The 144179-nt window shown below is 39.1% G+C and overlaps 4 protein-coding genes across 5 annotated transcripts in view; 1 reads left to right on the top strand and 3 right to left on the bottom strand.

Annotated features, from left to right (window-relative positions):
• LOC122079048 (cytochrome P450 86B1-like) overlaps window positions 1-1005 on the top strand; it is a 3084-nt gene extending 2079 nt beyond the window's left edge. The window contains exon 2 of the mRNA XM_042645272.1: window positions 382-1005. Within this exon, the coding sequence (XP_042501206.1) occupies window positions 382-750 (369 nt within the window). The 3' untranslated portion in view covers window positions 751-1005. The remainder of the gene's footprint in view (window positions 1-381) is intronic.
• A 10929-nt stretch (window positions 1006-11934) lies between these two features.
• LOC122080112 (uncharacterized protein YpgQ) lies at window positions 11935-23908 on the bottom strand. Of its 2 annotated transcripts, XR_006140603.1 has the most exons (9): window positions 23580-23908; window positions 20715-20745; window positions 20581-20599; window positions 19500-19597; window positions 18257-18355; window positions 16718-16890; window positions 13896-13987; window positions 12919-13036; window positions 11935-12246 (listed from the first exon to the last, which is right to left on the bottom strand). XR_006140603.1 is itself a non-coding variant. In XM_042646996.1 (8 exons), the coding sequence occupies exons 1-7, from the start codon at window positions 23736-23738 to the stop codon at window positions 13901-13903; spliced, it is 666 nt and encodes a 221-aa protein (XP_042502930.1). In that variant the 5' UTR covers window positions 23739-23907; the 3' UTR covers window positions 11935-12246; window positions 13896-13900. The 2 variants fall into 2 exon arrangements, 1 of the variants encoding a protein (XP_042502930.1); XM_042646996.1 differs by lacking the exon at window positions 12919-13036 and having other exon boundaries at window positions 23580-23907.
• A 3022-nt stretch (window positions 23909-26930) lies between these two features.
• LOC122080034 lies at window positions 26931-79441 on the bottom strand. The gene is made up of 7 exons (XM_042646890.1): window positions 79209-79441; window positions 69913-70038; window positions 69757-69800; window positions 50540-53596; window positions 46248-46349; window positions 45942-46116; window positions 26931-27405 (listed from the first exon to the last, which is right to left on the bottom strand). The coding sequence occupies exons 2-7, from the start codon at window positions 70024-70026 to the stop codon at window positions 27223-27225; spliced, it is 3675 nt and encodes a 1224-aa protein (XP_042502824.1). The 5' UTR covers window positions 70027-70038; window positions 79209-79441; the 3' UTR covers window positions 26931-27222.
• Window positions 79442-133328: 53887 nt separating this feature from the next.
• LOC122080207 (universal stress protein PHOS32-like) lies at window positions 133329-134700 on the bottom strand. Its single transcript, XM_042647123.1, has 3 exons — window positions 134259-134700; window positions 134091-134173; window positions 133329-133766 (listed from the first exon to the last, which is right to left on the bottom strand). Exons 1-3 carry the CDS (start codon window positions 134572-134574, stop codon window positions 133482-133484), a joined length of 684 nt encoding a protein of 227 aa, XP_042503057.1. The 5' UTR covers window positions 134575-134700; the 3' UTR covers window positions 133329-133481.
• Window positions 134701-144179: the final 9479 nt, after the last annotated feature.

The raw sequence follows: 144179 nt of genomic DNA on the forward strand, positions 1-144179 counted from the left end.
TAAGTAGAGGAAATATCTAAGACTATAAAAGATATCATTTTGTATTTTATTTTCATCCTTATTTGATGACATTTTGATCATTTCACTAAAACTCTTAATCAGAATTTGAGCAACTTTCCTTAAAAATTTATTGAAAAATTGACACTAAAATTTGATATTTGACTTATTTAAACGTACCTAATGTGGGACCAAATGGAAGTGATACATAAAACATTCAATTCATAAAGAGACAACCTAATGTGGGACCAAATGGTCTTTATCCACTCCATGAATTCTTGATGCTTGTAATTTGAAACCTATGTGTTGAACACCTTCTTATGAATAAATTTCTTATTAGTAAAAAAAAACTAACAATTGTGTCTCATATGGTAACATTATTAGGTTATTGAAGATGAAGTGTTCCCCAATGGAACCGTGATGCCAAAAGGAGAGAAGGTGATCTATGCTATGTATGCAATGGGAAGAATGAAAAGCATATGGGGAAAGGATTGCAGAGAGTTTAAACCCGAAAGATGGATGAAAGATGGGCGATATATAAACGAATCGGCATATAAATTCACCGCCTTCAACGGGGGGCCAAGGCTCTGCTTAGGGAAGGATTTTGCTTATTATCAGATGAAATTTGTTGCCTCATCAATGATCTACCGTTATCAGGTTAAGGTGGTGGAGAATTACCCTGTGGTTCCAAAGTTTGCACTGACTATGTACATGAAATATGGGTTGAAGGTGATGATAAGCAAGCGTGATTAATCTTGTTATTAATTAAGCTCGGAATGTTAAGATGTGCCTAAAGGTCTAATAATGATAAATGTATGAAAAAGATTAATAAGTGGTATTCTTATGAGCTTTGTGAAGCATTTATAAGAATAATAGATGAGAGAGGTAGTTGTGTTTAGTCATCTGTTAGGCTGTCACAGTCATCTGTTTGACTGCTTGACAAGAAATAACGAAGGATGTTGTCATTTTCATTATTATTAATTAATAATTGAATGTGATCTCTCTCTCTCTCTCTCTCAAGCCCATAGACAAACAATAAATGATGTTATTGTTGATGATATGATAAACTTTTGGGAGAGGTTTTGTGCTTGTTGTGCATGGTGTACGATTATGCACACATCTATCAGATGGGGTGAAGATGATACATCGTAGATTTTTATCTTCCTTCCAACGGTTGTGTGCATGCTCATACATAAAACATTTTTTCATATATTTTTTATTCAATTATCTTTTTAGTTTGATTTCTATAAATTTTTGTTAAAAAAAAAAAATTCTGTTTTTTCCTTACAATAGAAAACTAAGCCGAAAAACCCTAAATTAATCAAGGTAAAAGAAGCTTGAAATTAAGGTAGTATGGCCCCATGCCTAGATACAGAGAGAAACGAAATGATGTCCTCGTATCTCATGAAAAGCATAAATCCCATTTTTGTTGATGCTTCCACGCACTCTCCGATTGATCCTGAGATTTATGGGCCACACTACCTTTGAGGGAACCCTCTCCTATTAATTAATCCTAGTTACACCATGATCATGTATCCTCTAGAAATTAAGTTCTATTATCAAAAGCATAAGTTAAGTGGATCTAGTGCCTAGCACACTGGAATGCAACTTTTACTTGGAGAGCAAGTGCCAGGAGGTCAATAGATCAACTCTTATCACATGGTTGTAAGTGTTCGAAAAAATTCTGGTGTTACCTGGGCTACTACCATAGCAGCCAAGGAAATGGAATCCCAAGGGCTGCAACCCTTTTGTATCATCTATATGGGTACCTCCATTTAATATCATAAATACTTGTTGCTAGAAAAATTAATATCATATATACTCAAGGTTTTAAGTATCGATGCGTATCGTGCCGTATCGGTAGGCATCGGCACGATACATACCGATACATTACGGGGAATTTTGGGCCCTCTTTTATGTATCGACATATCGTACGTATCGTATCATGCTGTACCATATCGGTACCAATACGTACGATACTCTGTGATATGAACTTTTGAAAATATGAAAATTCCCGAGAGTATCGATACATATCGGTACGTATCGAATGTATTGTGCAGTATCAAGCCATATCGTACTGTATCGGTACGATATAGCTACTTAAGTGTGAATGTGCCTTTTATTGTTTGAAACAAACACTTCAAACTCTCACCAACAGTTTTCTATATTTTTCTTCTTTCTTCCCCTTTGATTCACACACTTTTTTGGAGACTCAAATGGTAGATTGAAAGAAACATTGTGGAAGTGAATGGTTCAAAGAAGGAGAAAAACATAGTCCAAGAAGAACCTTGAATGCTTGAACTTGAAAGTTGAAACATTTGAATAGTAAATTCTTGAATCTTTATTCACTTTTTTCAACTTTAACCTTAGATTTTCAAGTTTTTTTATAAATCTAAGGTACATCATACTTTGAATCACATTTTGTGCATCATTATTACGTGAAATCATTGGATTTATAAGGATTTACAAACTTTTTTCAAGAGGAAATGAGGGTTTCAATTTTTTTCAAATTTCTTAGATCTACTCATGCTCAATGGTTAAAAATGTTTAGATTTTTTATATGTTATGTAAAAACAAGTGTTCTACAACTTCCATGGAAATTTTTTATTTTTCTCAAAAAAATATTTTTTTTTTAATTTTTTTATTCCGAAATTAATTTAAAAATAAAAAAGAAAAATCCCCAAAAAAAGAAGAAGGTCCTAGCCAAGGATTTGAACCACCACGACACTCTTCACGGCACTCATCATAGTGGCAATGGTAATGAGGAAAGAAAAAACTGTAAAAAACTCAAACCTCATCATTTTGAACATTTTCAACTCAATATATTTGTCTATCAATACGATACCCTCTACTTAAGTATTTATACATTCTACATGTTATATATAGCTTTTTTTAGCTGTTTTTTTTATGCAAAAGTGTATAAAAATGTGTTCCCTATCCATTTATGTGCGTATCTTTAGCGTATCTCCGATATGATACGATACCCTCCGATAAGTATCTTAATTTTGACCGAACGATACGGCGAACGATACCGATACTTTTTTTTTTTATGTTAAAAGATGATATTATTAAAATAAAAGGGGAAAATACACCAACATAAAAGAAAGGGAACACAGCCGAGACCACTAGAGAAACTTGCTCTCTCCACCTTCAGCATGGCCATCAGCAAAGAAAACAAGAAATACCCTAGCAGAACCTAATCTATGCCTGTCCATTGCATCATTTTCAATCTCCATCACAATATGACTGGGGAATGTCACAGAGGTCTCTGTGATTCCTAATTTTGAAGCCTTCCTTGCCAAATAATCTGCAACCACATTTGTCTCGCGAAAACAATGAGAAATTTTCCACGAAATAGAATTCAAATAGGGGAGAATCGCTCTCCATCTTTGGAGCACAAACCATGGAACTTGGTTCTTCTGCACAGCAGACACTACACCAACCGAATCTGACTCAACCCACACTTCACTCGCCCCATATCTCTTTGTCATGATCAGACCGTCCAAAACCGCTTCAAACTCAGCCTCAAAGATTTTTTTAATGCCTAAATAAATATTGAAAGAGTTGCAAATCTGACCCTCTTTGTTACGAGCAATGCCACCAGCACCTGCCCTTCCTGGATTTCCCAGAGAACTCCCGTCTACATTGATTTTAAACCAATTTGAATGGGGTTTACACCAATGAACTTTTAGAGGCGGAACATACTTAGGGGCCTCTACATGTAACCCCAATTTCCTGCAGCATAAGAGATCGCTGATACTCTTCACTTCACCCTTCGAACTACCCAAGCAAAGACCAATCTCATGGCAAATTAATTAAAAAATATGCACATCAGATCGAGCCTTGTCCTCATGGCTTCGTCTATTTGATACCGATACTTTAATCCTTGTATATACTATATATTGTCCCCCCCCCCAATTTACCGTACTGATATGTTGAATCTAAAATGACCCTCCAAGGTGCATTCAGTATTGCTTTTGGCTATAACACTGAAGGGGGTGCACTAGTGCCCATCAAGCCACCACCCTACATGTCTATGTTTTCATTTTTTTGTGAAGAAACTTACTCATACTTCTTTTTTTCCTTTTAAACAAAAGAAAGTGGAGAAAACGACTGTACCAAGTACACTGTTTAGAGTTGGGTAGGTTTATATCTATGTATATTTTAGGTGTTAACACGCATCTTATTTACTATCATTCAAAGGTGAAAATGATTTTTATGAAAACAGATGGAATAATTTTTAGTACATGAAGTGTGCGTTCAAGTGAATGTACATGTAGAGGACCAGTATCTATTGCTCTTTAAAACTCCTCTCTCGAACAAACCCCCACCCCAAAAAAAAAAAAAAATTAATTAACTAAGCACGCACGTTTCACCCAAAGTAGGATAGTTTGATCCAATTCCGATCCCTGCTTATCTGATGATTATTTCCCAGAAAATGAGTGTGTAATCCGTGGACATCAATAGATGACTTTCTTACCAAAAAAAGAAAAAGACAATTAAGGAAGAAAATACTAATTTGCAATGAACTACGAATGGCAAGGCTACTTCATCTCCTCTCATAGCCCATAGGTCCTGCTTGGTGCTTGGTGCTTGGTGTGAGCGCAGTGGAATCATGCACAAAGCATCCCAACCCGAGAGGTCACACCAAAAAGGCAAGAAAGTGAATTCCTTCCACATGCAACCACAAATCATAAACACAAAATGGGGTTTTGCATTCCTGAAGTAGTTTCCCTTCTAATTTTACGGAAAAACTAGCAGAAAGATGGATATTCCTTGCTTATTATTAGACAATCATTTATTCACATACTTCGTGTGGGGTTAATAGTTTTCATTTCCCATCTCATGGAAAACCCTTTTCGCTCCGCTTAGCCCTACCCCCTTAGGGTATTTTATGATAGTTTATAAAACTAGACAATCATATTTGTCAAATACTAATGACAAACTCCTATGTTCCTTCATATGGTATTTCTGAACACTCCTGGATGACAAGCTAAAGTTTTTTTATAATTGAGATCTCATATAAGATAGTGAAGAATCGAGAATGCCTTGATACGAACTGGTAATTATGAAGAATGCGCTAACTATGCATATGACGCCGAAAATAGACTGATTTAATATCACCCTTCAATTCGAATTAGCAAAAGACTGCTACATTGTATTTGTATAGATTCATTTATATTATTTTCATATAATACACAGTGGGATCAACATTGACATTCTCTCTTCTATTCTAACCATGAGCATCCTATGTGGATAAGATCATTTTCCAATCCTTCATTGATGCAATTTATTAATTCCTTCTTACACTGGCCTTGTAAGAAACTCTCTTCTGTAAGTTTTATTTTGATGAAGGAACTCTTTAACTTTTTCTCATGGCACATACTTTTAGTGGGTAAGAGATTAACTGCGGTCTTGGTAAAGCTTGTACCCCTGATGTTCTCGAAATGAAAATGTCAATCACACCCATTCCTCTGATTAGGACACTTAGGGGCTGTGTGGCCGCATTTTTATTCTCAATTAGTAAATCTGAGTCAAAAATATTTTTTGCCTTTTTTGTTCATTTGAAATACTTCTGTACAAAAAATGGTGTATAATAAAATTAGGGGAAAAAAACTATTTTGACCACTAAAAAAGAAAAGAAACACATATGAAATGCATATGAATAGAAGTATATATTGTATTTTTAATTATCGCATTCTTATGAGCTTGTAATTTTCATATCTTTTAATATATTCTTTTGTTAACTTTTATTAAAAAAAAAATTACGAAAAACGATATATTACACATATTTTCATTACTATTTATGAGATCGATCACTATTTTAGCCACCTAAGCCAAATCGTTGAATCTGTCAAAGAAACATACATCAGCTGCATAAAATTCTATAATTGCAAAGAGTCCATCTAAGTCAATTAATCTAATACAAATCAAGATCTTAAACTTCATATTCACCAAATAAATAAATCTAATCTGGTTTCGCGAATGTGATACCACTCGAGTCACCAATGTCGATGCCTTTGGGGTTGCATATGTTCGATCACAAACGGGCATTAAAAGACCACATTGCCCCCCTCCCCGAACTGTGCACTGTAGATGCTCCTGTTCACCTGCTGTTGGCCCCGCACATTGATCCAATTTTTTGTCGTTGAAAGCAGGGGGTGGTTTGTTCGCTAGGCCATTTATTTTGTCAAATCGCACTAACCTAAATGCCCTACTACCCCACTGATCGAGCAATTCATTCCGTTTAGGGCGACTCATTCTATTCTCTCTGAGGTCACGTAGGTAAAGCGTGACACTTAAGGGGGCATGTTGAATTGCTGAAAAGGCTTGATGATTTGAACATTAGGTAATCGGCAGATAAAAACCCGCAATAATTCCAAACTTGACTTCAATAGTCTACTTCTATCTACCACACTTAATCAGCATTTGATAGATTATCCAACTCCAAACAATATTAGTTATTAGGGGGTTTTTGTGCATAATTGGTATTTGTTTTGTCATTCAGATAGTGATTGGCGTTTTTTAGCAATCCATCACACACTTCATGTGGATCTAGCTTTCAACAGCATAGAACACTTCATGTTGCTCCATTACATGCATGCTAATGGGCAAGCATATTTCCTCAGCGAATCAAGCAGTAAAGATTTTTTTTTTTTTAGTAAAAAAAGAAAAATGAAGCAAATCACCCTCCCTTCCCTTCGTCAATAAGGTAATTAAAGAAAGGATCTATCCAGAAGTGCGACAAAATAGTAGGGTTACATGCTCCACACAGCTATGAATTGTTGTATCTACTTTTTGTTCAAATTTAATACCACTGATCCACTCTACGAACTGAAAGAGAGATCTTGTGAAAGAAGAATGTGAGGCTCGGATTTATTTATATGGGCTATGTAGGTAAGGGGAGCGGCGCTATGATCACTTTGAGTTCTACTCAAAGTGCAACATGTATGTTTACGTGTGAGTTGTTATTCAGTCATAGATCGGATTTTGGTGTCTTCTCTTGAATTCCCCAAGTGGTATTCAGTAATGTAAAGCCAGTCTAAAGTAGATTTACTATACCAAATTGGTAGGGTTCTTTCTCTTAATCAGAAAAAAAAAAATATATGATCCCTAGAATACTTGAAGACAGACCTTATAAGAATGAGAGGACCCCAACACAACCTCAAAACATCGGGTTTCAGTTTCTTCCCTTGGACTCCCCAAGTGATATTTCATAATGTAAAGCTAACCTAAGATAGATTCCCGACATCATACTAGTAGGGTTCTTTCTCTGAATCAGAAAAAACCCTTGCGGACCCATGTGCATGCAATCACCATCAAAAAACTAAAAGTTTTTCAATGGTGTTCATTATGATCATGTGAAAAGTCTTACTAATCATCAAAGCTTTTCATCTTAAGGACCCATCTACATGCAATCGCCATCAATTGCCAAGCTCTACAACCTAGTAGACTGGTTCATCTAAGCCCTTGGACCACTATTGGTGTTTGACAATGATCCACGTCAAGTTCTTTTCAGACATCTTTTTTTCTCTAGAAGATCTTGAATAATATTAAAGATAAAAATCAGAAGAGTGTATCATCTACAGAGACAAAAAAATACAGTGATTAAGTGCCCTTATCTTCAGTTTTGCCATCAGCAGGATCCCTCAACCACTATTTACGGTCTAGCCATTACATCAGATTCTACCTCCCCACAGATGTGGTTAGGCAAGTTAACCAATGATGCCGAATTTCCAAACTTGATTGCATCTTTAGCACCATTACATCAAACTCTACCTCCCCCAAGATATGATTAGGCAAGCTAATGGACAATGCCGAATTTCTAAATTTAGCTGGATCTTTAGTTAGGTAATCCGCAATCAACACATGAAAACAAACATATAATGCCTTCGCTCAAAAGTTAAATAGACCAAACGGGTCCCACCTAAAAACATCATGACTCAGCAAGTTCGATGAAACTGTTGGTTTACTAGAATGGGCCATACATAGTTGGGTTGATACATGGAAATGAGACGACATGATATGAAATGTACTGTTCAAACATCAATCAACCAAGCATAATTTAAAGAAAAAATTAAATCTTGAGAATGAACTTCTAGCTCAATGGTACAAAGGAAAGGCTGCTAGGAAGTATGGTATAGCTTAAGTCCAAGGAAGGTTGATTTAATAGATCGATTTGAAACGACATGATATGAGACCCAATGTTGAAAAATCAATGACAAAACATGGTTTAAAGAAAAAATAAATTCTAGGGATGAACTTCTAGGTCAGCTGCAAGTTGCTTGGAAGTAAGGAACAAACTAATATAATGACTATGACTATATATTATAGCAGAATCATTGGTGTAGAGTAAAAAATGGATTTTCCTTGAAGTTTATTGATGAACCAATCCAATAAATCCATTCATAACTAATTCTATATGATTTCTGATAGAATCAAGAAGTCTTAAGCATAAGCAAGATACAGAGTTACTCACTTGGAAATAGCAAGAAAATCTTAGCAATGGGAATTTTTCACAATGGGCAAAGCCTGGCGGAGAAATTGTCACGTGGAGAAAGGAGACCCATATATAGATTGTAAACTTCTTTTCCCAAAGAAGAAGCAATGACAATATGTAGTGGTCGATAAATTGGTTAAGCATGCGGTTGTAACTCCGAGCTCTGCTTGCTGAGATAAAGTCCCATCCTTTGTTCTTTATGAGATAAGTTGGGATTTTAATGTGCTTTTCCTTTCTCCTACTGATGGCACTGCCGAAGGTGGGAGGTTAGGAGTCGCTTGCAATGTTTGATTATCTTTTTATATTGTTTGGTTTCTCTTCTTTTATGAAATAAAATATTTTTAGCAAAAAAAAAAACAACAACAACAAATACCTAGATATCGTTTCGTGTAATTTTTCCTTTTTTCATTATCTGTTTTGGGTTACTTTCCTACTAATAGACATGCCAAAGGTGAAATTGTAATTCCAAGAGGTTCTTATGTTTTATAATTTCTCATTCTATGAATCTAGTGATATACTTTGCTGATCTTTAGTAAAAAAAAAAGGATAATATTCAAAGAATAAGCATTGCTAACTCAATGCCAATAATGGCAACTATGCCAAGTCTAGGGAAGCTCACTAGTCCCACCCTCCTAAACCCCTTCCCCATACTGGTAGGACTTAGTAGGATGAAATATTGAGTGTGACCCTAGTATTTCAATAAGTGTGGGCCCACGTGGGTCCTTCGTTCCTGCATGATGAATATTCATTGTGGTATGTCGGCAGGTCGCGTGGAGTATTGTCATGATCAACCCTACACATGAAACTATGGATGGATGGATGCATCAGAAAGGTAAAGAGAACCAGCAAGGACTAATTAAGGTTTATTTAAGTACAAGTTGCAATAGACTGGATGTGCATGCGGACAACCATATGCCTTGTCCTGAAACTATGGACATATCAAAGTCTCTCAGAGATGTTACAGAGAGTTCTATGCTTGTGTGGGCCCAGTAAGTTTCCCCTCATCTCAAAACTAGCTGAGGGATGTCTTGTTGTAGCAAGGACCACTCAAAAGGTTATGACCGAAGACATGCAGTTCGGGGTCGGGAATCCCAATGGTACCAGTACCATATGTGGGTTAAGTAGTGGATGGATTGAAATCGATAATACCGTTTCAAAGAGTATATTTCATATTCTTGTGTTCGAGTTTTGTGATTGTAGTTTGATGTATTTGGATAGTCCTCTTATTTAGGTTTCGGGCAATGGATTTTTGGTTTTAACGATGGCACTGAGACTACATTGGGACTTGTTTATTTATTATTTTAATTAGTTTACGTGTGTGATCATAGAAAGTTTGAAGAAATAATATAACCAACCATGAATTTCATTAGGGCTTTGTATTCTAAGTTTCTTTTTAAAGTGAAGGACGTTTTAAATCTCATGATAATGAAAGTTATTAAACTTGTTTTAAGCAGCATGCTGTTTCACTTACTTTCAGCAGTTCCAGTTTCTAAGAAGGTGATTGAGAAAATTGAGGTTTTGATGGCGTACTTTCTATGGGGTGAGTAATAGAATTTTAAAAAACACCTCAATACTAATAATGGAACCATTGAAGTTCTTTGCCCTTTTCTACAGTATCCAAAACCATTTAGGACTGGTACCTCTCCATCCCCGTTAACAATAGGGAAATAGACCTAGGGATGGTTCTGGGATCAACACCTTTTAGTACCATTCATCATCAATACCAGGAACCATCCTGATTGCAACCTTAGTTTCATTGTTTAATTAGAAACCATTTAAGATCGAACCGATCGAACTGACCAATAACACAAATAGAGCAAACCATTTGGACCAAAACCAGAAAAAAAAAAATGATAAAATAAATAAAATGTATTTTCATTTTACCAAAAAAAAAATCCTTTTATATATGAAAAATCTAGATTGGACAAAAAATAAACTGATAAGGGACCATTAATATAAACGGATAACAGACCGAATGATAGAAACTGATAACAGGCCGAAACCGACCAAAACCAGACTGGACCGACCATTTGACAACAATAGTTAAATTAGTCCGTGTTCCAAAATTGGTTTGGTCTGAAATCAGATATACGAAATAGGATAAAGGTAAGCCTAACTTATGTCCATTACCAGGTTTCTCACGCGCGTGGATTTTCACCAAGGAACCTTTAAAGCTTTCAAGACAGTGAGAAAAGAAAAATTACAACCTCTTAGAAAGTGGATCTCTCTCTCTCTCTCTCTCTCTCACCTTAATCTACTTTCTATTCCTTCTCTCTTTAACTTCTCAAATGTCCTCATGGTGAATCTTACACTCCTAGTAGCCTTCTTGGTTTTGGTTTTCAGTCTTATATGTGCAAGAACTATTCCATCTTTACTAAGTTTGGAGACAAAGGTGTGATCCTCCAAGGTTTGCAGATCAAGGATTGAACATGTTAACTTCTTCCTGTGAGACAAGTCAATTCCTGGTAACATGAGAGGAATGAGAAAGGGGAGACTCAAGAGATAGGGATGGGACAGGAAGAGATGTGTGTGATCGGGAGAGTGAAGGGAAAAGACATACAAGGCCAAGAGAGAGAGAGTAGAGAAAAGAAGAAAGATGTGAGAGACGAATGGGGAGAGAGATATGTTAGAAGGGAGAAAAGGGAGGAACATGAGATGAGAATGAGGGCTGTGTGAGGGAGAGACAAAAGAGGCATGGAGAAGAGGCGCGAAAGAGGGGGAGGGGGAGGGGGAGGGGGGAGGGGCAGGAAATTGATTGAAGGAGAGAAGGAAAGAGTTTGAGAGAGAAAAAGTTAAATTCATGGGAAAACAAATGTCGCTAAGCTGTGTAGCATACACTAACACCTTGCTGTGTCATAAGGAGGAACAAGTGTACCCTATGTGTTGGTGATCGATGTCATGTATTCCATCGTAGTTTAATGCGTTGTAACCATATTCTCCATTGATAGTGAAGCAAAATCTCATCTCACCGAGAACGTATGCAATCTTACCAAACCTATCAATCTGTTTGCATTGTTTGTTTTTGTTTTTCCATTATCTTCCACATTGTTTTAGGATTACATTTCTACACTAAGCAGCCAGACAAGGAACTCAATCCCTATATATGTGGTCAAAAGATCCAAACACTCACGTCCATCTTTTGCATGTCAAAAGTAAAAAAATGTGGGGCCCACTATCTCTCTGCTCCAAACCTCATATTTTATGGATCCTAACCCTTCCCTTTGTTCGCCCAAATCAGGATTCAGGCATCATAGGTAAACCTCTCAATGGAAAATCTTGTCATGACCAATATTAGTGAAAAAAAGTTGCAACCTCGCTTTTTTGCCCTTTTATTACTATTCACTTGTTTCAATGAGGATAAAATCCCATCATTTCCCGTGTACACAAAAAATATAAGACAAAGACAACTCTTAAGTTGTTACATCATATGTTCATGAGCTAGAAGATTGAAGCACATGGTTTCTTCATTATTCAAACAAAGACAGTTAGCTAATTCTGTAACAAAGGATGTGATGTGGTCCGTACAAAGTCTTATAATGAACTCCATACAAAAATTAAAACATGCATCTCCTAAAAGGTTAATTTAGGGACTTCTTGTGGGCAGCAGCCAGCAGGAACGAATTCTGCAACCCATCCTTCATCGAGGATTGTGAAGTAAAGGGTTAACTAGATAAAATAACAGGTGCTTGAAGAGCTGCTGCCTAGTCCATAAGAATACCACCCATTTTTGTTTCATTTCTTCTCCCCTCCTGATGATATGTAAAGAAGACCACCAATGTCAGATAGAACAAAGGTTCAACAAATTAATAAAAATAACACTGATAATTTTTCAATACAACAGTGAGTTCTTAGGTTCTAAAAACCATTTTGGATTTATATGTTTAAATTTTGAGAAAATTACACTGCCACCCTTGAACTTTGCCCTCAAGTCAACACCCTCCCCTGTACTTTTTAAAATGACATGAACTCCCCCTCTAGCTTTGGACAATGACGTAACTGTTAGTTTATATGGTGAAAGACTGTTATACCCTCACCTAAAAACTATGTCTATTTTACCTCCTTATCCTTTGATTAAAAAACAAAAAAAAAGATGCTGAGTATGGTGCCATTGTCGGCTATTATCGGAGAGGGAACCGGCAAGAGGGAGGAGGGGCCAAAGAAATAGAAGAACATGAAAGGAGGGAGGAGGGGAAATTTACAAAAAGCTCCCTTGTCATCCATTTTGGGCAAGTATTGGGGGATGGGTAATTAAAACCCGTTACAACAATGTCTTGTGACAGGATTGATTACAAATCAGGTTAATACCAATTACCTAGGAGTCAGAGTTCCACCAAAAAAGGAAAAAAAAAAAATTGATCCTGAGTACCTAAAAAGCATTAGTAGTCTCCACAGCACAGGAAGTGAAGTTTCCTAATTCTTACCTCCCTAAATGGGATCGACTTGAACACCTCTTATAAATCCACCCTCCGATTGTTTCTTGCTCCTCCGCATCTGTTCTGTTCTATGATTCTTTAATCTTCTTTCTGATATCGTTTCTCTCTGAAATATGGAATACCAACCATTAGAACTCAAAATCATCTCTACCAAAGATATCAAAGATATCAATCTCTTCAGCAAGATGGATGTCTACATCGGTGTTACTCTTGGCGCCGATTCCCAGATGAAGCAGAAGACCCCAATCGACAAGAATGGTGGGACGAACCCTTGTTGGAATCTCCAGATGTAATTCAACATCGATGAAGTCTCGGTTCTGAAAGGGGGTCTTATTCTTGTATTTCAACTTCTTTGCCATCAAAGAATCAGCGGCCATAAAGAAATCGACAATGTACACATCCCCCTCAAGGAGCTACTCGAAAGCATCAGTAAGGGAGATTCCACCCAAAACTCACCTTCGTCGGAGTGTTGGAGTAGAAATTTCGCCGGATAGTTACAGATTGCTAGAGCCCTAATCTTCTTCTTCCTTTCACCAAAACCCAACGATTTGAGGATGGGTTATGTTGAAGGATGTCTAAAGGGTAAAATAGACATTGTATTTATGGGTCTAAGTTGGATGTTTTAGGTGAGGGTATAATAGTCTTTCACCATATAAAATAATAGTTACATCATCACTTAACAGGGAAGACTAACGGCAAGGGTGTTTTTGTCATTTTCCAAAGCTAGAGGGGGTGTTTGTGTCATTTTCAAAAGTACAGGGAAGGGCATTGATTTGAGGGCAAAGTTCAGGGAGCGGCAGTGTAATTTTCTCTTAAAACTTAAAAAAGGGAAAAAAGCCTCCAACCTATACATAAAAGACATTTACCCAAAGACAATACTCTGGTAAATCTGGACTGATTTAGAACAAAGGGAATAGAAGGATATCAAAGATGATAATATCATGCCAGGGAAGTGGAAAACCTACCTCATTCAAGCTCTACCATCCCATTCTTCATAGAATTCTTTTACGAATTCTTCCATGAACATGTGCCTCTTCTCAGCTCTTCTCTTTCCAGCCTGATATTATAGCCACAACACGGCAAAAGTTATTAGTCAACTCATATAATTTAAGATGGGAAAAAAAAAGGAGCCAGAGAAGTAGGCACAAATCAAAACAGATATTCAACCTAGTTGAAAAATTAGGTGGAGTAGATATAGGTAACAAAATCAGTTGGTAGATTTGTACCTAACGTAAGAGTGTTACCATGTTAAGTATGAGTACGGACGCTACACAAAATAAATGTTGTGGCGATTGAGATATAATTTTCAATTCATTTTTTGGCATCTAATATGTTGATTGGATTAGGATATTCACAAAAAGAAACTTGGAAAACATTCCAGAAGAAAGTTCACAGTACAAATTTCGAAGTCATTCATTGGAGTCCATTTTTCATGGGACTTCCAAAGTAGGACCATAAATTGATGGCATCCCACCATCTGCTAGTTAGTGTTCAATGGTAGAGATAACCTAGATCTCCCTGATAGTGAGTTTAGGATTTGCATATTATTATATTTATAGTTAAATTTACCCTCCCTCATACAAACAATGCGCAGCCCAAAGGTCTACACATATTATCTGCATCACTCTCCTCAAGTGGTTTTGGCCTAGATTGAGGCTAGGCTTGGTTGAACTTTTAAAATTAGAATATTGAGGTGATGCAAGAACCATCTCAAAGCAAAAACACACATACATTACAGCAAACAGAAAGTTCGAGATAGAAAAAAGATGATGGATAAGCAAATAATCACTAACTAGCAGAGGAACATAGGGCAGAAAATCTCCAGATAGATGAACAGGACAAGGGGAGACGAAGTAATGTATAGCCAAGCATACCTAACACTTAAATACAAAAATAGGGTAATTGTAAATGCTAGTTTCTACTCTTGATACGGCAATCAGATGCAAAGTTTTGAAAGTATTTACGGTTTCTCAGACTAGGGATCTTAAAGGACAATTCAGAAGTAGAGTAATACCCCAAAATGAATTCAGATTAAGCAAAACAGTAAAAAATTGATGAGGCGAAAACTGGTGAAGTACAGGGTTTGGCAGAAATTTCATAACTACGAAAAAAAAGGGGCCTAATCTATGTATATTCTGAGGGGTCAAGACCAATCAATAGAAGCCAGAATTATGGTATTCTTTGATGGAGACTAGGGGGTCAATAGGATTGAAACTAGAGAAAATACGACTGAAACCTAAAATTAGAGAGAACAGAACAGGGCTGCAATATATGATAATGGACATATGCAAACCAAATTCTAATATGGACAGAATTTATGAAGAACAATAACAGAAGCTTAAATAATGCAATTTTAGAACATACCACAGTTGTCAACATGACTAGGTGACCGAAGGCGTCGGAGGGGTGCTTAGGCGACAAGGCACCCTAGGCATGCATTAATGACTATGCAATGATAATTTTATATTTATATAATTAAGTTTATATGCAACGCAAAAGCCATACATTGCAATGTGATATAATTATGCTAGTAATGGCCTAATATGAGAAAAACAGCATATAATAAACAAAGCATAGATATAATATAAGTATATTCATCAAAAAACAAAGCAATAAACATAAATCAACATTAACACTTGAAGTGTCAATAAGGCGTATTTGTCACCCTAGACCCAAGAAAGAGCCTGGATGCCTAGGTGGTGCCTTGATAACTAAGGAACAGACTGGAAACCAATCCAAGCAGTCATGGCTATTATCTACTAAGCAAAAGAAGACCCAAAACAGGGTATTTCCTATAGGCATTCTAAAACCAACAGATTCAATCTGTTTATGGAGAAAAAATTGAACTTAAAGAGAAAGATTTCACCAGTAGATAGCACCACAGAATAATCATCAAAACTCCAGACCATGACCAGTGACACTGGGCATCACACCACCATGCCCACTATCAAGTTCACCCTAAACTCCAACCAATATCATTCAGTATTCTCAAAACCGTGGGCTATTATTGAGCCAGTTAAGCAGCACAGTAACTTCCACTCCTAAATCATTCTCAAAAGTCAAAACATATCTCCAAAAACTGAAACCCTTAGTAAAAGATGTCCCTATTCTAGACTGAATTGGATCATAATGCAACAAAGCAAACTTAACTTAAAAATAGACCAACTACTATTTCAGATAGGAATTAAGACCCTAAGTTTTGGGCTTACTGATTTTTGATAGATAATTTTGGACTTATAGATTAGGTCTGTCACAACTAATTACCGTTTGACACAAGGCCCAACACCCATATAGCCCATTAAGGACTTCAAAGAAGGCTCATTCAAGCCTACGGCCTAGGCCTTATATTTTGAGGCCCACACCCATTACTGTTGTTAGAGTATGTCTCGTTTGGTTGTCCATTGGGTGTCCATGGACCTCAGTACCATGGGATTATGTCTAAGTAGCTTATTTAATGTTCTATTATCTATCCTATTGTAATTAGACTTTTTGGGCTAGGTAGGACTTTTATTTTTCCTTTATTTTGTTTTTTGTGATTAAGACCTTTGACTCTTAGAGGTTGTTAATAAGATTCAGCCTATATAATAAGCTGCTGACTGCGATAGGAGGATCATCTTAAATGAACCAGATACGAATATACCCATTCCAACTTGGTATCACTTCAAATGGCGTTCCAGTTAGGGCCTGTATTATTGACAGCTGATGCAGAACAGCACATGGAATCCCATCATGTGGCTATGGTGGAGGGGTTATCTAGTGAACAACATGCTTTTCTAACAGAGTGTACCTCTGTTTTCATTAAACCCTTCAGTTTGAGAAGCTTTTCATGGAAATGATTTATTGTTGTCTGATCCTCTTTCTTCATATACTGGTCCTTCGATAAATCCAATCTGGGTTTGACAGCAGGATCATGAAGAACTCTGTTCCTACTTCCACCAAATGTGAAACAGCGAGCAATTCCTGACATCAGAATACAACATTAAACTTGGCATTGGCATGTCTAAAATGCATGAACATGCCAAACTACCTATGGACATCGCAATAATGACATTTGTAGAATTTGCAAAAAATTAAAGCCTTACATACTACCATGCATCTCCACAGAGATGAAACAAAAATAAACAAACAATGACACGACTCTTAAATACATAAGAAGCATACTATACCACGTACAAAGCTCTCAGTATAGTTGATGAGATTCATAATAGCATACAATGGACTAGAAGAAACAGTTATCTGTCTACCCATTTACACTCCTTACATATCTCTAGTTTGGAGGGTAATTTCATACCCTATGAATAAACAATGAGGTCTCTTACCCCTACCCACTTAAATGGCAACAATCAAGTAAATTTCACCCACACCACCAAACAGACAGAAAAAGAAAATAAAAGGGTCATATGTTCATTCAAGGTAATTCATTTGGGTGGACAGGGAGGTCCATATGATAAGAGGATCCATACCAGTGTCACTGGTCAATTTTCCAAGTGAAACAAGCATCGGAAATGGGTAAAGAGTGAGTCCAAAGTTGAATAAAATTACAAGATTTTTTTTTATTTTGGCATAACTAGCCACTTTATTGATGAAAAAAAAAATTAAAGAAACTTCATTTCCTTGACCATATTGGATCCATGTAGCCGACCCCATCAAATTAGGATAAGGTTATGGTTGTTGTTGTTTCATTTCCTTGACCCAATCCATATAACCATAACCAAACCATTTAATCAACCCAAACAGTCTTACTTCTTAAGCCAATACCCAAAGCCCATTCCTCAAAATCATGTCCTGCTTTTGTTTGTTTGAAGAACATGATTGTTTTAAACCACCACCACCACCCCTCCCCCCCCCCCCCCCCCCTCCCCCCCAAAAAAAGAGTAAAATAGATTAAATGAGCATTGTGAAGCTTTACCAGTCTTTAACCTTACACTGATGAAGACACCTTCAACCCCTTAGAGGGTGAGAGTAAGGCCATTACCTGACTACACTTCCCATTACGCCCTCAGAGATTTGATTCACCAGATGGCCCAAAATGGTAGATAGCAGAAGTGACTCCCCCAAGGTGGCTAGCGAAGTACAAAGTGAGACACCAATACCATAGTGCAAATCAGAGGTGAAAGAGATCCAGGCGAAAGCCACAGACGAACTTTTCTTTCCCATTTCCATCAACTACTTCCCTCTAATACTATCCATATTAATTTTCTCCATTTTCTTATTCTTTTTCAGCATCATGGTGTTAAACACTTCAAGGTTTATCAGTTTAATCTCACACGTTTTGTGATATAAAAGAATAAAATTAAAAATAAAACTTATTAATCTAATAAATTACCAATAGCACCAATTGCATCAAGCCGATCAGCATCTTGCACAACCCCAAGCTCAGGAAAATATTCGTCAATTCCATGGCCTCCAAGCTCATCCTTGACACCTGAGAAGAAAGTACCGGGCAATCAATTGTAACTAGACCTGCAGTTGACTTATTTAAGCTTCATTATAATTCATGAAAGAAGCAGGACATGGAAAAATTAAGTACACAAACTTCAATGCAATACTTTCATATTCTTCTTTTTTTTGGGGGGGGGGTGTTGGGAGGGGAGGGGCTATATAAAGGGTGCCGATAAGGAAAAAATTATAAGTAGTTGGGCCCAATAATCTCACTAAATGCAAATTTGATGCAGGCATTATGACATCAGACCCCACACATACACACTGAAACATTTTGATGGTAAAGAGAGAAAAGAGGACAAAGTTCATATACCAAGTTAATACAGGAAAACACAACTGAAACATTTTGATGGTTCGCTTTTTTAAAAGAATTTGAAGCAGTACGCATGTTGATGTACGTTTAGTTTTTTTATCTTATGAATACAATGAAACGTATGCAACTATAAAATAGAAAGCATATGTTTCTATAAATAAAAGAAGAAAATTTCAAGGTAAGGTAAATAAAATTATATAGACCCCATAGTTACCATGTAAACTTTTACAAGCCGCAAATTCTACAAGTTTGAATATTTTCATGAGAACACTTAAAAACTGGTGGACCTGCGGTGAAATGTTATGTGGTTCTAATTTTAGAAGGGTGAAACAAGCAGCAACAAAACAATTATATGGGAAAATTTGAGTTAACAGGGGATTTTACGAGTAAAAAAAATGAGGCCATAGAGACCAAGGTGAGGCAATCTAATCTATGGATTTTAATGGATCAATTGCTTTATATTCCACACGTCCAAAATCCAAACCAGTGATCAAATAGTTACAATCACTGGATATGTGCATCAGTTTGATCTGTCACCCAGGAGAGCATACTATGTTATAGCAACGGCAGTCCAAAACAAGATACTTTCCCTCCATTGACTTTGTCCATGAGGCTGGAACACTGCAGCTTAGATGGAAATAATCATCTGAAGTTGCAAGAGTATGGATATGACAACTACAGGTATAGGACATTAGATCCAAATTCTTATACTCCTATATCCAACATATTACACTGAATAATAAAGTCAACACCTAACGTTAAGAAAAGAGATTGAAACTTAATTTCAAAAATCATTTTGTCAAAAGGTACCCACCCATTCTTTTTATTATCATTAGTATCTTCTCCTTTTTCTTCTCATCTACACCCTCCTGCTCAATAAATTTCTCAACGATTGCCTCCTCAGATGGATTTCTACAAACCAAATGACACAACACATAAATAAGGAGAAAAGAACAATGGAAATTCAAGAAAAATTATGTTAGACAGCAAAATATTCAATGGCATCCTATATAAGGTACACACATATTAAAATTGGAATTAAGATTTTAAAAAAAGGTGTTGCTGATTTAGGGCAGGGAAATAGATAAACACTGATAGAAATATTAGAGTAATAAGGAATTTAATAAAATTAAAGATCAATCTGGAAATAAATACAAAGTGATTTAAGCACTTTAAAGGAAGATATTAGTATATAGTAGTCAGGACAGAATGCAATGGCCAAAATAGGTATGAGAATAACAGATTTTTTTTTATTCTTCCCCACCCCTCCTCCCCACTTCATCTTTAATCTTGCTTTCTCTCTGCAAATCAAGGCCAGAGGGCATCTGTGGCATGTCACTTGTCAAGATTGCAACTATGGTAGTGTCACATACTTTCTCTCTCTCTCTCTCTCTTTCTCTTCCCATCTCTCCCTTTCTTATCTATGGCCATCACTCTCACTCTCTGTCTCTGGCAATACCTGCATCTCCAGAGATACGAACAATGAAGGGTTTCCTGTTTGCAGTAACCAAGATCACAGCGAGCTTCAACATGGCTTTATGGTTTAGATTCCATGGTGCTTAAAGGTGAAATCTTGGATTTTAAGCTTTGCAAAATGGATGGTCTCAGCCTGTACACCTAGACAAATGGATGGTCCAGATATGTCCACACAATGATATGTCACAAAGCAGTTGTGAAACTAATCACTACCCTAATTTAGTAATAAGATTTATAAGCAGACAAAGAAAATCTTTAAATATATATAAATAAATAAAAAAAAGAGAGAGAAAGAGAGAAAGTCAGACTCTTAGATCATAATTAACATCATTAACAATGAGTAACAAAACAAAGTAAAGCTAGATACATAATCTAGTAATCAACAATATGTATCCACTAATAAAGCAAGACATCCTCACCTCACATACTTGTAATCTCCTGTGATAGGCAAAAAGAAGTGATCAGTATAAAGAGATCTAAGATATAACTTCTAATTTATTTTAATAAGCACAGCTCAACACACACACACACACACAGATAGAAAGAGAGAGACCTATATCATGGAGAAGTGCGGCAAGCTCTACCTAAGAAAAAGAAGATCAAAGCTTCAGAAAGTAACTCTTCATAAAAGAAAATGTTAAAAGGCATTGAAAGAGAGAGAAAAAATGATGGAACATCCTAGTCAAAGGAGAATGATCTGACACTATGGTTTTTTGGCAAGAGAATGAAGGAAAAAAGGAAACAGTTACTAAAGCAAGGGAAGTGGTAAAATGTGAAAATTTCTGGTAGGTTTTCAATTGGCATAGAAAGAAAAGCACAATTTTCTTAAATCTCATGGTTTTGTTGAGAAATTTACAAAGAGCATAAAGAGTAAATTTTGAAAATCCAGAGACAATGATCTTCTTTTTCTTCTTGTGCCAAAAAGCACCCATAAAATTTCACCTATCTCATAAACCCACCTTAATTTTCCTGCTACTCTTTTCTTCCATTCTCTTTCCAGACATAGGACAAATAATCATTACCTTGATGGTTTCAGCAAGCCAAGGAATGACTCAAAAGATTCGATAAACATTTGGTAACAATAAAGTACAGTGTTCATTCACTCAAGTATTCTCTCGACAAGACTTGAGAATTCAACAATTATTATATCCTTGTCCAAATTATTTATATACATAACTTCAACTCACATGGTGATACTTTCTCCAAATAAAAATCAGTGGATAGTTCACAACATTTAAAACCTATTTTCCAGAACCCTATTATGTCTGCTTGTCATGAACTTATTCTCCTTTACTTTTTCCTTTCAAGGTCGGACCAGATTCTTTTTGTTTCAGAATCATGAAAAGGAGGACCCTAAATGGCCTATGTAACATGGCTGTAAGACTATAAAAGAGCAAGCAAGAAAAGATATAGCACAAATACAAAGGTGTGAACCCAAGCAGTGCTATAAACTTTTGACTTGTGAAAGCAAGGCACAAAATGTACGTAATTTCCTGGAACTATTACATATTCAGATCTTGATTATCATCTAAACTTGGACTCTATCAATTACATTTCTACTGTGACTAAGAAGTTGGACTACATGTTCTTCGGGTTAAAAATCTACATCCTGGTTACCTCTAAATTGATGGCATGCACATATGGAATAACTGATAGATTTTGACATGCCACAAATTTTACAGAAAACACTTCTAAATGTATTTTTCCATTGTTTGTCATTGTTATTTTGGCATAAATGAACATTAAGCATACTCAATGAACTCCATTTCCTCTGATGCAAGAACACTTCTTTGGACCGGGTTGAACCCGTTTGAGAACCCAGATTGAGCCCTGGGTCCAATCTTGGATCTTTAGTCTAGTAGGATGTTAATAGTCTGTTTATTTATTTATTTGGATTTATCTTCTAGTATTTTGTTTTATTTTGAATAGGCTAGCTAGTAGTAGAGTTCCATTATATTCCAATTTTAGAGTTAGAATAGGAGTTTTTATTTCTTTTATTTATACCATGTAACCATGATAGAATTTTCAGATTGAAGAATGAATTGTAAGTTGACTGTGTGTGTGAGCCTCTGTGGTGTGTGCCAGCTTTCCACTCTCCCCCTTCTTCTTATGAAGATTCCTCCCTCCCCTGCAACTCTGAGAGCCCTCTCAAATTTCCCCTTCTTACCTAACCAGCTCTCCACCAATTTGGTATCATAGCCAAAAGGTAACCCTTCTTCCTTCTCTCTCCATGTTTTACTTTCCTCCGTCCTAAATTCTTTTAGATTATTGTTGTTGTCTGCCAATAGTAACCCCATGCCCTTCTCAAAGACAACCCCACCCCCATTCCTTCGACTCCCACTAAAACCCTGCCCATCACCTTAGATTCCCTTCGTAAACCCCTCCCATTAATTCTTGCAAGCAACCTTTCTAGGGTTCCGACAAGTAAAAAAAAACACCCGTTGTAACCCTCCCGTGACATCGATCACACTGAAACCCCAACCCCCCCCCCCACCCCGGACTCACAGTCTCTCTCTTCTCCTTGCTTCATTTATTGGTTGATTATTGGATCATCTCTAGTTACCAGACAAAATACCCAACCAGAAGTCCCAATTTGGAGTTGGATATGTTCAAGACAGCTGCACCAGTGATGTCAGCTGATTACTCTTATTCATGAAGAAAAGTGACAGCTTGGCACCTCGACTTGAAAACTCATGTTACACAAGATTGTGCTCAGAGTTAGTCAAGCAGAAGTCTGATACAGTTAGTACTTATCCTAACTAGAGTTGTGTTTAGGATGAGTTCCTTCTTATCTACTGTTCTGGTTTATGAGTTGTAATGGGTCTGGAGGTTCAAGTCAAAGAAGGATTTTGAGTCCCAATTGGTCATTTAATCCATTGTCTCTATAAATGATAATGTGATTGTATTTTGGACATGGAGAATCGAATATAAATTAGTAACTCATAAAGTTAAAGAGAAATTGCTCCTCTACTGTCACATGACCTATTGCCCATTAGACACTCAAACAGCTTCACTCCCATCTGACTTACGTTTCTGATATAACGAACTTCTCTGCATCACTTCTACAATCTGATTCTCCAGATTTCCATTAATTTCAGTACTCAGTTTGGAACTTTGAATTCCCTATTTACAAATTCCTGGACCATGCGAAAGAGCCGAATTCTTAATCATTGTAGGGTTAGAAGACCTCTTATTCTATTCTAGTTAGAATTACGGTAACCACTTTCAAGGCTTTAAAATACAAGGAAAATCGATAAAATTAAAGAGAACGAATAATTAGACTGTGAATTAAGTTAATCAAAATGAGAATTCAGGATTCCCATAAAAAATAAAGAAATAAATAAGAATAAATGAAAATTCACGATGCCTATGAAAAAAATACAGGATTTCCGTTTGGGAACAAGAGCCTTTTGCTTACCACTTCCATGGCTTCTGGGGAAGAAGACAAGCCCTCTTCATGGGCCAAAGAGAGGGCGAGATCCCTGACTCTGAAAACGTGTGCAGCATCGTGAGAGGCGTCATTCCCTTTCATGGCAGACATCACCAACTTCTCTGCGTTCTTCACAGTCGCGCCCATCTCTCTCCCTCCCTCTCTCCCTCTCTCTCTCTCTCTCTCAAAATCAAAAGTGTGAAAACGCTTTCCCCACGCCAAATTTCAGTCCAAAGTACTAAAAAATAAAAAAAGTCACAAGCCGGATCCCCCGCCAGCCTCCGCCAGATGTAAATGGATCAGCTTTGTTCTAACGATCACCTGGTCGTAGTATCCACCATCTGTCGTTTTTGTTTTTAAATATACATTTTATTATTTTTATAATGGTAAAAGAAAGACAGGTGTTGGATGTTGATTCGTATAAGCAGTAGATCGTTAGTATCAACTGGTTTAAAATGATATCCATCTTGACTGAGTTTTGATCCTAACCTTTCCGATCCAGTTTCACATGTATGATTCATGGGTAAAATAGTACTAAAAACTGATTTAAAAAAAAAAAATAGATATGTCAGATATGATTTGATCTAGTCCGTTTTGAAATGGCATCGGCCTTGACTTTTCGTATTCTTGAGTTTTAGAACCTTGCCCGGAGGGGCAAATGCTTGCAATGCAACCTACAATATATTTACTTAATCAAAAATTGATCCACAGGAGATATCCCCTGGTAAGGAGTAAAGAGGCAGCCCCCGGTTGGACATTTTCATTCAAAGTATCATCAGAAACATTGGGAGAAAGGGAAGAAAAATATTATAAGAAAAAAAGATATTGAGATATCAACTGAATAAGGCGATAGAGATTAAGGCATCCTAGGCATGGTACTCTAGGGTTATAATTTTCTCAACTATTTTATTCAAAAATGTAGGTCTTGGATTTGAAGTGGTACTCTTTTTGTTACAACCATAAGGATAGCCAAGTTAGCAAAAGACATTCATCTTAGGAAACGTATGGTTCAGAGTTCGGCTCCTCTTACTTTCTTAAGGCCACTCATACGAGGTGTTTAGTACTCTTTACTGTTTTCGATGAATATTGAATGATTCTTCTTCGACCCCGGTATAATCTGACCCATGCGATTGTAAAGTTAATATGTACTCACGGGATTAATCAAGGTAAAATCTTGGATATCCATTGTTAGCAAAAAAAAAATATGTACTCTTTTTATTACACAGGATTTGCTCAAGTTAGTGTGCACACCAACTCGAAAGGGCTCAACCATTAATATTTGGACTGACGCTTGGATTCCTACCCTACACACCTTCAAAGTCCCTTCATCACTAGATCCAAATCATTCCTTCACTAAGGTTAATGAACTTTTGGCTACCTCTAAGGGCTGAAACTCTTTGTTAGGATTCCCATTTCCCCGGGCCTTATGAGACTAACTAGTTAACTTCATTAGCACCTAATCTTCAAAATCTCAGGTTTAGACCGAAACTTGGCTCAAACTTTCGAAACCTGATCAAAAGCAGATACCTTTTTTAGGCTAGGCGAAATTTCGACCTAAATTATCAAAACCAAGCGAGATCTAGAACAATGCTAACACCATGCTAAACTTTGATAATCTCTTAATCATAACTGATGGTAGCTTTGACCCTGCTACCAAAAATCTGGATGAACCCCATGTTTGTTCATTAATGGAAGCTTCTTGTCAACTAATTCAGAATGTGGTTTCTCAGGTACAGCCCAAGAAACAGAGGCAAGAGCTATCAGACAGGGACTCAGTGGAGCAGACCATTGAGGAGAGAGGCATGAAGAAGTCTGGATAGATGTACAGTCATTACTTAAAGTTGATCAGCCAGGGAATTATTTCCCTTTCTATTTGATATTTCTTTCTCTTGTTAAACAATTTGGTGATGTATGTATAGTTAAAAACACACCAGAGATTATGCAGTAGCCACAAGAAAGGAAAAAAAAAGCACACATACACAGGATCTATGGCAGCCTATCATACCAGGTTGTTACGAATGTTCTCTCTTATTGGAAGATGGGCGTTGGGTTGGGTCCTAAAGGCATGGTTTTCTACGGTCGGGTCCCCCTCCCACTGGTACGGCTAGCTAGTGAGTGGTTCTTTCCGGCAGCATTGGCTCCTTGCATAAGCTGAAATACTCCTTCGAAATAAAAATGGAGAAGCATTTTAAACCGTCTTCTCTCTCTCTCTCTCTCTCTCTCTCTCTCTCTCATCAAACGTGATATTTCCTCAAGGAATTGTTCCATGAGAACTGAAATTTGCAGAAGCGCTCCTAGCATAAAAACACTCCTGAAAAGGCAGAAATGTTGCCAAACGCGGCCATTGGATTGACACATCACCGATGCATGGATATAAATAGGAAGGTATACAGAATTCAAATCTGAAATTTGACATTTGGCTAAGCAAACGCTGTTCCTTAGTGTGAGAACAATGACTTTTCGCGTCTAAGGAAAAGCCGTAAGCCTATCCTTGTACAAAATAATTCAGAGTACTCACCTAGATAAGGGTTTTGAAAATTCGCATTTAAAAATTGACTCCATGAGAACCATTCCAACGAAGAGATTGATTCGGGTCAGGATATGAATCGGAGAAGGGGTAAGCTGTATCCTGTTACCCTTGTTCTATTTCTGTTTGATTGCATTTACTCCCATATGCCGATATGTTTTAGCTCAAATTTGACATATCAGTTCCTGTTTCACTGCTCTCTGATCTGGAAATTTCTAATTTAATCTTGGAGTTCTGGTTTTGCTACCTGAAGTCTACTAGCACTAGGATTCCTCTGAACTCCTAATTCTGTTATCAGATATAGCCTAAATTTGATAGGCTGAACGGACTGACAGAATAATCAACTGGAACATAGCCTATTTTGATTATTCTGTTTATTTTGTTTCGAGAGCTATCAGATTTCTTTCATATTCTAGATTTGTTCATGTGATAGTTAGCTGAAGTTTTCTGCATAGAATATTTGAAATTCATTCAGTATATTCTGCTACAAATACTTTTTCCCACAAGCATGAACTCCCTATTGAGAGTGAAAAGAAATCAACAATCACCCGTTTCACCACTCACTGAGGATTTGTTAAGATTGAATTCAATGAGCGGGTAAATCTGTCAGACGGCCTGGAAAGATGAGATGATGCCCATCCTACTGCTGTGGGTGGTTTAGATGGCTCAAAACTGAAAAAGGCAGCAGAAAATGATAAACAGAAGCTCATCCAAAGCACCCAGAGCACTTGCTTAACATGGCATCATTCCTCATGGGAAAAGCAAGACCCGACTAACCCTTCAAAAACCATATTGACACGATACATCCATGGTTACAGGCCTTAAAGCTCAGAGCTGTGTTATCCATGAAAAGGAAAGATAAAGATTACAGAATTTTTAAGAACTATAACAGCAGAACCCACCAAGTCCAATGGTGAGGAAAAGCAAATGTACAAGTACTAAACTGTACAAAGACAAGCAAAGACTGCCTATTTCCTACTCCAGGTTAGTTTTGCCCCCAAGAAAAATTGCTGGCAGGACTGACTTTTGACTCAGTTATCATGAAACATCAGAAGAAGTATACAGAAAAATGAACTACAAACCTGATAAAAATCGAGCCTACTATCACCGTCGCCGAGAGAGAAAGAACTCATAATCGGGTTGTCGGTTCACAGACTTCAGATTTCCCTTATTTACTGAAGCCCTTGCCATTATAGAAGCAGTCTGTTCTAGAGTGCCCAACCGCTGTTTCAAAATCTCGGAGGGGCTGGAACTTGAAGTTTCTTTCAAATGGAACCAGTATTCACCCTGTGCATATACCACCTGTCAGAATGTTTATATTTTGGCTTGTTTTGCATACAAATTTCAGCTGTTGATCTATATGCAAAAGCAGTGTCAGCTGGAGTTGACTTCCAGATAGCCAAGGTTTTAGTACATAAAGAGGGGGAGGTGTCTAGTGTAACAAAGGATATGAGATGGAGTTGGAATCAGTGGTGGAGCATAAGAAACTGTCACATAAGCATTCATGATGAGTTTTCTACCAAAAAAATAAAGCATTTATCAGGAGTCAGGAATTTCAATGGCAAACATCACACGGATACCTTGGGATGGCATTTTGGAGGAACAAGAAAAAGCATCTAGAGGATGTTCCATTACATGAGCACCTAAGAACCCTGCCCAGTATTCAAGCAGACTGATGCCCTTTAAATGCTTCTTTTTACTTGAACATGGACTGCAGTATATTCCCAGCAATGCACATCACAGAGGGTCCAATCTTATGATGGCCTTAGGCTTTAATATGAAATGCATGTCGGATAAGCTATGATGTGAGTCCAAGAGTAACCAATCCATTATTGACGTGATTTGAGTGTGACATGGCCAAAATACAAAAAAGAGCATATTTTCTTTTATCTTCGATAATGTTGAAAAAAAGAAAATATATTCTGTGGCGTTTCAGACTAGCTTAGACTTTACATTTGGTGAATCAATTCAATTCAAACTAAAACTAGGAATGTAACAATTTCCTCATGATAATTCTACCCATGGTTTCAACAATTGGGATCTGATGGTCTGGACCGATGGATCCATACCAGCACTGATCAAATCTAAATATTGGGTAAAGTAATGTGACATCTACTTACCCACAAAAAAAAAAAAAAAAAAAAAAGTATTGTGACATATGCCAGTCAGGACAGCTTGGATTGGAAACGAGTGATTAATTCCCAATCTCAATCTGTAAAACATTGATTGAAGTAACTGAATCAAGTTTTTCAAGTGCAGAATTTACAGTTCGTCTCATTCCATTTGTGAATTGTCCAATGATTCTTCACCTAGTCCAGTAATGTGATGTATGTCAGTCAGGATAGCTCAGATTGACCGAGACTCATTACTCCCCAATCTCAATCTTTAAAACATTGATTGAAGTAACTGAATCAAGTTTTTTAAGGGTAGATCTTACAGCTTGTCTCATTCCCTTTGTGGGATGTCCAATGATTCATCACTTAGTCTTGGGAGGGATCAGATAATCACTATCAGCAGATGTTCAGAACTGAGAATGCAGTACGGTTCATGTGACTTTTAATAGTTCTAGGCCCAAGTATCATTTGCTGATCAATAGGAGAAAATCAGCAAAAGTGATGTGGAATTGTTGGAGGATCAAAGCCAAAAGAGATAAAGATCAATGGCAAGGAATAGAAGTTTAATTAGAAGCAGTAGCAGCATCACTTTTATCGACTATCAATTTTGGGTGGTGAAAGCTTCGCTGTTCTGTGCGATTTTGGTTTTGTTTCAAAGATTTATAACTAATCAATGAGACTGATATCTTGTGATTCCCAATTGTATCAGGAAAGCTGTGACCAGTTTTCTCAAGGGGTATTAGTCTCTAACGGGATTTCTATTCTAGATGTAGACCAGCAAGCCCGAACTTTTTTGCCACATGGAAGGGTGATCAAGAAATTTTGACCACTGGACGTTTAGAAAATGATGTGGGTAGGCCACATGTCAAATTTCAGACCGAGATTCAATTTATACTCTCATATATAGGTATACCATCCCATGGATGTCCATGCACCCACTGTCGTAGTCCCTTGGTAGTCCCTAATTTTTCAATTCCTTGTTTTGCCACTTGGCAAACTAGGAATGGACTGAAACTTGACGGTCCACAGTACATAATTTTCAGCCCCGCTGAGCTGCCACTGGCAGATATTGGAGGGCGCATTTTTCCACTTCTAAGTAAGAGAGTGCAGAGACCCTGCAGCTCTAAATTAATTTAGTAGTAATGTTATTGGTATTTTTAATTTGGGTTATGGGGTCTAAATACATTTTATTGGATATTGCAAATTTGCAATAGAATTTATTCACGTTTTCTATTGAATTGCAGAGATTTCTCTCTATTATTTTCTCCCCATACAGTTTGGCTGAGTTGTTGCTGTTGTTGACATTTTGGGTATTGAGATGTGGTTGCTACTTTGTTGATTCAATTCCAAAGTGTTGCTGGTTTGCTTGGTTTCTTTGTCAGTTCTACCTAATACACTTTTATCAGTCTTGCTTCAGAGTTTTTTATTAGTTTCCTTTAATTGTATTTGTTTCTTGTTCTTTCTTCCTTTTCAGTCTAGGAGTCAAATAATTGGATTGCCTAGTAGTAGGATGACCCTATATTAAGTATTACTTGGACGTCTGACTTGTGTATAATTGAAGGGGTCTAACTAGTCCAATTCACGACAACTTGAACTCTAAAGGGGATAGACTTCCCCATGTTCCAGGCGGATCCTAGAGGAACTCTTCTTTATTCTAATTTTTTTTTTCATTATTAGTAATATTGTCCATCGGTTTCTTAAATATATATGAGCAATTAGAGTATTCTGGAAATGTTTCTGAAACAATTGGTTTCATCTCCAGTACTCTAATTTATTGATTCCCTCAAGAAATAGAACTTTGGCGAGTGGGGAATGGTCAGGCTACCCAAGTGTGGGAGCTTAAATGGATATAGATTGCACACGACCAGGCCCCCAAATTGCTTGGTCTCTCAGGTTCCAGACCTTATCACTCACTCTACCAATGGAATGTGGAGCTGCTGAGAAGTCTCCTTGCACACCATGAGATCGATGCTGTTTTACGCATTCCACTTAGTACAGAAGGAGAACATGATTCTTTATGCTGGGGATGCTCTTCATCGGGCTTTTTCTTTCTTAAATCATCCTATCGGCTGGGGACTTCAACCCACCTCAATCTGTCTCATTCGGCAGCAAGGACCAGAAATATACCTCAGGCTGTGTGGAAATTTATATGGACTGCACCCATCTCTCCCTGTGTTCAATCCTTTCTATGGAAAGCTTGTTTGCATGCAATAGGCGTTGGGGTGAATCTGACGCTGTGTAATATCACCACTACAAAGGAGTGTCCTTGTTCTGGTCATGAGAAAGTAACAGTTGAACAATGCCTTGCTTACCTGTCCACAGGCACAGCAATCATGGTTTGTGCCATGTGTGACCATGAGGTCGGCTTCGACTGATCACCGCCCTTTCTTTGAATGCTTGCTTCAATGGGGATCAGTTCCACGATTAACAAAGCTTCAGGGAAAGGAATTTTTTGCAGCCCTTGTGGTGGTAGTGTGGGAAATCAGAAAACTTCATAATGATCAGGTGTTTCGTGTAGCAGTCCAAGCTTTACAGTTTGGATTAGATTGGTGAACAGGAAAGTTGATGAAATTCTCTCTTAAGGACCTCCATGAAGGGTACTCAAGCTTCCCGTCCTGCCTCTCCTCTTGAGTGCCAAGGTTGGCCGATTGAATGCTTCCACAGTTTTCAGATGCAGCTTTTTTCCTCAACCCTCAACCCTCAAGCCATGGGACTGGGATGCATTTTTCTTGACCAAGAGCGGAGACTTCTTGGTGTTGCCACAATCCATTTATACCCTGGCCCTACTCTGATCGGAGAGGCATCAGCCCTTCAGTTGGCGCTCAAATCAGCTTTGCAACATGGGTTACAGTCGGTTATGTTCCACTCTGATTCAAGGTCTTGGTTCGCTGTTTCTAGGAAGTATCTTCTCTGCTTCCAACCAAGCTCAAATCCATTATTTGGGATATACAACAACAGAGCCTTAGTTTTTGTAGTTTCTTTTGTTTCTCGTTTACAAAAAACCTCATGTCCATGCAATTGCAAATTAAACTACCCTTTAAAAGGGTTTTAGGTCTCCTATTTTCCAGAGGATCTCTTCTGTGAGAGGGCATAGGGAACAGGACCGGTTAACATTCTTTCTCCCTATATATATATATATATATATAGTGATAACAACCCATTGAATACTGCTACAACATATTATCTAGATGACTAAGGTCTCATCCTGAATCTGAGTCCCTTTCTTGCCTCTTGGCCCAGGAAGAAAGTTTCTTAAGGCAGAAATCTAGAATCAATTGGCTGGATCTAGGAGACTCCAACTCCTCCTATTTCCATCGATCTTCGAAAGCAGCAACTTCAACACTATTTCCATGCTTTCATCTGCAGACGGTTCCCAAGTTACCAAGGTGGAAGAGATAAAAGGGGTGGTGGTCAACCATTTCAAGCTCTTGTTCAATCCTGTGGCCTCCATGAGCTAGCCTATTCCTGAGGGCCTTATAAACAAGCTGGTTCCTGCCAATATGGCCCCTATGCTCTGGGCCATTCCCTCTGATGAAGAGATTACAACTGTTGTTCTTTCCCATAAAGCCAGCAAAGCCCCTGGGCTTGACGGATTCAGTATGGACTTCTTTAGCTCTGTTAGGGATATCATAAAAGAGGACCTTATCAATGCAGTAAAGAGCTTCTTCTATAATCCGAGTCAGATCAAGGCTATTAGTCATACCTTCCTTTGCCTCATTCCCAAGAAAGATGGGGCGGATTCGATGAATGACTTCAGACCAATCTCCCTTTGCAATCTGCTTTACAAGTTTATCGCAAAGATTCTGGCCAACCGGATCAAGATCATCATCGACTCTCCCATTAGCGACAACCAGTCTGCTTTCATCACGGGTCGATCCATTGGAGATAACATCCTTCTTTGTCATGAGATTGTTAAGAGGTTTTGAAAGGAAATCCCATCCTCCTGTAGCTCTTATGAAAATTGACATCCACAAAGCTTTTGACTCTTTGAGATGGGATTTCATTGTCTCAATGCTTAACATGATGGGTTTTCCCCCTGCTTTCACCAACTGGATCTTCCACTGCATTTCCTTCCCCAAATTTTCAATGTTGGTTAATGGTAGCTCAGCGGGTTATTTCTCTTCTTCAACTAGCATTCAGCAGGGATGCCCTCTGTCCCCCTACCTTCTTTGCCTTGCTATGGAAGTTCTCTCTCGTAGCCTGCAAACTGCCAATGATTTGGGATCCATCACCCCTATTTCCAAATGCAAGTCCATCGGACTCACCCATCTCGCATTTGTAGATGATCTAATGATCTTCTCTCGAGCCGACGATCCTTCCTTGGGCACTATCATGCAATGTCTGAACTCCTTTGCTTTGATGTCAGGTCTTTGCATCAACCCTGGGAAATCTCTCATCTTCTTGACTAGAATCTATGAAGCCTCCAAGGCATCGATTCTCCAAAATACGGGCTTTGTTGTAGGCTCTCTTCCAGTCAAATACTTGGGGCTTTCGCTCATTCCTGCAAGGCTCTCAAGCCACCATTGTGCCCCTATGCTTGACAATATTAGGAAGCGTCTCCAATTGTGGAAAGGAAAGCCCCTATCTTTTGCTAGCCGCCTTAAGCTTATCAAGTCAGTCCTTCAGGCATCTTACATCTATTGGTCTAGCATCTTCGGTTTACCCAAGGGGATAATGGCTAAGATGGAAGCTCTGTTTGCTTCCTTTCTTTGGAAAGGATGTGATTCTCCTAGATTCCTTCGGCCCCTCAGTTGGGCTACTGTTTGCCTTCCCAAGAAAGAAGGGGGTCTTGGTTTAAGGCGCATCAAGGAGGTCAATATGGCAGGAATCCTCAAGCTTATATGGAAGGTGATCATTAAAAGGAAAAGCATTTGGGTTGACTGGGTCCACTCTTATCTTCTTAGAAGAGGATCTCTCTGGTCAGTCCGCCCTCCTTCCGATGCCACCTGGGCATGGCGTAAGATTCTCTCCCCAAGGCCTTTGGCCTCTGGAGCTATCTCCATCCGTATTAGGAATGGTTCCTCCACCTTTCTTTGGTTGGACCCTTGGCATCCAAAAGGACTTCTTTCTCAGGTTCTGAGTGTAAGAAATATCTACAATTCGAGTCTCCCTAGGCTCTCTATGGTTGTTGATATCATCATCTCGGGTCACTGGGCTGCCCCTCCCCCTTCCTCTGACCAGATAGCTGAAATTTGGTCATCTTTGCCTTCCATTCCTCTTGGGGGGATCACTACGGAAGATTCTATCCTTTGGAACCATGATCCAAAGGGCCAATTCAGTTCAAAATCAGCATAGGATTTCTGTAGAGCTCATGGAACCCCTTCCCCTTGGCATAGACTCATTTGGTTGAGGCACCATATCCCTCGTCAGAGTTTCACCACGTGACGGGCCTTAAAGAACTGCCTCCCTACGCAAGCTTTACTCATCCAACGAGGAATCCATATCTCCCCTGCTTGTCACCTTTGCGGCAATGTACCTGAAGATATGGATCACCTCTTCTTTGATTGCCCTGTCTCTAACTCCATTTGGAAGCTCGTTCTCTCCAAATGCTGGCCTGTCAATAGAAGGATTCTCCCTTTGCAAAGAGAATGGACTTGGGTGGACATGTCCTATCAAGGGAAGACCATTTGTGACTACGTGGGAAAGCTTGCATTCAGTGCCACTATAAGCCAAATTTGGATGGAAAGAAATCATCGGAAATGGAATTCCAACTCTCGGCCTCTGGGAAAGATTTGGAACTCCATCTTCGTTGACGTTAAAGCCAAGATCTCTAAAGTGTCATCTACTTGTACCCCCTCCCCCAGAAATTGTCACATTGTAGCTTCCTGGGAGCTTCCTAGCTCTGTCATCAAGAACTCTGTCTCTTTATGAGTTTGTCCTCTCTCTTCTCCCCCCTCCCTTTTCAAGGGGCTGTATTTTTTTCTCTCTTTGATAATGAATTATTTATTCACCCAAAAAAAAAAAAAGGTCTCATCCTGAGAATATTGTCACGGAATCAAAACTTGAGAGAAATCAGATCTCTCTTAGCTACACTCTCCTATTGGACCTTATTACAATCATTTGTTTGAAGTTCGGATCAGTACTTCCATTTGCTTAGTTTTTCCTACTTTCTTCTTCGTCACATTATTCAAAGAAATTTGTTATATTTTCTTTTATTTCTTCTTTTCCTCTTCATTCTCAATGTCTATATTCCTAGCAGAACTTGTTTTGGGGAATCCTGTTTTCCAAACCAGCATAAGATTTAACCATGGACTAAAACTTGTCACACATCCAATCCAGTGGATTATAACCTGCCTGTCAAACAGTTAGAGACTTACATTCTATGTGACCTAAATGGTTGGACCCATAGAAAATATGTGTACTATACCAAATGATTATAGAAAAACAACTTCTTTTTTTCCATATCTTTATACGAATATTTTATAGGAACACTTATTTGAATGCGACACATCTAATACATATAATAAATTTTAAAAACCAATAATTTATTTATATTAAATAATAAAATAAAATAAAAACATAGCATACAGCCATACCATCTACCCTCATCTGACGGACCAAAACCCTTACCTTCTTCCCTTTCCTCTTCAGTTTCTAACAAAAAACAAAAAACGCAGGGGAACCATTCAAGCCTTCTGGAGCTGGGAATTCTTACACTAGTATGTACAGTAATACCAAGCTTAGAGACAAAATGGAGAACTTCAGTCAGGAATTTTGATTCTGGCCGAGTTCCCTAACCCTTATGTTTATTGAGACACTTCATTCACTGAATTGGATCTGGCAGCCAGAAGATGATTATAACAGAGCAAGCCCAAGAGTGGACCTAGTGGGATCTTGAGAGGTAAAGAAGGTAAAAGAGAAAAAGGAAGCCGGGGAAAAAAGGGATGAGGCATGCACTAAACTTCTCCTGCTTTCGGTGAAACAGTGACCACCAGTGTTTGCTTGAGTAAAGACGAGCACAGCACCATAACAGTTCACCACCAAGCAGAAGAGGATAGAAGCAATGAAAGGCTGATTGTGATCATGAATTGATTGGGGAACACTGGAAATTTTTTGAGTTAGTTTACTCTCAATATTCTTCTTCTATCAATGTGAAGGAAAGTGGAGTGGAGCTCTCATTTTTATGGTTGGCAGGGTGAAGGGAGTGGTTAAGAACTTGGGGCTGTGATGTTGCGTCCTGTAACGTACCTCATCTGGGGCTACCATATTGCTGAAAATCGATTAGTTAATACTAAATCCCAAGTCAAAGGCCCTTTTGACAAGAGAAGAGAGAGAGAAGGGGATGAAAGAGACCAAACTCAATCGTAGTTGAAGACCTGAGTACTTGTTTTCATGTTTAGAAGACACTAAAGCTAGAAGAAGGGTTGGGGTTATGCTTTCTTAATTTAATGATTACTCAATCTTAATTTATTGACATACACGGAGAGGGGCCAAAGGTTACTGGTGGGGCAGGGTAGGCAGGGCCGCAGGTGTTATGTGTTCTTAATTCTGTTTGTTGAATAATGTACATGCCCCTGCTGCACAGTTAATATATGCCCATATGTTTTGCTTCCAGATCTTTACAGAGGAACACAAGTACTAAACACGTACCATATTATTGCCATGTGCATTTTCACTCCAAATTTATTAAAGTATTATTGAAGTATAGTTCCATTTAATACCAGTTTGTATCCATACCCTTTTTCATATCCATATTATTAACTATGGGTGGACCTCGAAAGAAAGCATGCCTTGCAACATTTGAAGGATCCTAAACTTTGGTTTTTGCTAACATTTTCATCTATTTTCATTCTAAGAACAAAAAATTTTCCAGTAAAATATTACAATAACAATAAAAGATATCCATCTCTCAACCTTATAATGGTAATTTCAATGTGATGATCTAGCAAAGTCAGTCAGAAACCAAAATTCTCAAGTTCCAACACTGCAGCAGACAAATTAGACAACCACAATTATCGGACACTAAGATGGAATAGGCCCGCTAATATGCTCAAGGTCCCTGGCTGCAATATGATGAGAGGCTATTCCTCCCAAAACAAAAGGATCAAAACCTTCCACGCCCCACGCTGGATTTACAGGTTGTACTTTTCCGGTTAGTCCATAAGGATTGGACACCCATATTCTAGGACCATACAAGCCTTGATGTAGTTGGGCGATGGGTTTAGAAAAAAATATCTTTTGATTTGGTTCCATATTTGCTTTCCTTTTAGACTTAGAATTTAGTTTGGTAGTATTTTATTTAGATTGAATTTTTATTTTCAGTTGCCAATTAGGCTAGTTTCCATTTTAGTAAACTTCCAATTTTATGCTTTGAATTTCTTTTTTATAGCCATGTAATGGAAGAGAACTCAGATTTGAAGTTTATATTTGAAATTGAATGTTGTGTTAGGCTGAATATTGGCTGCCATGATCTCATCTCTCTCTCTTTTTCTGGTTTTTCTCTTATCTTCTTCTCTTCTTCTTCCCAATGCCTTCTAACTTCCTGCTGTTGTTTTTCTGATCTGAGATACTTTGTTTCTGGGCGACGTTAGCAGCACCACACAGGTGGGTCGATCTCCTTCATACCCAAAGCTATTGGCTTGAAACTTGGAGTAGTAGTAGGCTAGTAGCAAGCCCTAAGGCGATTCAGACATCTGAATCTGAGGTCGAAAGTCCTTCTGATTTGTGAACCATTACTCCACAACCAGATCTGGAACAGTATCCATAGCCAAATCTGAGTTGCAGGAACAGATGTTCCTCGTCACTTGCTGTTCGAGGTACCTGTCTGCCAGAATCAAGAAGCCACAAGGTTGGCAGCCTTCGTTTGAAAGTTCAGGCCAAACCGAGACTTGTTAAAGGAGTTCCATCGACCCGAGGCTTATTCAGTCCGCTGGTTTTGTGTCCTATCATGACCTAAGGTTGAAGAAGGCTGATGGGCCCATAGCCAATTCCAGCTTTTGGAACCCGGATCCGCATCAAGCCTGTCACATGAAATGCGCCAAACCCGAAACAAGCTACCCCTGAAAGAAATAAATGAAGTCCTATTTACTTTATTTGTTGGATTCCTTTCGGTCAAGAAGGAATGGATTTGGATATATTATCCAAATGGTTAACTCCGTCAATAAATCGTTTACAACCCAATTCGAGTAATTTTGTGGATTGGTATGAGTTTGTGACAAACGCAATTTTTTCTGGGTATAGTCTATTTCGGAATATTTATAGCCCAGAAAGATAAGAAGATTCAGAATTGTTAAGATAGCTTCCGTAGGGATGTTATTGTCATATCTCTGCGGTACATTAAGTGGTTGACCATGATAGGGGGAGTGTCCCTATCATTTTATGTTTGTTTAGACATAGTTTGTTTCTAATTGTGTTAGGCGATGTACACTATGAGTTTCCTATTGTGTCTCTACTTCAGAAAGGACTAAAGTGTCCTTGCTGTATTCTAATTAGATTCAGTCATTAATATATACAGTGGGGGACTGGTGGTAAATCCATAGACTGCAATTCTTCTTCGCCAGTCCTCTCTCTTCTTCCAAATTCTTCTTCTTCTTCTGTCTTCTTGGCTGTGATTACTGGTTTTTGTTTCTGATATTATCACACGGTATTAGAGCAATTTTAATCCGCACTTGCAATCCCAAATCCTTGCTGTTTTGAGAGGTTCTTTTTAAACCTCTCTCCTGTGGTGTGCAGCACCCCTTGCTACAATTTTCTACCATGAAGACCTAGTTTATGTCAATGGAAAACTAAGGTTCTCTTCGATAATGCGATCTACATGAAGACTACTCCTTACAACAGCTTCTCCATGGAGTTATTTGCATATCTACATCAAGTTTCTTGAAGTTTTATTTTGGAGGAACCTGGTTTATATCCTATATATATATATATATATCTCCCGGGTTGGAGAATGATACACCTTTATTTCCTTCAATTCTCGGTGCCCTACTTTGTTCTGGCTGGTGGAGGTGGTGTACTTGGCATTATCAATTTCTTCTGTTGGCTGGTTTATTGGTCTTCTTGCATCTGACTGGCAACGGTCCCCTCTGTATATGATGGCTGATCCTTAGCAAACCTCAGACAAAGTCAAGGTTCATATCACTACCATCAAACTCAATGGAGTTTGTAATTATCTGTTATGGGCTCAGGCAATTAATTTTTACATTAGTACCAAAGGGAAGTTGATGATGCAAAATCGAAGCTGAATCGGGTTGACCTGTTTGGCAATGTCGAGCGAGACGAACCGGGTCCAGTTGGATTTTCGGGTTTAGTAGGATATATTAGGATTTATTTTAGTAGGAAATATTTTGAATTATTTTATTTGGGAAGATACGTAATCTTTTCTTTTTGGTAATTGATAGCCAAGTAGGGAGTTACCAATTTGAGTTTTATTTTGTTTCTAAATTCATTAGTTAGAACTTAAGAAGTAATTAGGAGTTGCTATTTTAGTTTTAGATTTTAATTAGGCAAGTTTTAATTTTAGGCTGCGTTTGGTAACATTCTAAAAAAATGTTTCTGGAGTTTTTTCGTTCTATGGGAACGAAAAAAATGGAATAAAGCGTTTGGTGCATTAAAAATGAGAATTTACGGAACGAAAAAAGGTAGTTCCGTCATTCCAGTTTCATTAAAAAAATTAAAAAAAAAAAAAGAAGACATTTTGACACAGAAACTGAAATTTTCGTTTTTGACATGAAACATCGTTTCTGGAACAGAAACGTTACCAAAACGCATCCTTAGATTATAATATAAAGGCATGTAACCCAAGTTATTGAAAAGAATTGAGAATATATTAAATGACATGTTTTGGTGCCGGTTAGGTGCAAACAATGGTCTTGTGACCTCTCCTTCCCCTCCCCCTTGTGTGATTCTCTTTCTCTCCTATTTTTTTCCCTTTCCTTCTCCTCTTTCTTTGTTTCTGGTTTGTTCTCCCATCCTCTGTTTCTGGACAGTAACATCAGTCTCAAAAGGAAAGCTTGCTGAACATGTGAACGTTACCGATTCGTTCCAAGCTTTGAGTCATAGGTAGCCCTCCCCGGGCGACCAAACCCTAGAGATTCTTTCCATAATACCATCCCTTAAGAGAAGTAAAACCTGCAACTCAGGATCACTAAAGGTACCACCCAGGTCTGGTTTCAGAGGATTAAATCTCTCTGATTGCTGATTATTAGAGTATGCATACGGTAGGGCTTTAGAGTAGGAGCCTACACCTGATGTTCTCTAGTCCAGCAGGCCAAAGATGAGGGAGTTCTTCCTATCATTCATCTGTTGGTTTCCACCTCTTTCCATGGCTGAAACCTACAAGGTTGAAGACAACCCTCCCTAACCCACAATTCTTGGTCCATATGTTATTCCTTGCATTTCCCAAACTACCCCCACTTTTTCCTTTTTAATAACTTTGTCCCATACTTTAACATTGCTTCCTAGTTTGTCCCCTCTCAATATATCTTATTTCCCTTCATGTCCCATCAATTACCTTTAACTTCCACTTACCCTTTTAAGAATCCCTTTATTTACGAGCCTGCCACTCCATTAAAGATTCTACTTTAATTACAGTTGAGCCATTCCTTTTAATTACAAGACGGCCATTATCTCTTCTATTTTGATCTTAATTATTTACTTACCTTCCGATGTTAAAGCCTATGAGAAGTGGATGCATGAGAATGACACTCTTCTCATATGGTTGTGTAATAGTATCAATCCTTCTATTGCAGCAAATGTCATGTTCCACACCACTGCAAAAGAAGTTTGGGATGACTTGAAGCAAACCTTCCCCCAAGTGCTCCACTGTATTCTGTGTTTATGATTTATATGATAAAATATTACTTCAAGCAAGGGGAGAGGTCTTTGAAAATGAGTACTACGGTGCTTTTAAGGGTATAACAGAGGAGCTCAATACATGGTTTAACGTATCTCCGATACGATACAATACCCCTCCGATACGTATCTTAAATTTAGTCAACCGATACAGCAACCGATACCGATACTTTAATCCTTGGAACCTCAATATTCATCAACCTCATACGACCAATCTAGAACAATTGAAAATTCAATAGGAGGAATTTCACATTGCAAAGTTTGTGGCCGTATTAAATTCAGATTATCAATCTGTTAAAAGCAAGGCTTCTCTTACCGAAGCTTTTGCATGTCTTCACAGTATATTTACTCCTAGAACTGACAACACACCCTCTCCCGAGTACAGTTCTGCATTTGTTTTTTTTCCGTGACCAAGGTTTTACTTCTTTGGGAGAGGACATGGCTCATGGGGAGGCCAAGGCCATGATCGTGGTGGTCGAGTGCAGAGCAAAGTGAAAAATCCGTCAGACAACGTTCTTTTATGGGAATTCCAACCATACAGTGGATACATGTGTGCTAAACATGGTCAACTAGAGTGAGCTCAACAATTAGCTAAAATGTTGTCTAGTGGTAATACTGAGAAGGTGTCTTTTGGCGACTCTAATATTGCATCCTCATCTGGAGCTCCATCAGGTTTTATGTCCGAGATGACTACAATCAACTACAAAATCTTTAAATACCCGCAGGTGCTTCCTCCCCTATAGGCACTTTGGCCCACTCATGGACACCAGCGTTTCTTATTAACACATCTTCCACTCCATTGATAAATGATTCTGGTGCTTCTACCCATATGACTGGTAAGTCAAAATTATTGTCTTTCTTGTCCAAAGTTCATAACTCTTCACCTGCAATTATTGCTAATGGGTCCTTTACCCATGTGACTTGTCATGGTGTAGTTTCCCCTACTTCATCTCTGACCTTGTCTTCTATGCTTCATATACCACAGTTACCCTTAAGCCAAGGTTTGTTTCCTTGCGGTGTTTCAGTGGTTTTGAAACCACAGAAATAACAAAATCTCACTGAGATCTCGCCAAGATGATATTTTTTTTTTTTATGTCTTGATTGCTTGTTTCGGTGGTCAAACAACCATATTATGATCTGAAGACACCTCACCTAATCAAAGGAAAATATTTCTCCCAACCAATCAAAGCCTAGCATGGCAAGTTTATCTTGAAGACATCACACATAATCAAAGCCCAGCACGACAAGTTTATTTGAAGACACCTCACACAATCAGAGGAAAGGATTTCTCCCAATCAATCAAAGACCCACATGCCAAGTTTATCTTGAAGACACCACAAGCAATCAAAGGAAAAGATTTCTCCCAATCAATCAAAAACTAACATAGCAAGTATATTTTGAAGATGCCTACAGTTGCAATGAGTACTTGCAATTTGAATTGTGATAAGCATTGTGACTTAATGAAACCTACAGTTTCCTTCTATAGAGGAACCACTCGTCATATGCATTGTAAATTATCCTTAAACATGGAGAGGATTGGCTGGGAGAGATCTTCTCCCTTGATCGTGTGATGCATTCTTATAGGTGATAAAATAAGTAAATAATGGTCATCCTAGTTCTTGAGGTGAAGATGTGGCAAAAACCAAGCCTTGGAGACACTTTTCAGCTTTCTACAGAGCAAAAGAGGCGAGACCAACGAGATGAAGTCGAAATTTCAACACCACGTGTTTTTAAAGGGTGGTTGGCATCATTTCGCCGAAACTGACCAAAATATCACCAAGATGATGCACATTTAGTAATCCGTATGACATTTCGGTTTGACCAAAAAAAAAAAAAAAAAAAATACCAAAACAGATTTCGGCAAGATCTTAATCCATGCTTTAAGCCTTTTATTAATTAGTCAACTTACATATCTTAACTGCTGTCTCACCTTCTTCTTATTGTGTCTTATAGTACCTTTAGATAAGGAGGACAATTAGTAGCGGGCTTTAGCAGGCTAGACACTATTATCTGAATTGCACTGGTTCTTCTACTACTGCTGTTGCTGTTGTTGCAACTACTGCTGGTGGCCTTTTTCCTCTTCAATCGCATTTTCAGTTGGGGCATCTATCCATATCAAAGCTTCAGCATATGGTTCCCAGATGCAATGTGTCTCGCCCTTTGGGTGTGAAGCCTATGAACTCGGGAATCATCATCGATCATCCTTTCCTGCTCGTAATTTGTCTGGAAATCAGTCTTTATTTTCCATAGTACATTCTAATATATGGGGTCCTTGTGTCAAAAATAGGTTAGGATTTTCTTCTTTTGTTACCTTTGTAACAATTATTCCCATTTGACATGGGTGAATTTGTTGAAACATCGCCCAAAGTTCCATTTTGTTCTTAAAGATTTTTATAATGAACTAAAGACACAGTTTGATGCTTCCATTAAAGTTTTTCTATTTGATAATGCACTTGAATACACTCAGCTTGAAATTTTTTTTTTGTTCGGCTAATGGTATAATCCATCAATGAGCTGCTCTTATACTGCCCCCAAACAAAATGGGGTCACTGAATGGAAAAACATACATCTATTAGAGATTGCTCGGTCTCTCGTGATCCATATGCATGTTCCCAAACATTTTTTTTTTTCTGTGATGTCATTCTCAGTGCTTATTATTTGATTAGTCGGATGCTCTCTTCAATTCTAGCTGATTGTTCACCTTTTTCTATTTTATTTCCTAAAACTCCTTTATTTTCTTTGCCACCTCGAGTTTTTTGCTATGTGCTTTATTCATATTTTGCAACCTCAAGTTGATAAGTTGTCTCCACATGCTGCCAAGTGTGTCTTTCTTCGTTATTCTAGCACATAGAAAAAGTACAAGTAAAGCTACGATCCCCTCACTCATTGGCAATTCGTCAGCACCGATGTTACTTTGTTTTAAAATACCCAAGCTTTTCCCTTCCTACACCTAGCTCCTCTTGACACAGATGCTATCGCGCACTTCCTATTCCTACTCTCATGCCATTTGATGCTACTCATGTTACTACATCATCTGCTCCACTGCAAGTATATCTGCGGCATTAGAAGACACTACAACCTCCTTCAGTTACTCATGCTTCACAACCCGCCACACAGTCTAACCCTTCAGCTGAAGCTCCTACCTCCTCGGATACTGATGACTTACCAGCTACTCTTCACAAAGGTAACCCATTCTATAGTCAAAAATCCTAGATTTCTTTTCCTATAGAAAACTTTGTTTCTATATCCCACCTCTCATCCCCGTTGCATAACTTTGCCTACTCCTTATCTTCTCACTCCATTCCTAAAACTCATCTTGGGTGGAAAGTGGCTATGAACAAAATTGGATGCCTTGCTTTCTCGACGGACATGGAACCTAGTGGATGCAGCTTCACTTTGAAAGCATTTTTTGCTTCACTTTTAATGCTAAAGAGTGGCTGCTTCCACTCTAGATTAAGACAACAGATCAGGACTAGAAAGCCTAAGAGATTGATCGAGTTCAGTGCACAAGGTCACCTTCTCTTGCTGCCATGCGGTCGACCTGTGAACAACGTAAACCCAATGGGAACCCAAAAAAGGGAAAGGTACCGCATTGGGCAGAAGATGATCCAAAAAGCGAAGGCTCACCCATCTGAAAAACTGCAGTGCACGCGTTAGCCCAACATGTTATACTCAGACTGTCAGACCTATGGTGTGGATTACTTTGAGACCTTTGCCTGCCTTAATTCAGCTGTGTGATTATCTTCTTAACTATGAATTTAGACTGGCTGCCAAATCAGTTGGCTATCAAGAATACTTTCATTTCATATATAGTGATCTAATCTACATTAGGTGTATATAGAGCAACCACAAGGGTATGTTGCTCAGGGGGAGAATTTTCATAGAGTATGTAAGCTACATAAGGCAATCTATGGCTTAAAACAGTCACCTAAAGCCTGGTTTAACAAGTTTATTTCAATTGTTACTCGGTGTGGATTTTCACAGTGTTACTTTGATCACTCTGTATTTGTTCAGCGCTGGGATTTCAGAGTTGTAGTTTTGGTTGTGTATGTCAATGACATTATCAAATCTTGGGATGATGCATCTGAGATAATAGAGGTAAAAACTTATCTACATCAGCATTTTTAGATGAAAGACTTGGGTGCCCTCATGTATTTTCTTGATATTGAAGTAGTACGAAGTAAGAAAGGTTTTAGTCTATTACATAGGAAATATGTGTTAGATCTCTTGTCGAAAACTGGTATGATTGCTTCTAAACCAGTTGATACTCCTATAGATCCACATCAGAAATTTGGGACAAGTGACAGTGAGGAATTTGATGATGAGCACTAGTACAAGAGATTAGTAGGAAAACCCATCTATCTAAACGTTACGAGACTTGATATATCTTTTGCAGTTGATGTTATGAATCAGTTTATGCAATCACCTAAGAAGATTCACTAGGAGGCAGCCCGTTGTGTCTTAAGGGGGCCCTGAGAAAGGGAGTCATTTATCGATCTCATAAACATGTTGATCCAGTAGGATATTTGGATGCAAACTAAGCTAGTGCTAACAGTGGTAGGAGGTCTACCACAGGCTATTGTACGTTTATTGGTAGCAATCTTATCACGTAGAGAAGCAAAAAACAAACAATTGTGGCTAGATCCAGTGCTGAGGCTGAGTATAGCAAATTGATGTGGTTGAAGTTACTACTTTAAGAGTTCGGTTTTCCAATTACTAAACTCATGAAGATGTTAATTGCTATCTACATAGCTAGCAACCCGGTGTTTCAAGAAATGACCAAATATATTGAAGTTGTCACTCTGTGTGGGATGCCATTATGAGAAAGTTGGTTGTTACTCCATTTGTTTGTTCTACAGATCAGCTGGGTGATGTGTTTACCAAGCCCATATTTGGTCCTACATTCCGCAAAGATTTTTCCAAGCTAGGCATGGGTGATTTTTATGCTCTAGCTTGAGGGGGAGTGTTAAGATATGTACCGTAGGGATATTATTGTCATATCCCCCTATGGTACATTAATTGGTTGATCACGATGTCCCTATTGTGGTATGTTTGTTTAGTCCTAATTTGTTTCTAGTTGTGTTAGGTGATGTACTTAGTAAGTTTACTATTGTGTATCTACTTCAGCAAGGACTGTAGTGTTTACCAAGCCCTATTGTGGTATGTTTGTTTAGTCCTAATTTGTTTCTAGTTGTGTTAGGTGATGTACTTAGTAAGTTTACTATTGTGTCTACTTCAGCAAGGACTGAAGTGTCCTTACTTTATTGTAATAAAATTTAGTTATTAATATATATAGTGGGGGTGACTGGCAGTAGATTCATAGATTACAATTCTTCTTCTTCTTCTTCTTCTCTTTTCTTTTTGATTACAATTCTTCTTCTTCTTCTTCTTCTTCTCTTTTCTTTTTGGCTGTGATTACTGGTTTTTGTTTCTGATATTTGCACAAGAATAACTACTCTATATTCATAAGGCCAACTTTGAAGGAGATAGACCTAATACTCGAACTCCTCTATCAAGCCCAGAATAGAGGAGAGAAAAAAAAACAGAATCCAACAAAAACTGAAGCCAAAATTCAACTGAAACAGATAAAGTTCAAGAAATTGGATAAAATAATTTCAAAAGGGATTCCAAAAATGCAAAAACTATCTAATGTAACAGTATAAGGAGTGGGAATTGAACTACAAAATAAATTAACAAAAGACCATTCAAACGGATGAAAACCTGATAAATTGACAATTTTTCGACACCTAAAGTGTTTAAATAATATCAGAAGAAATTCTTAGGATTTTCCAGGTTAACCAATGCAATGTTTCCAAAAGAAACAATGACGTTAGGAACATCTCCAACACCGTGTCGATAATTAATCTGCAGGTAATTGATTCAGGACATGAGTGGAACAGTGAACAAAATCACAAGTACCTGGGCATTGTAACTTTGAAGACCCACAACCGGAGAAACTATACAATTATCCCCACCAAAAGAATCAGATGAGTCACTTCTGTGAACCAAATGGCCAAGTGAATGGTATGTCAAGAATGCAGCACGAAAATTACCGTCCGGTATCCTATAAATAGGATACCAAGCAACAGAATACCTGAAATAATGATGTCAAAAGGTTTGCGTCAAATCTCATGATACCATACTCCATGGTAATGTTAGTATATAACTTCAAGCATCAAATTTCAGAATATTGACAGCTGGCAAGGTTGTAGTTCTATTACTAACCAAGAAGAGCGGTGGAGATCATGCAAACCCAAGGAGTTTAGCACCGTTGGATCTCCATAAGCTCGGCAATTTGAAGTTCCACCTCTGACCAACTCTTTTACCCTAGGTAGATAAGAAAAGGATCAAGAGTTAGTTCAAAATCAAAAGGTGAAAGAAGCTTGAAACAACAGGTAATGTTCAAATTGCATCTCCAGCTAATGCGGATCACTAGAGACCAAAAAAAGATGCAAAATGATAATAATTAGACCCAATGTAATTAATCTACAGCCATAAGTCTCCAAGTGGGGTTGTGTAAAAAATGTAGGGAAAAAATGTTTAGTTTATTCTTTCATTAGCTAATACACATTATTTTGGACTGATTCCATAACACCCGATCATCCCTGGTTTACACCCCCAATAAAAAAGAATCTGTGTATCAACTAGGCCATTTCTTCTTTATCTTCCGCTCTTCTTTTTTTTTCTTCTCTTAATACATGAATAATGATTTTTAGACATTAAAACAAAACCAATCTAAAATGCCAACAATACAATAGTACAATACACAAACATGCCACCCTTCAATTGAATAGCATAATAGACTCACCCCAAAGCTAAGTATCAAGTATCAGTATTGGACAGCGTATCAGAAAACTGATTTTAAGAAATGTGTCGGAGAGACACTAGATACGCTTAAGAATTAAGATATGCATGGATATGCTTATGATACACACAAAAAAGATTTAACCATTGTGCATCATAAATAAGCAATAAATAATGATAACCATCCAATGTCAAGTATTTTGTCTTCAGAGCATTTATGTGATTCAAATCTTCATGAAGATTGGCAAGTGCAATATCAAATCTACTAATAAGTAAAAGAAGCAATTAAGCAAGGAGATTTGAAAAAGAAAATTTGTGTAATTAGATACTGCGTAAAAGTAACCCCTATGGATCCAAACCAAACAAGCAATATGCAAGTATAAACATGTTACTAAGTATTAAGTAACATACATTAAGTATATACATATTAATCACACCACTACTCTATTAATAACATATTAAACAAAACCTAAAATAGCATGCCATTATAAATAATGACTTAGGAACAATAATTATACCTTATAGATCAAATCATTCAAGATGATCAAAATCTAGGTCAGTTTCCAGTTTAGATATGATATTTGGCAAAAACAAGTAAGAAAAACCAAGATACAAGTCGGGAAAAAAAATTTAACATACTTCAACCCACAGCTTTGATGTTTGATCTCCACTTTTTTTCTTCTTTTTTTTGTGAATAAAAATCCATTTCCAAGAGAGCAGAAAACAGTGGGGCCCAAAGGGAAAGAATATACAATGTTTTACAAACCAAAAAGAACAAATACGATGTCACACCCACATTAGAAAGAGTGGGGGAGTTTCCAAGAGGCAACAATTAGCCATGATTCAAGATCTCGGCTACTATCTCGTTTTTTTTCCAAAAAGGCAAGACGAGATGAATGGCGAGATCTCGCCAGATCTCACCAAATCTTGCCTCTCTCTACTTTTTTGAAAGAAAAACACCAAGGAGCAAGGATTTTGGTGTTTTTGCTTAACGATCTCCAGTCCTACACCCATTGAAACTTAAAGAGTAGAGAATATTACCTCTTCATCCACATTTGGAGTTACTTTTATATATATATATGATGTCTTTTAAATTCTTATGATTATGTTGTATCATGTGTTGATTGTGGAATAGAGCATGCTAGCCTAAGGTCCAAAGAATCGAAGACTACTAATATAGGGTACGAAGTCAAAGTACAATTTTAGGTTTGATTTTAAAAAACAGATGTTTCCATTATGTTTAGAAGGCCTAAAATAGGATAATACCAACTTTTAGGGGGCTACAATGACCATATAGCCACCGAGACCAACCACCGAGTCAACCAGAAAAAAATACATGATCTCGGCGAGATCAGGCGAGATCGCTCTTTTTTGGATTAGCTAGATGGGGGGCAAGAGCGAGATATTAAACCTTGCAATTAGCTTATTTATGGGAGGATCAACACATCTAAAAGGGACCATAGACAATTTACTTCTAATGCCAAAGGAAACGGAGTCCCAAATCTGTTGGAAAGATCTGGAGATGGGAATCCATCTTCTGAGGTTACACTCCAACCAAATATCAGGTGAATAGCAGCACCAAAAGCAAGTTTACCCACATGGTCACAAACATAGGAGCCTCCAAAAGCAAGTTTACCTTTTTTATGTCGGAGACTGAAAAGAATAAGACACTAGGAGAGTTGAAGTCAATGGGGGACCTAAACAAGGGAACTTGAGAAAGCTAGAGAAGGTGAAAAGAAAAAGAAGCCGATTGTGTACAAATGAAGGGAGAAGATGACCCTGGAACCTACGAACAACCTCCTCTAATCCTCATCCTAGCTCAAGAGTAAGATTTTATCTTTGTTAGAAAGGGAAAAAGAACATAGACTAATACTATAGCCAAGTTTGTCTATGATTCTCTCTCTCTTGTAGGCATTACTTATTGAATTGCCCTATCTTCTACCTCGAATCCCAAGAACGTAGTTGAGGCCATGACTGATCCAAAATGGAAGTTTGTGAGGAGATGAGGGCACTCAAGAAGAATTGTACTTTGGAGATAGTTGATTTTCCAAAAGAACGTAATCCTGTTAGATGCACAGTCAAATACCATTTTGATGGCAATATTGAAAAATACAAGGCTAGATTGGTGGCTAAAGAATACAGTTAGGTGTATGTAGCCGTCTATCAAGAAGCATTTGCTCCAATTGCCAAACTAAACTCAACCAGAGTTCTCTTATCCCAGGTAGTGAATCAACACTAGCCCTTGTATAAGTTTAAAGTGAACAATGTATTCCTTCATAGTGAATTATAAGAAGAACTGAAGAAGTGTATACGCAAGTTCTGCCTGGGTTCAAATTTAACACAGGCATGGGAAGCTGTGCAAACTAAAAAAATAATCTTTATGGCCTTAAACAGTCTCTAAAGTCTAGGTTTAAGAGATTTAAACATGTCACATTAAGAAATGGGTACACTCAAAGCCAATCCAAACATACTTTGGTTGTTAAACAAGGCAATGGTAAAATTGTCTTGATTGTTTAAGTAGAAGAAATTGTAGTAACAAGAAATGATCAACAACTACAAACTCAGCCTCATCCCAACTTAATGGGGTCGGCAACATAGAACCGTGCAAAAACAAAAAGGAAAAATGAAAATAGGAAAGAAGAAAGTAAAAAGAAAGTGAAAAGATAGTAAAAAGGAAAGAAACCCAACTCCAGCAAGACAGGAAAATCTCAGTTAGATGGGGTCGGCTACATGGATCCTTGCCCTCTAATTGGCTCTATCAGAGGTCATACTCGGGACAAGAACTAGGCCCTGCATGTCATACCTCACAACTTCTCCTATGGTCATTTTAGGTCTGCCCCTAGCTCTTTTAGCTACTTCAATTGGAATTAGATCACTTCTCCTTACTGGGGAATCCTCAGGCCTCCATTGAACATGGTCATGCCACCTCAAACGACTTTTTCAGAGCTTGCCATTGATCAAGGAAACTCCTAAATCAGCTCTAATATGTTCATTCCTTACTTTATCCTTGTTCGTTTTGCTGTACATCCATCTTAACATCCTTATCTCAGCTACACATAACTTCTGTATATGACACTTCTTAACTACTGACCCAACATTCCACCCCTTACATCATAGTCGGTCAGATAAAAATCCTATATAATTTTCTGTATTGTGGAAATAGTTGCTTAGATCAAGTAATCATAGACCAGTATACTTTTACTTTTTTAAATGATTACTTTATATAGTAGACTTCTAATTATTGTCCTAGTGATATTTCTATTGGGTCCTTCTCTATTATGCTAGAATGTTGATCATGATTCATGACACAAAGAATAAGTGTGTAACAAATTTTTTTTTGTTTATCGACTGATTTTTCCTCCTTGCCTCCGTACTCAAAACCTATTTTGAGGATAGCGCAGATCTTTAGGTTCAAAGATAATTGATGTGGGTGACCGATATCATTAATAATTTATACGCGAGGCCAATTATATGTTTACCACTCAAAAAGTAGTGAACCTGAAATTTCCTTCTCATCCTTGCTACAGATATGAAAAGTTCTACCATAACAATTCATAGGTGAACTGCTTGTAAGGGGAACCACAATTTTCTTCTATGAATAATAAAATCAAGGTACTAGGATTTTCAGTGTATTTCATCAATTGCTATTGACCTTAAAAGCAGGTGCTGGCAGGTTAGCATTAAAGAAAAGATTGAGGCAAAAGGGGGCTTACCTTTCAAACAATGGCCGTCTTTGTTGAGGTTGCTCAGATTCAAAATATTCAAAAAGGAGCTCAGGATCATCACAGCATGCAGGACGAAATGAATGATCATTAAACAAATCTCCGACATGTGTTGATGAAGACTCTGAAAGACATGATAGACTCACAGGTTGTGATGAGAATTTGCCGCCCTGTCTGAAAGGTTTAGGTATAAGTACTGAAAATTTTGGATCTTGGCCTATCTGAGAGGAACTTTCTGATGCTTCATCCATCTCACAAGCTTCAAAAACCTCAGGACAGGAAATCCCAGTGCTATTATTCATAGGATGATTCCTACATTTACTAAACAACTGAACTGCTGACAAAAATGGAACAAAATAAGCACGGAACTCAAAACGGTCAATACCCAATCTCTTTGAGTTCAGATAGTCCTCTCCCTTAACTTCCAATCCATAGTTTCCATGCTTCTCATACCATTGCCAAAGGCCTCCCAAAGAAACATTAGGCATTTCATGCCTGCAAAGGGATGCACCAACATTCTCCAGCAAGCAAGTCTGACAATGTTGAATGCTGTATCTCTGGGCAATGACTGGGGAAGCAGAATGAAGAAGTTTCTCAAAATCTGCAAGAGGACTACCAGTAGCAAATTGAACAGCTTCAGAAGCTAATTGTAACCTGTAGGCATCGTTTACAGCTTGCATTATCTTAAGTGAGTCAGTCTCAAATACAGAACTCCTACAGTCTTTGTATAGTTCAACTGAAACACACTTAGCTTCATAATGTGTTCTACTCTGCTCACTGGACATGCAAGTATTATGGCCTATGGTCTTCAGAATCCGGCCTTCGTCATCAGAAAGTGAACCACTGATATTCCCAGACTCCCTTGTAAGAGATGCAATACCAATATCCATTAAAGGAAGAGGAGTTTCACAACTGGAACTTAATTCCCCTCCTACACTGCTTTGCAAAGGCCATTTATCTGTGATGGATTCCTCAAGAGGTGACACTGATGCCTTGGCAGGTATCCGCATGCTTGTTAAATCGGCATCTTTCCTCCCAACAGGTACCCACTTCTGCAAGATAGACCCCAAACTATGTTCTGGCATGCTGTATTCCTCAGGAGGATTATCTGCTTCCGGTTTGGCATGTCCACTAATTACTGGGAGCTGATGGTCAACTGGAGACCCTGCCTCTAGCGGATTTGGCTTGTCCAGAGAATCACTACTTCTAGATGATGTACTATTTTGGTTTTTTTCAGCTCGATCATTGATAGTACAGGCACTTCCACATCGGTTCATTTCTCCAGGAAAACCTTGAGAAGTTTGAATTCTTTCTGAAGGAATGCAGTTAACTCCATCAGCTTGAAGGTTGGTGTTAACACATTCAATGTGACAATGAGAGTTTAACTGCACCTGAGATGGGATATCTGATGCATCCTTCTGCTGCAAATTAACATGTGTGGACCTATTTGAGGTCGTTTTACAAGCATTGAATCCATTCCTAGGATGGTATTTGAACTCTGGCTTCAAGCATGCACTGGGTTTTTTTTTCAACTTTTCAGAAACCTTGACCTTTAAGTTCTCGTTGTCTTCTGATTTTAATATATCTGAATCAGAAGCATTTGAACCCCTTTTAAGCAAGGAAGCCTCTTTACAAGCAGTATCAGACTGCAAATCAACAAAATCCACATTCTTCGCTTCACAGAGGTGTCCATCTGCATCATTCCTCTGGACCTTCCGCCAAACAGAATGATTATTTTCTTTTCCTGTACGACCTTGTAAACATCCGCTGCTGAATCTTTGCCCAGATAGTTTTCTTTCTTGTCTGCCCCTCTTGCCTGGAATAAATGAATTCCCATCACTGCTGCTACAGCCATGAGTCCCACTTTTCATTCTTTCAGCAAGATTATAGGCATCAACTGCCCCCTTTGAACAGTTTCCACGAGAAAGACATCCCTTTCTGGCATTATGCAACAAACTGCCATTGTTACTGTACCCAAGTGATTCTGATGGACTACTTCCACTACCTTCTCTGACAGAGGACTTTTCTTCCACATCACCCCCATTGATACTATAATCACTGTTCCAGCCATCAGAAAATGAATCCAACACAGGTGTGCTGTTTATATCAGAGAAGATTTCCAAAGATGCATCCTCACAACAGCTGGTCCCCTTCAGACAGCTATCCACTGTTTCCCCATTATAGGTAGAAAATAGTGTTTCTGTGGCTTTCAACTGACACTCGCGATTAACTAGAAAATGTTCACCAGTAGACTCCTGGGGTAGTAAAGGCACGACAGCTTCAGACTCATTCACGTCACTGCTGTAAGATGAGCACACTCTAGTTGTTGCAGAATGGTTACTTAGACCACTGTTGTTTATATTCACAGTAATCTTCTGCAATGACACTACAGGAGTAATTGCATTCTCAGTTAACCTATTCTCTGAAATCATTCCAACCCCACTAACCCGGTCATTGTTAGCACAAGATTCAGAAGTAGAACTGCTAGAGACACCTTCTTCACATAAAACTTCAGGTTCAGTAGAGTCAGTGCTGCATGAGGGCTTCTTGAATTGTTTTCTCTTCTTTTTTGCCTTCTTCCTGGAGTTTTTCTTGGCAGGCTTATTGATTTTGGAAGTACTTATAACTTGTTGAGCTGAAACATTCGCATTAGAATGATCCTGGATCAAAGCAGGGGAATCACTGGTCACAAAAGAATTCTGCTGAGTGGAACTGCCAGATACCTTAGCAGCTTTGGTCCTCTTATTCATTGAGGTCCTCGTTTGAGAATGTTGCAGAAAATTTGACCCAGAACTACTGCTAGCAGTTAATGAATTTGTAGAATATGCATGTTCAGGAGGATGAATCCTCTGCGTCCCTTGTGGATCAACATGCAATGTAATAGCAGATGGTGGAGGAACCAAATCGAGACCATCCATTTTCACATGAGGTCCAGAACCCAACTGGTTTCTCTGGTCAGGACCTTGTAGAGGGAGCAACAAGGGTGCAAGTGCAACAAATTTACAGTGCACATCAGGATCAAGGGTAACAAATGTGACAATAATGTACCTGACAATGAATGAGAAAAGAGACACATTACAGTATACAATAGAATAAATGATAGAATAAGCCAAGTAGAAATACCAAATGGCCACAAACGTTTTGGGCAAGTAAAAAGCACCATAGATTTGTAGGAAGCTAACTCAAAGGTGTCCCAGCTCAAAAAGTCAATAACAACTATTTCAGCAAGATTTGAAACCAGGACACAGGCTCAAAGGATGCAACTAAAATATCTGGACACTCGCCACGAGCCATAAGCCATTTCAGCAGCATTATAAAACACAACTATTTTACACTCTTTTTATTTAGTATAAATGCATTTTGGGGAGTGTCAGAGATTCAGAGGTTCACTGAAAATGGTGAATGATGTTAAATAACCAGAACTCTCAAAAGGTATGATCTGTTTTTTCTCCAGAGTATACGAGGGCCAACGACAGGAGCTGTGTCTTTGCTGATTTTGTTGAACTCTAGTCCAAAAGCCTACTTACTACATATCCTGAACAATTGGTGGTTGGAACCTTTTGGGGCATTAACTTTTGAGTTTTGACCAGCCAGGATATAATGTTTACCAGATGGTTATATACCTATGTTCACATAGCTACTGTGGACCAAAAGATTGCCTTTATGGGGACACCATTGCTTTGAGCACCCACATTGATGATTTACCGCCAGCTGACATTATACTTGCAGAAAATAAAAAAGGCATCCCAGTATCTTTATTCACTATATATGGTTACAATGCATATAGAAACTTTGAACATAAAAATACGAAGTGTGTGAACCACATATTTCAAGAACGCGTATCCTGCAAAGGAATATGTATACGGGACCCCAAGATCCCCAAGGCAACCGACCACACAATCCAAAGTGGGTTAACCACACATTTCAAAAACACGTATTTTGCTATGGCTATGTTTGGTTGTAAGGGGAAGTGAAGGGAAGGGAAGTGAAATTTTTATACTTAACAAAGAAATATATGTAATCATTACCCATGTGACTTTAACATTAACTTCAAATCATTTCATATTTGGTTATAAAATTTCACTTTACTTTGCATCCAAAACCCTTTGCTATAATTTGTAAAATAAAAATTACCTGTAAAAATATAGCATTACTAAATATGGTTAAAAAAATTAAGTAGTTTATACAATCATGTAGGGTAATGATTATAAACATTTCTTTTTAAAGTATGAAAATTTCACTTCCCTTCCCTTTAAATTCCCATTGCAACCAAACGTTGCCTAAGGAAAATGTTTATAGGACCCCAAGGCCCAAGCTAGGTAACTGACCACTCGATCAGACTCTGACATGTGGATTCATAGTAACCTGTTACCGGAAGGTATAAGTTTCACACACAATGGTTTGAAGAAAAAAAGAACAAAAAGAAAAACTAGAGGGCGGAGGAGGCAGGAGAAGAAGATTCGAAGTAGAAAATCACAATGATGAAGGGAGTGACTGTGACGCTATAGTGGGGAACACATATTTTCATAACCAACAAAGGGAGAAAACAAGGAATGTGAAGATGTGATGCTGCTGTGTTTTCCTTACCCAATTGCAGAACTCTTACTGAAACCTCTCTGAGGTTTTGCCACACAATCTATTAGAATTAGTGTTTGCATTTATTTCACGAAAAAGAAACAGTTATAGTGTCGCTTATATCGCCGTTGTGTGCTGCTTCACATCAGAGAGTTCTAAGAAAATGGAAAACTGGGAACAAGCTAGGACATGAAGTGTGAAGTAGCATACAGTAGTGATTCTAAGCAATTAATTACTAATGGTCACTGGTCAATAAGTAATTGATCTTTGATGTCACAACTCTCAATGGCGAACATGGAGATTCAGTTATTTATGTTTTGGCTTTCGCAATAGAATTTATTTGACATAGGCAGTGGCCAGAAGATCTCTAATATGACTTTCACAAGTTCCCAACCAGACAATCTCAGTAACTTTTGGTCATCACTGGCCACCATTATAGAAACCTACAAGGCTCGTTCATTATTAGGGCCTCAATGTCCTGAGTTCCAAGTTATGGGCCATGATCAGTTCTTCTCTTTTGTTTTTTCCATCTATAAGTATCAGACAAGACAGGTTAGAAGTATCCTATTAATTAGGTGGTCCAATCCAAAACTAGGTGAGTGACATGGCGGTCCTGCAAGGCTTTCTCCTTCGCAAAACAGTGGAGCAATATCAACAAAGTTTCTAAATCTTAATTCATTATAATATCAACTTTAGTCAGCCAAATAGAAAGAAAGTTCCCATATTTAAACTATTTTGAACATTTGGCCTAAATGATGTAAATTCATCCTTGCACTTGGCCCATTATCATCATATCCACACTAAGTATGGTGAATAGTTGGGGATTTGGACACCCCGGCTCCCAATCCCTAGGATATCCATCACGCATTCACGCTAATATTAAAAGTTGCTCCTTGAGAAAAGTTACGCTTCCAAAGATGGCATAGGAATTAGGATCTATTATTAAGGTCCATTCACAACCCCTGGGCTTTAAGGAATCCATCATTGCAACAAGACAATCTCTCATATTCCGAATCGAGCCAGATAGGTTGCTTGCGATTTCCAGCCCCAGGTTAAGGGAGATTCAGTATGTACAATCAAGGTTCTTATTCACAGTTTCGACCAGAATATCCCCACCCGAGACCAAACCTTGGGTCGAAACAGGGTCGGTTCAGGTTTCAACGGGTTTCTATAGGTTTCAACCACGTTCCAGTGGTAACCTTGGGTTCGACCACAACATAGTCAAACCATTGTTATATTTTTCCCTTAAGTCAATCAAACCCTGTCTATTCAACAGGTTTTGACCAAGAGCTCAAGGTGCCACAAGTTTTGACATAACACATAAGGAAGGAGGATTTTGCCAAAACATTTGATTTTTTGCCCAAATCACTTCATTGATCACCACTCTTTTGCATTCTCATATGCATTCAACCCTTCTACAGCTTGGATTTGTATGATTGGAGACTGAAGATAATAGTTTTTTCCCCAAATCTATTTTTGGATAAAATAGTATATAGGCATAGTAGTTTTATTTCAAAATTTTATATGTTAGATAGAATGGCCTGATCTACGACTTCACGAAGTCAGATTATTTTTTTAGGTTGTTAAATTATCTATTGAATTTTTGAAAAAAAAAAAGGCACAATGTGTGATGGATGGACTTCAAATAAATATATGTTAGATGTTGTTGGCCGATCTATGGCTTGACGAAGTCAGAATTTTTTTTCATTTTTTTATTTTTTTCATTTTCATATTTTCCAAAAATAATTGATGAATTTCAAAAATAAAAATTGAAAATAAACAAGAAAAATATTCTAATTTGATTTGAAAAAAATAATAATAATGAAAGTATTGAAAATATGTTTTCAGCCAAAACTGATTAATAATGTGATGTTCCATAAATTTCTTTTTTGAGTAAGAAATTATTAATTACTAAAAATAGTTTTAACGCAAAGTTAGAGCTATAGAGATCAACCTTAGAAACAAGAGGCTTTATAGTAGAACGAAGACAGAGTATAATATGTGTAACTTTAGTCATACTATGATGGATAATGACATGGTGAAAATTGATGAGAGAAAGATACCGCAAAGTGAATATTTTATATACCTGGGTCAACCATAAAAAAATAAGGTGACATATATGATGATGTTCACAGAGAATTAAAGTGGGATTGATGATGTGGAGAGATGCTACCAGAGTAATTTGTGACCAACATATTCCTTTAAAGCTTAAATGAAAGTTTTATAGGAGTGTTGTACGGTCGGCTATGCTGTATCAATCAAAATGTTAGGCAGTTAAGAAGTGTCATATAGTGAAACTATGCATAATAGAGATGAGGAAGTTAAGATGGATGTGTGGCAAAACTAAGAAGGATAAAGTAAAGAATGAACGTATTAGAGCTGATTTAGGGGTTACCCTGATCAATCACAAGCTCTGAGAAAGTCGTTTGAGGTGGTATGACCATGTTCAACGGAGGCCTGAGGACGCCCCAGTAAGGAGGGTAGGGGCAAGCCTAAAATAACCACAGGAGAAGTTGTGAGGAATGACATGCATAGTCTATGTCTTGTCCCAAGTATTACCTTGGATAGAGCCCATTAGATGGCAAGGATCCATGTAACCGACCCCATTAGTTGAGATTCTACTGACTTGCTAGGTTGTGCCTCTTTCCTTTTACTTTCATTTTTCATTTTTCATTTCTCATTTCTCATCTCATTTCTAATCCTTCATTTCTTCATCTATTTTATTCCCCCTTTTTTGTTTGCACCTCATTTTTCTCTACTTAGGTCCATATTTGCTTCAATGGATCAGTTTGAGTGGCCAGAATTTGCTTCTTATGGCGGTCAGGCAGCCCAAGCAACCATTTCTAGTGACAAGCTCTAGGATAACCTGAATAAGGTTGTCATGATTTTATAGCCAGTCGTCAGAATATTGAGAATGGTGGACTCGCAGAAGAAGCCCACCTTACCACACTTGTGGGCAGCTATTGATTTAATGAAGATGCAAGTTGTAGAAGTGCACAAATCTGGTACCACAAAGTTCCTTGCCATAATCAAAGATCGATCGGAGAGGCAGCTCATGCATCCACTACATAAGGCTGGTGAGCTTTCACTTTATTCAACTTAATTCAACTTGTCATTTGACCAGTTTGCATTGTTTTCAGCGGACTTTCTCAATACCAAGTACCAATACAAGCACAAACTTAGAATGAGTCAAAACTGATAAATGGAACTCAAAAATTGGTAGAGAAGCTTGAGCCAAGTTCAAGTACTTAGTTCATTGCCAATCAAGAGGTGAGGGACTAGAAGTTTTTTTGGAACTTAAGAAATTATGCAATTATAAATTTTATACTGATGCAAATACTAGTACCAAAAATTGAAATGGATACAAATACAAGCCTTTAAAATAAGGATGCCATTGGGAATTTCAATTTTTTACTAGGCAACGGAAATTTCTGGTCGGGATACCACTGTTGTCTGTAGGTCCAATCACCTTAGTTTTTTCATTTGCATTTAAGCATGTATTGTCTACCATCACCTAACAATACTCTTCAATGCTCTTATGCAGCTATATGGTGGGTGTTATATGGAAGAGACTCACATAACCTAAGTAGGATAGCAATTATAAAGTGCTCTCCCAGACATATTCTACTTCAGGATGCAAGCGCAACTGGAGTACATTCTTCCTCATACACTTCTCCCTCATACACTCTAAGAGGCAAAACCGATTGGGTGCCAAGCGGCTTGATGACTTGGTCTATATGCATCACAATATGAGACTGAGAGAGGAGCACATATGCCTGGGCAGGAACTACAATACAACTCCAATCAAGTTGAGCGAAATTAGATGAGGAGGATCCTCTTTATAAGTGGGTGAGGACTGAGGTGAGAGTTAGAATGTAAGGTTTGTGATTAACCAAGGGAGAGAGAGAGAGAGAGAAGATGAAGAAGGAAGATAGTAGAATGTGTGTTGCGAGTAAAGTCTCACTAACACCAATATATTACTTCACTAAAATATTTACAAGACATTACACATACCTCCCTAAGGAGAGAATTACACATACCTCCCTAAGGAGGAAGAGGAAAAATAAATCATAACGTGTCAAATTACTAAACTACCCTTAGTAACATAACTAATATCTCTAAAAGTGAGCTTGCATTAGATGAGGTCGAGGGTCGGCCCAACACCTAGATTGCTTCGCAGATGGATGTTGATGTTGAGGAGTATATAGCTTCAGAGGGCAAAGTTCTCTAACATACCGAGCATCTATTTGAGTCCTAAACTAGTGAAGAGTATGACAAAGAAGAGTGGTCGCATTCCTCAGATGGCACTCACACACCTCCAACTCAAGGCCATGATGATGATGGTGGTGGTGGTGGTGGTGGTGGTGGTGGTGGTGGCGGTGGTTATGATGATGGTGATAGATTTGCAGCTTTACGTGGACCCAAAGCCTATCAAATTCACAGGGGACACTAAGTTCGATCAGTGGTCTTCCATGAACGAATTAAGTACAATGTAGTTGATTGTCATTTTATGAGAGATTTTGTGATGCAGAAGTTGATTTCCACTTGGTTCATCAGCTCTCCAAATCAACTTGGTGACTTATTTACCAAAGCACTGTTTTGAAATGTGTTTCTTCAAAGTTGATTCCAATCTGGACATGGCAGAAATTTATGCTAAAGCTTGAGGGGGAGTGTTAAAATTATACATAGGGGTGTTTTGTAATGGTTCTTATGCTTCAAGGGCAAGAGTAATTACTCATACGTAAAGGGGGCTTATTGTTTAGTTGATGCAGATTAATAACCAAAATAGGCTTGTTATATTAGGGATCATCCTAGGATTGGGTTGTATATGTGTTGGACCTTCAGTCCATGTGGTTTGGAGTGTATTGGGCCACTTTTATGGGTCTAAAAGAGGGGCTCTAAGATTGAGTACGGGATTACTAGTTAGTTTCCTTTTTTCATTAGTATCCTTTTTAGTTGGGTTTGATTTGAGTTATATTTGTTTCCTTAGGAGTTAAGTTATTAATTGAGTCAAGTCATTAGTAGTTAGTTTCCTTTTTCAACTAGTTTATAATTTCAGTTTTTAGTAACTATTGTATTAGGAGAATATTTGGTTTTTTTTTTTGAGGAACCTTCTATTTTGTAATTCCCTCCCTCATCAACATTATAAATAAAGAAAATGAGGCTCCTAAAGCTTAGATGATTTTGATAAACAAATTAATGGATATTGCTATTGTCTTCTCTATGAAGAGTTGTCTTGTGTTTGATCAAGGCTGATGGAATGTTTGATCCAATTGACTCTCTGTGGTGAGAAGCCCGAGAGGTCATCTTCTACTTTATTATCTTTTCTTTTACTATTTTCCAGCACTCCAAGGTATTAACTCCATCTCAGTTCATCCCAGATCTGATTTTCCCTTTAGTCTGATCTCTTGTGTTGTTGTCCTACTTTGTTGAGGTTGTTCTTTGTTTAAAAGTTTCTGCAATTGAGACTTGGTTAGACTCCCTATCCTAGTCTACATTTATAGTATTAGCTATATTATTATGACTAAAAATATATTTAAGTTGTCGATTAGGGTAACACAGCTCCCTAATCAACCAGCTTTTTCTCCCTATTACCATAAGGGTGTTCGATAATGGTTCTTGTGCTTCAGCCTTCAGGGGCATTAGTAATTACTCATATGTTAAGGTGTTTATTGTTTACTGTATTCGCTACAGTATTATGATTATAAAAATATATTTAAGTTGTCGATTAGGGTACACAACTCCCTAATCAACCAGCTTCTATTTTCTCCCTATTCTCTTCTCCTCATCTTCTTTCTTCCGCTTCGTCTCTTGATCTGCATACATAACTGTTGTAATAATGGGTTTTAGGGGAAGTGTCAGATTCTAAATAAGTCCTTAGGAGTTAGGTCCTTAAGGGGTTTGATGGTCCTTGAAATATTCTAGAACTTTCTCTCCATTATTATAAATAAAGAGGGATGGTGCCATATTTGACACGTCATTACCCCATCTAACATGGTATCAGAGCCTTTGGATCCAAAACCTTAAGGGTTCCCCTTTCTCCATCTATTTTTTCCCTCCCAACGCCTCCCTCCATCTCTCTTCTTTTGCTTCTCTCTCTTGGTGGGAGTTCCTTAAACCACCAAGAGAGTCACTAGCCTCCATCCTTCTTCTCCCCTGGGCTCTCAAGCTCTCTTCTACAATGATCTGAGAGACCCAGCTTCTTCTCCATCAATTTTTTTCAGGATTTTTCCCCCTAAATTCGATTTTTCCTTGTCAGGGTGCTTTTTCCCTGCTCAATGCTGCAATCGTCTTGATGTTTGTTATGATTGTTGTTCCTTATTCTTATAGTGGTATATATTAGCCACTTTACCATCTCAAGATTTTGCTCCAGAGCTATCCCCAAAATCGATTTGTTATGGTTTGCACCATTTATCGATTTTTAGGTTCTTTAGCCTTTTTTGGTTTTGTGTGCTTCCTCTACCTTTGGCTCGTGCCTCTTCCATTAGCACAGTCCCCTTGAGTTGCAACCATGTCTGCCAGCTCTTCTGCTTCCACTAGTGGAGACACCTCAGCTCTACCCACCTTTCCTCAATGTGCTATCAAGCTTGATAGCACAAACTACCTTATGTGGTCATGCTCGATCTGTATCTCCATCAAGTCTCGTGGCTATTATGTATACTTCACTGGAACCACAAAGCGTCCAACCACCGGTCCTAAGATTGACAAGTGGGAGTGTGCTATCTCTCTAATTATGACCTTCCATATCAACTCCATGCAGCCACAGCTTTCACATGGCTACCACCTTCTTGACTCTGCTACGAAGATCTGGAAGTTTGTCCAAGATATATATATTCTCAGGCAGGGAATGATGCTCAGGTCTTCGAACTGCACCATAAGATTCTCACACTGTCACAGTACTACTATAAGTTGCACAAACTGTGGACTGAATTGGATTTCTACGAGGAGTATACTCCTTCCACTCCTGCAGATGCCACTAGTTTTAAGAAACGAGACAATATCCGGATCTATGTGGAGTTTGATCAGCTATGGTCCAAGGTTCTAAGTCGTATTCCCTTTCCTACCTTGATCAGGCCTATGTTGTGATCCAACTTGAGGACAGCCATCTTACCACTATGCTTCCACAGCCTATTACCACTCCCACTGAGATATCTGAACTTGTCTCTGGCACTCAGTCCCTCAGTGCAACCTCAAAGTTTGGTAGCTCCTTTACCAGAGCTCCAATGAAGTGCATTTACTACAGGAAGGAGTTTCACACTAAGGATCACTGTTGGAAGCTCCATGGTTGTCTTGCTGATACATCTGGCAAAGGGCGAGGGAAGGGTAGTGCTTATACTCCTAGTTAGGCCAACCATACTGATGTCCCAGACTCTTGATTCTGCTCCTAACATCTTTGTAGCCTCGCTATCATCTGATGAGGTCACTGCCATCCGGCACCTTCTAACATGTCCTGACTCTCCTGCATCAGCTACTGCGAGCTTTGTTCATTCCACCCCTTTTGGGTCAGGGATCTCTTTATGTGGCCATATTTATCCCTTCTACCCCCTAAATTATAGACTCAGGAGCTTTTGATCATATAACAAGTTGCTTGTCTCTTTTCTCCCAGTCACTACCAGTCACAGAAATGATAAGGTCAAGTTCGCTAACGAGACTTATTCCACTATTTTAGGAAAGGGCTCTGTTAGTTGCACTCCTTTATCCCTTTCTATTGTATTGCATGTCCCCTCTCTTCCAACTAACCTATTGTCCATTAGTAGTCTTATCTCCAATATTAATAGCAAAGTCACATTTTTTCGCCTCTCATTGTGTTTTTCAGGATCTGGAAACAGGGGCAATGATTGGCTCTTAAAAGGGTGTGTGGTGGTACGTATCTGTTTGATGACGACTCGGTGTTAGTTTCTGGTGAGGCTCTTCAAACATCCTCTAAGTCACCTCCCACCTCTAAGTTACTACAGTGGCATCGCCGATTGGTACATCTTCCTTTGGGACATCCTCCTTTGGGAACTTCAGATGACTTACTTTGTTTTTGAAAATAAAAGTGCCACTTCTTTTTCATTGATACATTCTGATATTTGGGATCCATCCCGCTATCAGTCTATCAATGGTTATCGGTGGTTTGTCTCTTTTATTGATTATCATTCTCGGACCACTTGGGTTTATATGATGCAAACCAAGGCGAGACGTTCCATTGCTTTCAACAGTTTCACCGCATAGTTCAGACTCAAGTTCAGTGCTACTATTAAGATCCTTAGAAGCGACAATGGTCATGAACACTTCGAAGGGTCCTTTCAGGCTTACCTTCCGCTCATGGGGATGATCCATTACACTAGTAATATAGATACCCTGGCTCAGGATGGGGTTACGGAGCAAAAGAACCGCCACCTTTATGAAGTAGCATGCTCTCTTATGTTTGAGATGCATGTTTCCCCAATACTAGAGTGACACGATTCTCATTGTTGCCTTTCTGATCAACTGAATGCCTTCTCAAGTTCATTCCTTCTGCTCCCCTTTGGATCTTCTCCAGGGTTCTGCTGTTTTTCCTATTCCTCCCAAGGTATTCGCCAGTGTCTACTATGCTCGCGATCATCATCCTCACGAAAATTTTGATCCTCGTGGTTCCGATGCATTTTTCTAGGGGATGCTCCTACTCAAAAAGGCTACTGGTGTTCTCATCCTCCCACTCGACATTGGTTTGTGACATGTCTTTCACGAATCCGCATCGTACTACACTACGGCACCTCTTCAAAGGGAGTATCCTTCCATTGGGGAAGAGTGCCACCACTTGAACTTGCTATCCCTATCGGTATCCCGTTTTTCAAGGGAGAGTGACACTCCTACTTCACCTCAGCCAGAGATACGTGATTATAATCGCAGACAATAGACTCAGACCACTACACATCCAAGATCTACCCTATCATGTCGAGTGCAGACTCACAATGGTAGGTAGTTATGGTTGAAGAGATGCAGGCTTTAAAGGAGAATGACACATGTGATCTAGTGTGTCGTCCCTCTCAGAAGAGGACTGATGGTTGTCAATGGGTCTTCATAGTGAAAAATAGAAAGTTGATGGTACAGTGAATCAGTACAAGGCCAAACTTGTTGCCAAGGGCTCCACTCATATTTACAGGATTGACTATTAAGAGACGCATGCTTTAGTTGCTAAAATGAACAAAATCCATGTTATTTTAGCTTATGCCACTCACTTAGACTGGGATCTCCAACAGCTAGATGTGAAGAATGCGTTTCTTCATAGGGAACTTGAGTAGGAAGTGTATATTGGCATTCCTCTTAGGTTCTAGTTTTTTAAGGCACTAGTAAGGCGACGCCTTAGCAACGCCTAGGCGCTGATGCGGTCTAGAGATGGTAAGGCAGTGCTCCGCCTTATGTGAAGTGGCGCCTTATGTTTTTTTTTTTTTTAAACACATTTTAAAATTACTTGACGAAGATTCCAAATATAGATTTTTTATTGATAGGTGTATGGTTTTGTTAACACTTGAGATGTATGGGATTAGCTATAATCCACCAAAAATAACCAAAACAAACAAAACAAAAACCCGATTCACAAATAGGGTTTGGATTTTGTCAAGGGTTTTAAGAAAGGGCTTTGAGAAGGAATCAAGGAACAAGGAAGAACCACTGATCCAGGAAACCATTTTGCTCCAGTAGCGGTGAGCTTCATTCTTCTTTGAGAGGATTAGAAATATAGTAGATGACCTTAGGGCTTAAACATTCATTTTGGCATCATAGAGGTAAGCATAATAAATACTTGTATTTTTTATGTCTTCTTTTCTTTATATTTATAATTTTGTTTCATAGTTATGTATTTATATTATATGTTGATATGTTATGACGATTGACGATTGACGATTGATGAAGATGAACTTATTTTATTCACTTTATTGATTTGTTTTCTTGATGAATATCTTACATTGGTATGAATATGAACCTTTAATATTTATTTAACATATGAGTAATAGGATTCAACTAGGATTTGAGCCAAATAGATTAGTTTTATAAAAAAATTACACAGGAACCGCTTTAGTCGATAAAGCGACGGTTTATGCCCGCCTTATCGCTAAGGCGCTTCGAAAGACCCTCAAATGCCTCCGTCGCCTTACCGCCTTAAAAACTATGCCTAGGTTCACTTGCTCTAAAACCCAAGGGAAGATATGCAAGTTGAAGCATGCACTGTATGGGCTGAAGCAATCCCCTGTGCTTAGTTCAGGCGTTTCCACAAGGCTATGATTGCTTCAGGCTACTCTCAAAGCAATGCCGACACACTTTGTTCATCAAGTGGTTTGGTGGGAAGATTGCTATCCTAATAGTCTATGTAGATGATATTGTTATTACTGGTGATGATCTGGTAGAGATCTCTTACCTCAAGAGATACTTGGGTGAGGAATTCGAGATCAAAGATTTAGGACAACTTTGTTACTTCCTTATCATTGAGGTTGCAAGGTCTTCTCGTGGGATCTACTTGTCTCAGCGGAAGTATATGCTTGATCTTCTTTCAGAGACAAACATGTTGGGGTGTAAGCCGACAGACACTCCTATTGACGCCAATGGCCACCTAAGTAGCAAGGAATGTGAACCTATGGATAAGGGTAGATATCAGAGATTAGTGGGGCGCTTGATCTATCTTTCTCATACATGCCCTAACATAGCACTTGTCGTCAGCTTAGTTAGTCATTACATGCATGATCCCTATTCGATTCACATAGAAGTTGTACTGCATATTTTACAGTACTTGAAATCTGCCCCAGGACGTGGCATCCTTTTTTCTCCTCATGATTACCTTAGGGTGGAGGCCTTCACGGATGTTGATTGGGCAAGTTCCCCTGATGACCACAGGCCTACTACTAGTTATTGCAGCTTTGTTGGGGGTAACCTTGTTACATGGCAAAGCAAAAAGCAAACCGTGGTTTCCCATTCAAGTGCCGAAGCAGAGTTCTATGCTATGGCACATGGCATTTGTGAGCTCCTATGGCTTCTGGTCTTCTCACAAATTTGGCTGTCCCTTCTACCCTTCCTATGAAGCTCTTTTGTGGCAGCAAATCTGCCATTAGCATTGCTCACAATCCTATCCAGTATGATCGAAACAAGCATGTGGATATCCATCTACACTTCATCAAAGAGAAGTCGGATATTGGTCTTATCACTGTGCCTTTTGTTCCCAGTAGTGAACAACTTGCTAACATATTTACTAAAGGTCTTAGTGGTAAAATGTTTCATCCTATTATCTGCAAGTTGAGCATATGTGATATCTATGCTCCAGCTTGAGGGGGAGCATTGTACTAATGGGTTTTAGGAAAGTGTCAAATTCCAAATAGATCCTTATGTCCTTAAGGGGTTTAATGGTCATTGTAATATTCTAGAACTTCCTCTCCACTATCATAAATAAAGAGGGCTGGTGTCATATTTGACACAAGTCATTACCCCATCCAACAGTGCCAGTTAGTGATTTCTGATTCTGTCACACTTACAATCTCCACTAATTGATGATTCCAAGAGTAACTATAACTGTCTGGGAGGTGCAAGCAGAAGTAAGAGAGGAGATGCTTAGTCAACAGGAGAAGGTGTGGGAACAAGAACAGAAGGTGTTTGTTCTTTGACATTAGAATCTTTTCATGTTCCATAATTTCTTCAGTTTTAATCTTCATTTTAAAAATATAAATTAGAATTGACAAGGGAAAGAAGACAGATACTGGGGTCTCCAAATCTCTGAATTAAGATTAATAACCAAAACAGTTCCATGGGATCCAGCTCCCTGAGGACTTGAAACTTCCTTTTTCAAAATTGCAAAGCTCCAACCATTGGGTCGGGATTAAAGTACCAAAACAGTTCCAAAGCTACAAGACATACAAGATCAGCTACCAGATTAACAGAAGCATGAGAGAGAAAATGGGTTCACAATTATTTTGAGGTGGGGTCATCTCTCTCGCACAAAAGAGATTTCAGATCACCCATCAAACTATATGTATGCATGTGCGCGTGTGTGTGTGTCTCTGTGTGTGTGTGTGTGAGAGTGAGAGAGAGAGAGAGTTGCAGATATAAATGGGCTTATTTTAGTGGACTAAGCCTTGGGTTAGGTTACAAATGTATTTGGCCTTTGGTCCAATGGGATTACATTTCATTGTAATTGACCACTTTAATGGGCCTATAATATGAGAAGAAGCTAAGGTACGAGATAAATCAAGTAGGATTGGTTTAGAGTCTTCTATGTTAGAATTTATCTATGTCAAGTTTTAGAATCATTAAGAATATGACTCCAGATTTCTATCCCAAAATAATGTTCTGATTTTAAAGTCCTAGGTTGAGTAGAAGTATCAAACACTAGTCTGTTTTGAATATTCCAAGTAATAGTTTGAATTCCAAGTCAGTTTTGAACTGTCAGTGAATCGGTTTATGAATTCTATATAAAAATGTAAAAATATATGGCCTCACACAAATTTATGACATATTAGATTTTAGTTTTTTCGTTGTCTATTCAATAGTTGCCGTTGTGGATTCAGTAGTGTGCATAAGAGGATTCCAGGTGGGGCTTAGGTGAATTCCTAGCCTGTTTATTCATCTATCTTTCTATCTATTTCTCTATCAAGAATACAGTTTGCTTGTAGTAACTTCTGATTTATCCTCTCTAAGATTATGTTCTTGTTTAGTTGTTTTCCTGAATCATCTGGCTGATTGCATCAATTCTGAACCTACTATTACCTGTCCAAATGGTAATACGACTCACTAAGAAAGTAACTGTTATGTTATCAGAATCAATTCAGATTCTGTAGATCAGTTCTACCTACAGAACAGACCCATCAATTGAGGTTTTAGACCATTCTGGCTTCCTTAACCGAACTTATAAATTTCTCTCTATCCCTGGATTATAAAATCTCTCTCCATTCTGGATTTGTTTCATGTTCGCGATCCTGCTGTTCTAGTCTTCTACTAGATTTTTTCTGGTTTAAGATAAACCACGTGTGTGTGTGTGTGTGTGTGTGTGTGTGTGTGTGTGTGAGAGAGAGAGAGAGAGAGAGAGAGAGAGAGAGAGAGAGATGTAAGGAAGATTACAAAGGTAATGACCCCAGATCAAACTTACTATAGGCTCCAAACAGTAAACAATTAATAAGCTCAGATGTGAACAGAAATACAAGTGAGAAGAAATAAACATAGACTATGGCAGAAATAGGGCAACCTGTATCTCTCAAAGCAGGGCTCAGATGAGCCTGAGCATCTGTCCTGAAAACTAGGGAAAAAACTAAGATCGATCAGAGGAATATAAGGCCTTCCGATCAGAAACTGTTGGGGATCCTCAAGCAGCTTCCATAGGTCTTCAATAGCAGTAATATCACTCTGATTTAATAGCAAAAAGAATAAAGAAATAAGCAGAATAGGAATAGATGGAAAGTTGTGGGTGAGGATAGGCTATCTCAGCCTTGGGCCTCTCACCCACAGGCCACAGCTATCTAAGTTGTTGACACAAATCTCTCTTAGATATTTGGGCGAAAACAGGCTTCAATTTTCATTCAATAAACTGTGTAAAAGCTTATATCTAAGGGCCTATTTATAGCTTGGCCTAAGCTTCACAAAATTAGAAAGTAATGTAAAAAGGAACTTAAGGAATAGGAAGTTTTTGTCTTCCTTGGTCAAGAAGAAAGACAAAGAAACTTCTAGAGACAAGTAGCTAGTTCTAAACACTTGTCAACTAAGAAAACACAAAGGAAACAAAATGGACCAAATCATTGTTCGCATGAACAGTGACTTTTGTCTGAATTTTATTTTTGTCCTCTTCTTCATGCTTTGATCTACATCAAAGAGAGAGATTTGGAGTCGAAGGAGGGAGAGAGATCAGATGAGAATTGAGGTGCAGAAAGATAAGGGAAGAGAGAGGAAAGAGCATGAGAGAGAGGAGATAATGGAAGAGAGAAAGGGCATGACAGAGATAACAAAGGAAGAATGAGAGAGAGAGAGTTATGAAGAGAAAGGAGGGGTATAACCATAGTTCTAAATCTTGGAACACAAATTTATGTGGTTTTGACCCAACCCGAGACGAAACCAGGTATTTGGGAAATTTCGAACATTTCAGCCCAAATCTCAAAAATTTCAGCACAAATCTTGGAAATTTTGACCCAAATATCAGAAATTTTGGCCCAAATGTTTGGCAATAGACAGAGAAAAAAAAATGCCTGGTTTCAACCAGTTTTAGGTTTTGACCTGGTCGGAACCTGAGATTTATAACCATGGGTATAACCAAATCACTGCTGCCAATGCTCCCCTTTAGACAAAACTCCCCTGAACAAGCATTTTTTTTCTGTCTTTGGAAGTGTATAAATAGCTTAGTTTTATTTGTGGGGCCTATTCTCTGTCAGCCCTTATTTGGAACTATATTTTCTTCCGTGCAATAAAAGTTTCATTATATCATTAATTATAAAAAATACATGAAGCTATTGAATTTGTATAAAATATAAATTAAACTACAAAGTGTTATAAGTTCAATAACATCATATTTATATTAACAACTTATCAATAGAGAGAATCAGCCACACTATACGCTTCCCATAAACCAACCCAACTTATCACCAAATCAACCTGAGTTCCAGGCATCAGGCAATTCACAAACAATTAAAGGAATCATATATTACCTTGGATCAGAATTCCCCCTAATGAAATCAGATACTTCACGATCCTGAACAATGAAATGGACATCCATCATCCAAAACAGGTCACAGACAGTAAATGAATTACTGAAAGCAAGGAGCATTTGGAAGATTAAGCCTTGCAGCAAAAGAGTGTATTACCTTTGAAAAAGCTTTTTGTTTGCTCTGTTCTAAAGATATCCTTGACAGAGATCGACTTCCTCCTTTTGCAACTTTCTCAATTTTGCTCTTGGTTCTCCGAATGGCACACGGCATCTTTTGCTTCACCTGTCCATGTCAACACTTAATGGTTAAATTTTCACAGTGAAAGTTCCATTAGTTAATCAAGAGCTTTAGGAGAAGCACCAACAGTACCAGTGGTAAAATATTTTGAATCAAAATTTATAGTTTTCATGGGAAACCCCATAAGAACAGTCTACAATTGGTCAGAGATCCACCAGTACCACGGTTTAAGAAGCCGGTGGAGTAGGTCGAAATATGCAAAAAAAATTAGGTTTAGACCCAGCTCGAAAGGAAATGCTATGTGACTCACTAGGTATACCAAATTTTGGCAAAACTTACATTTTTCGGTCAAAATTTTGACATGTTTCGGAGATTTCATTTTGTTTCGCCAAAACATTACATTCACTTACGTTAAATCCCATAAGTCATTCGAAATGTGTATTGGTTCAACCCATTTCAAAATCAACTCATCAGGTATCAACTGAAACCTGTACTTGGAATCCAAACTCGATTTTTTGCTTGATTTTGGCCATTCCAACTCTTGGTGGAACAACCTGTTGGAACCTTGTATCTACAGCTAAAATTTGGCGGATTTGAGGGAGACTGCTTGAAGATTCATAGCTTGACGTAATACAATTTTCCCTAAAGTAATTTTTTGCAAAAAAATGGGTAAATATGTAGTGGTTAGGCTTTAATTTTTATATGTTAGATAGCATTAGACGACCTACAGCTTCACAGAGTTCAATTTCTTTTTCTGTTTTAAATATTTTTTTAAAGTTTCTGGTTTAATAAATTGATTTTCTTGCAACAAAATTTTTGAGGAAAAAATAGGTTTAATACTTAGTGGTTGGAGCTCAATTTTAGGTATATTAGTCACCACTGGACAACCTACGGCCTCACGGGATCATTTTTTCCTAGAAAAAAAGTCATTTTTATTTTGAAAATTAAAAACTATTTTATATCTTCCAAAAAAACAAAATCAAAAACAAAAAATATGGAGACCATGGAGGGACTCAGTTTGACCATGTTACCTAGGAAGTGGACCATGGTGCACATGCCCCACACATGCAGGTTATACTAGAGGATTGTGCCGCAAATGGGGACCAAATGAGGAGCATGACAGCGCTGACATGGAGATAAATGTTGCTTCCCATTCTGACACACTTGGAGGCCTTAGTCTGCAGAGTAGTAGTGGATATAGTGGGTTCAGGCAGCTGGGACAGTGGTGAGATGGCATGCACCATCATTTCCTACAAACACATCTAGTGTCGGGAATGGTGGGTTTGATTAGCATGGCTCTTCCTCATCTTCATACCGCACTACTCATGATCAGTGAGAGCCTAAGAGGATGTGGCATATTTCGTCAATAGCATATCCTTCATAGACCCCTAGCAGCCCTATCATTCCAATTCACCAAGCAACTACAATGGAGGCATGTTTGCATCATCTTCCCAACCCAGTAATCTAAACCGAGGTTGGGCACCTACAGTATGTGAATGATGAGACATATCAGGTTGTTGTGATGTGCACCATAACATGGCCATCTTTTGTGATTGAGTCAGAGGATCTGTTTCGTTGGCAACAACAATTTCCTCATCTTTCGAAACCACCTAGAACTCTATGGGGTATTGACATAGAGTAGGAGACTAGGCAGAAGGGCGGGGGAATTTTGCTTATTTACAATTTTGATGTGAAGAAATTAAATAATATTAAATTATTTTTCTCCATTTGTCACTTGCATTTGCTTATTTTGAATGGTTTCAATATATTGTTTATGTTATTGTACTAAGTCATGTGTAACATGGGCTTTCTTTAAGGAATATACAAGCAAGGTACAGCGTACACTAACAACCTAGGGTACGAAACCAAACTAACAATTTGAGTGTGTTATTCAACAATCTAAAGGTTCAATTGTTTAAGAATGCTTAATTAGGGTCTCTGCCAAGTTTCAGGCCAAAATATGTCCATTTGACCACCAAAAGGGTCAAAAGAAACCATGTACCAAAACCTGAAGGATTTCAGCCTGGTTTGGGTCGAAATCCGAATCATATAGGTTTCAACCAGGGTCTGATTATTACTATTAAATGGGCCCAGTTCTAACCTCATGGAATAAGGAAATTCTCTATAATTGCAAATTTACGGGCAAGTGTAGCAAGAGATTACAAACAGAATTGGCTAGATTTGGAAGTTGATTAGACGTTCAATGCTAACCTTCTTTCATAGGCTAAGAAAAAGAGACAAATATAGACTACCAAGCAAACAATTTTACAAAGACATTCAAGTAAACAGAGATAGAAGCCTAGGCAATATCGCATATATGATCAACCAAACACTAGTATACTAAACAATTGGCAAGTCCTTTAATAGAGTCTCAGATTTTGCAGCTGAATTTCCATTAGTTTTGTGACACAGAAAATAATTTTTTTTTTTCCTTTTCCGTCGCTGATATTTAACCTCATTATGTATATATAAATAAGGGAGAAATAAAAGTGAGTAGCAACAAAAATGCCTAGAAAAAGATGACCCCATCCCTTCCACTAGGGGGAAACAACCAAATATTTTAACAAGAGACTCTCACCTCTCTACCTCCATCCAGCATAAAGGCTCCAATTATCAGCCAAAAAATAACACCCAAAAAAAAAAAGGGGGGAGAAAAATCAACTACCCCTACAAAAAAAAAAAAAAAAAAAATTGAGGCGTGGGGAGGGGGACCTCAAACCAGGGTTTAAAGTATCGGTCATCGGTCTGTATCATACCATATCGGTCGATACGTATCCGTATCGGACCTTACCGATACGATATGGACCGATACGATACACGGAATTTTAAAACCCTTTTGTATCGAAACGTATCTTATGATACATATTGATACACGCAGATACACCACCGATACGCACCACTACTCTATGAAAAATTCAAAATCGAAGTGAAATGTACGTTTCAGTATGTATCAGTACGTATCAGTACAATTGGTACGTATCGGTGTGTATTGATATGATACATACCGATACGATTATAAAATGGCCAAGATGGGTAATTTTTTAGAAAAAACACAATTTTTTGAGGTGTTTTTGTTCCAAAGTTGCTGCCAACCATTTTTCTCTCTAACTAAAGTGGAAATCAATTTTGGGAATAAGGATTTTACATTTGTGGGACAACTACAAACCTTGGATTCTTAATGCGATACACACTCAATTTACTGTTTATGCATAATACATGTAATATATTACTTTTTTTAACTATTTTTTTATGCAAAAGTGTATAAAAAAATGTTTCCTATCTATTTATGTATGTATCTTTAGTGTATCTTAGCATATCTCCGATACGATACGATACCCTCCGATACGTATCTTAATTTTGGCCGACCGATATCGATACTTTAATCCTTGCCTCAGACCCCAAGGAAAGCAAGATCCAAAGTCCAAGCTCTACTGCAAAAAGAATCATAAACATTTCTACAATAACATAACATAAACTATAGAAAGCCACAACCTATACCCTCGGCTATACCTGTAACTTCCCATCAGGATTCTCTCTTATTCACATCACCTGAAGCACCAGTATTGTTTTTCGAAAAAGATCCCGGTTCAATCCCTTTAATCCATTCTGTTGAAAATATTAGTGATACCACTCTCCAAGGAACACTATACATTTTTTTTTCCAGAACAGATAATTCTACTTCTTCGTTCAATCCCTTTAATCCATTCTATTGAAAGTACAAGTGATACCACTCTCCAAGGAACACTATACATTTTTATAAGATAAGAGGTAAAAATAGGCTAAACCTCTAACTCTCCATTCAAGTTTCTCTTGTATTCCCGACATCTCATCATTTAAAGCAACAGTACAGCTTTTTGAAAAAAAGACCTCTTCTACTCTGGCTAAATTTCTCTTCAATACTTGTGAAAATATTAGTTGTACCCACACCCCAAGGAACACTATGCATTTTGTCCTAACCTTCAACACATGATCTTAGAATAGTTACGTTAACCGCCAAATCATGATATCATCCAATTCTTCATGAAATATATCAGTGACAATCTACAGTACATCATGCAGAGAAACTTCAGAAACAATCAACAAGGCTTAATGAATTAATTATCAATCAGAACAAAAGGGGGAGGGGAGAAAGCAGCTGCATTCATTCCCTAAGTCTTAATCAAATGAAAGAAATCAGTCATCAGTCGACCTATTAGATAAAGCAAACTGCTTGCTTTCTTATTTGAAAACTGAATTTGACATAACTGACATAATGATAAAACTCAAACCAGCTGAATTAAGGCTAGGTCTCACAAACAAGTCCTATATTATCAACATGGTAGAGGCTTGCAAAACCAAGATTTATGCAATGGACTTGCAACATCTAAAGACAAAAAATGCCTTCAAAAATCAGTAACCTCCTAAATTAACAGCAGACTATTGCATCAGCATCCTCCCTGCAATCTGATTATAGAATTATAACAAACCCGACTAATTGTGGGAGTACAAGAAGGAACAGCAATGATTAATTTATACTTTAGAAAGTAAAATTAACTCACTATGTGGCATTTGTTTACTCCTTTAGATTTTAGAAAGTAAAAATTACTCACTATATAGCAATTGTTTAATCCCAGTTTTACCCGGACCAGCAACCATTTGAGTAAAAGGACAAATGTAAAGCAAAGAGATAGTATCTATCGGCCATTGTTCATCAACAATCCGAGCCAGCATCCATAGGTGATATGTTTTGTAACAACTGAAGAGGCAAGATAAATGTTCTTATCCTATTTCAACACAATTGCAATGAAGCAAGGAAGGTATAAGCAAAATCATTTCAAATAGGATTAACTTTTTTTTTTTTTTTGGATAAGTTAAATAGGATTAACTTGACTGACTGTATTACTTATCAAAAAAAAAAAAAACTTGACTGTATGTAACTGTAAGTATTCTCCAGAAAAGGATTTCTACGAAATTATTTCCAGAAGGTTTAACCTCCATTCATTTACAGGTTTGTAGAGTCCAAGTCTGAGTTGGTTTCTTACTTTAGAGTCTGTAAAAGAAGATGTAACCTCCATTCATTTACAGTTTTTGAGAAGAAATAAAGTTCACTTTTGGCATGGTAGTTCTGCCATGCAAAGGCCGGCGTGGTTGCTTATTTACCCTCAAGTTCTCTCTCTTCAGTAAAATTCTAATCAGGTCCAAATTTCTCTATTATCACGTCAGTTTTACTCTCTCTCTCCCTACAATACTTCCTTCCCCATTCTTTTGTTCAATCAATTTCACAATTTTTACTGTTTCTGTTCTTAGTTTGATCTGGAACTCCATAAATATGTTTCAGTTCATTATTAAATCTGATCACTTGCATCTATTTACATACCCATATACACTGCCCTTCTTTCTGTCATATTCCCTATTATTTATTGCCCCTTCTATTCAACTAGAGGGATCTTTTTTTTTTTTTTAATAGAACAGACCACACAGGAGAATTGACCAAATTTCTGGCCTATCTACTTTGTATTTTACTAGATATCAATTTTTGCCCAAACCCCCTCAAATCTTCCCCGTTCTGATTTATCAATTGCCCCACACTTCCTTGTTCTGTCCTTTTATTCAATTAATCAATTTCTATCTATTTCCCAAATCTGAAATCTGTTATTCTCCATTCTAGAAATCTGTTTTGGTACTCATTATGTCCTCATCGGATTTCTTTATTGAAATCATAATAAATTTCTGAGTTTTATATCTGTTCCTTATACATACATACTATATTCCAGAAAGCCTTATTGCCATATTTCCCTAAATTAGGGTTTGAATTTGAACCAATTTGGGGAAGTTGGGACCACACTTCTTCAGAGTGGATCTGAGGGAGAATTTTTTTCCTTCTCCCAAGTTATTCTGACTAGAATTCTTTTCCAATACTGATTCTTGGATTTTTCATTCTTTTGAAAGTTGTACTTTGAAGCAAGACTTTTATGTTCTCATCCCAAGAATCACCTCCTCAATTGGTGTGCGAACCACCTACAGTAAGTATTTGTTAACTGCAAGAATCACTTGTAAGAATCGTAGAAGAGATCCCTAAAATTGCACCCCCTCCCAAAAGAATTAGAAAAAAAAATAAGGGGAAACAAAGAAAGTGCTTCCTAAGAGACTACTCTAGACATCAGGAGTGATACCAAAATGCTCTAACTGCAGGTTGTGTATTTCCAAACCCGATATTTTCAATCCAGTTTTCAATGATGCAGAAAACATGGAGTCAGAAAACCTTCATTGTTTGTTGAAAATAGGTTGTAAACTCCAGCTTTGAGACCTTTATTGAGATTATTCTATTGACTAATCTTTAAAGAAATTATAAGCTATTCACTCTTGACCATCTTCAAGGTAGACAGTTTTCCCTTCTTTCTTTTTTTCCCCCTCTTATAGATTATCTTTAAGCTAGAGGTTGCAAGCGGGGCAGAAGGTGTGTTCTATGAAATAAGTAAGCCTAAACATCTCCACATTTTCTGTGACATAGAGAAAGTGATTTTTGGCCTACTTCCACTGTTTGTTCAGAGTTGATTCAGGAACCCAGGAGACATGGATTTCTTATTGGACTTGGGTTCTTTCAGTTTTAACTTTGAGAAACAGGGATGGGGGTGATAGAAGATGTCTTCCATGCTATTCTTTGGGGAATTTAGATGAAGATGAATCAGTTAATCTATGACAGAGTAAATGCTCAATATATGCGCACATCAATTGGTTGATCCATGGAATAGACAGCATCGGAGAAAGAATACCTAGGTGTTCAGGTTTCAAAGTTGAGAATAATTGGCAATATTTGGTTTGGAGTATTAAATTTTCTCCTTTTCTTGATACATTTTTCTGAACGATGCATATGCTTACCCTTTTTTTTTTTTTTTTTGGGGGGGGGGGGGCACCTGGGTGTTTGAATTCCTCATTCACTATGCTTCTGCAATACAATTTTCATTACAGATTAATCTACAAAACACATTAATAAAACAATTCCTATCATAGCTTAAAAAACTGTAACTGCATCTCTCGTGACTTAACAAAAAACAGCAAAGTAAAGAGAACTGAGACTATATCAAAAACTCCTTCCCAAAATGATATCTTCAGGAAACATATATAGTTATACGCTATGAAAAACCCAGTATCTGGTTACCAAGTCACTTTTTCTGGGCATCTCCATGTGTTCTAGGGTTGTCAAAGAAGATCCTAAAAGGTCTGAGCTACTTTACATTTGCCAGAGTCTACAAACTATTACCTCTATACGAAGCTTCCATGCATTGGTATGGAAGCAGTACTTCATTCAAAGGAACAGCATATACAAGTGATCCGACAGGAGAGGAATAAAGCATCTGACAAGGTATCCATAGAAATCAAGGTGTATTACCACAACATCTGAACAATATATAAAGTTCTAAGGAAAATCCGTCTAGCTGAAATGTGACACTCATCATGTCATGCCAGGCTGGCATTGTATCAGAGACATTGAATTGCAAATTTTCCTTAGCAAAATAATATTTTATCTACAGTACCAAGGTGCAAATTTGAAAAGAAGCTCAATGAGAACGTGGAAGATATTTGAAGTACAACATCAAGTTCTAAGCGTCACGCTCTATGGACTGAAAAATTGGTAACTCATTTTACCCTAAGTTAATGCTTTACTCTGGCCACAAGGACTAGAAGCACTTGATTATTTCCCAACAGAAGCCAGTGTGTTGTTTATAAGGATTTTATTCCAGCATCAAGCAGAAAACAACAGTAAGAAACAATAAAGCACATACTTCTGGTAAAGGAAATAACAAAAAAAAGCTACAAGAGCATATCTATAGAAATACTTGTTGAAATATCGGAAAAGAATCGCAACCAACTCAAAAATGCAGCATAATAATCGTGGCAGGAAAGTTGTCGCTAACAGCTGCAGTACGTCAGAAAATAAAAGAAGGCTTAACGAGCCTTAAACTCCACATGGACACTGCCAGTCCATACTAAATCAGTTCCCAGTTGGAACTTTGTGAAATAGTCCAATATATGAGGCACAAACACAAATTGACTCTTCTCCTTCAAAGAAGGCCAAGCATATGGACACAAAAACACATAGACAAGGACCCTTAAAACTCTTTTCTTTCAGAAGGAATTAACTTTTCTCCAAAGCTTCAATTCTCGGATACAACATTACTAAAGAAACACCTACGTTCTGAGAATGTAAGTTAATATAATCACATAAGTTTTATCAATTTATCCACTCACAGCTGAGAATGCCCTGTACATTGAACTATTACAGAGGGGTATACATTATCAGTTAGAAGATACAGAAAAACCTGACCAAAGAGCCTATCTTCTCAAAGATAACTTAGGGGAGGAAAAAAACTATACCTTACACACCAGCAATCTATCTGCATCCAAGACTTGGGGAAAAGAATCCATCTTCCATAAAAGTCCCAGAATGAAAAAGAAAGTTCATAGAATGATAATCATAATAATGTATTGACAAAAACAGAGAAAGTTTCAAACACCATTTGCGTACCTCTGTATGAAACATCTGCTAAACGACATATAACTACCAAACAGAAGAACACAAACAGCAATTTGACAGAGACCAAGGAGACGATATCTAGGAACCAAAACTTGAAAGGAGAAGAGAAAAAAAAAAAAAACCAGAAATCTGCCCATCTTCGACTCTAAATTAAAAATAATAAAAGATAATCACTAATTGCAGAAAAACCAGAAATGACAGCAACCGCTAATTAACAAAATCAATTAGCTCCACAGAACCATAACCACTAAATTAAAACTACCGCTATATAATCAAATAACAAACAAACCTTCTTCATTTTCAATCTTTTCCTCCCCTCTTCCTTCTAAATTTCTGCATCATCTAATTCCCAAAATATAATAACAATAATTCTACAAAACAAGACAGAGGATAAAGCTTCACTAAATTTAATAACGGCTCAAAAAACCTCCACTAAATTTATCATACGGCGCCTGAAATATCTGCAACCACATTTGATCACCAACAAATTTCAAAAAATAATAACAAAATAATATAATCCCGATAGGCTGATACTAATCTTACACTGAATCAAAAATATCGACTTCACTAAATTTAACGTTCCCCAAGAACTTCGTTTAAAATTTAACTTCCGCAGTGTTAGATGAGAAGAAAACAGAAAAAGAAAACAAAAACAACAGAAATGGAGGAGGAAGAAACGGAGAAGAAATGAGAAAGACACCTTTTCATTAGCTTTCCGATTTCCGTGCTTTTCTCGCTTAGCTTCGACGGCTCCCTTTATATATGGGAATCCATCTTGATCTGTTATTCTTGATTCTTGAACGATAAGAGAGAGAGAGAGAGAGAGAGAGAGAGAGAGAGAGGCACGAAAAACCAGAGACTGATTGAAAATTTCGGACAGAAAGATGAAGGATTTGTAGTAGAAGCACAGAAGAAAAGAATGGAAGTAGTTGGACTGTAAATTTGGTGGGATATCAGGGGTATTTATAGCAGCGGGGAATATTTGAGTATGACGTCAGTCTACGTTAAGGATGTTAATATGTACATGATACCGCTCGATAAAAATTGTAATATTCTTGTAAGGAAAAGATTCTGATCGGAGTCATCGGACGGTCTGAATATGAAGTGTATGGCGTTATTGTATACCTTGGTTTCTTGGTATTTCGTCACATTTTCCAGCGTCCCAGCTAACGGTCGAAAAGATGTCCTCCCGCATGATGTAATCTTTGCTAAAAAAAAAAATCCTTTGCATGTCTGGATCTCATGTATATCTACTGAAAATGTTTATGATGCATCGACGGTATAGATAAAAGATGTACATTCAACACTTCACTAGCTCGTCTTGCTTTGTGGGGACAATAAACTTATTTTTTTAATGTAATGGATGGATAGGATCAAGTGTTGAGGGAATGATCTGCCATGTAGGATTGCAGCAGAAAAAATTTCTTTGGATTGATTTTGCGGTACTACATGTGGTCCCACTAGGGGAGGAGGTCCTCGTTGTTGGCCATGTGTAGGTGGACGACTTGCCACTTACAATTTGTATAAAAATACGTTTTTTTTTTGGGTCGATTGTATAGCAATACTTATACATCTTAAACCGATCAACATTCGATTGCCAAAGGATCTCAATAAGGTGGACCACCTCTCATGGGAGTCACTAGATTAGAATCTTTCAATTTGAAGATTGTAATTCTGGACCAAGGCAACATTTTGAGTAGGTATAATGATTTAGGCATGGAACAAAGGATAATACTCATTTACTATTCATCGGTAGGTTTTTTTTTACATACCATCCGAGCACTAAGACTTCCAGAACAAAATTTTGAGAAGCATCTTTATATCTCTATGATAATCAATGTCTTTTTATTTTAAAAACTATATTTTCCTTCAATTGTGGAGAAGAAAAATCGATTTTCACACGTGATGTGATCATGTAATTATTCTTACCTCATCATTAGATTATCATCCTTTATTGCTCCTCCAAATGCAATATGATGGTATCTGTAAGAGTAGGCGTTGAAATTCTTCTTCACATTAGCGTAGAGAACTTCAAGTCTTCAATCCTTAATAAAAGTTTTAGGAAAAATCCCCTCACCATTAGTGAAGGGTCTCTTGTCCAATCATCAACTCTCGACTCCTATGTTTTTGGGTTTGAAACTACCCCTCCACTTGGGCATTCGATAGTACTTCCTTAACTATGGGAGCATATTTTCAAATATTGATATTGAATTGCCGATGATGAGGGTATTTCTTCCCAACCGCGGCACATGCAAGGATCGGTCCTGACCAATGCTGCACCTCGGCCCTCCATTAGGTCGTACTTCCACCTCTACCCTCCATCAGGCCGTGCTACCACCTCGGTCCTCCATCAAGTCATGCTACCACCTCGGCCCTCCATCAGGTCATGCTACGACCTCGACCCTCCATAAGGTCGTGCTGCCACATCGGCCCTCCATCAGGCCATACTGCCACCTCGGCCCTCCATCACGTAGTGCTATCACCTCGGCCCTCCATCACGTCGTGATACCACATCGGCCCTCCATCAGGCCGTGCTTCCACCTCGGCCCTCCATCAAGCTGTGATATCAGTCACCTTGGCTCGACACAGTCAAGGCACCCAGAAACGTGCTCTCGTCCACTCCTACATTCAAGGAACGTAATCCCTGATCCCGGGGGCAGGACTCTATCCACTACACGTCATCAGAGGCGTCCATCCCTCTCACGACTTACACCTCCGAAATCAATGAGGAATATTCTCATAATATTCCCTGAAACCCAGAATATTCTCAGAATCACAGAACCATTCCCCTCAAGGACTCCACGCCTGAAGAGGCCTCTTCACAATCGTCTCCCACTCTCCCTCCATCAGCAACCTATAAATACCAAGGTAAGCCTCCATCATAGGGGATCGATCACTCACTTCTCTTACTGGAAAAGCTCTCTTGAGCATCTGTTGTGGAAATATCTAACTTAGGCATCGGAGAGTCCCCCGTCGGATCAGCCCGACTCTCCCCTATCATCTCTTCTGTGCAGGTCGGCCAAAGCACCAGGAACTGTAGGGAAGATCGTCTGGTCAATTTTTACCGCATCAGATTGGTGCCGTTCTTGGGAATCAATTACAAAAAGTCATCTTGGACCAATGCAATTAAGGAGTGAGAAGGTTGTTTCTTCAACAACAACGCGAGCAAGATCCACCCGCAAATTACCACTTGGACATCCCCCTTTACCACTAATGGCAGAGCAGGAAAACGTCCCAGCAGAGACCCCTCCACAAGGACCCCAGCAAGCCAGGCCTGATGCGCAAGTTACCCAGGGAGAAGGGGATCAGCGTGAACAAAACCCTCAGCTATCTCGTCATATCCCATCATCCCGAGTAACTCACCTGAACATGGAAGAGCAGATGCAGAGCTTACAGCTGCAGCTACTAGCTATAAACACACTGGTGAGGGACTTCATATGCTAGTTCGGCTCGGCACTTCTAGTGCCACGGACTAGTTCAACTCAGCCACCTAAGCCTGTTCAGGGCAGACATCTCAATGATGAATCTCTTAACAACAGTGTCACGGCCAGAACATCAGAAACTATTCACTCGGTACTACCCCGCTCTCCTATCGATGGGCACAGGCAAGGTCCCGTTCCAGTCCAGAATAAGAGATCTCATCGTTTCACACGTCATCGAAGCCCAGAGACACATGATGTCTGTAGATCCCCACCTCAAGTAGGAAGACGTCAGTTGTCACCTCAAAGACTCACTAGAAGCGTGTGTCTACACAGAGAAGAACGAGAAAATTCTCAGAGGACAGCTCGGCGAGATCAACCCATTGGGGATCAGGACTCGCCCACCAGGCTGACCAGAGATGTATCACGGTAAGGTCAGGATGGACCTAGTGGTCACCAAGGCTGAGGAAAAAGCCCCATAAGAGGTGAAAGGGCACGCCGATCCTCAGATCACAGAGCAGAGGAGAGAAGGGATGACCTGGAGAGCCGCATCTAGTGCCTCACTGAGCGAGTTGAAGGAATGTAGAGGCAAAGGCACCTGACCGACATAACTGTAACTCCGACCCATAATGCACTATCCGATGAATTGATAGATGCCGAGCTGCCCCCAAATTTCGTGATACCCATCTTCAATGGATATGATGGTACTACAAATCCCTATGATCATCTGCTGTACTACAGCTCGGCCATGACGATTCATGGTAGGTCAGACGCCATTTTCTGCTGAGCCTTTGCAGCCTCATTAAAAGGAGTTACGTTGGTGTGGATGTCGAACTTGCAACCACGGTCCATCTGCAGTTATGAAGAGCTGACAAGAGCGTTTCTCACACATTTTCAAGCAAGTATGAAGCAGAAACAAACTACGCAAAACGTGATGAACATGAGGCAAGGAGCAAGAGAGATTATAATGGAGTTCCTTGACCGATTCACCAAGGTGACACTGGAGGTAAAAAACCTACCGGAAGGAGTGGCGTATAACACATTGTGCAACGGGGTAATGCACTATGATCTGGTCCAGTCTCTGGCCCTCGACTTACCAGAAATAATGTCCGAACTAATAAGAAGGTGCAATCAATAAGCCAATATGGAGGAAGTTCTGGCTGCCAGAGGAATAGCTGATAAGGGTGATCAGTCGAAGAAGGAGAAGAAAATGACTATAAGGCCTAGGGACGACTCTCGCGAGCTGAAGAAGAACAAAACAGATCGGTCGCTTGACAGAGTTGAACCTGAGCGATATGAGCTTGAATGTTCCCGAACAAACCTACTCTTAGAGATCCAAGATCAGAAGTATTTTCACTGACCCAGGCCAATGACAGCTAAACCATAAGAGAATAACCCCAATCGGTATTATCGATACCACCGAGACCATGGACATAACACTGAAGACTGCAAGTCTCTGAAAAGGAAAATTGATGAGCTCATCAAGGCTAGATACCTTAGCCAGTATTTGAATTAGAAATATGGTGGGAACTAGCCCGAGTCGAGGAGACACGATGCCAGGCCGAGCCGAGATAGGACCGACCCGTCCAAGGACCCAGCCACGGACCGAGCTAACGCTTAAGATAACCAGCCCATGGCTCCAGCCATCCTAACAATCATAGGTGGACCCACGGCAGAATTAGTCAGAAAAGCCAAAGCCCACGCGCGGTTCGTATGCATCACGGAACAACCTGTCAAACCCCTCAGAACAGATCTGCCCATTACATTCTCTGACAGAGATCTAAAAGAGTTGAATTGGCCTCACAACGACGATGTCGTGGTTCAATTAGTGGTGGCCAACCACCCCTTTCACAGGGTCCTAGTGGACACGGGAGCCTCCGTTGACCTTATGTCATACGAAGCCTTCATAAAACTAGGGCTTGGCACCGGGGACTTAAAACCAGCCCCAGGACCCTTGTACGGATTTTCAGGTATGCCAGCAGAGCTAGAAGGAGTTGTTGACTTACTTGTAACTATCGGACAGGGAGCTCATGCAGCCACTACCATGGTCTCTTTTATAGTCGCCAAGATCGCCTCACCCTATAATGCCATCTTTGGCCAACCTGATCTCAATGGTCTTGGGACGATTGTGTCCACTAAGCACATGAAGTTCAAATTTCCCACCAGTAATGGAGTAGGTGAATGCAAGTCCAGCCAGAAAGAATCCCCGGAATGCTATGCCAACTTCATAAAATCTGTCAAGAAACCGTGCTCGAGCCTAGCATGTATGGTAGAAATTGTTGATTGCCGAGATGAAAGCCTCCTGACCCGAGCCGAGCCAGTTGAATAGCTACTTACTGTCCCAATCACTGAGGCCGAGCAGTCAAAAATAGTTCAGCTCGGATCACTGCTTAGCTCCCAACGCCGCGATGAAATTTTGAACTTCCTTAGTGAAAACTCTGATATTTTCACGTGAAAAGCTTCTGATATGTTAGGCATCTCCAGGACCGTAGTTGAGCACAGTCTGGATGTTAACCCTAACTTCAAGCTTGTCCAACAGAAGCGCAGGAACTTCACGACTGAGTGGAACACCATCATCAACGAGGAGGTTGATAAACTCCTAGCAGCGGGGTTTGTGAGGGAAGTAAAGTACCCAACCTGGCTAGCCAATGTGGTTATGGTTCCGAAGTCCAATGGGAAGTAAAGTACCCGAAGGCCTGTCCCAAAGACTACTACCCTTTGCCTTAGATTGACTCCCTCATAGACTCGACTATAGGCCATGAGATGCTGACCTTCATGGACGCATATTCTGGCTACAACCAGATAAAGATGAAAGTGGAAGATGAGGAGAAAACTGCCTTCCTCACCACTCAGGGCAGCTACTGCTACACTCCAATGCCTTTTGGCCTAAAGAATGCTGGAGCCACTTACCAGAGGATGGTGAATACGATGTTTCAAAGCCAGATCGGAAGAAATATGAAAGTTTACATTGATGATATGTTGGTCAAGAGTGCGAAAGGCACTGATCATGTGCTAGACCTGAAGGAAGCTTTCAATGTCCTGTGGCAGAACCAGATGAGACTAAATCCAACCAAGTGCGCATTTGGAGTAACCTCTGGGAAATTCCTGGGCTTTCTAGTGTCGCAAAGGGGGATAGAGGCAAACCCCTCAAAAATTGAAGCCATTCATGAGATGCGTCCACCAAGAAACATTCGCGAAGTTCAGAAACTGACGGGGTGCCAGGCCGCACTTAACAGGTTCTTGTCCCAAGCTGGGGATAGGTGCCTTCCGTTCTTCAAGCTACTAAAAGGTGGAAAAGGTCAACAAAAATTTCACTGGACAGAGGAATGCGAAGTAGCTTTCGATGAAATCAAGGCCTGCCTAACCCGGCCCCCTCTGCTGAGCCAGCCAGAGTTCGGTGAGGAGCTACAACTTTATCTCGCTACCTCCGCGGTAGCCGTTAGCGCAGTCCTCGTGCGAGAAGAGGCAAAGACCCAAAAGCCCATCTATTATGTAAGTCATATGCTCCTGGAAGTGGAGACAAGTACTGAAAGATTGAGAAGTTTGCATTGACGTTGGTCGTGACAGCCAAGAAGTTGAGGCCCTACTTTCAAGCACACGCCATTGCTATACTAATTGATCAATCGCTGAGAAAGTCACTTCACAGCCCCAGTGTAGCGAGACATATGGTAAGTTGGGTTGTCGAGTTAAGTGAGCACAACATTGAATTCTGACCAAGAAGCGCAATCAAGGGCCAAGCGCTGGCTGATTTCCTAGTAGAATGTACACAAATCGAAGAAGCGGCAGAACCTGAGGCCAAGCTGAACAGAAAGTGGGAGCTCTTTGTTGATGGATCCAGCACCACAACAAGGAGCAGCATAGGACTTGTGCTGAAAAGCCTTGAGGAATTCACGATACAATATGCCCTTAGATTTGCATTCCCCGTAACAAATAATGAAGCAGAGTATGAAGCCCTGATTGCTGGAATCAAATTGGCGAAGGCGGTAATGACAGACGACTTGGTCGCACATAGTGACTCCCAACTAATCGTGAACCATGTCAATGGCCAATACGTGGCAAAGAAGAGAGAATGGCCAAGTATTTGAAAGAAGTACATCATCTGGTGACCAACTTTAACATATTCACGATGGTACAGATCCCACGGGAGGAAAATGCAATAGCAGATGCCCTCTCCAAACTAGCTACAATAGAACTCGGGGACTGTGCAAGCACGATATATTTTGAAGTACTAGACCAACCTACCTATGAGCAAGAATTGTTGTGCAGCAATACACAGAAATTTGAGCCAAGCTTATGGATCCCATCGTGGACTATTTGCATGACGGACATCTCCCAGGAGATCAAATAGAAGCAAGGGCAGTCAAAAGGAGAGCAGCCAAATACACCCTCCAGGGTGGAGTACTTTACAAAAGGACAATATCCTGGGCCCTGCTGAAGTACCTGCCCCCGAACCAAGCTGAAGAGACTCTTTGTGAAGTCCACGAAGGAATTTGTGGGGGACACATCGGGGGAATGGCATTGGCCTACAAGGTGCTATGCCAATTCTACTGGCCAAACATGCAACAAGATGCAATGAAGTTCATCCGACTATGCTTTAAGTGTCAGGTACACACCCCAATACCACACGTCCCAGCTACAAAACTTAGTTTCATGATCTACCCGATCCTGTTCACAATGTGGGGAATGAATATTCTATGACAGTTCAAGAAAGGAAAAGGGGGTGTCCAATTCTTGATTGTCGCTATTGGTTACTTCGCTAAATGGGTGGAGGCACGTCCCCTAGCCAGAATCACTGAGTAGGCAATGGAGAAGTTCATGAGGGACGCCGTCATATTCCGCGATGGTGTCCTAAAGGTGTTGGTCACAGATAATAGACGACAATTCGACAATCGAAAATTCAGGCTCTTCTGCAGTAACTTTAATATCGATTTTTGAAACACTATTGTAGCACACCCACAATCGAACGGTCAGGCAGAAAAATCCAACCACATACTTCTAGATGGAATAAAGAAAAGGCTGGACTAGGAGAAGAAGAACTGGGCAGACCAGCGACTCAGTGTACTTTGGGCCTATTGCACCTCAACTCGGACCCCCACAGGAGAGACGCCGTTCCAGTTGGCATACGTGACTGAAACGTTAACCCCTATGGGGGTAACCCAAGCCTCGTTCTGATCAACAGTGTTCGAAGCTTCACAGAACGAAGCTGAGCTCCAAGCAAACATCGACTTCATAGACGAAGTTCAGGAAGAAGCACTTGTACAAAATGAAACCTACAGGAAAAAAGTATGGCAGTATCACAACCGAAGGGTCAAACCACAGGGATTCATAGTTGGTGACTTGGTCCTTAGGAAAATAGCTGCAGTAGACCTAATAAGTGAAGGCAAGCTTAGCACGAACTGGGAAGGCCCTTACATAGTCTCTAAAGTGGTGCGCCCCGGTACATACCACTTACAGATTCAGGGGGGTACAGCTATACCAAGGGCATGGAATGTTGAAAATCTCAAAAAGAATTTACCAGTAGACAGTTTTATCAGTAGATCGCATTGAAATCCCATCGATTGGGTGTTAGTCTTGTAGATTTTATACTTTCAGCACCTTAGCTTCCATATCTCAGTTATTCAATTTTTATAACAGAGAGGATTAGATTCTATTTCGAAGCAATATATTTGTCCCAAGTGCATACCACACAACAATATACTATGAAGCTTCTCTCAAATATCTAACTCTTCTAAGACCGAGCTCCAGCTCGGCACCACAAGACCAGACCCTAGTTTGGCGACTCAAAGACCTTAACATCTAAGGCACAAAGATCGAGCTCAAGTTCGGCAGCAACTAAGACCGAGCTCCAGCTCGGCACCACAAGACCAAACCCTAGTTTGGCGACTCAAAGACCTTAACATCTAAGGCATAAAGACTGAGCTCGACAGTAACTAAGATTGAGCACCAGCTCGGCACCACAAGACCAGACCCTAGTTTGGCAACTCAAAGACATTAACATCTAAGGCACAAAGATCGAGCTCAAGTTCGACAGCAACTAAAACCGAGCTCCAACTCGGCACCACAAAACCAGACCCTAGTTTGGCGACTCAAAGACCTTAACAACTAAGGCACAAAGAACGGGCTCCGGCTTGACAGCAACTAAGACCGAGCTTCAGCTCGGCACCACAAGACCAGACCTTAGTTTAGAGACTCAAAGACCTTAACAACTAGGGCACAAAGAACGGGCTCTGGCTAGAAAGCAACTAAGACCGAGCTCCAGCTCGGCACCATAAGACCAGATCCTAGTTTGACGACTCAAAGACCTTAACAACTAAGGCACAAAGAACGGGCTCCAGCTCGGCAACAACTAAGACCGAGCTCCAGCTCGGCACCATAAGACCAGACGTTTGGCGACTCAAAGACCTTAACATCTAAGGCAAAGACCGAGCTCAAGCTCGGTAGCATCTAAGAATGAGCTCTAGCTCGGCACCATCAACGAGAACTAGCTTCGGTTCGGCACCTTTAATCCCAAATCCGGATTAGGCATACTTGTACTGCGGTCCAGGTCCAAGTATGATGCTTCGCCATACGAAGACACACATGACCGAATCAACTTCAATTGAAAAATGGAACTGCTTTACAGAAATTGAAGAAACACAATGAGGAAAAAAAATCCATTAATGAAGGGAAGATACCCTTAAAAGTTATATCAACTCCAACAATGGGAAAAAGGAAAAAAAAATAAACAAGGCAAAAAGGAGAAGCACAACATCAGTACTGCAGAAGCTGAGGGTCTGGATCAGGAAGGAGCGAGTTGTATCACTTGGTAGCTTTAGGGTCGGCTTGGGTCACTTCCTCACCAACCTCAGCCTGACCAACGAGCTATACAAAGGGAGCTGGGGCAGGTGCACATTGCTCATACTCAGAGAAATCATAATCAGGCATCTTGCGAAGGACGAACTAAATGGCGTCTTCTGAGCCAGCCTGAAATGAGGAGACGTTGACGTCAACTAGCCATTTCTGACCAACTTCAGAGTTCAGCCACCTCTCAGCGGCGACCTCATCGTTCGAAGCCAGCTCGGATTGATGTTTCTTCTCCATCTCAAAAATCCAAGCTGAGTGTTCAACTTCTTTCTTTTTGCTGGCCTCCTGAGCTTCGGTTAGCTCACTCTGGAGTGTGTCTTTCTCTTTGACAAGGCCGTTGTTGATCTTGAGCTACTTACCCACCTCGCGCTCCAGCTTGTTAGCCCTCTCCTCATGGTCTTTCGCCCTCTGCTCCTCAGATCGGGCCTTTCTCTTCTCATTCTCCAACTGGCCTGTGGCCATATGAAGCTCCCCTCGTAGGTGCTTTACCTCATCATCCAACTTCTCGCGGGCAACGGCCATATTCTCAAACCGACTGGCTGCCTCCACCGTATAAGTGAAAGCCTGCATTTATCCAACGGAGCCATGAATACTGGAACTCAAATAAATACATAGGGTAAGAGGTGGGAAATACTTACGTCCCCCATCCGGGTGTAGACCTGCTCCGCGAAGTCAACGTCAGGCAGCTTCCTCACGCGGATAACATCCTTCTTAGGACGGCTATGGTGGCACCAAGTCCAAGCTGTCGAGGGGTCCAGAATGGTGTCGTTCTCCAGTAGTTCCACCCAGGGGTCTACAGGCTGCTTCCCCATTTGAGCCACCTTTGGAGGGTTTTCGTGCTGCCCCTCATCAATTGGCAAGCGCCTCCCTTTTTGGCAATCGGATCCTACCCCAGCTCGGTCAAGTGTGCCAGTCTGCCCTGGTGCCTTCTCTACTGCGCCAGCTGGTTTCTTCGCCTTCACAGAGCCTGGAGCCCCATGCTTGCCCCCAATAATAAGGGCCGAGGACTTGTTGCCCAGGCCAACGGGAGGGGGGACCTTCATGCCCAAGTTGGGGCTTGCCACGGCCTTGCCCTTGTCACCGACCTTCTTAGCAGCCTGCTCGGTCGCATCTTTCTTCCTCGCCTCCACTGCCACCGCAGCCAGGACCTTATTGTCTACCTTCACATTAACCACTGCAAGACGAGAAAGAACCGAGCTTTATCAATACTGAGAATAGGCTAAAACATCAAAAAATTGAGTTGAACCACAATAACCGGACTCGATCGAACCCTCACCAGGGACTTCACTCAGCTCAAACTCCTGAACGAAATCTTCATCCTACAACATGTGAACATCAACAGCCTCCCCACCCAAACACATTTGATATGTTTGGAGGTCAGTTGGGGAGAGCTTGGGTGCTTGGTTCAGCACAGATAGGGTGGGCTTGACCCAACTGCTCTTGAAGGGGTTCCCCTCCATTGCCACGTAGAAGTACCTCTCCTTTCACTTCTTCATCGAGGAGGGCATGTTGAGGAACATCTTCAGGTCGCTGTAAGGACCGTCCCTCTCTCTCTTAGTGAAGTAGTACCACCCTAAGGTGTGCCTCTTCACTAAGAACATCTTCCTGAACAGATCCAGCGTTGCGGTTCTACCCAGCTTCGAGACAAACACCTCAAAGCCAAGAACAGTCCGCCATGAGTTAGGAGTCAGCTGGCTGGGTGCGAGGCACCAGTGTTCCAGGACCGAGCTGACCAGCCCGAGCACAAGAATCCTCAGGTTGCTCTGGAATGCCACATCGTAAATGGCAACCTCATCCCCAGTGGCGTCCACTCGTTCGTTCTCGTATGGGATGCTCATCACCACGTAATCTGGGATATCGTATCGGCTCCAGATCAGGTTGAGCACCTTGGGCGTCAGGATGCTTGGGGTATTCACCGTGGTCTTCTTCTCTCCAGAGGAGGAGGCAGAGCCTTCCCCCTCAGATTCTGCCTGGTCGGCCTCAGGGACTTCGGCACCCTAGGGGCCCGCACTCGGAGTACCTACTACTGCGGCACTGGGGGGCTGAGTTGAGGTAGTCGAGCCTCCCCTGGCCTTACTCCAGATGATCTCTGGTAAGACCACCTCCACAGACTTAGAGCCTGAGCTGCTGCCCAAGCCCGAGCTACCATTAGAGCCCGAGCTATCGTCAGAGCCCTGACTGCTGGAAGTGTCATCACTAGAGGACAAAGAATCAGGAATGGGGCACTCAGAGTGATTTTCCCCAGGCCTCACGGTAGTCAAGGGAGTCTGGTTGGGTGAGTCCGGATCACGTGCGGACACCATGTTGGGATCTCTGGGGCTAGTGCTAGGGTATGCGAAAGGCTGAGCAGAGGACCGAGGAGTCACAACCATAATCGTACTTACTTGTTGCGGGACAAACTTGGAAGGATGAGCGAGAAGGAGCGCTTTTTATGACACCGTGCTGCTCTGAAACTCTTTGATAGTTTGCGCTGAGGATGGGAGCTAGTTGATCTGACTTTATCAAAAGATTGAACGACAAGACTTCTGGGAAAGATGTACACTATTTATAGAAGAAGGCGGTGGAGAATGAACGGTTAGATATTGTCGAAATCAATGACGGACATGAGTAGTCTCTTCGTCGCCAAAGGTAAGGTAACGGCTCCGAGACACATGGCATAATGAGCGTATTTTGCACTGAGTGGATGACGCATGATCAAAAATATCAGTGAAATTTAATGCTCTAGTTGTTCGAGCCGAACGGCTAGAGCGGGGGCTGGTGATGAGAGTATTTCTTCCCAACCGCAGCATGGGCAAGGACCGATTTTGACCAATACTACACCTCGGTCCTCTATCAGGCCATGCTGCACCTTAGCCCTCTATCATGCCGTGCTTCCACCTCGGCCCTCCATCAGGCCGTGCTAGCACCTTGGCCCTCCATCAAGCGGTGCTACCACCTTGACCCTCCATCAGGCCATGCTGCCACCTAGGCCCTCCATCAGGTCGTGCTACCACCTCGGCCCTCCATCAGACCGTGCTGCCACTTCGAGCCTCCATCATGCCGTGCAACCACCTCGACCCTCCATCCGGCCATGCTACCACCTCGGCCCTCCATCAGGCCCTGCTGCCACCTTGGCCCTCCATCAGGCCTTGATACCAGTCACCTCGGCTCGGCACAGTCAAGGCACCCAGAAACGTGCTCTAGTCTACTCTTACATTCAAGGAACGTAATCCCTAATCACGGAGGCAGGACTCTATCCACTACACATCATCAGAGGCATTCACCCCTCTCACGACTTGCACCTCCAAGATCAATGGAGAATATTCCCAAAATATTTCTTGGAACCCAGAATATTCCTAGAATCACAGAGCCACTCCCCTCATGGACTCTACGCCTGAACATGACTCTTCACAATAGTCTCCCACTCTCCCTCCATCAGCGACCTATAAATACCAAGGTAAACCTCCGTCATAGGGGATCGATCACTCACTTCTTTTACTGGAAAAGCTCTCTTGAGCATCTGTTGTGGAAAGATCTGACTTAGGCATCAGAGAGTCCCCCGTCGAGTCAGCCCGACTCGCCCCTGTCATCTCTTCTATGCAGGTCGATCAAAGCACAAGGAGCTGCAGGGAAGATCGTCCGGTCAATTTTTACCGCATCAGGTGGTTACTTGGACAATATCTTATCGATGTAATGATTAATATTAAAGAAAAAATTGTCTAAATTATTTTTTTTAGGGAAAGTAATTAATACATAATAACCGTTTAGTATATATTGATACAACCTATTTGTATCCATATCAGTATCAGTCAAAACTGATCCTAATTCCTATATTTAACACCATGCATAAGTGGACGGGAAATTGGGTCCTTATTTAATGCATGAGTGAAGCTAATAATAGATAGATAAAAATATTTTTTCTGACACCTCACCATCTCAACCTTTTAAATATTTTGCTACAACAATCCAAAAAGATTGTAAGAAATAAAGGCCAAGATGTTTTTGAATATTTTCATTATTAAAAAGGTGCATCGTGCGGTGAATGAGTAGTTCTAACTTTCCATTTTCTATCATCGTCTTATTCTTGAAAGTTATTTCTTTGTAAAATACAAGCTTTCAAAATAATTTGGGGATGACTTTTTATTATGTTATTTTCAAGAACTGTCATTATGTTGCACATTTTTCTAGTACTCATATGAAATGACAAATTTTACTTTGTAGAGAGAGAAGTTGTGTTGCACCCAAAGGGTCAAAAGGTAAAGTTACAACTTCTTTCACCACGGACACAAAATTTATTCTTATTGAAAACATTCAACATGTTATTATCTCCATGTTCTTTTATTTATTTATAAATAATATTTTTTGAATGAATAGTACCAAACTACTATTTACCCGAAACTGCTTGGTTATAGGAAATGACCCTGATAAAAGTGCTACAGTAAATAAAATAAGGGTAATTTACAACGCCACTCCCTGAAGAATGCCAATATTAGAGGGACATCCCCTCTCTTTCACCAAATTAGACTTAGACCCCCTACTGTCAGTCACTGTTAAGGAATATACTTTATATGTTGATGTCAGCTACTATATTTTATTTTAAATACCAAAATACCCTTAATGTGAAGTACCTAAAATGCCCATGTAATAATTCCCACCACAAATCATCTACCCCACAGCCATTTCGCCGTCGACTTCTCCATCCAACTCACATAGTCTCCGGCAACCCACATTCGCCGCCTTTTATGCATAGTCTCCATCATCCTGGACAAGATCCACCACCTCCACACCACCCACACCCCTCACTTTCTCGGTTTACACTGTATAACATCGTCATTTGAAATTATTGGCAAACAATTCCAGTGGAATTGTTGTTAAATGTTGCGAAGCTCTTCTTTACCCTCTCTAACTGAACAAAATAGTTCCACATAAATGCTCCAGTTTAACTTGTTCCAATTGCAAGCACTAAACTCCAAAATCTAAATTACGAGTCAAGAATCAAAATAGGAGGACAATGGAGATCTTCTCCTTAACAGAGATTAGGTGTGGATATGAATTGATCCCAAGTGGGTATTCATTGGCAGGATTCAAACCGAAGTTGATATCTGATCTTCAACGACATGTGGAGATGGTATTGATTGGCAGGATCAATCTGGAGTGCAATAATTAGTGGTGGGATTCTATGGGAATGTGATATTCACTCGTAGGATTTAAAGTTTGGCGAGGCCAATTAATCAGTGAGAAGGTTTCAAGATTGTCAGATAAACGCTGTAGATTACCAGTTACGGAGAAGATAGATTTTGCTGTGATCGTGAAATAGGAAGATTGTTTCTTGTATATCAAGCGATTAAAGAAGGAAAGAAGGGGGAAAACTCCGTCAAAGTATTGGTAACCAGGCGATGGTCTCGAATGTCATCTGCTAGGTTTGTTCGGCTGCGAATGGAAGGCCTACAATGTTCCATTGGTTCCAATATGAAGGACCAGGTGCTCTCTCTGGTTCAGAACATTGTCGCGTTGGAAGCTGAAGAAAGCACCAAGCTAGTCCAGCAAATCCATGCCATCGTGCCATACTACAAAGGGGGGTTTGCGGAGATCTCCCACGTTACGAAGGGCAGCTGCAGCGGCGGTGCAGACTTCTGGGTAGCTGAGGGAAGGATGGTCATGGAGGAGGTTATGCACGGGGATGACGTTATAGGGATCTTTCTCTAGTGGGGTTGTTGGGGCGGAGGGTGGTGGTGGCGCTCCTCCGGCAAGGCACCTCTCACGATGTCCAAATTGCCGCTGCTATTGCCTTACTCAACCTCGCAACTGACCATGAAAAGGTTCGAGCCATCGCCAGAGAGTAGGGGATTTCGGTGACTGTGTGGGCCCTCTGAAGGTTCAGGCAGGGAGAATGAGAATCCAAAGATGAAGCTCCGCTGCTTTTCACAGTTTGGGGATGAAGACGATGGAGATTCTTTTTCCAACGTTGGTGTGGCTTGATATCAAGGCATTGGGTGAAGGATTCTATCATCAATAAAATGCTCGAAAGAGAGAGAGAAAGAGGGAGTCGGTGACGTGAAGAGATTGACGACCGCGAACAGTAGAACCTCATAAAAGCTTAGGTTGCTCTTGATACAGAAAAAGAAGTGTTAAGGGCTAAAGTGTCATATCACAACATAACTTAACAAAGACTGACGGCAGGGGGTCTAAGTCTAATTTGGTGAAAGAGAGGGGGTGTCTCTCTAATATTGACATTCTCCAGGGGGTGGAGTTGTAAATTACCCATAAAATAAAGACATTTTTTTCCTTTACACAATCTACCATAGGGATTGTTTGTAATATGAATCATGCTAGAACAAGGGTATTATGGTAAATAAACAAAAATAAATTGCCTTTACACAGTCTATTGTAGAGAGGAACCTTTATGCAGACCCTCATTATGCCTATGGTAGAATGATGTGGCAAATTTGAACTGTGGATGGACACAGGATAGTTTGGATTAGTCACATGTCAAATTTCAAGCTCATATTCAACCATATGCCCCTCGTTTATTAGCATGATTTCTTAAGTATATTTGTCATGTGCAATGTTCATTGATCAATATCGTATACTCTCCTGATTGTAAGCCATATTTTTTCATTACCCAAAAGCTAGTTGGGTTCAAACTTAATATGTGAACATGAGGCTAAGCCCGAAAATAAAACTAATTGTCTACAAAATTTGAGCCCTACCCAATGCTACGTAGTAGATTTTGGTCATGTGTAGAAAAAGACATTTATACAACCATGCATGAAGAAAAATTAGCTCATAGATAAAATTCTCTATGTCTGTTTAATGTTTCATTTGCATTCATAATAATGGTGCAGAGTCATGTATCAGAGCCAAGAATTTTCTCTAGGAGAGTCAATTTTAATATCTGATGTCAATTGGTGGACAATGTTTTTAATCTAACCATTTGATAAATGGTAGACCACTTTGGATTTTCTAGGAGCTAAATTTTTCTTGACTAATTTGTATCTAATGATTTTTCTCTCATTGTATTTTTAACTATGCAAGAATGGATGGCTGACATAGCAATGTTAACCATTGAGTAGATAGGTGACATTGTGGATTGACAATCTAGAAATCTTTGAATTAATACGGTGTGACATTTTTTTTGTTGAAACTTAACAAAGTCTAACTCATGTGAATAACCTGGGCAAAGACTGTTTTTTTGGAAAGTTTGCAACCTCTAGACGTTGAGCACAACTAAGTTGCAACGTTGTTAAAAGCTTACAGTGACGTATTCCTCTTTTTCCTCTTGTAAGTGATCCCTTTAGAGAATCCACTACCTATAACACTATAGATATATCGACTTTTATGGACCTACCAAACTATTTGTTTCCTTGAATGGAGTTTAAAGGTGATAGCTTTTATTTTGTTTTTATATATAAGGACTACTTTCTCACAGTCTCACTATAGCTCCATGCACTCATTCAAACGGTTTTTTTAGTGGGAGGACATGGCCCCCAAACTTCACTCCAAGCCACAGTCAAAACGTAGTTTACAAGTCCTGTACCCCACCCCACTAAAAAAAATAAGGGAAAACTACATGATTACCCATTTTTGGGTTTCCCTTTACAAAATTACCCACAAAAAGTTTTGGTCAACAAAAATACCCAAAATTAGGTTTGGGTTTACAAAACTATCCAAAACAGTAATTCTCCTTCATCTGCCTATTTGTTCTGTCATTTTTACTCCTGGCCAAGGTTGTAGCACGGTCTGATGGAGGCCTAGGCTCAGCACGGCTTTACGGAGGCAGAGGTGGAGCGCGGCCTGATGGAGGCCGAGGTGGTAGCATGGCCTAATGGAGGCCGAGGTGGACACGGCCTGAAGAGGGCCGAAGTAGCAGCTCAGTCTTGTTCAGGTTTGCGTACATGCTTCAGCCGTGCTGAGGAAAGTGACATTTTTTGCCTCATCACTTACCTTCTTCAATCTGAGTCGCTATTTCAGCACCGAATCGCAGCCAATGCTTATGCATCAGCGTCTCAGGCCGCGCTATCACCTCGGCTTCCATCAGGTCGGGCTGCCACCTCGGCCTCCATCAGACTGTGCTACAACCTTGGCCAGGGGTAAAAATGACAAAACAAATAGGCAGATGAAGGAGAATCATTGTTTTGGGTAGTTTTGTAAACCCAAACTTAATTTTGGGTATTTTTGTTGACCAAAACTTTTTGTGGGTAATTTTGTAAAAGGAAATCCAAAAGTGGGTAATCATGTAATTTTCCCAAAAAATAAAAAGTAAGAGGACAAAAGGTTGAGTTGAAACACTGAAATTGGCATAGTCTCAATAATTATTGTTTTTTGTTGGTACAATCATAATTCCCCCTACTACATAACCCATCCAATCCGTTTTCCCTCCGCATTAAGCGGGAATCGATCCCTAGTCTCCATCTATACCATCAATTTAGAAAAATTTCCACCAAACCAACTGTGGTGAAGTGCCAATATTTGCCACGCCCTTAATGCCGCGCTGATAACCTCTTTTGTCATCTCCAAGCTCCTGCCTTGTCCAATCCTCGCCGATCTCTCGCCTCAGTCCATTAGAGACAAGCTCTCGCCTCGTCCAATCCTCGCCGATCTCTCGCCTCGGCCCATTGGAGACAAGCTCTCGCCTTGTCCAGCCCTCGCCTCATCCCGATCATGCCGAACTCTCACTTCGATTTCCCTAGAGCAAGAATCTTTATTAACCCCTTGCAGTGGCAACTTCTGCCACCTGGGCGTCTCCCCCCTTAGGTCACGGAAAGTCTCATGTTGAGACAGTGCCACGACATCATGGTTGATTGTATACCATGTCATTACGGTTAGCATGGTCATCCACACAAGATAGGGGTGTCAAAACCTAGCCTGAATCGATAAAACCGACCGAAATTGACCGATAAAACCCAAATCGAACCAAAGTTTTGGACTGAGATTTATTGGGACTGGCTGAAAACCAGTGCAAACCGAACCTACTAATAACGAAACCAAAATCAAACCGAATGAAATTGATAAAAAAAAATGATTTCGAGATTATAAATTGGTGAATTGACAAAAACAATTTTTATTGTAAGGGGAATTGTTAGAAATCATTGAATATTAGGTTATGAATAGAGAAATTGATATGTAAATTGTAATAATGCTTCCATTGATTTCTTTGTTCACTATAGAAAACTAGTTGGATGGTTAAATAAATGATTGAATAATAGGGTTCATTTTGTGATTTCAATATTAGTTATCTTCTTAGTAATTTGTTATCCATTGGTTTCAATATTAGTTATCTTTCATTTAACTATCCAACTTCCATTGATTACCAAAAAATATATATATATTAGTTATATTTCCCTTACAATAATAAACCATGATTTAATCATAAATTTAAAATGTTTTTCATCAAATCTTGTCACTATAAGTTATGAATGTAAGATTCATTATGGTTCAAGCCCAATAATAAACCGATCTAAACCGGTAGTAACTCGATATTGAAAAATCGAAATAAACCAAAATCAAACCTGACTGAAACCAAAACTTACCGAAAACCGAAGTTCCTTAACGGATTGGTTTTGGTCTCCCTCATTCCTAGACCGAAATCGATTCAACCCGACCGAAATCGAACCTAACCGTCCAATTGACACCCCCTAACACAAGAGGTGGATAGAGATGGAACTCCGAAGGAAGTGGAATGGCCAGTGGGAGCACCCTCTCCAAATGTTATGCACGTCTCCACTTTGAGACTCCTGGATCTTGGCGGCGCCCAGAAAGTGGGGAATATCCAGAATATTCCCCCTCACATGCGTAGGCCCGTGAGAGCATGAAGGAGTAGAGCATGGTGGAAACCAAATAACTCAGGCTCTATAAATACAAGAGGTAAGCCCCTAAAGAAGGGGATCGAAAACTTGAAAAAGAGTATGCACTTGTTGCTTAATTCTGACCCTTACGTACTTGTTGCTTAATTCTGACCCTTATTTTGTCATCGGAGGGTTATCGCACCGGCCAGCTTGATGCCCTTTTGCTGACTTGTTTATCTTTGCAGTAAGAGCATGGAGAGTCCTTGGACCACTTGAAGGTCTTTTGGAGAATTCGCCTTCGGTCATAATTTATCACATCAAGTGGTAATAAAAAAAACAAAAAACAAAATTGTTATTGAAAATTACATTATTTTATTGAAAGCATTTAAGTTCTCTATTTATTTGTCTTCTTATAAGTCGATTAAATATGGGAAGAAGAGGTTAGGTATGTCATTGGCTTTTATGGAGCTAGCAGCTCAACTAATAAGACGGGCCGGATGGGAAGGGCATAGAGGACTTTTTGAAGGAGAAAAAAAGAGAGAGAGACACAAATCTGAGTATATATATTGATGGCATATCCAGCCTTTTCCCATTAACTATATGGTAAGATATGATTTTTCTATTAAAAAAGAAATATATATACATATATATATATATATGGTTTTTATTGTTTATGATTATCACATAAGAAGATATTGTCTTCAATTCAATCAAACAGATATTTAGATTATTTCATGGGAAATGATACCACATTTAGATTATTATTTCATGGGAAATGACAGCATTTTATGGATAGATATATGAATTTTTATAATCTCTCTATCCAATTGACTTTAAAATATTGTCACTTAAAGATAAAAATAAAGGAAATGCGGCATGTACAATGCTATCAGAAATCTATATCCTCCTTAACCATATGTGTCTCCTTCTATAAGAATTGTGAGACACCCCTCGTAACCCATTGATTTGGCATGCAATGTGACTTTCCATCACTTAAACCCAAAGTAAAAGAAGTGAAAAATATGGTGGTTGTTCTCATTGTTGACCATGTGGACCCCTTTGTATATGGATATTAAGATACCATGAGACTATTGACATGACATAAAGGGGCATATAAATTCATGCTAGTATTTATAAATCAAAAAACAAAAAAATATTGAAAAAAATAAACCTAAAAGACAACGTAACCCTGTACCAACCATAAGAGGTAGCAAAATGATCACCATGCCACTCATGAAAAAATAGAAATTCTACCCATGCTCAAACTTCTCATGCACTTACATTAATGCTCATGTTAGCACATGGTCACATCGCTTTTAATGTCCCTCTCCCTCTTATTTTTTAATTTTGAAACTCAAAATCTCTTTCTCTTTCATCTCTATCCATCTAGTGAATCCTCTACATGTATGTTGATCAATTGCACATATGTTAGAACCCAGTATCTATCTCATTTTCTGTCATTTACATGATGAAGAGAGGTATTTATTAAATTAAAAGGAATAAGTGTTAGGAAAGGATCTAATGGCCAGCGGCATTCAATTGGATTAAACAAAAAAAAACACAATATAAAGTGGGGCACCCGTAGATCAGATGGAAGATAGAAGAGCCACGTGAGTTTGCATGTTGTGAAGGCCATAGACCTTTATAAGACTGAAGGATGGGAAATTGTTTGTTGCTTCTTAAAGTAAACTTCCATGACATTGGGCTAGTTCCAAAAAAACGTGTAATATCTAGTGACGAATCTTCTAGAAGTATACATGGCGATCTCCTCAATTTTTATTTTTTTTCGGTGGTGCAATCTCCTCAATTAGAAACATAGTAAGCATGCAATGTGAGAGGAATTAAGGAGAAAAAAAGAATGTCAGTGATTGCAGGAGAGCACTTGATACAGTGAACAACACATAATGTAGCTTACCAATGAGGTTCCTGTGGCTTAGTTATAAATTAGTTGAGATAATTGATAGAATAAACAATGTCAAGGCATGTGATTGTATGATAATATATGATGTGACGTTTGAGACGCCTATAAATGATGAGAGAGAATCGGAACGTCATCTGGTTAAAATTTCAAATTTTGTTCTATGGGAAAGTCATGTGGATGTCCGATGTCCTCCGAGTGTGCTTGTGTTAGTCAAAAAATCTAAGGCACATTTGTGTTGAGACTTGAGAGAGACAAGTCCTTTGATTTGAACGAGCAACCACAATCCCAATAAGATATATTTTTTGATATGCTAATACAGGTGGTCATTGTCAGTGATGATATTATCCACATAGACAAGAACTACATTAAAAGAGGATTTTCGTAAAGAAGTGAATAAAGAGTAATCGATGTCAGACTATGCACCCGCATCAATAAGACCAGTACAAAATTTTGAGATCTAATTTTGAGTAGGCTTGTTTTAGCCCATATAATGCCTCATTAAGATAATAAACTATTTGCTCCCCTTGTATGGAAAATCTTGGTGGAATTGTCATGTACATTTCTTCTTCTAAATCACCGCGGAGGAAAGCGTTATCCAAATCTAGCTAATATAGTGGCCAACCATATACGATAGAAATGGCAAGAAGACATCTAACAATGACAAGTTAATTAATGAATCGCACCTCTACACCACTTCTTAATAGTAATGATGGACTCCTTCTGAATTACTTTAAAAGAAGTTTCCTTGATCTTCTTCACTCTTAATGACCGAAAGAAGAAAATGGTAGAAAGAAATATCTGAGTGCATTTATGACCTATCTAAAATAAAATTAGGAGAACACGACATAATCAGAATCAAAATCCATGAATTCTATTCCAATCGTTATTTTAACCATGGGTTCCACTAAGTTTATGATTGGTTCTTCTATTCCCATTCAGTGATTGTTTATCTCAATATGTTGCATGTTTGATACTAACTAGTTATGCTAAACACCGAAGCGACCTTGGCAATTTTTTAAGCCACCACATGCAATATAGAAATGTTTGGCTATTTCAATCGGATAGTAGGTTTTCCTCCAATATGCCCCTAAATAAATTGACCATCTTATCTAGAATGGAAATAAATAAACAATAACGGAATTCATAAGTTCTTACTGTCAAAGAAAATCAAATGTCCTTACTTGCTAGGAAAATTGTTTTGCCAAAAGAGAGATGATAATTCATCCAATCAAGCCAATGGTGGCTGTCACCATAGGGCTTACAACTTTATGAAAAAAAGAGAAAGTGATTGCCCTAATGGCATGTATAGTAACTACAAATAATTGAATGTAAACAGTACTTGTGGAACCCCAAATTTTGGCTGACCATCACTTATAACTCGCTATCTTTTATTTAAGCCTCCAAATCTTTATTCATTTACAATTTTTCTTTCAAACTGTATTTCTTTAAATGTATAATTTTGTAAAAATCAATCACTTGTTTTCATTTCTTTATGACTATAAATAATTAGAAGACCTCCAACCAATCTTATGCCCAATTTTATAGCTACGTCCATGTACCCACACATTGACATTTTTCTTTATCTGATGTTTTAGGCACCGTTTGACAACGTTATGTTTCTGCCGTTTCTGCGTTTTCTTATTCTCGTAAACGAAAAACAACCTAAAAAGTGTTTAATAAAGTTGCTCCGTTTCACCCGTTTCTAGAAACATAAATTAAAATTTACGCCTATTTACAATTCTAAAAATGACTATGAAAGAAAAAAAAAAAAAAAAAAAAATTGTTGTGCTCGATAAATCTCTCAACTATTTAAACCTAAAAAGAGGCAACCGGACCCTCTCTCCCTTTTGGGCATCCGATGATACTATTGGGTTTTTTAGTGGATTATGTCTGCAAAAAACGTTTTGAGAAACAGGTTTATCAAAAAAAAAAAAATCGTTTTTATTTCTGGAAACGTGAAAAGTCGTTTCTGCTATTTCTAGACACAAAAACAGCAGGAACGTTATCAAATGGTGCCTTAGGTGTCATGTGGATCCAAGTACTAGATACATACCAATATTTCTATGTAAAATATATATATATATATATATACACACATACCAATTTGTAATTCTTGTACACGCCATGTTAACATATATGAACTCTATCTTGGTTTCCATTGCCTACTTCTCTAGTGGATAAGTCACATTTTTATTAAATAGAGGCCATCATACTAGCTAGAAAGTCCCAAAATCCTCGGTTCAAGATTCATAATTATATTCAAATCTATATGCTGATCCCGACCAATTCTTGCATGGAAATCCTAGAATCATTGAGTTTTCAAATCTAAGGGCTGATTTTAGAGTTCCTACGACCGATATTTTAGCTTATTCCAATCCAATTTAGATCAAAATCAGCATGGCTGATTCATTCTGATTGATACTTGATATGGTGGCAAAAAGAAGTTGAAACGGCCAAATCTACTTCGGTGTGTGTTGAATATTGTCAATCAAATCCAAAGCAAAATGTTTAATTTTAATTAGTATGCATTTACATTTATATGGATCATCGTGTGTTCAAAGGTATGACCTCACAATGTTTGTAACTAAGGACGGAGTTGGCTCTCTGTTAATTTGCATGGTTGCTATATTATGTGTTCTTAGTAATGGAGATACCAGACACAAACATGTGTGTTTATTAGACTGGATCATTCGAGAACCCTGCATAATTTATTGTTGGATATTTTATGTAACTTGGTTCTTGTGATAGTTGTGTTGTCCCCACACTTAAGAGGTCTTTATCATTGTAGACCGCAGTATGTATTTTAATGTACATATGGTTGAATCATGTATATTACTAATTATATCCGATCCATTATATTTGTCTATCAACGAAAGTGATACTAGATAAGCAATCCATTTCCCATATATGGATAATATCTTTAAAAATAATTCTAAATTCGATTAGACGAAGTTCGAAGCTTGGTGGTTTGATTGTAAAGTGTTTACAAATGATTTATACAATTATTATATATAAAAACTATATTTTATAAAAAAATTATCACAATGCTTTGTTGGCCATAAGTGGCTAGGATATCTATATTAGTAGTTCAATGGACTAGGGTGGTGATAGTAATTTAATCTCACGCCCTGAGGTCCATTGTGAGATATTATAAAGTGGAAGGACTTACATGTAATGTAGAGCCCTGCTCTTTAAACCTGGTTTATTAATCGATTGGCTCAATTTGGTCGTGTAGTGTTCGAACCGGAGCAGGTTGACGTTGGTGCATTATGATACATGGCGGCAAGGGTGACGTCAAATGCCGAGTGGCCGGACAAGACTGAGTTAGTACCCGAAGTGATTCGCATGCCAAAGCCGTGCCCTTGCACGTATCACAAGGCCATATACGAATAGGAAATGTACATTACCATATGTGAATGATAAGAACCTAGTTCACATCACATGGCAAGAGTAAGATACGTGTTAAGATTCTGTTTTCCTCCAAAATACAGCAAAGTTGGCTTGTTTAGCCAACTAGTGGGTGTCACTGGTAGGTGCGAGACCCACCAGTGTGACCCACCTGTATGTGTACTGTGGACCCTAACAAACTCAGCTTAGGTGAGCACGTGTATTTTATATTTCTCATAGAAATGAGGTCTTGTATGCCCGATGATGTCGGCTACTTCACCCGAAAACGCGATTTAATGTGTTTTGGTCCATAAATGGGCAAAAACAAATGGACCTTAGAAGATATTTATTGATTAGGGTGTAAATAGCCTTTATATCTCTCTCCCTCGTTTATGGTTTCAGCAAGTGAGAGGAGTAAAGAAGAAGGAGAAAAGAGGAAGAAGGAGTGAAGGAAGAGGGAAGAGACTTCCCCCTTGGATTCTGGAGCCGCATCTTACCTTTTCGTCGCCAGAATAGCATCTGGTGTCTTGAGATCTACATATTGAGGTAAGAAACACCATAAACTCTTGAGATATGATGAAACCCTTTTTGTGTGTGGTTGGATCTAGAAGATAATGGAACCCTTGTATGATTTTCTTGAAGGATTTAAGAAGGTAAACAAATATTTGGGAGTTATTGAAGTGGCATTGGAGTTTGGGAAGAGAATCCCAAGATTGACGATTTTTCAAGTTAAGGTATGATTACTTTTCCCAAATCTTGTTAATAGCTTAGATCCATAGAACAATCAAGTAGATGAGGCTTAGAATGTGTGGGAAATGGAGTGGGAACCACCCTATTGGGTTTCCAAGAGTTGGAATGAAGAACGGTAGAAAAATAGTAAAATCAATAGAATATCAACGGGTAGGACCGACGGGTGCCACACTTACCACTACTGACCCGCCGGTCTGGATAGTTTGCACAGGTGTATTCTCCTACCCACCTGTAGCCTAAATGAGCTCCAATGGAACTCAAACTCATCGACAATCTTCTTCATGCTATTATACGTATCGTGACCATATTCTACGTCAATTATAGTCCCAAATTGGACGTATTTCTAAACTGCTTATCTGTGCTAGGTTTGGAGAAACTTATCTTCTAACTCCGGATCATACCTGTATCGCGAGTGCTGATTCTTCTACAAGAATAGGTAAATGGGGAAAGGACTTTGATCTTATTTTTAGAGTGTTTTTGGCATCCTATGCATTCATAGACTATATTGACATTCCGATTGTCATTCCCATGCATATGCTTGATGTGTGAATGATGCATTTAGAACTGAACATGTTATATCTTAAATTTCTAAATGCTTGTCACTTACTTAGAATCATGAGAATGGATTTTATCATATGATGTGGTATGGTGATGATATTTCAAACATGTGTGTGATTTCTAGATTAGATGCCGTAGACGACTTGGAAACAAATGCATTGGTACACCGTGGAATGGGACACGAAAGTACTATGCAGTTATACTATCTCATACAGGAGCATGTGGTTAGTATTTCATATTTCCTCGTGTTATGACCCTTCCAACAAGGGTTTACGTGTTGGATTATCACTGGGGGGAAGCGTCGATCGCGGACCGCCATGGTGGTTAGAAGTATGTCTAGTTGATCATTAGGACAGTTGAAAAACTTGGTGATATATTCAGAGGGTCAATCGTATTGCTTTTAATTTATGTCGTGCTTCGGCCACGATTTACTTTTCTATTGTGGTTCGACCAAGATTTACATTTCTGCTATGGTTCGGCCACGATCTACTTTTTTGAGTACTCACAGTGGGCCTTCTCCGATAACCCTATGGACGTATTGTGGGATGGAGAACGCGTATCGAACCCGGGACATACGTGCACTGTGGTTATGAGTCGCACGTTAGTTATGACCTAGTAATGATTGTTTAGGTGGAACAAGATTAAAATGAATCTCATGCATATAGTATCATTTGAAATACATTTGCTTGTATGTGTCTTTTTTTTTCATTTACTGAACTAGTGAGCTCACCCCTTGTGTACACACATTTTTAGATGATTTTGCAGGATACTTTGTAGAAGAACCCGTGTCGGGTCCCACTGATGAAATCCCAGTAGGGGATTGGTGGGTCCCCAAAGAATTCGAACATGGTGACGACTGCCGGTGTGAGGGTTGTGTTGTAGGGCAACAGTGACAGATTCTATTTACTGTACTATTTTTATTCTTTTGGTATATTTTCCTTTTGTGCTCTTGATAGTTAAATTGTTATTTCTTATGTAAATATCATGCCTACGGGCCCACATGTAAATTCTTTATGTATAACAATTTGGGTATCAAGAGTATATGAGAAATTACAGGTAATCATTTATGACAAGACTTTCGTTGAACTAGAATATTATATTTCATGATTACTTGTCGCTTGCTGTGCTGTGGTAACTGTATCAGATGATCCTAGTGGTTTTGGGTTACCCCGAAGGGAATCCGGTCATCGGTTCGGTTCTATGTGAATGGGGCGTGACATGTAATGTTTTCTACCATTAAAGATTTTATGGTAATTACCATACTAATAGTGTTTTCTACCATTAAAGATTTTATGGTAATTACCATACTAATGTGTCCTTCTAGGAAATTAAATTAATTAGCTGATTGAATGGGACTCGGTGTAAGCTGTTTTTGTGTAAACCCAATATGATTACACTACTTCGCACTAGCAATCCAAAAATCAAGGAAAGGAATCTATATGGCCTAATGAGGAGTAAAGAAAACATATTTTACATAGGTCATGTATTTGAAAGATCTCTCTCTCTCTCTCTTTAAGCATTGAGGTGCTGCCATCATTCAACGGAGGATTTGCTACATTCTTCTTCGTCAAAGCATTGAGTGGATTTCAATTCCATTTCTACAGGTTCAGTGATCAAGTATTGCAAATCTTTGGAAGTGCTTCACTTGCGACAATAAAGAGATAACCCTAAATCCTATTTGAGATGTTTGATTTAAATATCCTATATTACATGATTTAAATATCCTATACAATCCATTGTATTAAATTAGGAAATTTTGATTTTGTACTGTTTTCGCCAATAGAATGGCATCAAAGCCACTCTCTCTAGGGGTTTTGAATATAAAACCTTACATTTGCAATTATGTTATTGTGGATGTCAATTTTTAATTCTTTTTCGTTTAGTTATTGTCACCATATATAATAAAAAAAATAGGAGAGAGAAAGAGAGGGCAACTGCACTCTTGGCAAAAGCTGAACATGGTAGTGAATCGATCACGCACGAAAGAAGGGCCTTGGGAGTCCGGAAAAGTCAAAGTAGTAAGGCTAAGTTTGGAAGCTAAGAAAATAATAGTAATAATAATACAAAAGACATAACAAGATAGAATAACAATTACACGATTTTTTTTTTTTTTTGAATGTATCCATCTCATCCTCAAATTTTTTTTTTTCTTTTATTTTCTTAGCTTCCAAGATAGCTTGAAAGCAATTCTATTGATAATAACAAAAAATATTTTATTGCAATAGGAGTTATAATTGCCGTTAAGGGAAAAGGCCTTGCAAGCAAGCAGGACACCCTGGTATCAGGTGTGCGAGCGAATATTGATTGTCAGATTATGGTAGCTGAATCTCTGCCTTCTATTTAATGTATTATAATACAATACATATACCATCATTTATACATACTATGACCTAACATGTCAGCTTTACCAAAAAAAACCTGACATGTCAGCCTCTCTCTCTCTCTCTCTCTCTCTCTCTCTCACTTCATCACATCTAGAGTAGCAGATGAGCAATGGAGCCCCTTCACCCCTTTCTCTGGTCATCTACAACTTGGATTGCCTCTATTGCTGCTGTTCAAAAAAAACCTATTTAGACTTTGGATTTGGATTTTTTTTTTTTATTATTTTCGTTCTTTGTTCTAAATTAGTTCGAATCAATAATAATGCTTGAGAAGGTCGGTAATGGATTTTGATCAGATTTTGATATTAGTTTATCAATCGATCTCTATCCAGATGGACTGTTTTGATCGACTTTCACTCATCGAATAACGACGATGACTCCATTCTCCTTCATCACCGACATGTGGCTTATCTATGTTTATCATTCTCAAAACCCATAACTAGAAACCTTATATAAAGGAGCCCCGCAGCTTTGTTTACACCACCAAAAGGAGAGCATTAAAACCCTCCAAGGTTGAAGGTTCTGAGGGCTTAATAGAGAGGCAGAAGCGGCTGAAGGAAGGGAAAAAGGAAGCAAATGAAGAAAGAAAAAACAAAAGAGAAAGAAGAGACAAACAGAGTAAAATTTGGTTTTTCTTTTTTGTTTTGGTGTTGTTTTAACTCCCTAATAAGTAATAACTGGGTGTTTCAATGAATCTTTTTCAGTTTGGCTGCTTCCAGTAAGTCTGTAACATAAAAAAGAAACAGATAGAGATAAGATAAAAGCGAACAGTTGCCCAGAGGAAGAAGGATTTGAGGTGAAAACAGTCTTTATCACAGAGATCCATGGCTTTATCTGCTATGATTATGCCGGATCAGAGAAGATATTGTAAGAAGAGATAATGAAAACTTAAGTAATGATACACTTGTTGTAACCTGGCAGTCACTGAGAGGGGGGTGAATCAATGAGTCTAATTCTGATCATCAAAAACTTATCTGATGTCTAGCCAAGGAAAACGTGATATACCTGTCATTGTTTGTACACAGTTGTATGCACACTTAGCCTCTCATAGGCACTTCCAAATGTGCACACTCATTCCACATTTCACGCACTTCAATATAAAATACAAACAACAAGCACCCACAACACATGGTTTTAACGAGGTTCGACAATTTGCCTACATCCCCGGAGTAGTGTCTATAAAGGTTTCGTACCTACTCAATACACTACTTTTGACTGCACCCACAGTTGGGAGCACCCAATTTTCTCAAGCCGAAGCTAAGATGGCACTAGTAGTGCCGATACAATGTGTAGCACCCATTACACAGGAGCACCCACTCCCGATGCTTAGCAACCACTAAGCACTCAATAAAGAATACAGTAAATCTGGGCTTATATCAATGCCTTATAATCAAGCTCTGCATACCATATACATCCACAACTAGCTAGCATGCTTACAGTTCATCCACAACTAACCTAACATGTATACATTCATCCACAACTAATCCTAACATACATACATGCATATAATGTAAATCAAAGGTTAGAGAATCTCACAACCGATTACCTAGGATGACTGAAAATTTGTACTGACAAGTTTGGTACTCACACCTTCTCTCTCATTGGCTTTTTGCTCTTCAAAGCAACACATCCTTGCCTTCTTTTTTTTCTCCTTAGCTTTGAGCTAATGTATCATTAACACACCTCAACCACCTCTTTTACCTCATTTAATGGCCTAAGAACATTTATCATCAAGTATTCATGTTTATTCAAGGACCAACAAAGAGGGGGAAGCTTCTATTACCAAAATTGTATCATTTCTTCATCAAAACTCATTTTTCTTGCTTCTATATTGTAGGACTTGAAAAAACAAAGAAGTAGCAACTTGGTTCACCCAAATCAGAGTTAAAATGAGGAAGGTATGACCATTGAAGTTGGAGCAATGAGATAGCCTGAAATAAAATCTTCGTAGTAGTGACGTAGGCTGCGCCGGCGGCGAGCGCAACAGGGGCGCAAATTTGGCTGTAGATCTCATCAAAGAGAATCTCTTAATCTAGATCGTCCAATTAAAATAACGGATAGTAAATCTCAACCACAAGATTTGAATAAAGGAGTCAACTCATGACATCATGCTGACGTCAACGGTCAACAATCACTTTTTGTTGTCGATTTTTGATTGGTTAATTTTTCAAATTTTAAGGGAGCTTGTCTTCCACTCACAAAAGTGAAAGGCTTTCGACCATTGGATCCGAATCCTTCAAGATGGGTTTAATCAGATCTCATTAGATCCTTAAGATCATAATCTTTTTTATACATTCTATGCACGCATGAAACACCACAACATACCTTGATACGGTGTAGCGCCAGTGCATCAAGGCTTATGCACATGATTAATCAAATCCCACATGCAAGCATCATCTCGTCCATGTCAGCGCAAAATCTCAGCAGCCTTTGGATGGGCATCAAGCCTACGTGGTCGAATCTGGACCATCCATTTCACTTCCCTTCACTCCTCTTTATTACAATCAAGCCCTTGCATTCATATATTTCAGTTCTTAACGACCCCCTGCAACTTAGACCTTCAAAATCTTGAAATTACATAAAAGCCCTTTAAATTTTAAAAATAAATTCTGAAAAATCCACCCAACACCGAGAGTGTAATACCCTACTTCTTAAACCTGGTCTGATTACATGGTTGACCCGGTTTAACCATGTAGGAACCGAACCGGAGAGAGTTAGAGCGGGTTCCTTATGGACTATGATGGCAAGGGTGACCTTAAACACTGGCTGGCCCGACAAGTCCGAGCCAGTGCCAGAAGAGACGGCGGTACCCAAGCCGTGTACATGCACCTATCATAAGGCCATGTACGAATAAAGCAGGTATGTAGCCGTATCTTAAAGCGCATACGTATATTATATCTTATGCCGAGAGTGAGGTTCGTGCCGAGGGCCGAATTCTGTCAAAATTCCACTTGTTGGCTAAGTTTTTGCCCTCAGGTGGGTGGACAGGTGGGCGCATCCACCCACCTGAGTGACCCATCCATGTGATTGCTTAGTTATTTAGAAAGTATATATAGCATTTAAATTATCCTTTTTTCTTTTCTCATTTATGACACTCGTACGTTGGTGAGAAGAGTAAAGAAGAGAGAGAAAAGAAGGGAACGAAGAGGAGAAGAGAAGGAAGAGGAAGAAGAGATGGATTTCAGCGACGCCGAGGCTTGATCTTCCCATTCCGACGCCGGAAGAGTGATCTCCAACACTAGATCTACGTTTAGAGGTGAGCAAAGGCTGGGTTCCTTAAACTTTCACCATACCCAAATAAAACCCTTGATTTGGGTAGGGTTTCTTGAGATCTTGTAAATCCCCCTTTAGATGTTGAATCTAAGGTTTAATAGATGATTTATGTGTTGATTTTGAAGGATTTGAAGGAGTGTTTACAATGTTGGAGAAGCCTTGGTGATTTGAAGTGATTTTGGGGTTTTGAAAGTGTTCTTGAGCAAAGAAGGTAAGATGGCTTCCCATTCCGTAAATATAACCTAGATCTAGGTTATAACCATCTTATGAGACCTTGAATAGTGAAGAATGGGTTTGGAAAAGCCCCATTTAAATCCCCAAAGGTTGGGAAAAGTTTGGGAAGAAACAACAGTTTCCCGCCAAGACCGGTGGGCCAAACTAGTGGGCCATTTGGCCCGCCTGTGGGCACTCGCCTGAGAGGGCAGGACCCTCGGGCCCAACCGGTGGGCCCAATCGGTGGGCCGAACGGCGGGCCACCCTGCCCGCCGGTCTTAGCAGGACCCTTAGGCCCAACTGGTGGGTCAGACCGGCGGGCCGACCAGTGGGTCTGACTGGTGGGTCAGACAGGTGGGCTGTTCGACCCACCCGAGAGGCTCCGAGCGTGATTTTTACGTCTGATTGGACCCAAAACGGACGTGTGACCTTCCTGTAGGATTCTAAACATGATCTTGTCATTGGATCATGTTAATATTGATTCCAAAATGGTGAAATACTAACCTCGCTCACTCATGATAGGTTCATCAAATCTCACGCTTCTGGCACCGGATCTCACCCGTATCGAACGTGAGTCCTTGTACACTACAGGTAAGTGGGGAGAGGACGTTTGGCCTTGTTCCAAGGCATTGTTTGGCATTTATTTAGTTGTATCTAGATTAGCCATGTCATCATGCAAATGCTATGTAGCTTAGCCATCCTCATATATTGTGCATGTGTGTTGTGTTTATTTATAAATGCCAAGTGATGATATGCTTAAGTGATGAATGTTGACATCATTGTGCACGATGCATTAATAGATTAGATTCTGTAGTCGGCTTGGAAATGAGTGCATTGGTGGCCCGTTGTATGGGACGCGGTGGCACTATGCAATCGTACTATTGTCATATAGGAGCATGCGGTTTAGGATTATCACCTTCCCGTGCTATGACCCTTCCCAACAGGGGTTAAGGTGTTGGGTTACCATTTGGGGGGAAACAGTGGTCGCGGTTGTTGGGTCACTGTGGCAGTTAGACATTACGCCCGGCTGGTCATTAGGACAATCGGCAACCCCGGTGGTATATTAAAGAGGGCCAATCGTACTGCTTTTAAATTGCTGGAGTCAACATCTTTAATTTCTGTCATTTATTTTATGTCGAGAGCCGGTGGTCAGCATGTTTTACTTTTTCGAGTACTCACGGTGGGCCTTCTCCGATAGCCCTATGGGCGTATCGCAGGATGGAGTTCGCAGCTCGTACCCAGAGTATACGCGCACTATGGTTGTAATAGCACTAAACCAAAGACTTAGTAATGTTGCTTAGGTGGATGTGATTAAAAATGTATTGCATAACATGTAGTGCATATGATTGTGATTTGTTGTGTGGACTGCTGTGTGATCCATCTTTCCACTTACTGAGCTAGTGAGCTCATCCCACGTGTGCACCCTCTTTTAGATGATTTTGCAGGTCATCAACAGATGAGCACGGGGCGGGTCCCACAGTTGAGTTCCCTGAAGAGGACTGGTGGGTCTCTGAGGAGTTAGAGCACAGCACTGATTGCTCGTGCGAGAGTTGTGCTGCAGGACCACAGTTTTGATACTGAGCTGAGCTCCCCTTTTGATGTCGAGCTGAGCTCTACCTTGTGATGCCGAGCTGGGCTCAACCTTTGATATCGAGCCGAGCTCTAAGCTTTGATACCGAGCCGAGCTGTACACTCTGATTTTTTATGATTCCTTTTGTGTACTTGATATGTGAATTATACTCTTATTGTGTAAATATCATGCCTTCGGGCCCATATGTATTTAACTATTGTATCACAATTCGGGTATCAAGTATTATGGGAATATTCACAGGTAAACCAAGTCTTCCGCTAAACTGATGAGCTCTTTCTTAGTTGTGTGTATGTTGTGGTGGAATACTGTATCAGATGATCCTGGCAGGTTTGGGTTAACCGGTGTTAACCCGGTCACTGGCCCGGTTCTGTATGAACGGGGTGTGACAGAGAGCAACTGATGAATTTTTGATTTGGATTTGCTAACCAACTTCATGGAAACACTTATAAATTTTTCATACAATATCCGATCAAGATGAAATAAAATGCGTTGGAACCGTGACTAGACCCTTTACGAATTTCCAGAAGACCCGATCATTTGACTCAACCATATAAAAAGATTAAAATGCCCCTAGACCTTTCTAATAACTCATCTTTCTCATATGGAATCGGAATGCAATGAAATCAAAACCATTGGAAAGATTGAGTTTTTGTCGTATCATTACATGTAGAACACTTCCTTTAAAAAATTAATCTTCAATGCTGAAACTGCCCTCGACTGCCACAAATACCGTAACATCTTCATACGGTATCGAAATGCAACAAAATTAGATGCACTGGACTAGATAAATTATAATCTATCTTTCTCATGAAGAAACAATCTTCCAAAAATTTCATTTTTACTGCTAAAAATGCCCAATAGCGTCAATAGGCTAATTTTGTCAGTTTTGACAAAAAAACCCGCACCACATACTAAGGATGTATGAAACCATTCCATGCATACCAAGCGGCTTTGTTATCTCATCAGTGACATTGGACACTGCCATGTCATCATTTCCATCTACGTCACCCAAACTGACCATGTCATCACCGCCACGTGGTCGGGTTGCCAACAAGGACAACCATAAAACAACATCATACTAAGTCCTTGAGAAGAACAATCAGTGATTACCCATAACAATATAGTGACGAGTTAAAAAGAAATTGATTTAGATAATATAGATTTAAGTTTCACAATACTCACTAAAGTTCCACATTACCTAATATCTAGGATTTATGAAAGAGTAATAGACACCAAGTTGTATTAGGAGAACAGGGGGGATGGCGTGAGATGCAAAGGGCGAGGCTGACAAAGGGAAAGGGGATGACTTGAGATTGGCGGCAGATTCTGAGTTGTAGGAGAGGGGTGGTGTTTACACCAGTGGCCAAGAGCTGGTCTTGACCATTGCGAGGAAGTTGACGATGCACAAGGGTTTCATGTGTGAGAGAGATAGAGAGAGAGAGAGAGAGAGAGAGAGAGAGAGAGAGAGAGAGAGAGAGAGAGAGGGGTACGCTGGATCTGAAAGTATTTGTCAGATTTACCAGTGTATTTTAGCAGGTCACTCTCCCCTATAAAGTTATATGCAAATTCAATGGTTGAAATTAAATTAGTTAAATCCAACAATTCTCAACTCGCTAGCACACCTGATACCAAGGTGTCCTGCTAGCTTTCCTATACCTCTCCCGTTAGTTAATTAGGGGACTGACCAAGTATGCTGCTTCACTCTCAATCCCTTCCCTTTTAGAAATTATCCTCATGCCCATCCCAACCCCTTGTTGATTGAGCCGCTAGCTTTAGCTTGAGGAAAGTAGCGATGCAATGTGCCCAACCCTCTCCCAAAGTTAAAGTTGCTTTAGTGGCTTTTGGTTTTTTAGTAGATAAAAGCTTTAAAAATAAAAGTGATTTAAAAATAAAAAGTGTTTTTACTTTAGTCCAACCCAAATCAGAACGACTCGATATAGTCCACCCAAGCAGAGGGCAGACCTAACCCAACCTAAACAGGTCATCACCGAGACATATTTAAATCCCATTCGGGTTGGACCCAACCTGCCACTTGACTCTATCCTCCCACCCTTAGGTGACCGTAACCAGTTCTCATTGACAGGAGACTAGTAACACATGTAAGGGAGTCAATTGGTTCGGTTCCAAATGTTGGTAGGGTGGATCATAACTGAATCAAAAATCGACTCAGTTCCATATTTAGATACTCAAGCTGATTCAATTTGACTCGGTTCAATTTTGATTCTAATTCGCTTATGATATGTAATTTTAATTCGGTTTTGTATTTTGGTTTTAATTCGATTATGAAAATGGTTCTACTTTTGAGCCATGACTGTGATGGACCAAAGGCCATAATGAGCTCATAACTTATGGGTCTCATGGCCATTGCTAACTCCAAAAGTGTCTTAGCATGTAAATATGTGATAATAAATTGCAAAAAAACCCTTACCACCTAAAAAAAAAAAAAACGAGTTTGCAAAAAACACTCTTGAATTTTCAAAAATGAATATTGAAAAAATCCCACTTGAGTCTTAATGATACTACTATACTAGGGTTTTTTCTTTTTTTTGGTTTTAAGACAATTTGGTTCGGTTTTGGTCTGACCGACGGTTCTTACACCTGAAACCGAAATCAAATTGAACCAAGGAGCATACTCACATACTCAAACCGAATTTGAATTGAATTAATTCGATTCAGTTTGACTTAGCTAATTCGGCTCAATATTGGTTTCGATTCCCAATTGACACCCTTAAACACAAACACAAGGAAGAAACCCAGTTTCTAAGAACTATTCCGAAACTGTGTTCCAAACCTTGTTTACGTTTTCAAAAATATCCACCAGTTTTCAATTTGAATTTTATTGTCACTAAGAGTCGGTCCTTATATGTTTAACGGTGTTTGACATTTTCAAACGCAATGAAAGCGGTTTCAAGGTTTGGTTGTTCATCGTTTTACAAGGACACTCTCTTCTTGTTTGATTTTACATTTTTTTAATTCTGATTCGACATGTGATATAATTGTGGATTGAATCAAATCATTTTTATTTGTTGACCTAAATGGTATGTGAATATTTATTTTGCCCCTTTTGTGCCTAGACGTATGGGCCGTGTGACCATGAAACATTTTTTTTTGCCTAAATTCATTGTTAACCTACGTTAAATATAAAAATAATTTGTATTTACAAGTTTGCTACTCGAATGTGGAGTTATTTTTTTCAAAAATTAAATGTGGTTTCAAGAGTTAAAAATTAAAGAGTTAATTTTCATGTTATTTTGAATATTGTATTATGAAGTTCACATAATGGCCGCAACTTATAATGGGATTTAATGCTGCTAATGGTTAACTCTCAACCAGGGGTCGAGGGTGCAGTGGGGTGGGAGCAGTGGAGGCTTTGACGGTGCTTTGTCATAATGGTGGCCAGTTGTAGGGTGGACATGGTGATTGGTAAAGAGTAGGTGAAGGGAGGTGTATCATAAAACATACATGATCGAGGGAGGAATACTATATTGGCTAGTTTTGTAAACTATAAACAACAGAAATGATTTATCACGTTCTTGTAAATAGAAATGAATTTTTTGGTGTTTGATAAACTTTTTTCTTGGATTGTCCGCACCGAGATCTACAACATAGACAATGGCGACAATGACTACCTTCAAGGAATTTTTGGTGTTTGATAAACGAATTGCCTTTTGATCGATTTTTTATCTAGCATTGCCTCAATATTTTGGCCTCAATTTAGTTCTAAAAACAACGAAACAAGTATAACATGTTTCGCCATTCAAGTTTCTTGTATCATAAATTGCCATAAATATTTGTTTACGTTTCTAAAAACAGGTGGAATGAAATGAATTTATCAAATGCTTTTAAGATCGTTTTTTCATTTCTCGACACAGAAAAATGCAGAAACATATTTCTAGGAACATTTTCAAACGCTGCCTAAAACTCATTTATCAAAAAAAAAAAAAAAAAAAAAAAATCAATTTTATGTAATTTTGTTAAAATGAAACAGGAGGGCAATTTGTAAACTGAAACTCTATAGTCCTTTTTCCTATAAGAAAAAGAAAAAAAAATCTACTTTTATCAGCATCAACCCACCCATAGCCTGCCCTCTGTCGGTCTCACAATAACCCTTTCGTTTCAACGGATGCTGACGTCGGCACTGACATATTCTAACATTAGTCTCCAGACCTTTGGCCATTGAAGAAACTCAATTCTGATATCCCAGTTGTCGCGGTTCCGGGTTTCTCTCGTTAGAGATCCTCAGGGATCACACTGAAATTGGATTATCCGTTGAGTTACTACACAAGGTTTGATGAATTCGAAGGGCTATTCTCTCTGATTCTTCTCTGAAGCAGTAATGGCTTCTCATGAAGCTGATTCATTGTTGTTGGAGGATTTCGGACAGAAGGTTGACCTAACGAGGAGAATCCGTGAGGTTCTAGTAAACTACCCTGAAGGAACCACTGTGTTGAAGGAACTCATCCAAAATGCCGATGATGCTGGGGCAACCAAGGTCTGTTTGTGCTTGGATCGGAGGGTTCATGGTGTGGAGTCTTTGTTATCAGATAAACTGGCCGAGTGGCAAGGCCCGGCCTTGCTTGCCTTTAATGATGCCGAGTTCACGGAGGATGATTTTACCAGTATATCTCGAATTGGGGGTAGTAAGAAGCAGGGTCAAGCTTGGAAGACTGGGCGTTTCGGGTAATTTTGTATTGTCTTGAGAAGCATATTTCAGTAATTCAATTACTATTGCGCGTCTCTGTGTTTGAAAATTTGATGACCCTAGTTTGAACCTTATTCTTATTGGCTTGTGTGAAAATTAAGGAAGAATTAAATTAAGTTTTGCTTTTTTTCGGGTCAATAAATTAAATTAAGTCAATCACTGTCAAAGAGGTTTCTCAAGATAAATCCAGTATTGCTTGCTTCAATGATGCTGAGTTCAGAGAGGGTGCTTTTATTAGTATATCTTGAATTGTGCATAGTAAGAAGCAGGGTCAAGCTTGGGAGACTGCAGGATTTGAGTAGTTTCCTTAAACTTTATAGTTCCTATCTGTGGTTTTGTTTCTGTTGATTCATATTGGGTTAAGAAGCATAATCATCATTTCAGGTCTCTGTACGTAAAATTTTTATGATCCTGACTACTTTAGGGCCTGGCTTGAACCTTACTCAATAGTTTGTTTGAAAATTGAGGAAGGAAGAAATTCATCATTGTAAAAGAGGATATCTTGAGATAAGATCCTCTAATTGAACTAATAGAATCCCATTTATAGATAAAAATTGGGAGCAATGACCGGAAATAATTTTAGTTCCACAGAGGTTAGAAGAAAATGAGTGTGGATGCCTCTGTTTATATCAATGCTATATCAGTCACAGGGTGGGTAAATGGAAGCATTTCCAAGCTTGGAAGAATGGGCATTTTAGGTAGTTTCCTTGAACTTTGTGATTCTGCCAATGTTGATTCTTATTGGCTTGAGAAGCATATTTCCGTTTCAAGTCTGTGTGTGTGAAAGTTTTTTAATCCTAACTAGTTTAGGGCCTAGCTTGAACCTTATGCTAAATAGTTTGGGTGAAAATTAAAGACAGAATAATTTTGTCTCTGTCAAACTGAAGTAACAGGGATTTGATTGACTTAATGAATCTACTCCTATTTATAGATAACAATTGGTAGAAAGTATTGTTGATAAGTTTTAGTTCCACAGAGGTGAGAAGTAAGATGAGCGTGGATGCTCTGTTTCTATCCATGCCTTATTAATCACAAGGTGAAAGCATTTTTTCCAAGGTTTTGTTTAGTTAACCAATTTATTTAGAACGTTTATCATAGAGTTGTCACTCAGGTGATTAATCTGTCACTTCTGGTGAATATTTGTCAAATAATAAATGATTTTATAGCTGACTACATTTAGTTGGGGATAAGCCTGAGTTGAGTTGAGTCGAGTTGATTTGAGTTGTGTTGTGTCCTACTACACCACCATATCAATTGATAAGATCTACCAAAAACTAGGTTTGTTCATTGGGTAGGTGTAAGAAAATGTATGTACTGAGTTTCTGCAAGACCACCATATCAATTGATAAGATCTACCAAAAACTAGGTTAGTTCATTGGGTAGGTGTAAGAAAATGTATGTACTGAGTTTCTGCAAGACCACCATATCAATTGATAAGATCTACCAAAAACTAGGTTAGTTCGTTGGGTAGGTGTAAGAAAATGTACGTACTGAGTTTCTGCAAGGAGAAAATATTACAAATCTAGATTTCATTATTATTTATATGATTATTTATAAGAGATATGGATCAATTTGTCAGTTTTATAGTTATTGGTGACTGTCCAATAAACGTGATTAGGTGCACTGATATGTCCTAGTACATGAATCCATTAATTAGTTCTTCCATTGGCGTTGAAAAAACCAAAAAGAAATAAAAAGAGACGGACATGAGTCGTCCGTATTATGATTTAGCAGTATAACATACAAAATATAATGGAACCAATTACAAGTGACAAATTGAGAAAAATCATTTAATATTATTAAATTTCAAAATATTACAACAAATGTGCAAGTTTATAGTCATGGCCTTCACAAGTTCACATCAAAGTTGCAAATAAGCAAAAGTCCCATGTCCTTCCTCTTAGTCTCCTACTCTATGTCAACACCACATAGAATTTTGGGAGGGCTTGAAAGATGACGAAGATTGCTGCCGCAACGAAACCATTCCTTTGACTTGATCACAAAAGATGGCCATGTCATTTTTTTTTTTTTTGGTTATGGGTGAATAATTTAGTTCATTACCAAAGAAGAAAGAGAAGAGAATATAAAAGCCCCTAAGGAGGAGAGGGAGGAGAAAGAAGACAAAAAAGGATCTCAATGAGAATCCAGGGGCCTGGATACAAAGCTAGAAAGATCCCAAGAATTTACAATATGATTGTTTCTAGGGGAAGGGGGACAAGTGAGGGAAGCTTTTGAGGTTTTAGCTTTAACGTCAAAAAAGATGGAGCTCCAAATCTTTTCAAGCGGTCGAGAGTTAGAGGTCCATTTTCTATGATTTCTCTCCATCCAGATTTGGTTGATGGTTGCACAGAAAGCTAACTTGCCCACCCGGTCACAAATGATCTTTCCATGGAATATCATATCCATCCAGATCCATTCCCTGCAGAAAGGGAGGATTCTTCTTGAAGAAGGCCAGCATTTGGAGAGGACTAGGCTCTAAATGGAATGAGAAACAGGGCAAGCAAAGAATAGGTGATCAATGTCCTCCGGCTCAGATCCACAAAGATAGCAACTCGGGGAGATAGGGATCCTTCGGTGGATGAGGAAGGCTTGAGTGGGCAGGCACTTTGTGAAGACTCTCCACGCCGTGAAGCTTTGCCTAGGAATGTGATGCTTAAACCATATTAGTTTGTGCCAAGGAGAGGAAGAGCTTCGAGGGCGGACATAGTCCCAAGCAGCCTTTGCATTGAAAATCCCAGAAGGGAAATGGGTCCAAAGCAGTGTGTCACACCTTGAGAGGCCAGGAAAGGGGAGCTGAGGCAAAGTATTCCAGATTTCTTCCATCTGCAAAGCAGAGCTAGTTGGGGGGGGGGGACCAAGATCCAAGAGATATTATGTCAGCAACCTTAGCAAGCCTTGGAAGACCAACACTGTATATGCTCTGAGCATTGAGAACATGAGATAAAATCCCCATAGAGTGCCAAGGGTCAAGCTATAGGTAAGTGGAGGAACCATCTCCTATCCGAGAGGAAATAACTCTAGAGGCCAAGGTTCTGAGGGATATCATATTGCGCCATACCCATGAAGCATCTGAAGGAGGGTGAACAATCCAAAAAGAGTCGTTTTTGAGGGTTTTAGAGTACATCCAATCCATCCAGATACTTTTCCTCTTGGAGACCACTTTCCAAATCAATTTAAGGATGCACACACAATTAACATCCTTGATGCTCCTCAAACCCAATCCCCTTTCATTTTTGGGAAGACAAACTACTGCCCAGCTTATAGGCTGGAGAAATCTTGTGGATTCGCTTCCTTTCCAAAGGAAGGCAGCAAAGATGAACTCCAATTTTGAAGATATGGATTTGGGCAACCCATAAATACCAGACCAGTAGATGTAGGAGGCTTGGAGAACAGATTTAATGAGCTCAAGACGCGTAGCAAAGGAAAGGAGCTTGCCTTTCCATAATTGAAGCTGTTTTCTGATGGGATCCAACATAGGAGAGCAGTGATGGGCCGTGAGTCTTGCTGGAATTAGAGGAAGCCCCAAATACTTGATAGGAAGAGACCCCAACTCAAATCCTGTTTTCTCCAGAAAGGAGTCCTTTGCTGCATCCGAGATCCCAGAGAGGAAGATGAGAGATTTTCTTGGATTGATGCGGAGACTAGACATCAAAACAAAGAGATCCAGGTAAAGCATAATAGAATCAATAGATGGGCCATCAGCCGTAGAAAATATTATCAAGTCATCTGCAAATGCGAGGTGGGTGAGCCTTTATGGAGGGGGGCGATGAGATTTTGATCCGAGGCAACTTGCAAACTTCTGGAGAGGACTTCTATAGCTAGGAAAAATAAGTAAGGCGAAAGAGGCACCCCTGCCTAATTCCTGCTGAAGGGGAGAAAAACCCAGCCGAGCTGCCATTGATCGAGACAGAAAATTTTGGGGAGGCAATGCAGTGAAAAATCTATTTTGTGAATGTGGGGGGAATCCCAACTTGCTGAGAACAGAAATGATGAAGTCCCATCTCAAAGAATCGAAGGCCTTGTGGATGTCAATCTTTATGAGAGCAGCTAGGGGTGGTCCTTCCAATCAAGACCTCTTACAATCTTATGACATAATAGAATGTTGTCTCTTATGCTTCTTCCCAGGATGAAAGCTGATTGATTGTCACTGATAAGGGAGTCCATCACTTTCTTGAGTCTGTTGGCAAGCAATATACTTGTAGATGAGATTGCATAGTGAAATTGGCCTAAAGTCATTCATAATGATAGCTCCTTCATGCTTGGGGATGAGGCAAAGAAAGGTGTGGCTAATGCCCCTTGATCTGGATTGGATTGTAGAAGAAATTTTTGACTACTTTAATCAGATCCTTTTTGATGATATCCCAGGTAGATTTGAAGAATCCCATACTAAAACCATCAGGGCCCGGGGCTTTGTTTGCTTTGTGAGAGAGGATAGCGGAAGTGATCTCTTCATCTAAGGGCATAGACTAGAGCATATGGGACATGTCAGAGGGGACAAATTTGTTGAAGAGATCATCTTGGATAGAGGGAGCCGTAGGAAGAGAAGGATTGAACAGATGCTTGAAGTGGTTCACTGCCATCTCTTTTATCTCATCCACTTTGGAGACTTGAGTACCATCAGGGGAGATAAGCTTGGAGATGGAATTGAAGTTGTTTTTGGCCTTCAAGGATCGATGGAAATATGATGAATTGGAATCTCCAAGCTCCAACCAAGTGATTTTAGACTTTTGTCTTAAGAAACTCTCTTATTGGGATAGAAGATTTAATAGCTTTGTAGATTCCAACTTTTCTTCCACAGCCAAAGAGGAATTTAGATGGTAACTTTGAAGCTGAACTTGAATGATAGAAGCCTTTTCCTGCAATCAGCAACAAGAGAGGAAATGTTCCCAAATGTGTTAGTATTCCAAAGCTTAAGATCCGCTTTGACGTTTCTTAACTTCCTGGCCAAAGCGATAAGAGGGGAGGAGTGAGCTTGAACAGACTTGAGCCAAGTAGTTTGGACAATTGATAGGAACTTTGGACGGGAAGACCACATGTCAAAAAATTTGAAGGTCTTAGGACCAAAAGAGGTGTAGGGATGAATTAGGATGAAAATGGGGCTGTGATCTGAAGAGGAAGGAGGTTCAAAATTGGCATGGGAGGAGGGATAAGAGGTGAGCCAGGCTTCATTGACTAACATCCTATCTAGATTACAAGCTATTCTGGAGGGTCCGGATCTTTTGTTGTTCCATGTGAATTTTAGACCAGACCAGCGAAGGTCTTCAACTCCAATGTCTCTAATGCAGTCATTAAAAGCATCCATATTAGAAGGATTCAGATGACCACCTCCTTGTTTTTCATGGGAGAAGTGGACCATATTGAAGTCATCACCAATTCCCTAGGGATGAGAGCCAACCCGGGAAGCTAAGTTGCGAAAGTCATTGCAAAGAGAGTCTCTGTCAAGCAAACGGTTGGAGGCATAGATGGTAGTGAACAGGAGGGAAAGACTGCTAGAGGGGTCTGAAATGGAAAAGTGAAGAAGATGGGAGGTTTCAGAGATGGAGGAAATAGAGATTTTAGCAGGATCCCAAATAATACAAATACAACCATTTATGTGGTGGGAATGGTTTGAGATATGGGACCAACTAGGGGCGATGGATGAGACAATACGAGAGATGGAGGGCTTTTTAATGGGAGTTTCCAGTTAGCAACAGAAAGCAGGCTTGGTTTCTTTAATGAGAAGGCGAACAATGGCTTGTTTCGCAGAGGAGTTAAGACCCCTGAGATTCCACACTAGGCCTTAAGACATCAGAGAATCAGAAAGGAGGCGACTTATGCTCCAAAGAGGTGGAGCAGGCAGGGGTAGCAGGAGGGTAGGAGCTTCTTTGCCTTTGGTAGGCTCTGGAGGTGGGGAGGCAGCTGAGGAGGTTTGGGCAGCAGCAGGTTTGTAGGGGGGAGGCCGCTTGGATTTCTTGGTCGAAACAGAGGCTTTCTTCAAACTAGAAATAGCGGGTGAAGATGACGGGTTCGAAGAGGGCTGATGGATCTGAGCCAGGGAGTCGGGTATGGTTTAGGAAGAGGCGTTCAAATTTGCGGAGTTGTTGGGACCAGAACTGAGATCAAGAGAAGTGGCACAGGCTGAGGTGGTGGGCTCAGAAGTGGGCTCAGTAGTGGGCTCCAATATGGGCTTAAGAGTGGTAGAGGTGGCTGGAGCAACAAGAGGCAGGAGATGTGGGCCTGACCCAACAGTCGTACACAAACCAGAAGTAGAATGGCCCAAGAGGGAGTGAGTAACAGGCTGGGTAAGTTGAGAAACATCGGACATGCGGCCCAACTCCAAAGGACATCTGGCAGAGGAGGTATCGATCGACAAAAGGGGGGATCTTTTCCTGCTATGTAATTTTTTTTTTGGAGTGAATTAATAAATGCATTAAAAGAAGGGGGAGAGAAAATATATCCCCTAAGGGAGATTACAAACCCTATAAGGGTAACCCAAGTCCAAAAGGACAGCAACCAAGGCTTAGTGGGCTTGAGGAGTGGAAGACATGTACATGTCTAAAACAACACAAGGCCCACAAGGCCAAAACAAGAGCCAGAAGCCCAACAACTTGCAATTCAAAAGCCCACATGGGCTGAACAGGAACCCAAAAGCCTAAGAAGGAGGAGGGGAAAACTAGGAAATTTGGAGGTAGGTTCGACCAAACCCTACCAACACTTCTCAACACTCAAAACTTCCACCCGTCAAGACGTGAATTGGAGTTCCGGCGGAAAGGCAAGCATAGTGGCAGGGCGCGGGCCTTATGGAGGGCCACGACCAAGAGAGAATCTGGCCTCGCGGAGGAGACAGCTGCGAAGGGGGTGCCGACCTTTCGGAGGGCGTCGGTGTAGCGGCTGTCGGCCGAGCATGACTGGCAACCTTGCGGGTTGCAAGCCGTGCAAAGAGCTTGCCAAAACATCGGGGCAACATTGGTCTGCCAAGGAACTAGAAGAGAGCATGCCAAGGAGGCGTCAGAGCATACTCGAACAACATCGCAACTGGAGGATGAGCGCCAACAGACCCAACGAGCGTTGGCAGAGGAGGGGAGGAGCCAACGAGGCGATTCAGGAGCAGGTTGGTGCAGCGGACGGCGACTTAGCAATGCTCGAACAAAGCGGCAACTCAAGGAACAGCAATGGTAGGCCTAGAGCTCGCTGGTGGAAGAGGGAGCCAGCGATTCCAGCAGGGAGGATTAGGGATCCCGGCAAGACCATCATCAGAGACGGGAGTGGAAAGAAGGGGAGGCGGCTAGGGTGGATACTTGGATCACTACCTCCTGGACATGTGAGACCGAAGAATGAGAGAGGAGGGGAAGGATGGGGAGGGGAAGGATGGGGAGGGGAGGGCAGGGGGAGGAGCCCGGCGGGAGGCCAGGTTGCTCCCAGCGGCGGCACAGATAGGGTTCCGTGAGTGAGGGTTTAGAGCGAGACGTTAGGGTTCTGCGAGTGTATTCTGATGTGCTCTGTCATGTTATGTCAGAAGAAATGCTCAAAGTCCATTACAACATGCTGATATGTCTCATCATCTAAATGCTCTAGTTACCCCAACCTCACATATAGATCATGGGGTCGGGAAGATGATGTGAACGTGCTCCACTATTGTTGCTTGGTGAACCAGATTGATGAGCTATTGGGGGTCTAGAAAGGAGAAAATTCTATCCGCGAAAGATGTCGCGCCCTATGACTAATCATTATGAGTAGTGCAAAATGAAGATCATGAAAAACCATGTTGATCAAACCCACTATACCCGACATTGGATGTGTCTGTGGGAAATAATGGTGCACACCACTGTCCTAGCTACTCGAACCCATTACTACACTCTAGATTGAAGCCTCCAAGTGTCTTAGACATGGAAGAGACATCTATCTCCATGTCAACATTGTTATGCGCTTCGTCTTGTTTGAACTTACGGCATAAGCCTCTATTATAATTTGCAGGTGTTGGGGCATGCGCTCACCATGGTCAGCATCTTGGGTAGCAAGATCAAACTGAGTCTCTCCTATGAATTGGATATGCTCCGGTTTCTGCTCTGCCTGGTCATACTCATCTGAAGTCTCTTATAGCAATCTCCATCATGACCATCACCACCACCACCACCACCACCACCACCATCATCATCACCACCATAATCTCCATTAGCAGAGGTTGACGATGTGTGTTGCGGCCATTGGAATGAGACCAATCAACATCCTCGTCATCCCCTCTAGGCTAGGACCCAAAAGGTTGGGTTTGTTTGTGTGTGGACTCGACCCTCTTGAGGAGACATGAACTTGCTAACATTGGTTCCCATCTGACTAGCAATCTCAGGGTTGAGCTTACCACCGTCCTAATCCATCACTGAATCACCATGATCCCTCACCCACTCGTATAGGGGATTCTCCTCATAGAACTTCAGTTGGAAGATGTTGATGAGTTTGATTAGGTCTTTGTTATTATCCATCCCTATACGTACGAGCTGTATCTCCAATCTCATGTTGTAGTGCACATACACCAGCTGCTCACAATGTTTATCACCCAATTGGTTCTGCCTCTTCGAATGGATGAGTGAAAATGCACTCAAGTTGCAGTTGCAGTTGCAATTGCATACAGAGGCAGAACATATCTAGGAGAGCACTGTAATTGCTATCTTCCTCACCTTAGGTGCATCTCTCCCATTTAGCACCCACCATCACCTGCATTAGAATATTCTTTGCAAGTGCTAGAACTTGGATACTATGTGAGATCGTGAATTGAACAAAGAAGCCAGTTAATGGACCCACCAAGAGTAGTTTTTTCCCAAATGGCTTGTGCAGCAGAACGAATGGAAGTCCTTTGTGCATCCTTGAAGGTCTTCATCTATTTTCATTGCAAACATTGATACGTCAACATCAGTGTGTTAATGGAACTAATTGTATCATAGTTTTTAAGGCGGTAAGGCGACGGAGGCATTTGAGGGTCTTTCGGAGCTCCTTAGTGATAAGGCGGGCATAAAGCGTCGCCGTATTGACTAAAGCGTTCCTGTGTAATTTTTTTATAAAACCAATCTATTTGGCTCAAATCCTAGTTGAATCCTATTACTCATATGCTAAATAAATATTAAAGGTTTATATTCATTCCAATGTAAGATATTCATTAAGAAAACAAATCAATAAAGTGAATAAACTAAGTTCATTTTCATCAATCATCAATCATCAATCATATTAACATATAATATAAATACATAATTATGAAACAAAATTATAAATATAAAGAAAAGAAGACATAAAATATGCAAGTATTTATTATTCTTACTTCTATGATGCCATAATGAATGCCTAAGCCCTAAGGTTATCCACTATATTTCTACTCCCGTCAAAGAAGTAATTAAGAACTTAGAATTAAAACACATTGAAAGTAAAAATCGAGATGCCAAATTAAATGGATGAGAAGTGACTAACTTAGGGATTCTTAATCATTATAAAAAAACTTTAAACTTCAATGAAGAAAAAACATAAAATAAACTAAAATGCTAAAAATTTAGTGAACAATGAAAGTCAAATACTTAAAAGTTCAAGGACTCAAAAAACTTTGAAGTTTAAAGACTCAAAATACTTCAAAGTTCAAAGACTCAAAGACTTTCAATCCAAATCAGTAATTAAATTAAAATCTTCTTCTTCATTTGCATTCTGTTGCTGGCTTGCATCATTTGGAGCTATGCCATAATCGTCCTCCATGTTTTCATCATCACGAATATCCTCTTCACCAAGGATTAAAGTATCGGTATCGGTCGCCGTATCGGTCGTTCAAAATTAAGATACGTATTGGAGGGTATCGTATCGTATCGGAGATACGCTAAGATACGCACATAAATGGATAGGGAACACATTTTTATACACTTTTGCATAAAAAAACAGTTAAAAAAAGCTATATATAACATGTAGAATGCATAAATACTTAAGTAGAGGGTATCGTATTAATAGACAAATATATTGAGTTGAAAATGTTCAAAATGATGAGGTTTGAGTTTCTTACAGTTTTTTCTTTCCTCATTGCCATTGCCACTGTGATGAGTGCCGTGAAGAGTGTCGTGGTGGTTCAAATCCTTGGCTAGGACCTTCTTCTTCAATAGGAGCAACTACGATGATATTCTGCACTTGTCGAATATAGGCACAATATTTACCCCAGTCGAAATATTTATGGTAGTGGGTCTCCCATTCATTGTAGAATCTTCTGTACTGCTCAGGAGTGGCCAATGTTGGTCCTGCATAAGTCCCATATCCATAGCCCGAAGAAGCACCTGAAGATACATGGTGTCCATGTCCGTGTCCGGATGAGGAACCAACATGATCTGAACTTCTGTACTGCTCTGGATTGGCAAATGATTGTCCTGCATAAGTCCCATATCCATAGGCTGAAGATGCATCTGAAGATACATGGTGTCCATGTCCGGATGAAGAACCAGCAAGATCTGAGCTAATGCACATTGACTCCATGCTACTCATCAATGCATCAGTAGCACTCGGATTGTGGGATCGCCTACCCCTCCGACTAGAAGACTTTGGTTGTGTGCGAGCACCATGATGACTATCTTGTGTTGCATGTGTAAATGCAGCCTCCTCTGTGAAATGTAGTGGTACATAAGTTTGGCCACCACCACTACCACCATCACCACCACTGCCACCACCACCACCACCACCACCACCACCACCACCACCACCACCACCACCACTCATCATCATCATCATCATCATCATCATCATCAGCAGCAGCAGCACCATCCTTGTCTTGATCATCATCATCACTATCTGGTTGAGTTACGCTATATGTAGCACCTGATCTCGTCCTCCTAATATCGTCATCATTGGAGCTATCATCATCCTCTTCCATAGTTGATGGTGCTTGGGTTTCATCATCAACAATATTTTTAAAATCTTCATTTATATCTCTAATGAGGTCATCTATAATGGGATCAGGTGTGGTTTCTCGTCGATCTTCAGACAATTTGTCTAACACTAAAACATTTTCAGTCTCCTCAATCCATCCCCTAACTGGATCTTCCTCGTCGAATATGTGGGTGATGTCAATTGGGTTGACATCAATATCATCCCCTGATTTCTCCAATTCTAAATATTTCATCTTCAATTTCATGTTGTAGTGCACATACACTAGCTTCTCCAGCTTCTCATAACTCAGACAATTTCGAGGTTTGGTGTGTATCAATCCGAACGTACTCCAGTTACGTTCGCAACCACTTGAGGATGTCGTGCATGATAATATTTTCATTGCGATTGGCCTCAAGCTTGGAGCACTCCATCCATAGTTCATCCACCAATCAGCTGTACAAAGATAATTGCAACATTAGGAGTTTGAAATAAATTTGAAATACAAGGATAGCTGATTAAGCCTAAATTACCAGGGCGTTGTGTTCCTCTAGCACGGATAGCTAAATGATCAACAAACTTTTGAGTGGCCTCTCGGAAGTACCTCACCTATCCATGTATTAACATATTAATATGCCACTCAATGTATTAAATATTAATCAATGATTCAATATGTAAGTTTAGTAGACTACTAACCTCTTCAATTGCATCTGTTGCCGAATCAATATTAGGAGCTAACTTGTTGATAACATCCTTCAAAGATTCCATCAAATCTTTCCTAAACCTTAAATTATTCTTGTAGTGCAGATCCGGATTCAAATAATAGGCTGCACATTGACATTGTTACATATTACTCATTGTTAACGATTAAATATATTAAATTACTAATAAAGTAACTTATAAATTTAATTGAGAAAATACCTGCCCGATGAAGGTCTTGAACCAAATTATTTTCCCATCAACGATTTATAATCTTCAAAAATGCCTTAAATGACTTTGGGTTCTCCTCTTCTATCTTTTGTTTGACAACTTCCATACAATGCACTATATTTCCCATTGTCTGTGCCTTATCACCATCAACTACTTTAAGTATCACAAATAGTGGTTGCATAATCTTAGTAAATCGGTATATCCTTTCTTAAAACTTTGTTGAGGTGATTAGATCTTGAACAGTTTTTCCAATTTCAGTGGTTGCATAGCTACTACTGAACAACTCATTAGAGGTGAATGACTTAACTAGCCCTTCCTTCCGTTTTTGAATACTATCAAGTGCAATATAATTTGTTGCAAACCTTGTTGCTGTGAGCCTCACCAAGTCACCTTTTGTGTACTTTCTCATCAATGCCAACACCCAGCTGTGATTGTAGATGAAATTGGTGATCATCTTGGCATTAGAAACCAATGTCTGCACTTTGTTCATTTCACCAATGTCCTTGAACATCAAATCAATACAATGGGCTGCACAAGGTGTCCAGTATAAGGTGGTATACTTCACCATAAGTAAAGTACCAGCCTTTTTGAAATTGGGGGCATTATCAGTCACAACCTGGACAGCATAATCTGGCCCAACTTCCTGAACAACTTCATCCATTAATTTAAACAAATACATTGAGTCCTTGATATCTGAGGATGCGTTGAAAGACTTATGGAATATTATTTTTCCATCACAATATATCAGAAAATTGATGATGGACATCCTCGTCGGTCCACTCCACCCATCACACATGATGATCACTCCATATTCAGGCCACTTGTATTTAAACTCTTCAATGTATTCATCCACCTCTTTCACAATAGTATCTAAGTATGACCTTGCAATTTCATGGGGTGGGTGGCTTCACATTTTTTCCACATGTCTGAATCTCCTTGACCATAGCCTTGAAGTACGGATCTTTAGCTTTGTGAGGTGGAATCATAGAACTGTGGAACCACCTAGAGATTGCTTTCCCAATTTTCTTATTCAATATTTTTGGTTGGAAAGCCTCTTCAATCCTTTGTTGCCCTTCATCATGATGTTTATATGGTGCATCTCTCATATCTTTAATTTCTGGGCTCCTTTTCCCCTTACTTTTATCACTGGAGGTAAATTTATCAAACATGCCCTTCACAGTGCCTCCAATATCTACACTTGGACGACTTCTAGAGTCAGAACCTTGTTCATAAATCATCGGGCCACCACGCCTAGGTCCTACAGATTGACTTCTTCTCAGTTGTTCTGCTATCCATTGTTTTTCTTTTGCTTCCTCCCTTGAAATATGCATTGCTCGTGCAAGCTGTTGATCTTCATCATCTGCCTCCATATCAGATCCTTCATAGTCCTCATGATCCCTTAGATTCTCAACCAATCTATCACCTTCTTCAACAGCTTTCTTTGCTTTATCTCTACTTCCCCTTAAGTGCTTCCTCATTGCTTTGCTTATTCCATCTGGGCACTTGTTACATTTAGCAACATTAGAAAATCCTCCAGCCAAATGTTGTTTATGTCTGGTAATTCCACCTCCTAGGTGGATAGTATCACAGTAATTGCATTTTGTACACAACCTATTGCCTTGTACTTTCTCGGCTGTAGCCCATCCAATATCCTTAGTCCGTTCTTTAGGCGCCATCTTCCTACAAAGCTAAATAATGAATCTTAATATGCATATTTATTGATTTAGTATTTAGTACATAATAGCATTTTTTTAGAAACTAAAATGAGATGCATCCAAAGAAAAAAAAAAGATTTTTTATTTTTATTTTTCCAAATTTACATAAACTTGAAATGCACACTTTTTTTGGAAAAAATTGTGCATCTAATTTTACATCATGGTCATTGGCCAAGTAAATTATATATATATTTTTTAAACTAAAATGAACTGAATTTTATAAAGAAATTGTATTTTTTTAGTATTTTTCTTATTTTTTAATTAATTTTCGAAATAAAAAAAAATAAAAAATACAAACTATTTAGAAAAATTAAAATTTTTTTATAGAAGTTGTAGATTAAATGTTTTTGAAGAACATATAAAAAATTAACAAAGTGTGGACCAATATATTTGAGTAGATCTAAGAAATAAAAAAAAAATTGAAACCCTCACTTTTTTGGGGAAAAAATGTGGGTTTCATTTGAAACCATGTATTTAGTAATTATAAGTTATGACATTATTTTTAAGAGTTGAATGAACTAAATTTTCCAACAAATTTTTTTTTTGGGATTTTTCTTTTTTTTATAAAATTAATTTGGGAATAAAAAAATTAAAAAAATATTTTTTTTTGAGAAAAATAAAAAATTTCCATGGAAGTTGTAGAACACTTGTTTTTACATAACATATAAAAAATCTAAACATTTTTAACCATTGAACATGAGTAGATCTAAGAAATTTGAAAAAAATTGAAACCCTCATTTTCTCTGAAAAAAGTTTGTAAATCCTTACAAATCCAATGATTTCATGAAATAATGATGCACAAAATGTGATTCTAAGTATGATGAACCTTAGATTTATAAAAAAACTTGAAAATCTAAGGTTAAAATTGAAAAAAGTGAGTAAAGATTCAAGAACTTACTATTCAAATGTTTCAACTTTCAAGTTCAAGCCTTCAAGGTTCTTCTTGGACTATGTTTCTCTCCTTCTTTGAACCATTCACTTCCACAATGAAAGTTTCAATCTACCTTTTGAGTCTCCAAAAGGGTGTGTGAATCAAAGGGGAAGAAAGAAGCAAAATATAGAAAACTGTTGGTGAGTGTGAAGTATTTGTTTCAAACAACAAAAAATCTACACTTAAGTAGCCGTATCGTACTGATACGGTACGATACAGATCGATACTACACGATACCTTCGATACGTACCGATACGGTACCGATACTCTCGGGAATTTTCAGATTTTTAAAAGTTCGTATCGGTACCGATACGGTACGACATGATACGATACGTACGATACACCGATACACAAACAGAGGCCCAAAATTCCCCGTAGCGTATCGGTATGTATCGTGCCGATGCCTACCGATACGGCACGATACGCACCGATACTTAAAACCATGTAAGCAACAATAAAAAAAAAATACTAAAGAAACGGAAACGTTCAGACTTACATAAGTTTGCATGGCGGTAAAAGAACATGACAAAATCTGCCATAGAATTTACCTGCAAAGACTGGGATCTGAGATAAATAGGGCTACTAGCCTAGATATGTGCAGAAAATTCACAATAAAATAGTAAATGAAGAATAGATTCTATGTCTACCACAAAACAGGCAATGAGGATCAATATCCATCCATTTACATAACAGATGTCGAACAGGAATTCCATTGTACAAAAGGCGCCAAAAAAAGAATTTTAACTTTAGGATGGATCTTGAGCTTCCATAAGAAAATCCATCTCATGTGGATGCATTGCCATATAGGACAGGCATTTCTATGAGGAAGTGCGGTATGTGAGTGTCAATAGGAGTGCATGAGGAAGTATTCACACTGATGCCATTTTTCATTATATAGGGAAGAGGATGAGCTGCTCATTTCGGCTCCTCATGTATCTATGCACAGGGGCCACACTATCCCACAAAAACCTATATATATATATATATATATTTACAGGGCAAGAGAATGCTACCTCCTAGCGCAAGTACACATCAACATGTGTGGCCAATGGGAGGGCATGTGGGGGCATATTCAACACGAGACGTGTGGTCTTTATGCACCCACTGTGTCTTTGTACACGCTAAAGGGTAGTATTCTTTCTTCCAAATTTACACGAGGGAAAAGTGCTCTATCCTAAAATGTATGTAGGGATTGCACCCAAACATAGAGAGCAATGAAATGACCATCCTGCCCCCTGAGAAGTGAAAATATCCACTATGTTAACACTTCTAGGTTTGCTCCCATTAATACCCACATTGGTCATTACATCACACATTGCTTCTTTTTCTCCCTTCCCCTTGTTCCATGCTTTTGGTGGAGCCACTTGATTAATGGTGACCTAAACTCCAAAAGCCATAACTATCAGGTGCACCATAAAGCGATATAGCCCGGCCTGGCCTGGTGTTCCATGCCGGACACTGTCATGACAAATAACTCAAGTTGGCAAACGTTGTTGCAGAGAACATGGCCCAACCATTAAAAACCTTGAAAGAAAGAAAAAAGGGTAGCAGTTAGGGACCCCAGTGCCCTTTCCTCAGACATGATAGCTAGCACCATATTTTTACTTTTATTCAATTCACATCTTTTTCCATGTTCTCAATAACACTTTTTAATTACAAACATTACAACATAAGATCACATCCCTCATTGCACTAAGATGAAAGCTTCATATATAGTTACATTAATAATCATCAATGTTGATCAAGCCAAGAGCCAGAAATCTTTATGACGTCTAGTGGTAATAAGATAACCTCCTAGCTTTTTGCTTTTCCTTCTCACAGCTATTGCCATGCAATGAGAGTTTTGGATGCAGTACTCCACCACCCCACCTCCAACCTTATGACCTCCCCACGTCATTAGTAGCCGCCATGTCACCGGCCGCTTTCTCTGCCCTAAAACCAATAGTGACACCCCACGTTTCTTAGCCTCTTGTACTATGACTGGGCCTTTCTCCTTCCCTTCCACTAGGGCAACCTCAACTTGCACCTGTAAGCATCATAATTAACCCTTTGAAATTAGTATATATATCAAATATTAATAATTTTTTTTTATTAATGGGTCAGCTGTGAGAGTACTGCTCTTGACATTGCAACCCTAGATGGTTCAAAAACTTAATTAAGCCCTTTTCTTCTCTACTTAGCACAGATGAGATGAGAAAATTAAGGTTAGGAAAGTGCAGTTAAGCCCAGTTTTCTCTGTTCTTTCAAGCACAGACCTGGCTCAAAATAAATAAATAAAATGTCTGTCCATTTTCTTTGGATGATTATTTCTAAGGGACTTGGGATAAAATTGTTAGGTAATATGACTTACCTCAGGTCTTTTCATGTGACACATACTCTTCAAAGAGAAAAGAAGTTCATAAACCCCTGAATTTAATGACTTATTAGGATCCCCTGTAATCCAAAGAAGGAGCTTATCAGTCAATCTAGCTACCAACCATCTTTGATTACAATGCTACAGAAAGGAATAAGACCTTACCTAGCTTAGAAGGCTTGCTAGTTACATGAAGAAGCACTATAGTATCTTGGCTCTGGATAGTATGGGAGAGAGCCCATTGAACAGCAACTTTAGCTTCAAAACTCGAATCAACAACTATCATGATTTTTCTACCTTGTAAAGGCTTCACAGCATCACCCAAGCTGATCTTCTCCCCATTGCTTGAAAACACAGGATTCAGATTAGCTTTAATGGAGTTAGTAATTGTTCTGGAGTGATAAGGAGGCGATCGAATTCGAATGTGAGCTGTGATTCGATGCAAGAAGAAACTTGCTAACTTTGTTCCTGTTCTACCCATCTTCACTGATTGTGGTGAAGGGAGAGGAGGGGTTGGGGAAACAAAAGCTTATAAAGATAGGAAGAAGAGGAAGAAGATGAGAAAGTGGCAGTAAGGCAATATTGCCTGTCGTTAAGCCAACTTCATTGCGTTTCTCAAGGAGGTCGTTATCCCATCTTTTCTCTTTCTTCTGTTTTTTTCAATCTTTTGTCGTTTATTATTTTTTTCTGTGTTACTTTAGTTTTCTGGATTGTGGGTCTCCTTAAACGTGCTTACCATGAATACTGTAGGCCAATTCCGTTTAGACTAATAGTCTCTCTCTCTCTCTCTCTCTCTCTCTCACTCTCCCCTTCCTTTATTAAACCAGTGGAAGGGAAGAGAGAATATTTCTGAAATACTATGGTCACACAAGCGTGGGTCACCTGCATAGTTTATCTACTACTCTTCATCAATGAATATGGGACTACAATTCTTTTAGATGAGCCTCTCACCTAACCTTCCTTTATATTTATTTTCTAAAGTTATGAATTAAATGCCAAGCGGATTTGATCATTAAACCCCACCTCACCCACCAACCCAATTGCCCAATTTGAATTAGAAACCGCAGTTATTAACCTAATTCTTCATTGGTCAAAATATATTTAACTAGAATCACCATAAAATCTTTTCATAGGGATAAAATTTTCAGTTCGTGAGAGACCCTGCGCCACAGACCTAAGGGTACGCAATGACAACTGTGCCCATGCCTCGAGTGTGTGCCCCCTATGTCTAGGTGGAGAGGTCTCTTACGATTAGAAAATACTTGCCCCTTTCTATATTGTTAACTAAACAAAGGGCAAGAGATTATTATCCAATTGTGTGCCTCCTACACCAATGTGGGTGTAATGAAAGTTTGTACAAGAGTATATATATGGATAAAATTTTTTATTTAATAGAGGTGGAATAGTAATTTCGCTTGCTCGTGCCTAGATGCAGGGGCTAGGTGACTAGGCAACCTTCTTTTTTCATTTAAACTAAAAAACAAAAGGAGAAAAAGAAAACTATCTACTCGTGTGGTTCTTGCTCACACAGGAGCACTTGGAATTACCCCCAAACCATTCTTTACCAAAAAAAAAAAAGGAAATTACCCCTACACCCCTGTAAGCTAAAAAATTCCATTATAGTTGATGCTCCTGTACACATTCTCATTGACCCCTGCATCAATGTAGGGTTCTACTCAACCTAGTAGCAATCTCTTTCCTAAAATAAAAGACTGAGTTTTCCTTCAATCATGGTGAAGTATGTTCAAACACACGTGGAATGTATTGAAAGGGTATTTTAGCGGTGGACAAACTCATTCTCCAAAAACAAATATATATTATGTGATCATCGGAATCTTCTTTAGCAACTGGGCCATTTGGCGACTGGGAGGACCCGGACACCTATGTAATCCCTTTAACTGCAACAAATTTATTTAATTAATTATGTATTGGTTCTGTACATAATTAATGACATGTGTAATACTTATGAATGGTAAACTTGCTAATCAGATTTATTTAATTGATTAGCGGTGGTTACCAAAAATGCTTCATAAACTTGTAATTAAACCCTTCATTATAGGAAGGAGGGTGGGAAGTAAAAACAAAAAAGCAAAAAAAGAAAGAAAAGGTCAACGTACATGACGTGGGCTTAGGGTAACATAAAGAAGCCATGGATTTATGTCTGCCCGACAACTGGCAACAAGACGTGATTGACAACTCAGAGACCTTTAACCCCCAAATGAATTTCTCTCTCTCTCATTCTCTTCCTGGAATCTCTTATATGGAAAACGAGGCCCGAACCCAACCATCAACTGTCGTCATTGATTTTGATTTTTTTTTTTTTAACCGGTTTGAGGAATCGGATTGGTTTAAATCGGTTGATCCATGATTTTAAGTATTGATATTGGATCAGGCGATCCCCATCAGTTTGACAAGTGTGACGATTCAATACCATAACGGTTTTAGGATGATAGGAACCCATTTCAATATCATGATCTAAAACAATGATTGGATTAAATTAATATTGGCCTTGTTCAATCGTCATTCTTGGCCGATATTATAATACTGAATTGAATAAAGAAAACCTTAACCGGGTCCAATCTAAGTGATTCAAGTCATAATTGTATCAGTATTGACCCTATCTAATCCCGACACCGATTTTAAAATCTTAAACCATGATTTGGACGGATCAGGGATGGGAGTCATCGCCTTAAATTCTATTCTCAAATCCCTATCTACTATACCGTTTATTATCTACAGTGTTGTTCACCATGTCCTTTGAAGAAGGATTTCAACATTCTATATTGTGAAGCACGACTGATGGACGACTTGTGGACCTTTAAGCCTATTAATTACCCTGTCTATGACTTTCTGGTGGCAGAGCTAAACCAGTGAAAGTGAAATTGAAAGAGAATATTGGGTTCATAGATAGGCTTTCACTTAAACTTTCAATTTTTACTGAGAAAGAACGTGCCAGCATCCTCAATGCCCTAGCGGTAGAATCGTCTTTTTGTGCGTTTATATCTGGGCATTTCCTACATCAACAGAAAGTTTTTTTTTTGGTGAAATGTTATAACAGTTCCAATGTGCAGAAGCCGTGCAACGAGGGACTAATCTTTTCCCTTATCATTAAAAGGGGAAAAGAACCCTAATCATTTGTCTAGTTGCTATACCAATACACTGGCTAATGGTTGGTCAGACAGAGGCAAGACAGTTAAATCTTTTCACATACAGCTGTGTTTGGGGTAGTGAAGTAGTGAACAGGGATAGTACGTTAGATTTATTTTTGGAAAATTACATAATTACCCATTATTGGGTTTGTCTTTACATAAATACCCATGTTATGGGTCAACAGATTTACACAAAATAAGTTTCAATATTACAAATATCCCCAAAATAGTGTTTCCATATACTTTGTCCTTTGTATACCTACGAATTGAACACTTTTACCCCTGACAAACTCATTCACCTCCTACCTCCTCTCTTCTCTCTCCTTTCTCCTCTCTCCTTCACTACTTTACTCATTTCTTCGATGAACCAACATCAAAATGAAGAATACCGCCAGATTTGTAGGGCGCCGCAATCAAAATTGAAGAAAAGTTAAAAGAAGATAAAAGATGTGGAGATTGTTCTACTAAATTAGTTCTTTTTTGTTAGGAGCTCATCGATTTCCGCTTTTTTTCTTTTCCTTTAATTTTCTGAATTAATTGAGAAAAAAAGAAAAGAGTGAAATGATGAAACTACGATTTTTTTCCCAAGATATGTTATAGTTATGATCACCACCATATCTGCTAAAGCTCAAAATCCAGAGGGATTTGGTTTTGACTGCCAAATATTATACCCAAATATCTGAGAATGAACACCAGAGCACATCACCAACCCAACAAACCAGATATACGAACCCAACAGAGAGTAGAAGAAAAAGAAAAGGGGGGGGGGGGAAGAGGGCCTTGAACGTTCAAAACCCTAGAAACCCCATAAACAAAGTTTTTCAAATGAGAAAATATCCGGTTAAGACCAATCGCTTGAACCTTCAAAACCCTAGAAACCCCATAAACAAAGTTACTCAAAAACACTAAAACCCTATAAACAAAGTTTTTCAGATGAGAAAATATCAGGTTAAGACCAATCGCTTTTAGAGCACCTCTTGTTGCAATTATCGATTTTAGAGATGTTGGTAATATGCGTGTGTTTCTATCTTCACTGTGTAATTAATGGCGTTAAGGTCGACCTTAAGGAGGGAAGCTTTACCGAGATCAACTCCACATATATAAGGGAGCCTGATGAGGTAAAGATTGTTTGAAAGTTCACAGAAACACGCATACCACTACCAATAACTCTAACAGTGGTCAGGTTGCAGGGGCCGGGTTACAGGAATCTCCCAGTAAGCTTCGACCAAATGTTGAGCTCAATTTCGGTGTTCCGATGGAACCCCGACGCCGTATGAGCTCCTCTGCTTGACATGGGGCAAATTACAGTGGAAGGCAATGGCGTGGGGAATGAGGAAGAACATGGCACTGGTGTGAAGATAGACATCAGACCTTTTAGGGCCGATTAGAGGAGAGAAATAAGAGTTACATCGGAAACATTATAACCGATTATAAGAAAATACATGCTCAACTGGTAGGCATACGAAAAACACTATTGTGGGTATTTTTGTAATAGAAAAACTCGTTTCGGGTAAATCTGTTCAACAAAACATAACATGGTTATTTTTGTAAAGATAAACCCATTAGTGGATAATCATGTAATTCTCCCTTTATTTTTCCCGTATTGATATAGTGTGGAAGCTTATTCTCACCTTTTTATTGGTTAGTGCAGGAGGTGTTACATGGAAGCTGATGGAAGCTGATGTAGTAGATCAAAAGGCAATTCTTTGTTTTGGTAGAAGATCAAAATGCAATTCCATAAAGAAGAAAGCATTTAACCGACAAATAAACAATCAAAAAAAAAAAAAAAAAAAAAAATGTACCCGACAGACATGGCCTCCGTAAGAAAACTGGGTGGTCCTGAAAATGGAAACAATTGATCACAGAAGTCGGCAGTAGTGTCCAACCTAGTGGGGTTGCAATTTTTAATGATGGGTTGTTTTCTTGTGCTCCATGCATCCACACCCATGAAACTCTTCTTTGTTAATAATTAGATCTATATCGTTATTCTTTGACAACTTAATCTTATATTATATAAATTTTCATCTCAAAAGATTGATTTAGTAAGAGAAGGTGTTCACAGGTATGTGAGGTAAGAGATTGTCCAACTCAGAATCAATATGCGATTAATACAACTAATTAACAGACCTTTTGTTGAATTTAATATCTTTTATCTAAATCGGTTAATGAGTTTAGATCAACCATCCGGGGTGTCAATAAGTAATATTTTTAAGAGGAATTAGAAGAAACTTCTTACATAGTAAAAGAAGGTGGAGACTCTGAATGAAAAGAGATTTCCAAGGTGGCTGAAGTCTTGTAGTAAAGTAGAGTTTCTAAAAGAGTGGAGCCTTTCAAGAATATTGAAAAAGATATTGTCCTATAAAAGGAGAGAAATGTCTAACATGATGGGTAGTGAGAAACTAAAATTTGGAAAATGGGGATAAGAAAAGAGTGCAGAAAGGGGCTTGGGTTTGAGAATCATCAAATTGCAGATATTGTAAATCATAGAAGTTTAGACTCACTACATGGACTTAATCGGTTTTACTATATCACATAAATTTCTTATCTCTTATGTGGATGTGCATATTTTATTTTCTATACTCATTATTTTGCATATACATTTTTGTGTGTCATATACATATCTATTGCATATACAATTTTATCTCTAATGTGTTGTATACGATTTCGTATCTTGCACACATCAAAATCAAAACATTGTTCTTACCAACACCTTATAAGTACTTATAACCCAAAAATGTAAAAAATTCATCTACACTTTACACCATAGTATATCATCTATCACCACACAAGTACACATTGTTCTTCAAGATTCTCTTTAGGAGCTCATAAATTAGACGGTGCCGGACTGATTGGCCAAAATTCCAAAGCCCCCTCGCTTAAAGTCAATAATTCAGATTGTAGTAGTATTTTTTTCCTAGTATGAATCCATCCATTATGGTCCTTTTTGGTTACGGAATGCAACAGATCATTGTAATTCCATAATGTCAATAGAGTTCTTCTCTGTTGTCGTTTTAGCACCATTACCATCATTGACTAAAGAAACAACCCTATTGTCTTATACTGAATTTCAACCTCATTATTCTCTCTCTCTCTCTCTCTCTCTCTCTCTCTGCAGCCTAATATACTTGCTGAAGAACCACGGCGTTAATTGTGAACCAAAGAAGATATAAATGGACGGTTTCAATAATTTGGAGACTACTAGAGCACCTTGAGACTTTTAATCCAGTGATCACTTTAGGCCGTGTTTGGTATGTATTTCCATTCTTAAAATGTAGAATACATTCTCAATAGAGAATGAGAATATTGCTTAGATACATGTATGATTAATAAAATGCTTAGACATACATTTTGTTGTGTGTATCAAATTATTGATATGTTTCGAAGATTGATCCGTTCTGACATACTTTCGTGCTGACCCGAATGAGATTTTTTTTTTTTTTTAGTATTCGATGGTAGCAAAGCTTGGAGCCCTTCATTGATCTCGTATAGTGGTGCGGAAGTGAATACGGTATGACCCGATTGATGTGACCCGCTGGATTGACCCAACTTGAAGGAGTATTTATATATGCTATTGTCTTGTTGTTCAAGTAAGAGAGAAACAAGAGTAAAGGGGATTTCAAGTTAGGGTTTTTGGATGAGAGTTTCTTAATTGCTACAAATTTGGGTGTTCTTGAGAGATCTCCAATGTAATATTTCTTCAATCATATAGTGAGCCATTTTCACCTTCGCTTGAGGACATAGCACATCACATTGGTGTGTGAACCTCGTTAAATCTTTGTGTTACATTATCTGCATTTTTCGTTTTCTTCGTATTTCTTTGGTGTTTGCTTAAACACATTTTATCGAACATCTCATGGGCGATAGTTTAGTCATATTGGTCCAATCAATAACATCTTTGCGTTCACCAAGGAGGAAGCAAATCCTCTATAGTGCAATTGGAGGCCCAATGCGCAACCGATGGTTGGGAGGACCCTAATAAGCACCTCAAAATCAGCGCACATCCCCAAATTTTCCTTGCTGATGCGTGTTGTGCCTCCATTGCCACTAGAAAGGATTTGAATCCCACCATGGACACCAATTGCTGCAAGCCCACATCAATAACATCTTTGTGTTAACCGAGGTTGGAGTTCGAATGTGGAAGAGATGGAGAGCTACTGGGGTTGAAGGAGAAGTTCAAGGAAGTTGACTAGATGAATGTGATGGAATTTATAGCATCATAATATCTAAATCATATTGAGGATCTTACTAATACACCATGAATCGTTTCAATACAAGAGGAGGAAACGACATACTGTTCACCATCAATGATGTGTTGTTTCCAACGGAACTTGACGTAGCCATTGATGCAGTCCTTGCACGAATGAAACCTTCTTCTTCTTCTTCAATAGAGGCATGTTTCTTTCCTATATTTTCTCAATGCACTTTTCTAATGAGTGAGATTAATACGTAATCATACAAGGGGGACCTAGTCTCCTTTAATAACATAATGTCCATCTCCCATTAAGGTAGGTCAATCAATTAGGGAGCAAATCTTCCCTATTTGTGATTAAACTAATATGGTGGGTATCCTTAATAAAATCTAAAATAATTTACAATCAAATCAAATATTGAGTTTCCATAATGGAACTCAATCAATAGTCAATTTAGGCAAATAAGGAAAATAAATCCTATAATCTCCCACTTGGACCATTTGACCAGTTCACAGCAAACCAAGTTTTTTTTTTTTTGAAAAACAAGTTAGAAGATTTGTTTGTTCAAATGACAATTCTTGGATTCCAACAATTTTAGAAAACAACTCAATGTAGCCATTTTAACAAAACATCCCATCCTTTAGTTGCATTCAATAATACATTGAATGAATGAAAATATTGATAAGAACTATGGTGGTTATGCATCGTTTATCAATCGATAAACTACCTTCCACAATCACATTATCAATAATCCCACCCAAACCGTTTCTTAAGAAGTGATACAAGTAATAAACGGTCCAAACAATTATAATATCTCATTCATATCATAATAATTGTATACATAAAGATAGAAATGAGAAATGATTAGGAACATCCACAATTATGATCACAACAAATAATAGAGGGTGTTTATAATAAAACGAGACTAATACATCAAACTCTAGTAAGACCCATATTAGAAACAAGATCTACAAAGAGCTTTGGCGCTATTGCTTTGGTCAATGGATCTACAATCATCAAACTTGTATTTATACGAGATACAGACACCTTCTGTTCCTGAACAACTTCCTTCACAAAATTGTACTTCACTCCAATATTCTTAGCTTTGCTAGAATGCTTGTCATTCTTGGAGTAGTACACAGCGGTGATGCTGTCACAGTAAAGTCTTAGCGGTTTCATGATGGAGTTGACAACCCAAAGTCCAAAGATATAATCCGGTAACCAAATCACCATTGATGTGGCCTCAAAGCATGCCACGAACTCCGCTTTCATGGTAGAAGTGGAGGTACTAGTCTATATCTTGGACTTCTAAGAAATTGCCTCACCAAAAAAGTAGAAAGACAACCAAATGTAGACTTTCTACTATCGAGGCAACCGGCAAAATCAAAGTCTAAATAATCGATCACTTCCAGCTGATCAGTTGCTCTATATGTAAGTATTAAGTCTTTCGTTCCCTGTAAATAATGCATCACCTTCTTGGCAGCTACCTAGTGATCCATACTAGGATTACTAATGTATCTGCCTAACATCCAATTGCAAAGCTAATATCTGGACGAGTACAAGTCATGGCATATATAAGACTTCCCACAGCTAAAGAATAAGGAATGCCTTTCATCCATTCTTGCTCGAAATCATTCTGCGGACATTGGTTCAAACTAAACTTATTACCCTTAATCACGGGAGCAACATTAGGTCTGTAAGTCTTCATAACATATCTCTCAAGAACTTTATCAATGTAGGCTCTCTGTGATAGTTAAAGCAGCCGACGAGATCTATCTCAAAATATCTCGATGCCGATAACAAAAGATGCCAAGCCCATATCTTTCATTTCAAAGTTCTTAAAGAGGAATGTTTTCATATCCTTTAACAAACCAAGATCATTGTTGATAAGCAAAATATTATCTATATACAAGACCAGGAATATAAACTTATTCCCACTGACTTTAAGATATATACACTTATCAAAAGTGTTCTCTACAAATTTGAAAGAAACAATGATGTGGTTGAACTTTGAATATCACTGTTTAGAAGCTTGTTTAAGTCCATAGATGATTTCTTTGTTTGTACACTAGACTTTTTCTTCCTTGTACACTAAATCCTTTTGGTTGATTCATATAGACTTCTTCCTCTAAATCATCATTCAAGAATGTTGTCTTCACATCCATCTGGTGAAGCTCCAGACCATAATGAGCCACCAATGCTATAATGATTTTAAGTGAGTCCTTCTTCGAAACATAAGAGAAGGTCTTATGGTAATCAATGCCTTCTTTTTGAGTGAAACCTTTCGTGACTAATCTAGTTTATGCCGTTTAAATTTACCTTCTAGTCACGCTTATTCTTAAATACCCATTTACAATCAATCGCTTTCGATCCCGGAGGTAGTTCAATGAGCTCCCAAATTTTATTGTCACTCATGGATTTCGTCTTGTCTTTCATGGCATATACCCATTCATTAAAATCATTATCATTCATAGCTTGAGAAAAGTTTAAGGGGTCATCATTGATTCCAATATCAAACTCAGACTCTTAGAGATACACTATATAGTCATCCGAAATACCAGACCTCCTCACTTTTTGAGGTCTACCCTGTACTTTCAGCTGAGGTGGAGGTAAATCCACAGTGTTTTCAGTGACAATGTCCTCATGGAGTGGTACATCCTCTATAGTCTTTGTTCCACAAGATCATTATCAGTAATAATTTATGGAATAACAATGTCATCATAATGTAGAGGAGCTGCAAGTGTAAC

This window comes from Macadamia integrifolia, chromosome 5 (genome assembly GCF_013358625.1).
Source record: "Macadamia integrifolia cultivar HAES 741 chromosome 5, SCU_Mint_v3, whole genome shotgun sequence".
NCBI lineage: Eukaryota > Viridiplantae > Streptophyta > Magnoliopsida > Proteales > Proteaceae > Macadamia > Macadamia integrifolia.

Bases quoted from the DNA above. Each gene is read 5' to 3' on its own strand.
- LOC122080112 (XM_042646996.1), bottom strand. From the start codon at position 23,738: ATGGGCGCGACTGTGAAGAACGCAGAGAAGTTGGTGATGTCTGCCATG. The intron at 18,356-19,499 runs GTGGGTACCTTT...CTTTCTTCTCAG, and splicing joins AATGATAATAAAAAGAATGG to GTGTCAAGGATGAGCTTGGA. The intron at 13,988-16,717 runs GTACACTCTGTT...CTATAATATCAG, and splicing joins AGGGTTTAATGAAAACAGAG to GCTGGAAAGAGAAGAGCTGA.
- LOC122080034 (XM_042646890.1), bottom strand. From the start codon at position 70,026: ATGCCGTGTGCCATTCGGAGAACCAAGAGCAAAATTGAGAAAGTTGCA. The intron at 69,801-69,912 runs GTAATACACTCT...TTCATTGTTCAG, and splicing joins AACAAAAAGCTTTTTCAAAG to GATCGTGAAGTATCTGATTT. The intron at 46,117-46,247 runs GTTAGTAATAGA...TCATTATTTCAG, and splicing joins GATCTCCACCGCTCTTCTTG to GTATTCTGTTGCTTGGTATC.
- LOC122080207 (XM_042647123.1), bottom strand. From the start codon at position 134,574: ATGGGTAGAACAGGAACAAAGTTAGCAAGTTTCTTCTTGCATCGAATC. The intron at 134,174-134,258 runs GTAAGGTCTTAT...TTTGGATTACAG, and splicing joins TAGCAAGCCTTCTAAGCTAG to GGGATCCTAATAAGTCATTA. The intron at 133,767-134,090 runs GTAAGTCATATT...TGATGCTTACAG, and splicing joins GTCACATGAAAAGACCTGAG to GTGCAAGTTGAGGTTGCCCT.